The sequence below is a fragment of the Peromyscus eremicus genome, chromosome X (genome assembly GCF_949786415.1).
Source record: "Peromyscus eremicus chromosome X, PerEre_H2_v1, whole genome shotgun sequence".
Classification (NCBI taxonomy): Eukaryota; Metazoa; Chordata; class Mammalia; order Rodentia; family Cricetidae; genus Peromyscus; species Peromyscus eremicus.
The window spans coordinates 20,643,372-20,762,122 of record NC_081439.1 but is presented as its reverse complement, the minus strand read 5'-3'; the positions used below and the strand labels follow the sequence as shown (position 1 = coordinate 20,762,122).

Sequence of the window (118,751 nt, the reverse complement as noted above, 5' to 3'; positions counted from 1 at the left end):
TTCCTGATCTTTATGAGGAATTATACTAGACACCTTATATTGTTCTATAACTTTGTTAACTTTATATAAAGTTGATATCTCCTCAAGTTTATACAGGAACAGCCACTTCATTTTTCCTTCATACCTGTACAGAATTACATTGAATAGATATCCCAGAGTTTACTTAGTTAATTGCCCCTTGATAGACACTTAGGTTGCTGATGTCTGTCAACATATAATTAAAATACAACATAGTTATTTATAACCCGTATTAATACTGTATGTTAGATATTGGTAAAGTTTAATGTGCCCATAATAAAGTACACATGTTTTGCAAGTTTACAAACTAAATAATGAACCTATGTGTGCCAGATGAAGAGGCAACCTAAGACCCTAAAGTTTTCCAGTCACTCTGCCCTAAAAATAACCCCTATTCTGTCTTTTCACACTTTAGATTGATTTCTCCTATTTTGAGACTTTGCATTGATGGGATCATATGCTGTCATTGGTGTCAACATGATATCTGTGGGATTCATGTGTATTCGTTTAAGTGGTTGAAGTTGTTTTTTTCATTCTCATTACCATGTAGCTTTCCATTATGTGGATAAACCACAATTTATCCTTTCCACTTTGATGGACATTTTACTAGTTTATGGTTTGAGGCTATTGTGAATAATGATGTTATGAGCATTCTGCCATGCATCTTGTGGTGAATATGTACACACATTTCTGTTGATTTTAAGAGAGGGGTTTTCTGTTTTGTTGTTGTTGTTGCAACATCTCACTAAGTATCCAAAGGAGAGGGTTTTAGAGGGATGTAATTAGTGATGTTCTTATGTCTATCTTTTGCATACTGGGATTGGAATTGTTGGTATTTTCACTATTGAAAATGCTGTTCTAGTTAATATCTTACTTTTTCTTTCATTTTTTAGTGTGTGTGTATACGTGTGTGGGGGGGGGATGCATCTGTGAGTTTGGGCACACGTGTGACACAGTCCATGTGTGTGTCAGAGGCCAACTTTTGGGAGTCAGTTCTACCCTTTCACTATAGAATAATGGCATCAAACTCAGGTTGTTAGGTCTGAGCAATAAGTGCTTTAACCCTCTGAGCCATCTTGCTGGCTCTGAAGTGAATATCTCATGAATGCATCTTGTATATTTTATAAGCAGTCTTATAACTTGAATACTTACAATTGGTGCGTGTGATGGTGTACACATGTAATTTCAGCTACTCCTAATTGGCACCAGGAGTGTGTTTAAAGGCCTTGGCTGAGCTGCACAGGACAGAGATTGATTAATTATGTCTTTCTTGGCTTGGAAGTTGGTACATTTCCCTTTTTAGGTGATCTGGCTGGGAGCTTGGCTTAAGCCTCACTAGGTCTATGGACACAGAGTGCCCAGTGCTCAGGAGGCTGAAACAGTGCAGAGTTACATTTTGAGTAACTATAGCAGAACTGCTACCTGAAAATGACTTAAATTTTAAGGTAGGCCTGTAGCTCTAACAATCTATAATAGCTGTGTTCCTTTGCTTTGGAAATGGTCTGTGGTACAGGTGCTTTTGTGTGCTTTCTGAAATACCAGGCTAGGCTAAGGGAAATCACATTCTTCTTTATGTGACTTTTCAGACATTCTCTAATGAACTAGTGCCTTTCTCAGGTGTTCTAAAAAGGCAGAAAAACCTAATGGTCCATCTAGGATGCCAGGGCATAGGATAAAACTGCCAGCCTATTTTTTCTTTTTTATTTTATTAAAATATAATTACATAATTTCCCCATCCCTTTTCTCTATCCCATCACACCTATACATGACTCCCACTATGTCCTATATTTACATCCTCCTTTTCTTTAGCCACTGTTGTTACATATAATAAAATAAATATATAAATACAACCTGCTGAATCCACGCAGTGCTGATTATATGTATATATTTTTAGGGTCAACTACTTGATATTAGATAAATAGTCGGGGGTGGGAGCTCATCCCTACATAAAATTAGTGCTCCCTCTATAGGCAGTGTTAATTGCTTGTAGCTATTCATCTAAGGGTAGGGCATCATAAGATTTCCTCTGTCTACTTTTGGATGGCAACTGGTGTTGGACCTGGAGTTACAGGGAGTTATGAGTCACCATGTGGGTTCTGGGAATTGAACCCAGGTCCTGTGGTCCAGGCCATAAATGAGATCCTTTAAAAATATTTCTTTTATTTTTTGAGATTATAATCACATTTCTCTCTTCCTTTTCATCCCTCCAAACCCTCTCATACACCTTCCTTGCTCTCTTTCAAATCCAAAGCCTCTCTTTAAAATTAATTGTTGTTACATACATATGCATATATACATATATATTCCTAAATGCCTGTATGCGATTTAGCACTTAGCATGGTCTGGCATTAAATAAATATATAAAATTGTTAGCTCTATTAGTTGTGATATTTATCCTTATTATTATTATTAAAAGACTGAGGAGTTAATATATACTCACGTATTAGAGAAAATGATTTGGAAATGTTTGTCCAAAAATATCCAAAGGACAATATTCTCAGAGCTCTTCAGATATCCAGTGTGTATGTGGGAGGGTATAAATAAAGCATTATTGGGCGCTCCAAAGGCAGACAGCAGCATTTGGTTGTGTCTATCATTTTTTTTTTCTCACAATAGAATTTATAGAAACAAGAAGTAGTAGAAAATGGTGTTCAGCAGCAGAATTAGGCAGTTTCTGGAAGAGTCTCAATCATTCTAAGAAATACTTTACTGTATTACTCTTGCTAATAATATGAAGTTAATAAAGAGTTGGCAAAAACACTTTCACTTTAAATAATAATGTATATTCAATGCTGAAGAAACCATATTTTTATATTGTTGAATGGAAAATGTTGCCTTTAGTTTTGTTGGGATGTAGTTTACCTGATACCCTATTCTCCCACTAGAGGTCTAACTTTTATAAGATCAGGCACCAAGTAATGTGGGTGGCTTCTGTAGCCTCCATTCCCTGACTTGTAGACTTCTTCTTTCATCTTCAAAGCCTATAATATGTCTCTCTGACCCTTCCTCAGTAGTCACATCTTCTCTGAGTTCTGCTGGAAAAGGTTCATCTATGTTAAGAACTCATGTGGTTAGAGTGAGCTCACCTGGATAATCTACTATATTCTCCACATGTCAAGGTTGCAAATGTAATGACATATGCAAAGTCCCTTTTGCCATTCAAGGTAACACATTCCTAGATTCCTAGGTTCTGAGAATTCACACATAGATATCTTCTACGTTATTTGTTTCATTGGGTTTTTGACATCTCTTAACATTGGTGATATTCCACAGAGCCAGAAAGACATTCAGCGATTACCTTTGCTGTTTAACTCTTCCTATCAGCCTTCACTGTATGGAATGATTATCTTGTAAGTAATATTAAGTTCTGGCTTCATTCAAAGAGCAATAAAGTCAAAGAGCATGAAAGTAAACAAAACAAGGTCATTGAACTGTTCTATACAGCATTTTATTTTTAGCATATCTTGCAATATAGGGAATAATATCTCAGCTAGAGCTGAATTGTATTTTAACATATGTAATTTCTGTGCTAGATATCAACAACTTATTGGTATTAAAATATAAGTAGTTTACCTGCTGTTTTGGTGTACCCAATATGTAGCTCACTTTTTAAAGAAATGGACACTGGAAATCTTTTAAAATTGTAAGTCATTCATGATCATTAGTTCATGAAAACAAAAGGAAACAGAGATTTTGTTCATTCTCTTAGCTTAGCCAGAGCTCTAGTGGCCAATACACATGAAGTACAGATGTTATGGATTGTCTCATTATTAATGATATCTATATCTCAAGCAATGATGTACAAAATGTATTTTTAATTCTTGATGTTTGAGTTGTATTGTTTAAGGGGTTTTTTCCCATTTTGGTTTTTGGTGTATATACAGTTACTATATGATCCAACAATGCCACCTTTGGATAATAAAAAAATCCAAGAGAATCAAAACCATGTTCACACTGAAACTTGTTTGTGAGTATTCACAATAGCTTTATTCATAATAGCCAAAGAGTAAAAACAGCTGAAAAGCTCCTTAACTAACAAACAGATGATAAGATATGATCTATCTATGCTATTTCACCATAAGAAACAGTTTGAGGGCTGATAAATGCTACAGCAGTGACAGATCTCAAACTATGCTATATGAAAGAAACCAGACATAAATGGGGAACATACTGTATGACTTCATCTATATTCAATGCCAAAATTGGGCAAGTGCATAATGACAGAGAGAATATTAGTGTTTTTCAAGTGCTGGAGTGAGAGAAGCATCCGTACTGATTAGTAACAGGTATGGACTTCCTAAGGTGATGAAGGAGCTCCAGAATTGATACTGATCACATATATCTTTAAATGTGCTTAGCAAAACAGTAAATTGCACAACTTAAAAGTGGTATATTTTTACCTCAAGAAATTATTTTCATTAGTTTAATTACAACTGATCAAGTCCCTTTATTATTTTGCTACATTTTTCTTTTTAAAACCTCAGATTCAATATATTTCATTGCCCAGAGGATACATTATATATCAAAACAGAAGTGCTTAGGGAGCTCTGTGAAACACATTTTAATTTATTGTTTCAAAAATAGTATATTGAGAAAAAAAATCCCAGAAAAACAGCAACTGAAAAAAACAGCCAGTTTGTTTTTATGTCTTACCTGGTGTTTGGTGTGACTCTGTAAATTGCTTTCTCTCTTTTCAATTTCCCCTTTTACATGTTTGACATTTAATAGGAGAAGCTGGGAAGCAAGGTTTTTTTTTTTTTTCATTTTTTACTGGAAGTGGTTTTAGCTACTTTAAAACAAATGTCCCCAATATAAATATTCCCTGCTGGCCTTGTTTCCACATAACAGGGACAAATAGTTTTCTGTCTAGATGGTAGAATTGCTGCTCTCCTCCAAACTACCTTTCAACCAACAGATATGCAAAGGCACAAAATATAAAAGCTGTTCTCTTCTAGGCATTGTTTCTGGCCTTGGGAAAGAGTCAAGCAAATAGCTGAAATGGGAGAGATGGAGAGTGAATGTGATGGTATCTATGACGTTAGAGTCTTCTGGGAAAAGAGCTGACACTTAAACATCCCCAACCCTCCACTTTCCTCCCTCAGTTAGACACCTCAAGTGATTGTCTACGTATGTCGTGTCTAGGTTTGAGACCTATTATTTGAGACCGTCAAAGAACCAAGTTTACCTTCTTTAACACAAAAGTAGATTCCCCCTGGCCATGTTTTAACTCATTCCTTATAGCATCTATAGCAAACATATTGTATTCTAGACAGTATTGTTTGCTTGTTTATTTGATGCTTGGTTCTGTTTCATTTGTAATGTCCCCATATAGGGGATATTATATGACTTTTCATGGGAGACATAAACAAATGTCTGTTCATCTGAGATAAAAAGCACTGATATTATGCCAATGAAATTATTCTTTCCAAGTTGAGCTTGGGGAACAATTCTGTTTATTTGGTGTTATTTATAATAGTATTGGTAACAAAAGCAGTTGTGTCACTGAAAAACTCACTCTAACATAGGTGACCACACATGAAAGCCCATGATTCCTAAGCATTTTAAAAGATCAGTTTCTTTTGCTTTTAGAATAGTGAAACAATCTATCCAGTGTGAATATCCATCTCCTCTATCATATGTCTGGTGGTTTGGGGTTGTTTTTCAGTAAAAGGTCAGCAAAAGTGTTGCAAGTCAGACAGGCTTTATTGTGTACAGAATGCTGCAATTATATTGGGAAAACAGCCACAGACAATATAGGCATGAGTGGGTGTGTTTGTATTCCAATAAGGCATCGCTTCTCGGCCTTTTGGCTAAGATCAAGTGTAGTATTCAAATAAGGCTTGATTTACAACAACAAAAACCCAAAAACCTTTGGGCTGAAGAGGGCCAGGATAGTAGTTATCTAACTGAAGAACACTTGCCACCCCAAGGTCAAGGAATGCTTCAGTCTATATGCTAGAAGTATTTCTGATGATAGAGATAAGTCACAAAACTTTAGAATTTGACTTTACAAGAAAACCAAATGAGACAGATTTGGAGGTGAGCATAGGGCTGCCCTCACACTTCTAGTCATTCTGAAGAACTGTCTTGAGTAGGAGAGGAAAGCATGGAAAGGCAGCACAGAATAGTGGTATAAGGTCCCTGCGTGTGAATCCTAGCCAAGCCTCAAGCAGTGTGTCTGGGGACAAGTTACTTTATCTGCCCTTACCTTGGATTTTTTTCACCTGTAAAAAAAGAAAAAAGAAAGTTAATAGACTTCACCTTGTAAAATAGATTTGTGATTAAAGCTGTGAGTATACAGTAAAGGCTAGGGACAGCAGTGGGTATATGCTTTGTCCACAAGATGTTTGTTATTTCCCCCAAAATCTCAATCCTCTGGGAGTGTACACAACCCTCCACTTATTTTATCCTTGCTGTGAGTCACTGATGAACAATCCTCGCTGTGTACTATGAATAGCCGTGCTGTCTTCAAACTCTCATGGCACTTAATGGTTTGTCATGTTATGGTTCTTTACAGGAAAAAAATTGTTAACAAGGAAAAAAGCAGCAAATGTCACTGTAGAGAATGTGCACACGCACAAATCAGTAGTAACCATGGGGACATGTTAGGTGGTAACAGTTGGGGTTTTCAATATGTCAATAAAATGATGACGTGCCTAAATAGCAATCGTTATGCTTAAATTCTAGATTCTGAGTCTTACTATTTTTTTAATTTTTAAAATTACATACATTTATTTATTCATTTATGTGTATATGAGAGAGACATAAAAATCTGGGCTCAGGAGAATATGTGGCTCATTTCACTTACCATAAAAATTGTGTGCATTTTTCTATTTTTAGCTCCATTATATGTATTAAGTAACTGACCCTTAGAATGATGGATGAATCAGAAAAGACTGAATTGAAATTTAAAACTGGGCACTGGGACCTCAGAGCCCTCTTTGCAACATGTTCTACAAATAAGTCCCATGTTCAAATAACAACCACAGAAGGAGAAAATGAAGGCTGCAGTACACTCAGTCGTATATAGTACTTGCCCTAATGTACAAGGGCCTGGGTTTAACCAACCCAGCACCATTTTGAAAAAAAGAAAAAAGAATTAAAAGGAGCAAATTAAATGGCAGGTGCTTAACTGATACCACGAGAAATAATCTTCATCATAGGGCATCTAGAGCAATCTTGTATACGTGAAAAATAATTTTAAATTAAGAGTATGTAAGTGTGAGGACTTGTCTTAATTAGTAGCATTATTAGATTATTTCTGCTCCCTGTAGAGGAGATGAAAGAGTATCTAGCTTTCAAGTTCAAAGTGAGGTCAGTCATATTATGCCTGCAGCATGGGAGAAATTTGCCAAAATCAGTCAGTGAATGCATAGAGACAGGTCATGCATCACATGAGAGTGGAAGGGTACAAGAAGCTAGTAGGATAGGCTGGACAGAGAGAAGCTTAAGTTCAGAACAAATAATTGATGAAATCTAAGAAACAAGTTACACCTCCCAGAAAAAAGTTTAAGGAATTCACTTCATTCAACAGTATTGTGATTATCCAAGCCTTTCCACTGGTTTTCAACTTAGATTGCCCATTGGAAGAGAGCTTTATATACCTGTTATTGCCTGATCTCCAACTCCAAGGAGTCTTGTTGATTTGACCTATACCTGTGTTGTCCAATACAGTAGCCACAAGGTACTTGTACCTATTTAGATTAAAAAGCAATTAAGTTTAAGTAAAAATTTAAATTTAGTTAATAATTTTTGCTAGTCAAATCTCAAATGAATGTCAGCCATGAGTGGCCAGTGGTTACCTTGTCAGACAGTAGGTATAGCAAATATTTCATAAACATATAAAGTTCTAATAGACTACAATATTCTGAAGGATGGAACAGGGTTATGTAGACATGAGCCTAACAATAGGGAGAATATCTGTGAAAGGTGATTCTTGGGCAAAACACAGACATTGCAATAATGTGCTATTAATAACGGTGGATATATACACTGGTCTTGCATGAGACTGGGACCATCAACCACCAAGCATGGATGAAGGAAGGGCTCAAAGGGCCCTCCCCCTCACTGATGAATTATTTCTTAGTGATAGCTATGGGGAGAGGAGAAGTCACTTTAGTGATGCACCTACCCATGACCTCATCAGGCTCCAAAGGATAGTCCCAATCCAGTGGTCACACAGATGGCCTTGGTTAAACCAAATGGATTACACAAGAAAACCAAAAGTCATGAATCTAAGAAAGGGACAGGTAAGGAGGAGAAAGGTGTTGACAGCAGTGAAAGGAAGATAAAGGAGGATGGGAGGAAGAAAGCAATGCATGTATTATATACATTTTTGAAGCTATCAAAGAACTAACTTATTAATAAATAGAAAAGCTCCCCTGACCCCACCCTTTTCTGGGACAGCATGGGAGAGCTGGCCCTAGTGGCAAGGGTGCAGGAGCGCTAGCCCTGCCCCTTGTTGGTTGGGGAGGGGGATGCAGGCAGAGACCTGGGCTAACCAACTCAGCTATCACTCAGTCCCAAATCCAGGGCCTTCAGTTGGCCTACCCCAACATCTACCCCACCTATGAGCTGCTGGGGCATGTAAAGGGACCAGTCCTGTGGCACAATAGTCACAGGATCTCCATGACACAGGACAACAACAGAATATCTGAAAGGAGTCTCGGTGAGAGTCCAGCATTGATGGTGTAACAGAAGGCAGAGGGCTTGAACCAGGTCAAAGACTCATTGTGATGAACATATGCAAGTAAAGCTGTTTGGGCCAAAGGGTGTACTGTGTGATACACCATAGCTTCCAATGCCAGTACAATGAATGAACATATGATGGAGAGGGGAGAAAGATGGAGGACCAGAGTGGTACAAGCACAGAGGAACTGGACATAAGACAATTGTGACTGGTATGAGAGAAGTCTATGTTTGCTAGAGGAACATGTTATTGCCCGGGGGGGGGGGTGTCATTGAGATGTTGTTTGTTTGTTTGTTGTTTTGTTTTTTATTTAATTTTTTTCTTTGCGCGGGGCGGGTGTTACAAGGGTGGAGATCCAATATGGAAGGACTGGGAAATGAGTGGGATTGGGGTGTATGATGTGAAATTTTCAAAGTATCAATAAAAAATGTTTTTTTTGAAAGGTCCCTTGGTCAATTGCTCCACAAATGGAAGTTTAGATCAATTAACTGTCAGTCTTTGACTGAAAATGTTGCCTTTTTTTTACTTCAAATAAAGTGTTACCATTTATGCTGGTTGTAAATTAATTAAGAGCATTTAACAAGATAAATGATTTTAAACCAAAACTAAGAGACTTATTGTCCATAGATCACATTTTAGGCAACAAATTAGAACTGATAGAAATTTGTATTTCTGGTGATATTCGTAATTAACTTGTTGATGGAGTGAGCTCATTAAATCTTATGTAAATTTGAAGAAGTTGTTCACTCTATGTTATAAGAGGAGTTTTTTGACAAAGCAAAATGTGATCAAATGTAGCACTTAAATACAAAGGGTTGGAAAGAATCCCCTTCGGTGGCTTTTTTTTTTTTTTTAGCTTTAGCCTATTTTTGTTTCACTTAAGAATTTTAAGGGTAAAGTTTTGTCTTCCAGATATGATATTGATCTATGCTTAAGGCCTGTTTAATTGCATGCTGATTTGTAAATATCCGCTTTGTGATTCATTTCTTCAGTTTAAAGTAACATAATTTCAGCATCTTTGTATTTCTTAGTCTTTTTCCAAACTTATTCGCTGTTCAGTGAGAAATGAAGCTGCGCACATTGGAATAAGTGCCCTGCCCTATAAAGAGTTCACATGACATCATACTCATAATGAGTGTCCTTTCATTGAGCAGCAGCATCCCAAGAAACTTGTAGAATCCAAAAAGTGTTTGTTATGGAAATAAGAGTCAGAAAGAGCACCTATAGAAGAAATGTCCTTCTCTATAACTTATCAGAACAAATGGTATCACATGAAAGTTTCTCTGTGAGAACCAGGAGGCAATGACCTTATTTAGGTATACCCTCTCAGGTACATAAAACAAAATGTGCATTTCTTATTCCTTCTGAAAATGTGTCACTATTTTTGGCTCAACTAATTTTGCTTCAGGGGTTTCTTTTGAAAGCATTCTTAAAGCTAGACTTTGGTGCTAAAGAGATGGCTCAGTGGTTAAGAGTATCAAAGGGCCTGTGTTCCATTCCCAGCACCCACATGATGGCTCACAAACACCTGTCACTCCAGTTCTAGGGGATCTAATGCTCTCTTCTGGCCTCTGTGGGCACAAGGCACACACATAGTGCACAGACATACATGCAGACAAAGTACCCATTCACGTAATATACGCAAGTGGAGTTTGTGAAAAAGCTAGACTTCTCTAAAGTTTAGAAAGGTAGCTACATTACATTTTCACTTCTAGTGCTTACTTGTTCATTTGCTCTGCCAAGAAGAATTTAATAAGTTAACTATTAACCTTTGACTAAAAATAAGTCAATTATTTTTCTCTTTGAAAAAAAATTCTCATTTGAAAAAGTTTTTTTTTTTCAAATGAAGCAATATAACAAGCCACTCTGATTTTCTAAGATCCAAAAGTTACTTGGAAAAAAAAAGCCTTCTTCTGAAGAAATCGCCCCCTTGGTTTGCCTGCTTGATCACTGCCACCAGCACAAAAATATTCAAGGAGGTGGTAAACGTTCAGTAAATGTTAGGGTTTCTTTCTTGTGGTTTTGACTTTGAGGTTCATGTTCTAGCTACCTATTGGTTTACTTTAATGGCATATTTCATATCTGAAACAGCTAACCATTATTCTTCCTGTAGATAAGTCACAAGAGCCACAGGATAGAAATAGGATCAAAGTCAGGATGCCTGGAATGAGGAGAAGCCAAGCACGTACAGTTCAAGAAGCAAGTGTCAGCAGTGAGAGAAAGCAGAATCTCCCGGCCCTCTGGCTGGTCACAAAGCCTCTGGACATTCTCAGCAATCCCAAAAATTAACCAAAAAGACGCCACATTTTCACTGAGCTCTTTAAAGGAGTAGATAAATGGAAATATCCTTCACAATTTATAGTTTTAGGTATAGTCTTAAAATAATTCAGAACTAAGTGGCAGCTGAATGCTCCCCACCAATGGAGGTTAAGCAGACCAACAAAAGATCTAGCTGTAATGGTTGTAATCTAAATAAATTTCACCATACCATTTTGGGATTCAGTTATAGTTCTGAAAAATAAAAGCATTATATATTTCTAATAATTGAATTTATGTTGTTTAAACCTTGAAGGATGCCAAAATACATTTATCTGCTCTATCGTGGAAGGATTCCCCACATGCTCTGTAAAGCAATACAGAAAGTTCACTCTCTGCTTGATCACCTACCTCTCTTTCCAAGGAAATATGAAAAGAGAAGGAACGAGCTACATTATAGTCCCATGGGAAGATATGTGGGGAGGGGGAGCTGCAATTCAGACTGGTGAAACCTGTTATTTATGAGGACATAGGACAGCATGGATAGTAGTAGATCCATCAGGCTCATATATAGATCTCACAATGAAAGTTTATTTCTCCTTTCAGTTCTAAAAGTAATAATGATTAGTGGGATGAAAAGATCTAAAGACAAAGATGGGCTCTACCATTTTCAACACAAGAGATTTCTGATTTGGTTACATAGGAATGTGCAACAAACAAACCACTCTAAACCTTAGTGGATTAAAGTAGCCACCATTGGTTCTGTAACATGACTTCAAGTAGATAGTCCTTCTGAACTTGACAGTGTTCACTTAGAAGACTTCATTCATTTCAGAGATTAGTTAAGGTTGGGTTTAGTTGAGACATTGGGACAAGCAAGCCTTTGCTGTTTTCCATGTGGTCTCTTCATGGCTCTTTCGATAATCTCTCCAACACCGTAGTTAGATTTATGTTATGGAGACTTAAGGACCCTAAGGAAGGAGAGGTAGTTGTTGGGAATTCTTATGTCTTAGCCTCAGACTTGTCACAGAACCACCTCCTACCATATCTAGGTAGTTAAAACCTCAAGGCCAACAAAGACTGAAGGGCAAAGAGGTATAATAAGCATGCTTACTGTGAGGTGTGGCCTGTACTTGGGAGTTCCACACATGCCATAGAGGATTGCCCAGATTTTTATGAACCAGGATTAAAAATAAAGCCACAGGCCACTTTCTCCAACATTCTACTGGCTGTAGCCCACTTATATGCCTAACCATTAACCACAAGCAAGCCTGGAAAGTGAAGTCTAATGGAATGCCCATGGATTATAGGCTACAGATTTTTGTGAGCAGCCAGGTTTTTTCTCATTGTAGACTTTGTATCTGAATTTCCATCACCTCTTCTCTCCAATGAATTGTGTAAGGAAGGGAATGTGTGATACACATAAATTGCTAGCACATATTTATACTCAGTTAATTTCTACTATTATAATGGTTACTCACTGTTATGTAGTGACTTTGGTTTTTTTTTATTCTATTTGTCAACACACATTGTATTGGCTATCATGATAAAGAACTTAATTGAAGCCAAAGACTGCTATAATCAGAAACATCCTCACTCAAAAAGCTTGAGAAAGTGTTTCTATAGTATTTTGTCATAAATGTGTAAAATATCACCAATTGTATAAACAGAAGCAAAGCCTAGGAGGTAGTGTGAATGCTAATGCATGGACTCCAAGGCTATAAGTAATTACTTGACACCATTCACAATGAAGGACTAAGTGGAAGAAGACTGTTGTGTTCTCAGCATTTTTTTCTGATTAGTAAAATACCCAAAAATCAAAGCTTTTACTTGTTTTCTGATTTTTAGTTACAAGGCTGTTTGGAGGATTTGAGGCCTTTTACTGGTTCTACTCAAAGGGCTGATATTTAAATCTTAAAGAGGACTCCTTATCTTCACTTTTTGTTTTTCTGGCTTAAATGTATTTTCTAAAGAATGCCAAATACCCAACTTTCCCATCATTTCTGTATTTCCTTTGAAAGCTTGATTTGGTTCTACCCATAAACTTTCATTTCACAACATATTGTTTCTTGATATTGAGATTATTCACTTAAAGAAGTAGTCACTTTCTCATGACATATTCACTGACACGGCAATATACATATTTAAAAATAACTTCTTGTTAGGGCTATGAACATGGACTTGGCTGGAGGACGCAGTTGGGTAACTTTATCCCACACTGAATAAACCTCTTTTTTCTGATTTCACTATTGGACAGGCATAGTGGTGTGGTGAGTAACAGCAGCACTTTGGAGACAGGAGCAGGTAGATGTCTGTGAGTTTGAAGCCAGTCTGGTCTATATAGTGACTTCAAGAGCAACCATGACTACACAGTGAGACTCTGTTTCATAATGATGATGATGACAATGATCATCATGATAATGATGGTGATGATGATAAATAATGGGATCCGAGGAGATGGCTCAGTGGTTAAGAACACTTGCTACTCTTGCAGATGATCTAGGTTTAGTTTCCAGCACCCACATGGCCTTTACAACTGCCTATAACTACAGCTCCAGAAGGTCATACACCCCGGCACTGCATGTTTGTGGTGCACACAAATACATTTATGCAAATATTCATACATATAAAATAAAAGTGAATCTGTAATAATAATAATAATAATAATAATAGATTAAAAGACCACTCTGGCCTTAAGTGCTGGATCTTATTTAATCACTATTTCTTACTGAACACTTACAAAACAGCTTCTACGGGTGATCATTATGGACAGGGACCTTGTCTTCTGATTAATTTGTAAGCTCCATGGGGATTAGGATCACAGCTGCATCACTCAAGAGTTGTGAATCTTTGGGCAAATTACTTAATGTCTCAGAGATTCTTTTTATGTCTGTGGTGGGGAAATAAAAGTGTCACTAACTTCTTAGATTTTTTTTCACAAGTAAATGACTCAGTACCCATAAAATGCTTAGGACAGTGCATGACACAATCTGCATTAAATATTGTCATGTATTCATAAAGTAAGTAATGATGAAAAATGAAATTGCAGATTTATTATTTTCATGTGCAGTAATAATATCAAATAACTTTAAATATACATCTAACATCTATGGATGATTATCTAGCATTATTTGAACCATATTGGTCATCTGTCAGAATTATAAACACTTTCAACATGGGAGGATTGAGGTTGATGGAGGTGGCTGTATGTGCAGGAACAGGTAGCTTTTACTCTGGTTTTCTCTCAACTTTAATCATTCTAGTAAGGAACACCATGTGACATTTTATTGTTTTTCCAATTCTCTACCCATGCTAAATAAATAACGCCAACATAGACTATGTGTGCCCTCTATGATGAATGCTACAGAATTCCAGTAAAATCGCACTGAACCCTGCATTTGAATCAGTAAGATCTTCCATAAAATCATTGTTCAGTCCAATACAACAACAGTAATTATTTTGTTAAAATTCACTTGAAACCATGAGAGAATTATAACTTCATATCAACAGGGAAACAAAGATGTATTTTTGAATTGTGTTTGGTTTGGTGCAATGTAGAATTCATAGAGATGAAGATAATGAGTGACAAGGAATTTTTAAATTTTCTTTTTGAGATTATAATATGATTATATCATTTTTCCCTTCCCATTCCTCTCTCCAAACCCTTATTAGGGACTAATGGGGGTCCAGCCTCTCGATAGTCCCCTCCCAGGGTCCGGGCTGAATTGTGTAAAGCTATTACTTAATGTCCACCTGACCTAGGTGGTGTCTCCTCGCATATGGACTGTTATTACTGCTAGTCCTTGAAAGTGGCCAAGGGAGATATCTGATTCCAGAGAAAGCCTTTCCTGAGGCTGTTCTCCAAATACCTGGAATGTGTATGTCCAGAGAGTGATCAGTCCACACTGTTAGCCCTTCTTGGGGAAAAGTCAATTGGGAAAACTATGAAGGCACACAAGACTTTCATAACAGAATACAGCTGATATATATATAACAAGCCAAGTAACACCAAAAACTCATTGGGATTTGGCTTCCTCCGGAGGAATTCCCTGATCCCTCCAGGTAGTGACTTTGCCATAACCAGCTGAGTTCTTATAATATATTCCTGCGGCCCGCAGCAAACCCTCCCATATACCTTTGCATGTTCTCTTTTAAATTTATGGCCTCTTTTAAAATTGATTGTTGTTATATGTATATGTGCAAAAATATGTTTTAGTCTTTTATTTTCTCTTTGTCCTCCATGACTTTCACATTTCATCGCTACCTGCTCCCATACCCTCTTAAACATAGTCGAGTGGGTACGTTCACTTGGACCTCTACCCCTTCTGCTCAGAAAATGAACAACTTCTCAAGGAGCTTTGTTTCCACAAAAAATAAAACAAAGAAGTATGTGTTATGCTTCATTATAAAGGAGAATAAATCTGTTCTGGTTTTTAATGTTTGTGGGGAAAAAATCGGGGTTTTAAAGTACAGTTTAACAACTGAGAAATTTTTCTAAGCTGAGAAAGTATCCTATGGGCTGCATTGTGCTTGTGGGGGTTTCCCAGAGGCATCCAACATTCTTTGATGGATTCCTAATAAGGACACTTTGCAGTTACGATTCAGTTGCCATTTGTAGATCCCTATGGTCAGGGAATTTTTTAAATGGAACCCTCTCTTAATTCCAGTGTATTTTTTCAAAGTAGTCTTATTCAAATACGAAGTAGAGAAATCCAGTTTCAATTTCTCTTTTTGTCCTGCCCTCCCACTTCCTCCCCAGCGTGCATACACACACTCTCTCTTTCTCTCTCTCTTCCTCCTTCCCTCCTATCCTCCCTCCTTTCCTCCTTACTTCTTTCTTAATCTCACTTACTCACTCAGTGACACAGCCTATCTGTGTTCAAAAGGGACAGCAACTTCTCACTGATCTGGTGAAAAGATTGCTTTTTTTTTTCTTCCAAGATTCATGGGGTCGTGGATATATCTGGCAACAAAAAGTATCCTGAAGTCATAGCAGGGCCAGCTGGGCGATTTCTCTCACACTTGATAAGATCTTCTGTCACAAGATTCATTTTTCACAAAAAAAAAAAAAAAAAAAAAAGTAGAATCAAGTTCCTAGTCCAAGCTAAGTTCGGTTACATTAGAGAGGACAGCAAAGACGCGGAGAATAGAATTCATGGGTAAGCACCAAATCTATATCTCTATACTCCTATTTCTTTTGCAGAAGATGATTATGATAAGATATGTGATTCTGTCATTCCTAGCGTGTGATTTGGGAAGAAAAGTGGGTGATCAGCATGTGTGATGTGTGCCTGCTAAAAACTGCTTTGCGCCGATAGAGATTTATGAGCATAGCTCATTTCCCGACTGATTGATGATGCTGAAGCAGCGGGAAATATGCGAACTGCAGCAGGAAGGAGTGCTCTGCAATTAACTGGAGCAGCATCATTAGTGTGATTGCTGCAAGACTCCGGCACTGGTTGCTTGGAGGTCTCCCAGCTAAAGGTTTTACCTTCCTCTTTCAACTTCTTGCATGTGCTACAACATGTTACCTGTGGTGGCAGGGACAGATACAGGCTTTGGAGAACAACTTATACTGGAGATAAGGCTAATGCTAAATCAGCATGTTACTTTACCAAAGGAAAGATCTTAAGCTACTGGATTTGCAAACACTGTAAATACTGTCTGGTTTTACTAACTATATGGAATCTAACCAGCCAGTGGTAGTGCATGCCTTTAATCCTAGCACTCAGGAGGCAGAGGCAGGTGGATCTTGGTGAGTTCAAGGCCAACCTGGTCTACATAGGGAATTCCAGGATAGTCAGGGCTACATAGAGAAACCCCGTCTTGAAAATAAAGCAAACAAACAAAAGAATCTAACGTTGACATGGCTTGGTGGTAGAAAGAAGGGCAAGGGTCCTACTTTGCTGCTGTAAGACTAACTGTACTAATAGCTGTTGCTTTACTTATTTGTAAGGTTACAGGTTTGGGCTGGTTTCTCTTGAGAAATGATGGCATGCATACATAGTAGTGGTTATCAGACAAAATTCTACAGCTTGAAGCCTGGCTTCAAATCCCAACTCTGATATTTATTCATTTTATGATCTGGGCAAGTTGCATAATGTTTGTGCCTCAGTTTCTCCATCTGCAAATACAAAGATAATAAGGGTGTCATTGTCCCCCAAGGATGTTGCAGCCATTACATGAGATAATGTAAATAAAGATCTTAGTAGCCAATCAACCATTTCTACTGTGAGCAGAACTTTCAGGGCCTAATCCATTGCTAAAGGTCAATTGTTCTAACTGATTAAATTGTGGAAAGGCAAGAACTGTTGAAGGTTAGCCTTGTCGTTGAGACATTTCTAATCCATGCAGGTTATTTCTGCCTTCTACAACCTGTGCTCCATGCAGGCTATTTTGCCTCCATGATTTGAGCAAAGCTTTTAAAGCTAATAATCGAATTTATCGGTACTAGAAAAGTTCACGACTCAACTGGAGAGATTCAGAAGTGAAAATGGCCTTTCAGTCTGACATCTTTTTGCTTAAGGACATCGAATATGTGGATTTGTCTCCTCTGTGCTAACCATTAGCAAGGCTTTCCCTACAAGAAAATATGAACATGACATTTATTTTCCCAGATGGTGATAGCACAGCTCCAGGTTTGACACTGCTCATTTCTTTCTTTGGGGTTTATCAATAAAATACACACATAAACAAGCCATTTTCACATGACCATTTCTTTTCACTTCATTCACATTTTTATTTATAGATGTGTGCACACATGTGCTCTTGTACATGGCATAGCATGCCTGTGGAGGTTCAAGGACATGCAGCTGGAATTGGTTCTCTCCTTATACCATGTGGGCTTCAGAATGATTGAGCTCATGTCTTCAGGCTTGGCAACAAGTGCCTTTTCCCACCGAGCTATCTCACCAGCTGATGGCTTTAGAAAACCACTTGTATTTCACCCTACCATTTATATTTTTCCAGCATCTCAATTATTACCATCTTGTATGATTTCTTTGTGGGCTGTTTGGGATATCTTCCAAAGAAGTACAATCTTGCAGTTAGAAAATGTTGCTCCAAAAGGCTAATTCTAAACATAAATGTGCCTTAATACTTTTAAATTGGTGAAGTGGTCAGCAAATGTTTTCTGGAAGGGCTCGATAATAAAATTGTTTAGCTCTGTGGGCCTGGCAGTCTCTGTTACAAGCTGTTCAGCTCTACCACTGAAGCGTGGACACTGCCATAGGCTGTACCTGAGTGAGGGAGTATAGCTGTGCTCCAATAAAACTTCAAGATTTGACTCATGGGCAGCAGCTTGCTATGTGTGGATTATTGATTCCTGGCTAGTCAACTTAGTATAATCAAAATACTTATCATTCCCATTTTACAGATGAGGAAAGTGAAGGACAGGACATGTAAGTAGCTTGCTAAGAACCAACATGGCTGGCAAACAGTGGAACTGGGGCCCAAATCTAGGAAGGTATTGCTTTTAGCAACTACTCCATGACAACCAATGGAATGCTTGGCTCCTGAATTGTGCCTGATTCATTTCATCATTTACATAAGGGCCTACTCAAATACAGTGTTCCCAGTCAAGATGTCCAGAATGCTCACATATTAATCCTACTTTCTGTGCCCTGCCCTACCTGCTTCTCTAGTGCTTATCATCTTGTAACTTCCTGTGAGTTACTCAGTCATTGTGTGTGTTTATCTGCTTTTTATTTTGTTCACTAATGAGTCTTAAGTACCTTGAAGAGTTCCTGGCCTATAGAATTCCTCCATCAAGTGCTTGCTGAACCAGAAAGATAAGCTTTTGCATGTTTAGACTTGGACACTTCTGAAGTAACAGTAATATATGAAGGCAAAAGTTCAAAGTAGACTACTCTTCTTATAAGTTGTTTCTAACTTTCTGAAATCCCTACTCAAAATAAAACAGAACTTTTTAATTAGGAAAGTCCAGATTCAATGCATTTTTAAAAGTGTGTGGTATAGTAGAGATATTAAATCCCCATAAAGAAAAGTGTGTTGAGGAGTAACTAAAGAGTCAAGAGAGAACAATTGAAAATGGTTTCCTGTTGAGTGCATAAAAGAGCAGTCTCTTCAGTGAGTCCAGCCAGGGGTGGAACAACCATACAGACTCTCTCATCTTTCCCAAGGTGCTCACAAAGAAGGAAGTTTCCTGTCGTTGAGAAGTGTTTATTTTGGAGTTATAAAGATCAAGGCAGACCTTTTCAGAAGTGTTTGATTGTGGGGCTTGGTATTTCAGCTTATGCTATGCTTCAGTGGTGCATTTTGATTATGTGGGAAGAGTGCCTTTACTAATTATTATTACACAATGCTGGCCACCTTAGGAAACAATCGGAAAAGATTTACTTGTGACATATATGATCTAAATGACAAACCATTCTTTAGTTCCTAGTTTATTTTGTACATCTTGCCTTCAAGAAACCATAATCCAACTGGCACCTAGAAAAAAGAAATCCACTCCAACAAATAGTGGAACTATTTATTCAGAAATTCAGTATATGTTTCTTTAAGAGTTTTTCATATCACTAAAATTGCCAGGCTTCAGATGGAGATGCAAATTTAGAGTGATGATTAATATTAATTATAACTTAAATTACCACTTATTCACAGCCTGTCAGGAGCTAATAAGCCCTCCACAAGAAATTCATTTGCATTGTCTTATGTGATCCACACATGCCTGAGAGTTAATTCTTCCTCTTTCCTCAGTACTATTGAGAAAGCTGAGGCTCGAAGATGTTCAGAATCTTGTCAAAAAGTTCACATATAGTTAGCCCTGAGGCTTGGTAACTTAATTTTTAAAGCCTGCTTTAAAGCTCAATAACTTATGTGTTTGATAGTGATAATCTGTGACTGTGATTCTAACATACTGGATGCATAGAAAATATTTTGAGCAGCCCTACGTCAATCCTTTGCTGGCCCTCTTGGTCAGGGCAGTTTATTCTTGAGTGTGGTTAAAGAGATACTCCAATTAGAGTCCAGCCCCAAACACATAACAAAACAGTGTGGTGTAGGCTCAAACCAAAATTATTTCAATCAATTTTATTTCATGGAAAAATCAAGTCTGTTTATAAAGATACACAGGCCAGCTCAAAAAAATAAACTTTCTGAATAAAACATAGATATTGGGTTTTGAGTTTGCTTTTTGATTCTTTTGCCTAAATGTAGATACACACACTTCTGATGAGAAAGATATCTCCCTAATTAATACTGTTGGTGAGTTGCTCTCCAGTTAATCAAAATTATATTTCATTGAGAATTTTGTTTGCTTTTTATAAATTGGTTAGTGGCATTTGCATTTCTTAAGGCTGGTTCAAAAATAGATATTACAGTTTTGTTTATGTACATAATATACAGAATCCTACATAATATGCATAAAATATATAGTTCATGTCTCTGAGGATAAACAAAATATATAAGTGATTGTTAAGATTTCCTGACACCATGATTTTAAGGGTATTTTCTGTACTTTGAGCTTAACAGTAGATCTAATGTATACTCCGTCATGGTTGCTCACCCTCTAAACTATTAGTATTTTGAATCAGATAGACATTTACTGTGGCAAAATATTTCGTGCATTATAAAATTTGTAGTGTCTCTGGCTTATTCCCTCCAGGTATCACACACACACACACACACACACACACACACACACACACACACACACACACACGATAATCTCTCTCCCCTTCAATTGGGATGACCAAAATGTCTCCCGTCATTGGCAAAAGGCAATTTATAGAAGACAAAAGATGTTATCAATCCTTTCAAAGTGTGATATGATGATAAATCAAAACACTGGGTTCAGGGGAGGGAGAGGGTTAAAAATGGGTTCCAAGAGCCCAACAATGAATGAATCATTCATTTATGAGCTAAACGGTCACTAAGAAAAAATGCTGACCTGGAATACACATTTGAGAATTGAGACGCCTCCAGAACACACTCTAGGCTGTGCTGGTGGGCTTTGGTGCTCTTTCTGGGAATGATTTTGTAATTTTCTGCTATCACTGACTTCTGTGTTTATGTCTTACCTTTTCCATGAAATTTGATGAGTAGATTATGTCTTTCCTGGATCACATATAATCACATTTTTTTTGAATTCTTCAAGTTATTTGTTACTTTTTTTTTTAATTTTTATTTTGCAATACAATTCAGTTCTACATATCAGCCACAGCTTCCCTTGTTCTCCCCCCTCCCGCCCTCCTCACCTTCCCCCCAGCCCGCCCCCCATTCCAATCTCCTCCAGGGCAAAGCCTTCCCCACAGACTGAGATCAACCTGGTGGACTCAGTCCAGGTAGGTCCAGTCCCCTCCTCCCATGCCGAGCCAAGGGACCCTGCATAGGCCCCAGGTTTCAAACAGCCAACTCATGCAATGAGCACAGGACCCGGTCCCACTGCCTGGATGCCTCCCAAACAGATCAGGCCAATCAACTGTCTCACCCACTCAGAGGGCCTGATCCAGTTGGTGACCCCTCAGCCATTGGTTCATATTTCATGTGTTTCCGTTTATTTGGCTATTTGTCTCTGTGCTTTATCCGACCTTGGTCTCAACAATTCTCGCTCATATAAACCCTCCTCATTCTCGCTAATTGGACTCCCAGAGATCCACCTGGGGCCTAGTCATGGATCTCTGCATCCAGATCCCTCAGTAGTTGGATGAGGTTTCTAGCATGACAATTAGGGTGTTTGGTCATCCCATCACCAGAGTAGGTCAGTTCGGACTGTCTCTCGACCATTGCCAGCAGTCTGTTGTGGGGGTATCTTTGTGGATTTCTGTGGGCCTCTCTAGCACTTTGTTTCTTCGTATTCTCAAGTGGTCTTCATTTACCATGGTCTCCTATTCCTTGTTCTCCCTCTCTGTTGTTGATCCAGCTGGGATCTCCCACTCACCCAAGCTCTCTTTCCCTCGACCCTCGCCCTTCACTACCCCCACTCATGTCCAGGCTGTTCATGTAGATCTCATTCCATTTCTCTGTCGTTGGGCGATCCCTGTGTCTTTCTTGGGGTCCTGTTTTCCAGGTAGCCTGCCTGGTGATGTGAGTAGCAGTCCAGTCATCCTTGTTCCACATCTAGTATCCTGTTATGAGTGAGTACATACCATGTTTGTCTTTCTGAGTCTGGGATACCTCACTCAGGATGATTTTTTTCTAGATCCATCCATTTGTCTGCAAACCTCATGATGTCATTGTTTTTCTCTGCTGAGTAGTATTCCATTGTGTATATGTACCACATTTTGTTTATCCATTCTTCAGTTGAAGGGCATCTAGGTTGTTTCCATGTTCTGGCTATTACAAACAACGCTGATATGAACATAGCTGAACAAGTGCTCTTGTGGTGTGGTTGAGCATTCCTTGGGTATATGCCCAAGAGTGGTATAGCTGGATCTTGGGGGAGATGGATTCCCAATTTTCTAAGAAATCGCCATATTGATTTCCAAAGTGGTTGTACAAGCTTGCATTCCCACCAGCAGTGGAGGAGAGTTCCCCTAGCTCCACATCCTCTCCAGCATAAGGTGTCTTCAGTGTTTTTGATCTTAGCCATTCTGACAGGCGTAAGGTGGTATCTCAGAGTTGTTTTGATTTGCATTTCCCTGATGATTAGGGATGTTGAGCAATTCCTTAAATGTCTTTCAGCCATTTGAGTTTCCTCTGTTGAGAATTCTCTGTTTAGTTCTATAGCCCATTTCTTAATTGGACTGTTGGGCATTTTGATGTCTAATTTCTTGAGTTCCTTATATATTCTGGATATCAGTCCTCTGTCAGATGTGGGATTGGTGAAGATCTTTTCCCATTCTGTAGGCTGTTGCTTTGCTTTGTTGACCGTATCCTTTGCCCTACAAAAGCTTCTCAGTTTCATGAGGTCCCATTGATTGATTGTTTCTCTTAGTGTCTGTGCTACTGGTGTTCTATTTAGAAAGTGGTCTCCTATGCCAATGTGTTCAAGACTACTTCCTACTTTCTCTTCTAGCAGGTTCAGAGTAGCTGGATTTATGTTGAGGTCCTTGATCCACTTCGACTTAAGTTTTGTGCACGGTGATAGATATGGATCTATTTGCAGCCTTCTACATGTTGATATCCAGTTTTGCCAGCACAATTTGTTGAAGATGCTTTCTTTTTTCTATTGTGCACTTTTGGCTTCTTTGTCAAAAATTATTTGTTCATAGGTGTGCGGATTAATATCAGGGTCTTCAATTCGATTCCATTGGTCCACATGTCGGTTTTTATGCCAGTACCAAGCTGTTTTTATTACTGTAGCTCTATAGTACAGCTTGAAGTCAGGGATCGTGATGCCTCCAGAGGTTGTTTTATTGTACAGGATTCTTTTGGCTATCCTGGGTTTTTTGTTTTTCCATATGAAGTTGAGTATTATTCTTTCCAGGTCTGTGAAGAATTGTGTTGGTATTTTGATGGGGATTGCATTGAATCTGTAGATTGCTTTTGGTAAGATTGCCATTTTTACTATGTTAGTTCTGCCTATCCATGAGCATGGGAGATCTTTTCATTTTCTGACATCTTCTTCAATTTCTTTTTTCAGGGACTTAAAGTTCTTGTCATATAGGTCCTTCACTTGCTTGGTTAGTATTACCCCAAGGTATTTTATGTCATTTATGGCTATAGTAAAGGGTGATGTATCTCTGATTTCCTTCTCCGCTTTTTTGTCCATTGTATATAGGAGGGCTACTGATTTTTTGGAGTTGATCTTGTATCCTGCTATGTTGCTGAAGGTGTTTATAAGCTGTATCAGTTCCTTGGTGGAATCTTTGGGGTTGCTCAAGTATACTATCATGTCATCTGCAAATAGGGAAAGCTTGACTTCTTCCTTTCCAATTTGTATCCCCTTAATCTCCTTATGTTGTCTTATTGCTCTGGCTAGAACTTCAAGTACTATATTGAATAAGTATGGGGAGAGCGGACAGCCTTGCCTCGTTCCTGATTTTAGTGGAATTGCTTTGAGTTTCTCTCCATTTAATTTGATGTTGGCTGTTGGCTTGCTGTAAATTGCCTTTATTATGTTTAGGTATGTTCCCTGTATTCCTGATCGCTCCAAGACCTTTATCATGAAGGGGTGTTGGATTTTGTCAAATGCCTTTTCAGCATCTAGTGAGATGATCATGTGGTTTTTTTCTTTGAGTTTGTTTATATGGTGTATCACATTGACAGACTTTCGTATGTTGAACCATCCTTGCATCCCTGGAATGAATCCTACTTGATCATGGTGGATAATTGTTTTGATGTGGTCTTGGAGTCTGTTTGCCAGTATTTTATTGAGTATTTTTGCATCAATGTTCATGAGGGAGATCGGTCTGTAGTTCTCTTTCTTTGTTGTATCCTTGTTTGGTTTGGGAATCAGGGTAATTGTAGCCTCATAGAAGGAGTTTGGTAATGTTCCTTCTGTTTCTATTGTATGGAACAATTTAGAGAGTATTGGTATTAACTCTTCTTTGAAGATTTGGTAGAATTCTGCACTGAAACCATCTGGTCCTGGGATTTTTTTGGTTGGGAGACTTTTAATGACTGTTTCTATTTCGTTAGGGGTTATTGGACTATTTAAATAGTTTATCTGGTCTTGATTTAATTTAGGTATGTGGTACCTATCCAGAAAATTATCCATTTCTTTTAGGTTTTCCAGTTTTGTGGAATAGAGGTTTTTGAAGTATGACCTGATGATTCTCTGGATTTCCTCAATGTCTGTTGTTATGTCCCCGTTTTCATTTCTGATTTTGTTGATTTGGATGCTCTCTCTCTGTCTTTTGGTTAGTTTGGATAAGGGCTTGTCTATCTTGTTGATTTTCTCAAAGAATAATCACATTTTTTTATACTTGTATACTAACAATTCTGTTTGGCTCATTAAAATATCTTTTCAAGTTTGAATCAAAATGCTTAGTTTGACATTCTCTCTCTCTCTCTCTCTCTCTCTCTCTCTCTCTCTCTCTCTCTCTCTCTCATCCTCCCCACTCTGTGTGTGTGTGTTTGGCTTTCAGGGATAGTTTGTACATAGCCCAAGCTGTCTTCAATCTCAAGATCCTCTAGGCTCTATGTCCCCAGTACTGAGCTCACATGTATGCACCACCATGCCCTGATGCCCAACATCTCTGCATTTCTTATCTTTTCATCTTTGATTTGTTCTCTCCTTGATTTCTTTAAGGAATTTCTTTTCACCCTCCTTTCCTTTGAAGATCTGATTGTGTTCCTCTTTTAGTCAATGTTCCTGATATACTGGCCTTTACCTATTGAGAAAAAAAAATGAATCTACTTTGCATTGCTTATGCAAAAAGCTTCAGATAGTTTTTAGGTCCTGTCTTCTGCCTCCCTTTATCCAGTGCTATTTCCATCCTTTTGGATGTCTATAATAAGCTTGTGCCCTCAAATTCATTACCTTGGCACCTAGTGTTTGCTTCAAATTTGCGTTTCTGCTGGGAAAACCCTTATCCCTCTTAGTCAACTTTCAAGTCTCCATCAACACAGTACCTTAGCTACAAATCCTTTGATCTGCAGACATATAGTACGGCTCTGTCTTCTCACCACCCATTGCGTTTGATGTGATGTTTATTTCTAGCACCACAATCTATGTACTTTCTAGACTGTGTTCTTCCTACATGAAAGTTAACTCTTTGAAGACAAAGACTGTGCAGCCATCTAAATAAACTCAAGCCGACTACGGTGCTTACCATGTAACACATACTCCTGAATATTGTTTGAATTTACCAGGAGCATAGAGTAAATAAAAACAAAATCGTATGGTAGGAATCAGTTAATTTCATTTTAAACCATAGTTCAGAGATTGAGAGACCATATATGGCCACAAGCCAAATGTAACCTGCATATCTGATTTTGTAAATGAAGTTTTATGGAACTATGCCACAATGCATTCTTTTATAAATTATCTATGGCTACTTGAATGCCCCAGAGGCAGTTAAGTTGTTGAGACAGGATCAAGATGGCCTACAAAACATGAAATATTTACTGTCTGACTCTTGACAGAAAAGGGTTGCCAATGCCAGCTAATAGGTAATTGAGTCCTCTACAGGTCACATTTTTAAATACTTTTTTAAAAAAGGGTATGTGGTTTCATTGTGACATTTAGATAAAAATCAGTTTCCTTAGATATCCAAACTTCATATCTAAAAGAAACAAATATAGGCTAGCAAGATGGCTCAGAGGGCAAATGCACTTAATACTGATCTTGGGGACATGAGTTCAATATAAGGAACCCCAGAATAGAGGGAAAAAATTGATTGTCCTAAGTTGTCCTCTGACCTCCACACATATTCTTTGACATGCCTGTGCCTGCACGCATACACACACACACACACACACACACACACACACACACACACACACCGATAAACAATTGTGAAACAAAATTTAAGGTCACAAACTCATCTAAGATTTCTCATCTGGGGGAAAATGCAAATCACAGACAACATAACATATTGAATACTAGTCTCCAGGGATGTGAATTAGCGGCACAGCCAAGACCTGAGTCTCCAGATCTTAACTGCTTAAACTTGAGCTTGCTCTATTAGACAAAACAAAGAAAAAAATGTACTGATCTTGGACTTATCTTCAGTTGACCAAGTATAGCAGCAGCCTACTCTCTTGGGGAGTACATTTGTTAACTCACTCTTCTCCCCACATTACCCTCCCAGAGCCTACTAAGAATATGTGAGTGCTTACTAGCCACTGGATGTTAATTCATATAAAACCACTACCAAAAAAAATCCCCTCTTGATTGTGGAAGGAATGCTGCCTCTTTGAATCCATGGCACTGTGTCTGTTATCTATGATTTGTAGAATGACCTCTTCAGAAGCAAGGGATAGTGAGTTTCAGAGGAGTGGGAAGTAGTATTTGATGGGTCATCACATTCTCCCAGTCTTCAATGTGCTTGGGAACCAGCACTCTCTGTGGACAACAGAGGTGTGTATGCATACACATAAACGTACTCTTACAGTTGTAGGAAGATATGCTTAGATTTACTGATATATAGCACTTTAAAATCATGTCTCTATAAATTTGAATGATTACTGATCATCCGTCTGTACATATTTTGTTAAAAATGGCTCATGAAAGTGCTGTAAGCCCTCTTTCCCAAGAGGGCTGGGGGTTGGGAGGAGGGAGGAGGGGGGGTTGTGGATAGTATGTGGAGCGAGTAGAAAATTTCTTAATAAAGAAAAATGAAAAAAATTAGGTTGTAGCATAGCAACAGAAGGTTTTTAAATGCCTTCATGAATATTCAAGATTCAAAAAAAAAAGAAAGTGCTGTAAGTAGAAACAGTAGTTACTATTTTACCATCGACTTTAAAGCCATACGTTTTTAGCTTGGCCCTTAGGATTTGGTGAAAATTACTCAACCTCGCCAAGATACAGGTTCATCTCCAGTACTATACTATCATAATTGTTGATACTATATTACCAGAGTAATATAATGTACCTTAAGCATATATTATATATGTGTTCAGAGTTGAAATGTCTGGTGCTCAGTGTTGTTGTGTTCTACATCCACAGACAAAACTGACCATGAAGCAAACATTTCCTAAAATGTAAATCTTACATTTGTACTGAACATGTACAGATCTTTCTCCTCTGCCATTATTCTCTAAATGAAGCATTATAACAATCATTTATACAGTATCTAAACTGTACTAGGTAGTAAAAGAAATCTAGAAATTATTCAAAGCATGCAAGAGGATATATGTGACAATAGTGAGAGTTTAAAAGAAAAGTCTTGAACACCTATATATTTGAATAACCACAGGGACTACTGCAAGAGATGCCCCCAGATACTAAATAAAAATTATATTATTATATAGTACAAATTCACAATATCATTTATTCAATGCTGCCGTTGTGTTATCAATAAAAAAATGCTGGCCAACTCAATGGGTTGTTAGATAGATTAAAAAGCATATCGCACAAACAATGACACACAGCACTCTCAAAACACATTTGCCCCCTATATGAGATGTACAATTTTTCCTGTTATGAAGATACACACAAAAACTATTTTCTATATATACCTATAAGAAGAAGTAAGACCCTGGCGACTTCTTTCCACTTGGTTTTCCTTGGTCTAAGTATGCATCATCAGTGAGATTTTGACCCAGCAGTCACTTCAGCCAATTGAATTTTTGGAACCATGTGAGAAAATTCACACTAAACTAAGACAGAATTTGGTTTGGGGACTAGAGAGCCAGCTATGGAACACAAGTGTGAAAATTTGTTTGCCTTTTTTACCACCTAAGAGAGAAGGAAGTTTGTGACAAATGGGTGAACTGTGTAACGCTTCATGTTTTTCCCTTGGCCTGCAGGGTGACTTCACCTGGAACAGCATGTCTGGCCGCAGTGTGCGTCTGAGGTCAGTCCCCATCCAGAGCCTCTCAGAGCTGGAGCGGGCACGGCTGCAGGAAGTGGCTTTTTATCAGTTGCAGCAGGACTGTGACCTGGGCTGTCAGATCACCATCCCCAAAGGTAAGGCCTTGTTCGCACGTTCTGCCTTTCTGTGGGGGCTCTGCCAGTCAACCACTTGTTCTGCCAAAGCCACAGGGTGCAGATTCTTCTCACGCCTGGCATTAATGCAGAATGGAAACTATAGCTTCTTGGTGGGTGGCTGGTATCCCTGTCTATTTTGAAAGACATGTCCAAGCAGGACAGTGTACATGCCAGCTAATTAAAACAGACAAACCAGCAAAATGGTTAACTGGTAGTCTTTCAATGGAAAGCCAGGAATATCTTAAAAGTCTTCATGGCTTCACATCAATCAAGGAGAAAGTATACAGAGAGGTCAACTAAAAGGTTTGGAAGATAATCTGTGACTGATATGTAGATGAATGGAAAATGTCTTAATTAAAAAAATAAATAAAAATTATAAAGAAAAAAATAGGTTTGGAAGACAAGCTGGGCCTGTCTCAATTTGATTTCGAAGTCAACATCTTCGAAGAGTGCCTCGGATCTGTTAAGCTTGCAGGTTTGATTTCGTGCAAACTGAGAATGTTATGGCTGTGAACTCCATTTGTTGCGAGTCTTTCCTGATGTGCCTGGGTAGTGCTTTGCTACTGTGACACTTGAGCCCAGACACTCCTGCTTACCTGGTGCTTTGACACAGGGCCTGATTTCCATAAAGCTGAGAAGGGGGCACCTGAATTCTTTTAGTCCATAGAAGTCTGTCTCTGAACAGTTATTGTAATCTCTAAAGGCAGTTTTTATATTTGCATGAAGCAAAAAATTCACTTGAGGCAGAATGGAAAACTGTAATCCATTATGAAGATTATAGTATACATGTTCATAAAGATATTTAGCCAATACTCTTGAAATTAAAAAAAAGTAGAATAGGGACAGCAAGCTTCTGAAATGTATACATGTTATGAATATTTATCTATCAGATATTAAGTCCATGAATATATGTGTGTTATAGTTTATCTCAAAATTCCCCAGAGGTTCATGTGTAGAAGGCTTTATCCCTATTGCTGGGGTATGGCTTTAGGAATGTGATTGGATCCTGAGGGCTCTGACATTTATCAATAGGTTAACCCAATAACAAAAATCATGAGTGAATCGATTATGAGGAGGTAGTGAAAACTGCAAGGGATAGAAGTAAGGGGGATGGGGTAGGTCATTAGAGCATGCATATGAAGGTAAGTCTGGTCCAAGCAAGGCCTCCTCTCTGTCTGCCTCCTTGCCATCATGAACTGTGCAGTTCTGTCCCACCACAATCTTATGATGCTCTGCCTCAAAATAGGTGCAGACACGGGGGATCCAAGTAACCATGGACTGAAACCTATAACACCATATGTATTTGTTCCTTTTCAGGTGTTTACCTCAGGTATTTAGTGGCAGCCACACAGAAAAAAAAACTAACTAGCACAATGTATCACGTGTGTGTGTGTGTGTGTGTGTGTGTGTGTGTGTGTGTGTGTGTGTAAAATGTAGTTCTCAAGTAGAGATGATTTTGCCTCCTGTCTCCCAGAGGACATCTGGCAGTTTCTGGCCATGCATTTGGTTATCATACTTTGAGAGAAGGTTCTACTGGTGTCAAGTGGGTTCAAGCTAGAAATACTGCTAAATCACCTATAATACATGTGACAACCTTCCTCAATAGTTATTATCAGGTCCCAAATATTCAAGGGCCAAGGCTGAGCCACTTTACCTTACATACAAACATATGCTGCCATTCTTCCATTCATGGTGCTGATAGGTCTGTCTTTTGTTTTTGTTTTGCTTCTAGACGGGGCTGTACTAGTTGAGGAGTCTACAGGTTAGAATTTAGGAACACATTTTTTCGTCCCCCCACTGACACACTAGTCATATGGACTTAGATGATTCACCTTTGCAATAGGAGAGTTAGTTCTTGATTTTACAAGCAGTAGCACAAAATTCTGCATACAGACAATTGGGAATCAATCTTCTTCAAGACCCAGCTATACCACTCTTGGGCATGTACCCGAGGACTGATCAATCATACCACAGGGACACTTGCTCAACTATGTTCATAGCAGCATTATTCATAGTAGCTAGAACCTGGAAATAACCTAGATGTCCCTCAAGTGAAGAATGGATTAAGAAAATGTAGTACATATACACAATGGAGTACTACTCAGCAGAGAAAAACAGTGACATCATGAAATTTGCAGGCAAATGGATGGAACTAGAAAATATCATCCTGAGTGAGGTAACCCAGATTTAGAAGGACAAACATGGTATGTACTCACTCATAAGTGGATACTAGATGTAAAGCAAAGGATAACCAGACTATAACCCACAGCTACAGAGAAGCTAGCTAACAAGAAGGACCCTAAGATTGCCATGGGAAGGGGAAATAGATGAGATCTCTGTGAGTAAACTGATATAAGGGGTGAACAATGGAGGATAGGGGATGGGGGATGAGAACATAAGGGAATGGGATGCTCGAGCAGGAACAGGGATGGAGTGGGAAAACAATGAGAGAGATGCCATGATGGAGGGAGATATCGGGATAGAGAGTTCCCTGGAATCCCCAAAGATGACCCTAACTTGGACTACTAAAAATAGTGGAGAGGGTACCTGAACTGAACTGGCTTACTCCAGTGATAAGATCAGTGAATATCCTGTCATCACAGAACTTTTCTCCAGTGACTGATGGAGGCAGATGCAGAGATCCACAACCAAACACCAGGGAGAGCTCCAGGAGTCCAGTAGGAGAGGGGGGGGGTGGGATTCTGTGAGCAAGGGCTTGAAGATCATGATGGGGAAACCTGCAGAGACGACCAAACCAAACTAGTGAGAACTCATGAAAGTTGCATCAATGTCTGTAGAGCCTGCATGGGACTGGAGTAGGCCCTCGGCATGGCAAGACAATTGTGTAGCTTAATCTGCTGGGGGGCCCCCTGGTGGTAGAATCAGAATCTATCCCTGGTGCATGAGGGGGCTTTTTGGAGCCCACTACCTATGATGGGACACCTCTTGCAGCCTTGAGGCAGGGGGAAGGGCTTGGACTTGCCTCTACTGGATGTGCCTCCCCACGAGAGGCCTTGCCTTCTTGTTGGGGGGAATGGGAGGATGGCCGAGGGCAGGAGGAGGGAAGAAGGGGATCTTTGATTGATGTGTAAAATGAATGAAAAATTTTTCTTTAAAAAAAGAAAAAATGGAAGGTACAAATAAATTATATTTTCTTGGTATCGTTGGAAATAGTGGCTATAACAAAATAGTTTGTGTAATTAAGATTGTGATCATTTTGACATTATTGATAGGAATATATGAGTTGAATGCTATCAAAATATTATGCAAAATAGTGGCAGTATAAAATTTTAATATTACTATTTAAAGATAACACTTTGTATTTTCTGTTACTTGATATTCTATCAGGTTTTGACTTTCAATAAATAAAATTTCCCTACTATAAAAAAAAGATTTCTTAGTACAGAGTTTGCAACTGGGTGATAAGTCTTAGGGCCATGCCTTGCTTTTACTTTAGGCTGACATCTGATACTCTGTTTTGGGCTATGGAGTTCAGAATCAAGCAAGATATAGCTATGGGCTGGTGAGATATGTATGCCAATAACAGAAGCCGTGTTGCTTGGGCTTTCTTGTCATGATAATTGAAGTCACCTCAGCCATCCCTATTCTCTGTTGTTCCAGTTCATGTGAATCTCACACACAGATATCCTCAGCCCAGATGAAATGTTCTCGTGTAGTTCTGGAAACTGTACTACAGCAACTATCAGGTCATACTACCGTTTCACTTACAGGCTTTCCTGCCTTGCCTGGCCTTGCTTTGCTTATAAAGTGTAGGAGAAACTTGTCCTTCCCACCTACTTAGCTCACAAGTGGCCTATGTAACCACCACCAATAATCCTATCTCCTTTTCATGAGCACAAACATTCTTGGCATTCATAAAAAAAAGTGTAAGTTTTGGTAAATGCAGTTTATACTGATAACTTTGAACGATCTTTGAATTTAATGCATATGAGATAAGCTATCAGGAAAGAGATTATTGTTTGTAGCACTACTTTAAAATCTAGTTAATTTGGTGTTTCTCTTTGTTCATGGTTTTGGAAGAGGCCATAAAAGAAAATAGCCATTAGCAAATAGAACTGCTTAAAACTAGTCTGCTAGAGGCTCTGTCTATAACTGTGTGGTTCCAAACACCTTCAAGGAATGATTCATGCTACTGAGTTGTTACAAAATGTCACCAGGCCATGAGGGATATTTTCATATTTTCTATCAAAATGAAAATTAATGGCTTAAAAATAAGTTGTATTATTTATGGAAGAAAGAAGTTGTGACTGAGTAGGAAAAGTCAGCCATCAGATAAGAATTTCTGGAAGTATTGTTTGGGGTAGGTGATTTATAGACATGGAATACCAACTGAGCTCTTTTGAATGTGTGACCAGTGCCAAATGCTATGATAGCATCTATAGGATGGATGTATCCACTTAGTTCTAAACAGTGTCAGATTCATTATGTGAATAATTCCCCAAGGAAAATAAACACAGCATCCAGTGTCTAGAACCTAAAGAAATAATACCATTCCTGATAAGACAGGAGACACATTGGACATGAAAACCCATTCAAACTCACATTTCCATTTCCTGTCACTTGGGGATGATTGTATGGGCTGATTTGTGGATACTGGAGCTTCCTGGTCTTGAATAAAGATACTCTGGCATACTCTATAGCTTCAAAATTCATCAGAAAGAGGGAAGAATTGAGGCTCAGAGGGTTGGAAAGTCACTGAGATAATTCTCTAGAATGAATAACAGTGGAGAATTTTATCTTGGCTGGAGCCGTAATGACTAGACATTGATTACATGGGCAAAGATTCAGGTGAGTTAGAAGATGGGAGGGAACCATGTGGAATTTCAGTTTATATTGCTTCTGCACTTCCAGGGAAGTAAGATGTAGTTTTATTTAGGAGTAAAGATGTGGAGGAGGTCTTAGAAGTCTGAGAAAGAGAAAGAGAAATGGAAGACATGGGATCTAATGGACCAGCAATAATTCTGGATTTCCGGGAAGTTGAAGATCCATCTGGAATTAGTAGCTGGAAATTTAGAATGTATAATAAGCTTCCTGGTGGTTAAACATTGTTAAAACAAATAAACTTCATTTTTACTTTAAATTTCTTCACCCTCGTTTTCAAAATCTCCTTCAATTAATATTATAATGGAGTTTAATGAAAGGGGAGAGGTTCATAACTAATTTAAAATGTGTCCGTACTCTGCAGAATGATGACACTCCAAACATGGCCACATCTTAATCCTATGATTATTAACACATTAGCTTATAGGACAGAAAAAATCTTGCAAATGTAATACAGTAATATTTTTGACATAGGGCAATTATCCTACATTGTCTGAAAGGGCCCAGACGAATCACACAAGTAGTTGTAAATGAAGAAACTTCCCAGTCATAGTCAGGAAGGAAAGGATTATGGGAGGATTGTCAGAGAGATACAATGCTGTTGGCTTTGAAGATGAAACAAATGAGCCATAATAAAAGGGATATATGTGTCCCTGGGAGATGGGAAAGTCAATGGAATAGATTCTCTCCCAAAGTGCCCCAAAGGACACAATCCTTCTGACATCTTGAGTTTAGCCCACTGAGATCCATTTCAGACTTTTACGTCCAGAATTGCAAAGCAATAAATTAGAGTTGTTTATTTCTAAGTTTGGGGTCATTTGTTATAGCAGTGTCAGGAAACCAAAATATTATCCAAGGGGATCATTAAAATGAAAGACAATGGGGTTTAAGTTGGATATGAATGGAAGTTAGGGTGCTTGTTGTAGTTGGTAATCCCAATATTCAGAAGTCTAAGATAGGAAGATGGAGTTCAAGGCCTACATTGCAGGCTCCTGAATCAAAATAGGGGGAGTAGCAAACATATTTTTCACTTAAGTAAAAAAATCAATAATATAAAGATGCCAACTATGCTATTAATAATCTATAAACTGAATGTGATTCCAAATAGTAGCACCAATATAAATTTTTGAACTTTTACAAAATTGGTCTGAACATAATTTAAGCCACTAATTGTATGAATACAATCAGGGGGTATATAATCAACCTAACAGAGACTATCCTTGCTCATTTATTAAAGTGCACCATGAAACTCAAGCAATTAAAAACATATTGCACTGATGTACAATAGAGAGGTAAGTAAGTAGGAGATAAGTTAAAAATGAACCAAAATATGTATGAGAATCTATTATATGACAAGCATGTATTATTTTCATTAGCAGGGGAACTTATGGAATATTGTTATTTTTGAACCAATGAGACAATCGCTGAAGAAAAAAGTTGGATTCTGACTTCTTACATAAAAATAAGTTGATGTAAAAGAAAGACTTGAAGATTAAAAATGAAGGTATAAATGGAGAAGAAAAACATTAGGGTATGTCACTGTATTATAAAGGCACCACTCAGAAAACATAAAGAGGAACAAATTCCACAATATAAAAAACATAGGGCTAGGCAGATGGCTCAGGAGGTAAAGCATTTGTCACAAAAGCGTGAAGACCTGGATTTGATCCCTAGTACCCACATAAAAGCCGGGCATGGTGTCGAGGAGGCATAGACAAGAAGATCCTAGGAGCTTTCTGATGAGCCAGTCTAGGCAAATTGATGAGCTCCAGGTTCAATGGGAGACCCTGTATTTAAAAAAGTAAATTAAGGATGAGAGTGATTAAGGAAGATGATCAATGCTGACCTCTAACCTCCACATATAAGTACACATATATGCATGCAGAACTACACATGCACAAAAATAGAATCATTTGTGTGCCAAATAAATACATACAGTTTTTATCACACATTTTGACCAATGAGATGTTGACTTATAACATAAAAGGGAGAAAAAAGTCTAGATAAAATGTGAACAAATTACAGACAACTCACAGTAAAATCCAATAAATATAAATATAAAAAATTTTAAAGCCACCATTATATTTATTGGAGATGCACCAGTTCAACAGTAAGTTTTTTTTTCTTTCAGACTGTCACAGATCCAAAAAGTTGGATAATATATTTCACAGGAAAATGAACGTTTTTCATATACTGTTGACAGGGGTGTAAACTATTGCATTCCAATTTGAAATTCTAATTTGAAATAGCCCACCAATTCTTCTGACAACATTTGTCATATCTAGTATACTTACTGAATTAGTTAAGCTAGGCTAACAGCTTGATGCCTTAGAAAAAATGTCTTTGTTTCTTAAGCATCATTCAATGCAGATTGGTCAAAGTAAAGAGAAAGGTTGCTTCTGGTCCACGCAGCTACACAGATGCAGGCTTTTTGCATCCTGAGGCCTGTCCCTTCCTTATATTTACTGACCCAGGAGATTAAAAATACTAAATGACCAATAAACATTTCTAACAACTTTATAAAAATGAGGTTGCAGCTTCTCAACTTAAGATTTAAGAGGCAGCAGCTTTTAAAAATCCTAGAGAACATAAAGAAATCTTCAGTGGCTCTCATCAGATGGTTTCTATCAGGAGTGACATTTATCAGATTTCTCCCTGTGAGACATAGAGGGATTGCTCCTATGGAAACAACCAGGGATGATTTGACTGTTCAGATTGCTACATTTGCAGGGTCTCTTTAAATCAGACAAACTAGTCTATAAATAACACAGACTTTACTACCAGAACCAGGAAGCATGTAATGTGTTAAATTTAATGAATATTTGATAGCTTCTTAATAGTAGTGGTCAAAGGCAGGAGTTAACAAATGAACTAGTGGGTCCAAACTAAGTAACAGCTCAGGTTTGTAAATTAAGTTATATTGGAAAATAGACATGGTCATTAATTTGTATAGCATGCATGGGTGTTTTTACTACACATCATAGTTGAGAGGTTATGATAAAAGCTGGAGAGATGGCTCAGTGGCTAAGAGTGCTTACTACTCTTTCAGAGGACCTGAGTTCAGTTTCCAGCACCTATGCCAGGTACCTCACAACTACCTCTAACTCCAGCCCCAGGGTTTCTGACGACTATTATGGACTCTGTGGGCACACACACACACAAGTGGCATACACTCACAAAGCACATGTATTTGTGACAATTGTGTAGCTTGGTCTTCTTATGGGACTCCTAACAATCGGAGCAGGGGCTGCCTTTGAATCTCTTGCTGGCTTTTGGAAACCTTTTCCTCATATTGGGTTGCCTTGTCCAGCCTTAATACGAGGAGAGGTAAAGTTTAGTGTCAGTGAAACTTTGATATGCCATCTTTTGCTGGCATCTATGGGAGTTCTGCCCTTTTCTGAATGGGAATGGAGGAGGAGTGGATGTGGGGGAACAAAGGGGAAGTGGTAGGGAGGTACTGGCAAGAGAGGACAGAGGGAAAACTGCGGTTGGGATGTAAAATAAATTAATTAATTAAAAAATAAAACCAAGCTGGAAAATGCCCAATAAAATAAAACTAAGATAATAGAGGTGATAAGTATGATTGAAGTATAAAATGTATTTGTATGGAAATAGCATAATGAAACCCCTTATTTTGTATAAGTAAACTATACTATTAGCAAACAACAGTATATCTTATATGCAACAATAATGGCTATTTTGCCCTTTGTAGGAAAAAATGCTGATGCCTAGTTTAAGGTAAAATGAAAGGAAGTAAGTGACTTTTTCCACAATTAGTATAGGATATTACTGTAGGTGGGGTGGTTTAACCTCATTATATTTAAGTTTTTAAAGCCAAATAATTTCATAAGAGAAAAAATGACATATTCATTTTCTTTAATTAATGTGTTTAATTTATGACTTTTATTTCTTTTCCTTCTTGTTTCAGTTAATTTCCAATATAAGAATTGAGAAAGATTTTGTTTATGAGTTTTGAAAATGGTATTAGTTGATGGTTTAAGAAGCTGCAGACAATGCTCTAGTAGAGAGTGCTCTGATTTTTCTTTTAAAAAAAAAAGCACCTGACATCTCAAAATTGCTCAGGTGTGGCCTCCTTATAAAGCAGACCTTTGTCATTATCCTTTTACTAAAACCCAAATTAGCAACTCAACAAAACAACAAAACCAGGTGTTCCTAGTATGCCAAGAACACTGCAGCTACTTTCAGTTTGTGCTTAGATGTTGATTTAGAAAGAGTAACCCAGTAGACAAGAGAGGCAAACTTAGGTCAGTGCTTCTCAAGCTATGAGTCGTGACCCCTTTGTGGGGGATCTAACAACCCTTTCGCAAGGGTCACCTAAGACTATCAGAAACACAGATATTTACATTACAGTTCATATCAGTAGCAAAATTACAGTTATGAAGTAGCAACAAAAATAATTTCATGGTTGAGGGTCACCACAACATGAGGAACTGTATTAAAGGGTCGCAGTATTAGGAAGGTTGAGAACTATTGGTTTAGGTTGTCAAGTAGTAATCTGGATAGCAAAAATCCCTGTCCTGTGTTTATGCTGTCCTTGCTGGAAACATCCAGCTGTAAGGGAACAATCTGTTTGTAGAAACCTTTGGTGTGCATAAAAATCAAGCTGAAATATGACCCAGAATCCACAATCTGCTAAAAATGCCAACAGAATCCAACACTACCAAATATGTATGACTTCTAGGCTTGAAAGGCCTCAGAGAGGGTCTCTGCTGCAAGGTGTTCTGGAACTAATGGTGCCTTCTTTGTTTCCACCACCCTTTCCTTGGTCCTCCTATAGAGGATCATTACTTCTCATGGGATGGGGCTATGTATCATTTGCCTTTGGATCTAGAACACCAGGTATAGGGCTCAGTACACCGGTAAGTCTGTGAGGAGTGAATGAATACATGTATATGCTTCTTTAAAATTAAGCTTCCCTACCCTTGCAAAAAGCATTGGTCAACCTTCTCTCTTCTTCCCCAATATCTCCAGGAATGGGTTTGAAGTTACCTTAATGATTTCCTGTAGCTTCACCCTGTACTCATTTTCCAACTTTAATTGATGGTCTCATGGGTTAATGTAAGGTTTAAATGTAGTAACAACCATAATGAGTTTAAAGCATCTACTGACATCTCATACATTCTCCATAAAAGCTATCCATTTCCATCAACATGATAATTATCATTGTCATCATTGCTATATCACTTTGTCATGCATCTGCCCTCAACCCTATATCTCATCTTAATTATAGTCATGAACCTCTATTTGCTTTCTTTAATTCAGGATTTCTCCACTGTTTTGTCTATCACACCTATAACCACCCAAGTAATCATCAACCATGAAGCTTCTACTTTATTGGAAAAAAAATCTCAAAGCTTCCTCATGCCTACTTATCTCACTGTTAAAATGATTTATAATACTATTTTATATAAAAGAAGAAATCCATTTAATCAATAGTCTATTATGATGATGATGCACTAAAGATTTAAATTTATGTTCTTGGAAAAGCAGGTTTTTAACATTTGTCTACAGTCTACATTGAGAAATAAATACACTTTATATCTCAGCATGGGAAACACATGAACCAAACAGTGCTCTCTTTATTGGAAATAAATTTAAATACTTCCTGTAGCATTCTTGAATATCCACTTCTCTTTAATTGTGTGTCTCTTCCTAAAACACTTTTGCATGACCTACTACATTTTCCAGGTTCAGTGGTAGATTTATGCTCTACAATTTGATCACTACATATTCCTGGAAAGTAAATAGAATGGAAAACAGGGAATCAGGAGGAAAATAACAAAAATATCAATATGAATAACTTTTAATTGTTCTTTGCTGTGATTCTAGGGGACTTGGTAAGCCAGAAGGAACATTTTATTTCTGTAGGGCTAAGTAAATGAAGCTAGGGCTAGAACCGTGCCCTCAGTGGGAACAACACCCGGGAAGCTTTCTATATGGCTTCCCTACTCTCTTTAGTAATAACAAACTTGATACATAGCCTAAGGGAGATCAATATGTAACCTAGTGAAAATAGAGAGAGAAAAGATGAAAATTCACAGAATAAACGAGCCATAGAACTAGCCTACTTATAAATTACTTATAAAGTAAAATGAAGAATTCATATTTAAGCCATTTTTATTGAACTTCCATAATTTTTAGTTAAATACATCTTAGCAATGCGTAATCCAAACTCTACCCTAAGGTGTATTTTTCTACTTTTATGTCCAGCAGACATGTCATGTAATGCCCAGTATATATATGAAAAGGTATTCTCAAAAGTTTTAGATCTGTGTGTATTTGGTATTTGAAGTGTGTGTGTGTGTGTGTGTGTGTGTGTGTGTGTGTGTGTGTGTGTTTAAGATAAGGAGGATAAAAGATATTTTTCCCTGTGGGCTTTACCGATCTCTTGTGAACAGCATAGAAAACTTTTAGTATTACTAAAGAGAGCAGTGAAGCAGTATAGAAAACTCTCGGGGGGGGGGGGGGGAGGGGGTCACTCCCACAGATTGGCCCTAGATGGTTAGGGTACAGTTCTAGCCTTAGGTTTATTTTCATATCTCTACATGGCTAGCCATGTGAAAAGCAATCCATGTCCTCTAAGTGTCCCAGGTCACTCAACAGAGAAAATACAAAAATATATAAAGTATATAAAAAGATTAAATCTGATCAAGTTGCCTTTAAAGGCCCTTTTAGAATGAAGCTGCCTCATCTATCTACTCCAGTAAAGGCCAAGAATGACAGATACTTTCTTGAAGGTGTTTTTGTAACTTTCTTCTTGGCTGCTTTCCATTAGAGCTGAAGACTATTGTCGTGTCATGTATAGTTCTCAAGTGTGTGCTTCTGTATGACTCAGTACTAGTACAGAGCAGGTGCCTGATTCTTTAAGTCACAAATAGTCTTTCATGTTCTGAGACAATATATTTTTCTGTCTAAGGTCTTGTCTCTACTAGTCACAATGACACACATGTATATATGTGTGTTGGAGCACCACCTACTATTGCACAAGGCCTTGAAGTCTTGAACAAAACTCTCATTCCTGCAGTTTTTAAAATATTCTGGCATCTTCCAAAAATTTTAAGAGTGCCCTGTTCACTCCATTGTGATCACTGCCTAAAATAAGCTTGATAATTGCAAACAATGCTCCATCCTTGAAATATGATCAGAATCATCCATATTTATGGAGAGTTCTTGGTTTCTCCATGGGTAAAATAAAAGTAAATAATTATCCATTGAAATTAATTGCTGTTTTTTAAACTAATTAGGCTTTTTAGATCATTTGAGATCAAATCCTCCAGACTATTTAAAGTTTCATTTAGTATTTATAAGATGTTTATAAATGGAAAGTTCTGGAACAGTAAGTTTAAAAACTCTTCACTTTAAGAGTAACAAACTATAGCTCATGAGCCAACAGCTCAATGCTTGTTTTTATAAATAAAGTTTTATTATTAAAACCCAGCCATGTCCATTCATTTCTTTGTTGTCTGTGACTTCATTGTAATGCTATAATGATGGAGTTAAGTAGGTTCAACAAGGACTGGGTGGCTCACAGAGTTTAAAAAGCATCTATTTACTATTTTGACCTTTATAGAAAATGCTTGACAACCCTTGATTTAAATTGTTATTAATTTGATACAGTAATTCATAGCTATTATCCATGTAGTTCAACTGTACTATGCTATTCAGTTAAACTTCTTCATTGTTCGAATTTCATTTTGTAATTGGGTGCTTTTGAATGGTCAGAACTTTATAATTTTCAGATTTTATTGCTTACACACGTGAATAAATATTTTTTTCCAAAGTGAGAAAGTTACTTCTTTGGTAGAACTAAACACAAAAGATAAGAAATGTTTTATGAATTTCTTAAACAACTAATGTCACCATATACTCATAGATAAATAAGAAGTGTACCATATATTTGTAGATATACAAGTAGTACGTTGAATAGATGATTTTAATAATAAGATAATCTCCAGTATGGATTAATTACAATTTTATTAGCACTGTCTGGTTTGATGACTAACAACTTAGAAATTTTTATCTATAAAGAGTTATTTATTTATAGATTTAGAGTTTTTGGCCATCTGACTTCCCTCCTTCTACTTATCATTTCTTAAACACATACAGATTCAAAACATCTATGTAAGTATGCTTGGCATGACATGTCTGATGGACCTAAAAGTAGAAAATCATGAAGCAGTTTTAGATCTTCCACTATTAAGATACATTTACTAGAAGTTAATCAAAAATGGCTTAAAGTAGTATTTAACTTCATGAAGAGTCCAGGGATAAGGTATCTCCATGTCTTCAGTGACTTTCTGTCTTTCTTTGCTGTTATCAGCGGAGCCTCTTGCTGTTTGGCTGGCTTTCCTCATCATCATGGAATGGCTGCAGTAACCTCTGGCATTGTTATGCTTATAGTAACATCAAGAGATCAGAAAGAGTACTAACTTCCCAGCGAGTAGTTTTGTAAGAGGGGAGAAGCATTTCCACTGTTGTCTCCTACCAGACTTCTCTCCCTTTTCACTCCCTAGAATTGAAATGCCTACTGGTTCCTTACTAGGTACTGGCAATCATGGCTATATCATAGGGATTAACTTGAATTTATAGAGTGCTTTGCCAAGGCTGGAGTGAAGGATCATCCCAGGAGGCAAGAAGTAACAAAATGGGACAAGGATGAAATAGAGTGAGTGGAGGAAAGACAGTAGACATGGCCTTGGTAATGTCATCATCTAGCTTTGCATACAGATGATGGGGAAGAAAATAGTTTTCATCCAATTGTGTCATCTTTCCAGTTACTGTGTCTAAGAGAGCTATTTTTTATGGGAACAACTGGCAGAAATTCTTAGGAGTTGCCAAGATTTAAAGTTCATGGCTTAAGGATATCAGATTGGCTTGTCCATTATAAAACAAAAGCAAAGTAGGTGGAATTAGTTCCTTACATAGGTTAAAAATAAATCCCACTCCAAACAGGCACAACTGTCAGACTCCATCTTATTGTGACATACAGGCTTTGACTTTGTATACAAATAATGTATACAGGTGTTGTGTACAAATAGTGATGAAATTCTATAACTTGAGGATTTTTTTCTTTTTAGAGTTTATTTTTTTTTAATATAGGATCTTATGTAGCCCAGGCTTGCTTCTCTCCCTATGTAACCAAGGATGACCTTGAATTTCTGATCTTCCTTTATTTACTTCCAAGTTCTAGAATTACAGGTGTGTGTCAACACCTCTAGTTTTCTATTTGCTGGAGATCAACCCAGGGCTTCATAAATCCTAGCCACCAGCTGAGCTGCATCCCCAGTCCCTATCCTTGGATTTTATTCTCTTGGGTTAAAAATTCAATGTGTTTTTTTTTTTTTTAGACGAGTGTGATATTTTTAACTTGTGTTCTCCTTCCTACCTCCTTTCTTTTAAAGTCCAGGAAAGAAATAAAGCCAAAAGAAATGATTTGATAAAAAAAAAAAAAGTTTGTTTCTGGTTTGATGTTTAGAAACTTCTCTATCTGAAAACTAAGTGTCTGATTAGACTAAGTTAAGAAGTATCATCTTCTCTGATAAGGGTGGTGAGAGGAAAGCTGCAAATTGGGAGGCCTGGAAGAATAGACTAACTCCCAGCTTCGGGAAAGACAGCAGTAAGCCTCCTCCTTTTGGACATGTGCTTACGACGTGTTTTTTTTTTTTTTAAGTCCCTTTTTTAAACTCATAGAACTTAAATGTGGAAAAACTGACAGTGGGAAAAAGATCCTTCTAGGGTATAATTTGATCACGACCATTTGTTGAAGCAAGGAGTGATTACAAAGAACGCCTCATTAAGGAAAAACTGTAGCTGGCCTTTTAAGCCGACATTTAAACCCGAGGATCAGCTTCCCTACCTCACATTTTGACCGAATGAGAAGGCATGCTTAATAAATCAAATATCTTAACGATTTTGTGAAATAGGAAAACACTTGCTTTGAGATCCAAGAATCCGTGGGAGTTATTTGTCCCTCTTGAATATCATAAAGAAAATTTTTAGAACTAATTGCCCTGACAAAATAATTTACACAAAACAGAAAAGGATTTCTTTCTTTCTTTTTTTTTTTTAGTGTTTAATTGAGCTAGAAGCATAGTGACCTCCAACAGTTGAGTCTCATTACAGCAGTAAGAAACTCACAGAATGTTCTCATTTTGTGAGCACAGCTTTGTTAACTTTACCACCACTTCAGCATATAAACTATGGGGATTAGTACATTTCACAAGGACTTGGGGGGAGCCTGCACTCTAAGAAGAAGCATCTCTATTGCTTAAGAATACCATAAAACACTTCCTTCTCCAGGGAAATGCAGACACTTTGAAAATAGATTCCGGAAATCTGAGTCCACATGGTGCTATAAGGATGGAGAAACAAAGTCTAATTCAGTGGAATTTGCGCCAAGAGAAATGACATGATGCTCATATTCCAACATGCCTTCTTCTACTTAAATTATAATTGATGGAAGAACTTCTGGAGATAGGATGATAGAGAAATAGATGTCTTGATGAATTGGGTGAAATAACATTTCTTGATGATGACACTCCTGTGCACATACAAATAGGCACAATTGTTGGCCAGTGTTGAATACATGGTGGGACTATGTTGGGCTTAAATTATTTTTTTCAGATTTTTAGTATAGGCTGTTTTTCTTTTCCAGGATTTTTATTTTCACTTTCTGGAACTCTGCTTCCATTGAAGGAGCTATTACTCCACTCTGAAATCTGTTATATTGTTATGTTTGTTCACCAGTGGAATGCCTATCCAAAACGCAGTGGTTCTCAACCTGTGGGTCATGACCTCTTTGGGGTCAAACGAACCTTTCATGGGGGTTGCATATAAGATATCCTGAATATCAAATAATTACATTATGATTCATAACAGTAGCAAAATTACAGTTATGAAGTAGCAATGAAAATAATTTTATGGTTGGGGTCACCATAGCATGAGGAACTGTATTAAAGGGTTGCAGCATTAGGAAGGTTGAGAACCATAGCAAAAAGGGATATTACTAAAACTAAAACATTCAGAGAGTAAAAGAGCCAGACAGAAAGGATTTCCTAAACCCTGTAGTCACCATGTGATTTATTGAGAAAAACACCACCAAAATTCAAAGGGTCCGGAGAAGAGTAACTTTATCCCCTGAGGACTGAACTAAACATTAGCCTTTGCAAGCATACTTAGGGTCATCCTTCACTCATCTGTCCCAACACCCAGTAAAATGTTCACAAAGGCATTTCCTTGTTTGGTTTTAGTCAGGTTTTCCCAGATCTATCTCTAATACTAAACTCTTGAGTCCCTCAGAACAGATAGTGTCTGTTCATGTAAGTTTAAAGCTCATCGCTCAGTCTCTCCAACAATGTGTGACTAATCAGTGTTGAATAGACAGATGGATGAATGGATGGGTGACTAAAAGGATGGATGATGAATCCGCTTTCTAGAGAGAAGATGATATGTAAACATATAAATATTATACTATAAATAATATTCCCAAGCCAAGGAGAGTAAGCACGTGCTACGATATAATAAACCTGGAGAAAATTTAAAACAAACAAAAAACCTTTGTGTTAAAACGGAAAAGACACCTCTATGTTAGCTCTTATCCTAAATATCTAGACTTCACCCCAAGCCATCTCTTGGACCACAGCATTGCAGTGGTCCCATGAATCTCCCATCCATGGGCAGCTACTTCCCCTTTGCTGCCAGAGGTGCTCTCCTTCCGTGTCTTTGGATGGACTTTAAATACAGAGCAGGCAACTCAAAACACAAGGGGCAGTTTGGAATTCATTCCAATTTCTCCTTTTTTTTCTGACTTTCACTGGGATTTGGGCTGCCCTTCTCCTATCAACCCCTATCTGTTTTCCAGGGTGGACTTACCAGGCAAATTTAACTTATGTGGATAAGGTTAATCATTAGAAAGTAGCAGATGTTGAACATGGATACGATGAATGGATCCTTGGGACCATTAATAATATAACTACTTCTTTAACAATACTCCTGTTTCAAACTAAAATTAAAATACAGCATTTAGTCTTTGCCTCATGTTATTTTGGGAGGTCTACAGCATGAGGAAAAGAAATAATGAGTTTTCACTTTAGTAAGGAATAAAACAGTGTTAAACAATTACTTTGAGGCAGATCTTACTGTGTAGACCAGGCTGGCCTCAAACCCACAGAGCTCTACCTCCCTCTACTCTGAAGTTCTGAGACTAAAGGCGTGCATGACCACCCACAGCCTGTGTTAAATATTTTTGTAAGATATTCATATTTTATACAACTCACTTGACTTGTAGTTACACAGATCCATGTACACATAAATGTATGTGTTATATATATATATATATATATATATATATATATATATATATTTAAAGCAATAATTTGGTTTATCAGCATAGATGTGAGATGTTTAAAAATATATTTCCGTAGAAATTGGAGTTCTCATAAGCAAGTCAAAAGATAAGGTTTGAGTAATTTATGAAGAAAAGGATTTAGAGAGTCTAGGATTCTCCGACAATTTAACTAGCCACCCATGCAACCATCACAAGGGCCATAAAAATAAAACTGGCTGAGGCTCTTAGCTGGCCACTCCCTTTTTAGCAAGTATGTTCCACCAAAATAGTAGCCACAATCAACGTTTTGTGTCAGTTTGGGCACGTGTTTTTCTTCAGATGAGGGAGATGGCAGTAGCAGATTATTTCCATAGTTTCAACCAGGTCAGAAACTATGGCTTTGTGAGTCATCTTCCTTCTTGCCACAAATTTGAGTTCCCAGTTCTGCGAAACATTTCAAGAAGCAGACCAGACCTCCATTTTCTCACACTTACCAAATAAATTTTTAACCTTTACTCAAAAACCTTACTCAAAACAGTTGGTACCTGGCAGAAAACATGTTTAAAGGTCATTTTTAATTTTTGAATAATTTTTGACATACTAAAAAGTCACAAAAATGATAGAGCATTTCATTTTGAGCCTCTGCTTATTCTCCCCAATAATATTGTAGCAACCTTGATATATTGTCATCAACAAGATGATAGGCTTGATCCATATTTACATCAGTTTTCTGTTAGCATCCTCCCTTTGTTTTAGGATCCCATCCAAAACGCATTATATTAAGTTGGGCGTCTTTTCTTTTCTTCTTTTTAAATAAACAACTTTTCTCGGTCCACATAGTTTCTGTAAATAGCATGACCTGGTTAAAAAGAAAGCATTATGGTATTTTTCTTGGGAGCTGAGTGGCATCCATTCAGACCACCATTCAACACATATGTTCTTTCACACCTCATCTTCCCACACGAGTAAGGAAGAAACCCTTACAGTGAAGAAACAGAAGGCTGTTTACTCCAGGGGCTTATTTTAATCCTAAAACCTATAGTCTTGAGCATTTCGTACAAAGATCACTAACTATAGGCAGACTCTCATTTCTTTATAAATTGAAGGGGATTGTTGTTCTTCCTCAAATTCAACACAACAGTTAAAGTCCTAATAATTTGTAAATATTTTGATATGGTTCTGTCTAAAACAGAAGTGGAAGCTGGGTATCAACTGGAAGGGAGAGCATGAAGGTTTTCTTTACATTGTCTGTGTGCATTGCTGTGTTCTCTACATAGAATTATGCAGAAAGCAGTGGTTCTCAACCACAGGAGTTGTGCTTCCTGTGGATATTTGGTCATGCACAGAAACATCATGGGTAGTTGCAACAGAATATGAGCATATGCTCTGGCAGCTAAGTAAATAAAAGCAAGGGATGTGGCTATGTAGCCTATAATACATAGGGTAGTTAACCATAATAAAGAATTACCATGGGGGCTGGAGAGATGGCTCAGGGGGGCTGGAGAGATGGCTCAGAGGTTAAGAGCAGGGGCTGCTCTTCGAGAGGTCCTGAGTTCAATTCCCAGCAACCACATGGTGGCTCACAACCATCTGTAATGAGATCGGGCGCCCTCTTCTGGCCTGCAGGCATACCTGCTGTATACATAATAAATAAATAAATCTTTAAAAAAAAAAAAAAGAATTACCATGCTTAGCCTTGACACAGGGTAGAGGGGCTTGGTCCTGCCTTAACTTAGTATGCCAGACTTTGTTGACTCCCCAAGGGAGGACTTACCCTCTCTGAGGAGTGGATGGGGGGTTGCATGGGGGAAGGTGAGGGCTGGAGATGGGGAGGAGGGGGAACTGGGATTGGTATGTAAAAAAAAAAACTTTAAAAAAATAAGTAAATGAGAATTACCTGGCTTCATATGTCACTAGCACTCAGATTGAGAACCCATGGCATAGACTATGTGTAGTTTCTAAAGGGTCAATTCCTACTCTACCACCCCACAAATCTCTTTTTATATTTATCCTCACTTTTTCCACTAACTTCTCCACATTGCCTATGAATTCCTTTGGTTTACTTTCTCTGGGAGTCTATTTTTCTGGTTCAACTAAATAGTGAGGCAGCTATGGCTGGGAAACAGGGGAGGTAGTGCCAAAATCATCCTGCCAAATTTTTCTCAGCAGGAATTGTTTTAAAGGATTGAACAAGCTAGAACCTCCCTTTTAGTTTGCAAATTTCAGTGCCTGCCAGATACTATAAATGAGTGTAATGGCTCAGAATTAGGTGCCTATGCTGACTTAAGGTAAGTGTGAAGAATGTGAGACAGAGATTTTCTGCTTTTCTTGAAAGGATAAAACTCCAGATCTGTGTGAGAAATAACCAATATTTTACATCAGCTCTCAACTGTTAAAGGTCATTGTACATTGATCTTCACATGAACAGTAGTGGACTGGATGTGGCTGTTTTGTGCCCAATGAGCTATATTCTTGCTTACGTCTGTGACAGAACCAAAGCAGACCTCTGGCCCTGGCAGCATGTGCCTACTAATTCTTTCTTAGCCTTCATTTCATCATTAAGTGTATGTAAACCCTTCGCTTGTATTAATCAGTTTTCATCACTGTTACCAAATACCCAAGAGGGAGCAGGAGAGACAGCTCCACATTTCAGAGCACTTTTTATTTATGAATGGGACCCAGATTCAGTTCCCACAGTCTCACAGTGGCTTGCAACCATATATAACTACAGTTCCAAAGGATCAGACACCTTCTTCTGCAGGCATCATGCATTGTACACAGTACATATGCATACATTCAAGGAAAACACTAATATGTATGAAAGAGAACAAAATAAATATTTTTTAAATACCAAAGGAAAATACTTAAAAGAGGCACACAATTTCAGAGGTTTCCACCTGTAGATTGACTTTATTGATGTTAGACCCATCTAACATCAATGTATGATGATGTAGACCTTCATAGTAGGGAACATGTAGTGAACAAGGTGGCTTGCATCATTGCAAGCAGAGAGGTGGAGATGAAGGTATGTTTTAGTTTGTTCAGTCCCTTAAAAATATATGCCACTGGATAATTTATAAACAATGGGAGTTTATATGGGCCTGGTATGTTGGTAAGTCTAATATCGAAGGGCACATCTAGAGAGGGCCTTCATATTTCATAACATGGTGGAAGGTGTTATAGAAAGAGAAAGAATAGCTTCAAGCCCTTTCTAAATAGCATTAATCAGCCCACAAGGGTGCATGCATGATTTCAGGTCCTTCTATTAAGCCTACACTTTCCCACACTGTTGTAATGAGAACTAAGTTTCCAAACACATACTTTTGGGGCAAGACTCAATCAAACCTCAGCAGGATTTTAGAAAAATAAAACCTCCCGATTATACTTATCTATAAGAATGTTTTTATGGTGTGATGGAAACAATGGCAGGGCTACACTTCTAGTGTGTATGCTGTCTTAGAGAAGGAACTTGGGGAACATGTCCCCATCAAAGGCATTTTGGAATAAGTGCTTCAGGTTTGGCTTCCATGCATCTTCCTTTCATCAGGCATTGTGGAAGTAAGTCTTCATTAATGTTCTCAGAGGAGATGAACTGAATGAGGCTGAAAATTCAACAAGAAAGGTGAAGGGAAGATAGTTCTTGCCTATTTCCCTTTACTGAATATCTGAATACCTGTGGTCTCATCTTTCCACCACTACTCTGTACATAGATCAATGAATAATCAGTACTTATTGAACATGTGCTATAATCTAAGTACAGGATATTTATAATTTTATTCTATCTATGCAACAGTCCTTACAGTCATGACTATTTATGTCTCCTATTTTATAGATGAGGTTTGAAGAGATTAAGTAACTTTTCTGTGGGACGTGATAAATTCTGAACCTGTTTTACAGAACTCTCTAATGTCAAAGCTAGTACTCTCCACATCTGCCTAGGTGGTAGGGGAAGTAGATATAATCCCTATCTGAGGGATGTGCCTGTGAGACATGCCCAAGGTAATTCAAAGTTAGAGAAGTGGTGATGGGGAGTACACAACAATCTTAACCTCTAAATAGTCATGAAGACTAGCATGAGTCGTCATTGATGTGACAATTCATATTTTGTAATAGAATCTAATATGCATCAACATGTAATCCACAGAAAATCTATTCATCTTACAGTTGCCAGAACTGAGAATCAAAAAGTTAAAGCACAAAACTCCCCAAGCCACAGGTGGTGGAGCTTGGATTCAAAGTCAAATTTCTCCACTTTCCAAGTAAGGGTTATTCTGAGGAATATGCTTTAGAGCAGATCACAGATGCCCACAATGAGACAGGAAGACAACCAGCCAGAAGGATTGTGTGCATGGGGATAGAGCAGTGGGAGAGGAGAATGATTGAAAACAAAGTGTAATGAGACATATGTATAAAAACATCATAGTGATATCTATTAGTTTATATACTAACTGAAAAAAATACAAAAATTAAAGACAAAGACTTGTGGCTTCTCATGATGAACTCAGTGATAGAACACTTGGTTGGCATGTGCAAGGTCCTGGATTCCATCCCTAGCACCACAGAAAAATCTCTTAGGCTTTAATAGATGTATTGTTTAGTTACTCTGTTCAGTCAAATATGTAAATTAAAGAATTAAAGGATTTTTTTAGTAGGAAATATTATTACTGACCAAACACATTTGGTGATATGAACTAGCAATAAAGAAAGCATTACAAAGTAAAAGCACCATCAATCCTATTTGGAGAACAGATTAGAATCTTATGTAGTTAGTGTGTTTTATCATCTGTGTATATATAATAAGTCGCAACAGTCTCTAATAGCTAGATCAACTCTTAGAGGTTTAAGATATGAACACACCAGGGATGAAAGAGATTAATGGCTCTTGGCCACCATACAATTAATTTACATGTTTTTCTCATTTTACAAATCTCATGACTCCAAAGGTGAAAAATCCTACTATTTTCATTTTGTGGGAAGAAAATGTTTTGGGCAGGATATTGGAAGGGAAAGGTATTAAATGTGCCTGTTACCTATATTGTGGTGTCCCTGCATTTCTAACACTTCACGGCAGAGAAGGAGTTGGGAACATCTGAAGCCCTAGAGGATCTCAGGAATGCTCATTACATCCAGACGTTTTATTTTGTCATTTCCTGCTGTCAGAGTCTTGTTTTATAAATTTTATTTGGTGGTACCTTCTTTTTATGACATATTTTAGTGTGTCCTGCAAGACAATTCTTAATCTACTTTTTAAACAGTCCCTTGGGTATGAACTACATTTTCTCTATTTGGAACCAGTGTGGATTCCTGATCTACACCCCCTATGTGTTAAGCTGAATAATTCCAAAGCATGTTCTGGCAATGATAAATGCCAATATTTTATGATGACATCCCAGGAATTTGATTGGAGCTGCCAACCAATATGAATGGTATCTTTACTATTTGGTGAGTTAAGCAAAATACTAAGTACAATTTGTTAGAAGTATCAGATGCTAAAAAAGAATATTCCCCACTTCTAGTGACACATCTGAAACAACTCCAGTATCCATCAGTGGGAGAATAATTAAATTATGGGACAACCATTCTGTAGAATGACATGCAAGCCCCAGGTAGACAGTAGATCTGAATTTATGGACTTGCACCAGGCTTGCACATTAAGCATTTCATATACATTGTTTCATTTAATTCCCACAACAAAAACATGAAATTCTCACTATTTAGATAAGAGCACTGAGACTTAACCAAAGCCGGGCAAGTTATACATGTTATGGTAGTAGTAAGGTCTGAATTCTGTGGGACGCCAAATCCATTTCCCTTTCCAGTTACACTGTAGTAGCTTATGAATGTCAAAGCTAAATGTGTGTATAGTTGATTCTGTCATGGAGATTTTTGTTCAAGATGAACAATGACTCGTATAACCATGGAGAATAGGAAAAGCCTTATGTAATAGTAAAAACAAACACATCTGGATGTCAAAACTGAATTACATATGAATGAGGGCTGTTTCTAGCTCTTCCCATGATTGGAAGAACATTTCAGAGTGTATTTCAAGGCTGGTTTCACGTGCTATATGTCAGGGATTTTTCCGGTTTTCTCAGAGCTATTTCTCTGTTTACAATGTTGAATTCTATGAGTGAAGTAAGAAGTCAACTGCAATTGTTTGTAATGTGAAAATCATTTATATTCTTATTTTTTTTACAACGGCTTATTCCTTTAATATTTACAGATGGACAAAAGAGAAAGAAATCTTTGAGAAAGAAACTGGATTCCCTGGGGAAGGAAAAGAACAAAGACAAAGGTAAAGGGCCAAATAACTAAAGCCAATGCATCTTGCAGGGAGCATGCTGCTTGGATTGGGTAGAGATTTCAAATTGCATCGGTTTATCTGGTTGGGTTCTATTATGTAAACTACATTTCTGTAATGGAATGTCATTGAGAGCCATTTGGGTCTACTTTTCTGTGTTTGAGTATCCCTATGTTGAACTGATGAGTTCAGCTGGTTTGAGCAGTGGGTGACTACAGCCACGGTTATGGTTCTAATTACTCTGTCCAATCAGCTACGTCTAAAGTGGACCTGGGTTGAGTAGCCATGGCCAGCATGCCTAATACTAACCAGCTGTTTGGCAAATGCAGACAATTAAGCAGGACTAATTAAATGAGAAAGAGTTTGCATTCATCTACTATGACTACAGAAAAGAAACAATCTTCATCTCATGACTTACTAAAGATAGGCCATCGTCAGCAATTTTGTTAGATCACAGAATGCTTGGTTTGGGCACCATATGTTTTCCGCAATTACTGGCTTTCATCATACTGATTTGTGTCCATTTCTATGGCTATTTAGGAAAATGACACTTGAGCCACTCTTTCAGAGACATTTGTTGTCAATTTAAGTTTGTATTCTTCAGTTGTAAAGGTCACTGGGACCCCATTAGCACAGTCTAATTTTTTTTATGACTTGTTCTCATTGTGTTATATGAACTGATTGTTGAATGGTGTCATTGAGTGAATGTATGTTCATTTTATGTGCCACAATGAATAAGTGTTGAATGAGGAAAGACATGTGTCTTACTTTGGAGTTCCCATATATAGTAACTGCATTTATACTTGTAGTGGAAAGCAATGGCTTTTTAAAATAAATGCATTACAAATTGCACTGGACAAGCCTTATTCTAACACTGATAGCAGTCTATATACACATAGCTTAAAGTGTGCCTTAAAATTCATGATATTTGGATAGAAAGAATCCTAAGGAATGGAAATTCACTATTTTGCTTCCCTTACAGTGGGGTTTGTCTTCCTTGGTGCCAGTAGCAATGTAGACTGGAAAATTTTTGTGGCATATGTTGTCCTTTGAGGTGTGACATGTTTAGCAGCATCCTTGGTCTCTGCTAAGTGCCAGTAGCACTGCCTCTAGGCAGACTGTGCTCAGCCTTCTAGATGTGTACCACAAGCTGGGCAAAAAAAAAAAAGAAATAAGTGTTAAGAATCCATACCTTTAGCTGCAAGAAAGAATCATGGCTGTAATATTTAGATGTCCTAAGGCCCAAGAGCTGAAGAATATAGCTCAGGGATCTAATACTTGTCTAGCATGCAGAAGACCAATCGTTCTGTGCCCAGCACCCCCAAAAAATACAAACAAAAGAACACCTAATGGCCAGATCCTCACTTCAGTGAATAAGCTGTTGCTTTCTTGGAAAAAAAAAACTTCCAATGTATACATTTTAACATGAGAGCTGTGATCATATTCACCAGAATACTCAGCAGGATATGAACAACCTCAGCAGAATTTGCTACTAGAATGATGAAGATAAGGAGTAGGCTAGCTACATATCCACTATCTGATAAATTTTATTATATGTATATGTTTGATGTTTTATTGCTCTTTTTGTGTTGTATCTTTGACAACTTCATGAATATATTATAGTAAATTATATTGTCATCATCTATTTTACTATACTATAGTATAGTATATAGTATATTATATTGTGATCATGTGCACCCCCTCTTACCTCCTTTTACCCTCTCCTGCTGACTCCTTCTTCTTCCTAACTAGTCCCCTTCCTACTTTCCTGTCTTTTATTTGTGCATGTCTTATGCAGGTAAGCACAGATGCTGTGTTCATGAGTGCAATGGACATGTCATGTGCAGAAGATCATATCTGACAGCATTATACCCCAGCCTCTCGATCTTACACTCTTTCCACTCCATCTTCCTCAATGTCCCCTAGGCTTTAGAGGGGATAAAATTGATGACTCATATTGGTGAAATTATTAAGGCCACTCCACGTAGTTAAAAGGAGATTTATTTAATGGCGTAACTTACAAATTAAGGGATAGGTAGGTCGCGGGGTCTGGGGAAGGTGTATCACAGTCCAGCGGTGTTCTCTGGAGCTCTGCTTTGTCCACCTCCACCATCCAGGGTCCTGGAATGGAGAGAGTGTCCGCTGATCCAGATCTCGGGTCCCCAGGCACCTCCCTTGGCCCCGCCTTGTAGGCGTGACAGTTGCCGAAGTCTCAATGGGGGTTGGAACTTCCAGATCAAAGCTGGAATGGCTACCCACTACAGACTCATTTATGGGTGGGCACTTAACTACACTAGTCCTCCACTTATCCCTGGGAGATACATCACAAAAACTTTCCATTGATGACTCAAATTTTGGCTAATAGCAAACCTATGTGCAGTATACTTCCCTGTGTATACATGCATACATATGGCAAAGTATAATTTATAAATTAGGCACAGTAGAAGACAAACCAAAATAACTAACAATAAGCCAATTATTATAGTATGCTGTGATAGAAACCATTTAAAACATATGACTTTCTTATTTGGTAATTTTCCACTTAATTTTATTACAATTTACTGTAACTGAAAAGTGAAGACAACTATATGAGTAATAAATTACTGCTTGAAGTTGCTTTACTCTAGGATAATGATATTGGTGTTGGGATTGAAACACAATGAAGATGTTAGGTGATTGTTTAGAAAGTACCCATTCAGACTATGCTAAGAAGAATGAGGGGTTTTTTGCAGGGAGAGATTAATGTTTGCATTCCCTAAATTGGTGTGTGTGTGTGGAGGGTGTGTGTGTGGGGGGGGTGGATGTGTGTCCGTGCACACATGCGTGTGCGTGCACTTATATTGTATATAAAGAAAGCAGAAAGAAAACATGAGTGAAGAGGAAAGTAAGGGTCAGCAGGTAAGAAACTGATTAGTGTCCACTGGGACATTAGATATTTTTCAGACCAAATCATATTAATGTAGACCAATAAAATCTTGGCAGTATTCTTTATCGACATAAGAGAAGATGAGTAGAGAAAGAAAGTAAGCTCTTGGTGGTTCTAATGAAAAGGCAGATCATTCATCCATCTAAGGAGAGAAGTACCAAGCTTCACTATGTGAAGTTTGCTCTTTATGGATTAGCTTTGGTGTTTAAAAAAGAAAGTGTTCTAGGCTTAATTGAAGAGTTACTTCTTGACAGCTCTTCAAAACATAAAGCTTTGTCCATGTCAGCATTGGGAGCCATTGCCTGGCTATCTTGGGAACCAGAACCTGGGGGTGGCTGTGTACTGGTGTGGCACATTTGGAATCAGTTCACTTCCCTTTGGATATTAGTGTTTGAGTTCATAACAGACACACATGTGAAAAATGATCATCACTGAAATCCAACAGGGAAAGAAGGAAAACAGGAAACTCTGAATGACCTCTTGGGTTAGGCCATCTAAAAATAAAGGGGAGCAGCTCTTCATGGTTGACCTGCTCTCCCAATAAAAAAAAAGTGATTCACAAATATTTGATATGCTACTATATTAATTGATTCCATCAGCATGAATCATGTCCTGAATGATATTTAATTCCTTGATATAAAAATATACAACAAATCATGTGACATTCTTGTATTCAGGATGCTACTTAAACAAAGCCCATCTAAGTCTTGGTTGCCATATGGAAACTAATTCAAGATTGACATTGGTTTGCAAAACATATTTTCAAACAGAAGATTTCCAAGTTCCTAGTCTCTTGTAGTTTAATTATTTGGCAAATAAAAGTAACTTTCAGAAATTCAGACAATTTCTTTCTTGACTCAAAAAAAAAACCAACAGATTTTGTGGAAAAGATAAATAAATAAATAAATAAATAAATAAATAAATAAATAAATAAATAAATAAATATTTGAAAAAAACTGCTTTGATCCAGGTCCAGGGCTTCCTTAATCAAGGCACATGGGGACTACGTGTTACTATGGAGTAACTGTCAACCAGGACACTAACAGAGTATCAACATGAAAAGAAGATTAGTTCAATTGTGGTACCTTTTATGTACCAAAATCCCATTATGTCACGTCTTATGGTTACTCACTGTCTAAGTCACTATATGTGAGCTGTGAAGTAAAACCTACAAAAGACTAATTGCCTCAACTTCTAGTTTTGCTTCACATTAAGTAGTAGTAGAAAAAATTAAGAATTAATTACATGTAGAAATTCTCTAAGAAAATAGATTCAAAAGTGTCATTAAAAGACATCCTTTGGGGGCTAAGAAAATCACTCAGTAGGTAAAGTAGTTACCACACAAGTGTGAGAACCTGAATTAGACCACTAGAACCCTCATTAGAAAAGCCAGGTTTGGTGGTATGTGCCTATAAGGCCAGAAAGGAAGAAATGGGAGGTGGAGACAGGTGGATCCCTGAAAGCTTACTGCTCATCTAGCCAGGAAAACTTGGCAAAGTTCCAAGCCAGTGAGATATCTGGTCTCAAATAAAAGGTGGTAAATATCTGAGGAGAAAAACAAGGTTTTTCTGACCTCCTTGTGTGAATATGAAAATCCAAACCCTCAAGAACACCCCAGCATGAACATGTACACAAAACATACACAGTCACACACACACACACACACACACACACACATACACACACACACACACACACACACACACACACACACACACACACACACACACACACACACAAACCATTACTAGGGAAGAGAATGACCAGGATGTATGTAGTTCCAGAGAAAGGTAGGAAGGAGCTAGGGTTATCTCACAGAGGACTTTGTGGACTACAACACAACTTTTGGTCTACATGACAACAGCATTGAGACATCATCAAAATATACTAAGGGATGACTTCATACTGTTTTAAAATACTCTATCATGCTACATTGTATTACATGAACTTGGAGTGGAGCTGACATCAGCACAAAGGAATGGAGGAAGGGCAATTTGAAAGCTATAAAATCCAGGAGCAGAGCAATGGTATCATGGAATGAGGATTGTGGCAGAGGTGGAAAGAAGTAGAGAAGAAGATAATGTAAAGTTAGAATGGCAAGATGATGGAATAGAAATGAGGCACAAAAAGAAGTATTAATGTATGACTTTCTAAAGTTGTATTTACCTCTATAAAAAGCAGACACCCCTAGCAATCCAAGCAAGGTCTAGTAAGAAAAAACTGGGAATGAGACATGCTGTAAAGGAACAAGAAGTGGCTTTTGCTTGGAGGACAAGTGAGAGCTGAAGATGGAAATGAAGCATAAATTCTGGGGAAAACGAGGTCCAGCATGGGACTAAGGGAGTGGGTGACAAAGATGGTATACAGCCAAAGGTCAGAAGAGAAAAATGGGGACAAGTAAACATGAGAACAGAGAATCATGTGAGCTATTAAGGTAGACTGGCAAGTCACCAAATTTTATGTGAGATTGGTGGTTTAATGGTGAATCAAAGCCAATAACAGTAGAAAACAACAAAGAGTAAAGGACAAGGACAAGCCTGTGATGGTAAGCTTCCGTCACAGGTGGGAGGGTGGGACTCTAAAGGGAACAGTTGGGAGCAAAGAGGAAAATCCATCACCTTTTGACCCCATATTTCACGAGGAGGCAAAGACACCAACTGCTAATATCCTGGTGGAACACATGGCTCAGATTAGAACATAATACTAGCTGTCCCTAGCCACAGCACAGAGAGCCTTAGGTAATATCTTTGTCGTTTAAAAAATCCTATTATCAAGTTTATTAGCTTCTGTCTTTGCAAAGAATCTTCAGGTTTCTATGACCTCCTCACAAAATAGGTTTGAACTCAGAGATAGGCATATGCACCCAATGCTTGATTGCCACATAAATGACAAATTTGCCCAATAGAATTTTGATGAGTTTTTGATTTCACAATAGCTGTATTTTTTAAAAAGAAAGAATATTCAAGGATCCTTGCTAGAATATTGCAAAGACCTCAAGACAACATCTCACAGTTTTGAGCTTAAAGAGTTATACTTTGTAAAGCTTATAAGAGTCTTTGAGAAAAGTAGCAAGAAACTAAGGAGCCCACATAAAAACTCTAGCATTGAAATAATAAGCTCGGCCCTAACAGAAGCCTACCATACCAAAGAGAAATAAAAACACATTCTTAGTGGAAACATCTTTTGAATGAAATTAAAAGAAGACTAAATATCAGGAGAGAATAAATTCATATGATTCCTGTTTAATTTGTATTCAGTCATTACAATTTACAAACACAGTGATGGACTTTAAGGTACCAAAAATGCTAGATTAGGGGGAACTGGAGAGATAGCTCATGAACTGCTCTTGCAGAGGACTCAATTCCAGTTCCCAGATCCCACATGGTGGCTTACAGCCACCTGTAAATCCAGCCCTAGAGGATCCAACACCCTCTTCTGGCCTCTGTGGGCACTTGCACGCACATCCTTGCACCTACAAAGAGACACACACGTACCCATAAAGATAAATATTTTTTTATTACAGTCTTCAAAGAAACTGTCTTTCTTGTTTTTTTTTTTTCCCCAGAGAGACGTGAAATCTCTAAATAAGTCTGACTGGGTTTGCTTATATGGAAAAATGGCTATGGGAGGATTGAAGAACCCTCATTTTAGAGCAAGCACCTGCCGTGCATGTGCCTACATTAACAGACCCATGCCACATGATGTATTTCAAAGTCCTCTCTGTTGTGACTCTCCTCATCCATGTCTGTACATTCTATGTGGCTGTCAGTCTTACCATGTGTATGTCCAAACTTTTTGAAGAATATCTGATTATTTCCTGCTTCTTACACGAAATTCTCCAAGTGCACAGCCTATGGCCTGGAACTGCTCTTTGCAGTTTTAGTCTTACCTCAAAAGAGAAAGGCATAGCCCTTTGATTGCCATATATTCCATAGTTCACTGATAGAGCAAGCACCTCTGAAAAATCCCCAGATGAACTTAGGACTTTTTACTTCAAAACAACTTGCATCTTTTGATGGGACCAGAGGTATATGCCTTTAAAATACCATTTCTGCTCTTAATGGAGACTTGGCTATTAGCCTAGTTTAAAATGTTACCATGAGTCAAGCAGGAAAACCTTTTAAAGCCTCTTTCCACCTGGTTTAATGTTGGCTTTTTTGTTCAAAGAACAAATAACCTTAGAGTTATTTTCCCTTGATCATTTCGGTTTCATTCACAGGACCTGTAAAAACAAGGGCTCTCCTAGACTCCAAATGCTATGGCTGCTAAGAGATGTAATTTTGAATCTAACAAGAACAATGTGCTTAATTGAATTATTAATACTTTCAGCATAAATATAAAATGCTGCTAAAATGTCTGTTTCTGAGGAGCTAATATATATGAACACACATGAATTTACCACAGTGATGCAGAAAGAAACTGTATATATATTGCCAAATGAAGCCAAAAAGTTCTGTATTCGGTCTCTTCCTCAAATGGTCCCTAGTTTAAAAAAAATAACAAAAATATCCTGGACTTCCCACAAGCTATATCACGGTCAAGTCCACTTCTGCATGTGGTCATCAGGAAGCCTGAGTATAGCTTATTACTCCCCATACTGCCTCTTTTATTAGGATCCTTAAAGTGTATCAGTTGAATTTCAACCTTGGATTCCTTCATCTTTCTATTATTCAGATGAGAGTCACTCTGTTATAATTATTTACATGTCTGACTCTGCGCATCCTCACCCCATCTCAGAACCCCTCAGGAGAAAAGACTTGAGATCTTTTATGCCCCCTCTATTGTAAAAGTTGTCATGGCAAGTAGTAGGCGTTCAATAAATGTTTGTTGAGTGAATGGATATATATGGTTTCCTCATGCATTCAAAGACTTCTAAAGTTTATAAATTGAAGAGTAATGGTATATAAAGATGTGTGATCATGGGCATAAAGTATTATTTATAGTCTGTCCAAATGTCATACTTCTTTACAAAGTTATTTCCTTTAAAACAAACTTGAGCAGATGAGGAAAGATTAGAGACGCACATTTTTAAAATGTATATTTGTACCTACTAGCTTCCTTAATTGTAATTGAAACTTAGGACATTTGTCCAACAAAACAAAGCCATCTCAGTATGCTGATGGATGAATCAATTCTTTGAATCAATAATTTGACCTTGCCTGCTTTTATGGATGTGATGTGAATGAGCATCCTCTCCTGTTTGGACCTTCCCTGAATATAAATATTTTTTTTCCTTGCAGAATTTATCCCACAGGCATTTGGAATGCCCTTATCCCAAGTCATTGCCAATGACCGGGCATATAAACTAAAGCAAGACTTGCAGAGGGAGGAGCAAAAGGACGCATCTGATTTTGTGTCTTCCCTCCTCCCGTTTGGGAATAAGAAACAGAACAAAGAACTCTCAAGCAGTAACTCATCTCTCAGCTCAACCTCAGAAACACCAAATGAGTCCACATCCCCGAACACTCCAGAACCGGCTCCTCGGGCCAGGAGAAGGGTGAGTTAGCGAGGATTTCCTCTGACTCTGAGAACACTGAAAATGAGTAAGGTTGTCCTTTGAGTCTGTATTAACATGAAAACCAGACACATTGTAGATATCTCTTCCACTCAGCAATAACCAGTACTATGCATGTGGCAGCTAACGTTCCCTCTACATTTCCCTCCTGATTAACTTGGTACCCAGATGTTCTACACTGATGCTTGTCTCTTGTTATCTCCTGCCATCTTGATAGACTTCCTGCTTAATCAGACAAGCCCAAGCTTCAACCTATGGATCACATACATAACAAGATAGCTATGGATATGCCAAAACACAAATCCATAAACTTATTTAAAACATTGTGAGAATTATTTTGGTTATTTTGTTTTGTAACTCAAAAGTTGTTTAGTTCTTGAGCATGAACTTTATAGATGGCATTCTACTGTCACAATGTCACATACACTATGTATATATATTGAACACATGGGCTGCAGGTTAGACACCCCTATGCTAGAAGTAGAGTCTTGAGGCCAAGATCCAGTGTTTCTGTTCATTTTTGTCAATTCTATTCTTAGAATGTACCTGGATCAGTGAATTAGCCATAGCTGTTCAAAATCAATGAGAGATTTAGTTTTTTCTTATCAATGGAGTTTGTCATTCTTTAAATAGAGATGTATAGTCCTATATGCAGTCTCTTTCAAATCCATGCTATAGCAATATGATGCCAGTGATGGAGTGGGCACTACGTTCTAGGCTCTGTGCTCTTTGCATGTCACATTGCCAATCTAGAAAGCTGAGTTTCTCAGACCACCCAGATTCTAATCAGCATAATGCCTGCAAAGCATCTTTAAGACTTCCTATGTCCCTGAAAGGTCTTTCCCTTTTCTCTAAACTTTAGGCTGGAAATCTTTGTCAATCCAGCCATTAAAGTCTGTCCTAGTTAAATACACAACCAAACTTCCATTTATAACTCATATTTTTTTTTAGCTTTCAACATTCAGGACTTCTTCCAAGATATAGCAAGACCTAAAGCCCTGTTATTTTTTATGGTATTGACTATGATTCAAAGTGGAAAAAATGACAAAACTATGGAATATTTGTATTTCAAGATGAATTTGTTCTTCTAAGCCTGTAATTACCTGTTTATAAATCCAAATGACAGTAAAACCAAAACTCTAAATTTGAGCTTTCTGGGAATCTAGGACCTAGGCAGTGGGCTTCCTAAATGTCCCTTTCTCTGTCCAGACCCTACCAGGACTCCAATAGTTGACTTCTCAACACACACTTCATCCAGGATGGATGACTGTAACCTCCTGCATACTGGGGATACAGGCATGTGCCATCATGCCCAGTTTGAATCTTCCTATGTTTAAAATCTACTTCCTAGTGCTATGGTTGAGGATTTTTTGTTTTGTTTTGTTTTTCGAGACAGGGTTTCTCTGTGTAGCTTTGCGCCTTTTCCTGGAACTCACTTGGTAGCCCAGGCTGGCCTCGAACTCACAGAGATCCGCCTGGCTCTGCCTCCCGAGTGCTGGGATTAAAGGCGTGTGCCACCACCGCCCGGCGAGGATTTTTTTTATTCACAAGAGTTCTATGACTTTACCTTATTCACTGAGTATGCATTTTTGTTTTAAAAATTAAGTAGTTGAAACAAATTATTTTAATTATATGTTTCCAATTTCTTGTCTTCTATTTAGAAAAGTCTGTGTATTAAAATCATAACTAATGATACTTGTACAGATTTTCTAACTTTTTCAAAAGGCATTTAGTTTTTCCTTGATATGTCAGCAATAAACAAATATGTAAATAACATAACAAAATAAAGCAGTAGTATCTTTTGAGAGTGATGGTCCTCCATAAATTTTATTGGGTGGCCTCTGCAAGCAGCCTCTTTTCTTTCTGCTGCCTGTGATCTTTTTCAAATCTACATATCACTTGCAGGGTGCCATGTCAGTGGATTCCATCACGGATCTGGATGACAACCAGTCTCGACTCCTAGAAGCTCTACAACTCTCCTTGCCTGCTGAGGCTCAGAATAAAAAAGAAAAGGCCAGAGATAAGAAGCTGAGTCTGAATCCTATTTACAGGCAGGTCCCCAGGCTGGTGGACAGCTGCTGCCAGCATCTGGAAAAACATGGTAAGTAGATTTGTCATTGGCCACCAATGATCCAAGTTATCATTCCTCTATGCACCCAGTTTCAATTCTGTGTTTCTTTGAGCAAAGGCTGGATCAGACTTCCTTTGGTGAATAAAGGGCACCAATATAAGTGTTGACTAAGAAGCTACTGGGATCCACAAGGTTAAATAGGTTTGATGCTATCAGGAGTCCTCAGATCACGAGTATTCCCAAGGGGCTCTGACCAAGCATTTTAGGGAAGGATCACTTGTATGGAATATACCCCCTTCAAATAGAGCAGGTTCCTTGGATGTGTTTATACATTAAGGTTCCTTACAACATTTCTTTTGACAAAGGTTTGCTTTTTGGGAAATATCTACTCTGAATGTCTCCAGCCATCCCTTTGCAGCTCAATTCCTATTAACATGATGACTTTAATATGATGGATAGTTCTTTTCTGAAATTTAGATATTTGTCCCATAAAATGCCATATCTATCACATATGTTTATTTGCTATAGATTTATCACACACTTTATGGATTTGGGAAAACTTCCTTAATTGCTTATTCGCGCTAAAGATAATATGTTCACTGTACTTCTTTGTTTTGTTTTGTTTTGTTTTTTGAGACAGGGTTTCTCTGTGTAGCCCTGGCTGTCCTGGAACTCACTCTGTAGAACAGGCTGGCCTTGAACTCAGAGATCGTCTGCCTCTGCCTCCCAGGTGATGGGATTTCATTACAATTTTTTAAAGCAGAAACTGTTGGTCCTATCAGTATAGACATTCTATCCCAGCTACTTAGAAGGCTGGGCAGGAAGATTTCAAGTTCAAGGTCTTCCTGTGTTACAAAGTAAGTTCAAGGCTAACCTGGGTAGCACTGTGAGACCCTGTCTCAAAATGAAAACTAAAACGAGAGTTAGGGATGCATTTCAGTGGTGTGGCACTTGTTTAGAATGCATAATGCCCTAGGTTAAATTGTCAGTCCTACAAGAAAGAAAAAAAAAAAACAAGAAAGAAAGTAAGGATAAAATAAACTGTGAACATTGTCATTTATTTTCTAATTACAAAAACAGAATTTTGTGGAAAAAATACTAAGTATGCATTAAAATTGCTTAATTAATTCAGTATGTATAAAAATCATTGGATAATAGAATGACTTGATAAATATGTATTTAAATCTCAGGTTTTGTTTTCAGCACAGAATATTTACTGCGTAGTTTGGACCTAAAGGCAAGACTTAAGCTGATCAATTATCCAAGGTCCTGATGTATTCAAGTGTCCATAGCATTTCTATCATAGCTATGATTCCAGAATAATAGGATACACATTCAAATTCAAATAGATATTGAATATTCTAAACTAGTGGTTCTCAACCTTCTTAATGCTGTGACACTTAAATACAGTTCCTCATGTTGTGGTGATTCCCGCCCCCAACTATAAAATTATTTTCATTGCTATCTCATGACTTTATTTTGCTACTGTTATGAATTATAATATAAATATCTGATTTGCATGATATCGCATTTGTGACCCCCAAACTTCAAATCTTCAAAAAATAAAGTGTCTTAGATTTTTTTTTTTTTTTTTGCCTTGCTTTACTTTGAGACAGGGTCACATTATGTGAGACAAACAATAGCAAGAGCATTTCTTCCCTAACACTTGATTTGCCTGTTTTTTGAAATGGGTAGTAGAGGACATGTATCACTTTAGTCTTTTAAAGTATTTATCAGAGACCCTTTTTCTACCCTCTCCAAAATTGTTCTTGAAAATTTTTATTGGCTTCATCAATATTCATGTACCCAGCCCTTCCACTCTTATATATCATTTCAAATGCCTTCTCTATTCTTAAGTCAAAATTCCTTAAGCACCTCAAATTTCCAGAAGCTACAAAAGTCAGACAAGAGGCTAGGAGAGAGTCAAAGGATGCTTCTGGGATTGAGGCTGAGTTTAGAGTGGGATCTATTGCTTAGTATGCTTGTCCTCATTTCTCTAAGCCTGAGATTCAGGTGTTTCTGGGTCTGGTGTCCATTGCAGGTTTTGATGAAAAGGGGAGAGAGCTGAACACATCAGTTTCAGGGACAAGACTCAGCCAAGTTCTTTTTGAGATCAGTGTCTTTTCAGTGTATACCTTTTTTTTTAAGTGACTGCCTTAAGCCCCGGTTATTGAATGACTAAACTGTACTTGTTTTGTCCCTGAGGAAAATCACTGTGAAGTTATGTCAGCAAAAGCCATTGTTGATCCAAAGACTGTCATTTGTTCTACCTTAAAAAAATAAATCCAATTCAAAAACCAAAATATATTAGAGTCGATTGAGATCAGAATTAATACCCAGTGAGTAACTGCAAAGAATGAAGAATTTATCTAATAGAAATGGGCGTTTCTGAACAGCTTAGAGAAATTTATCCAAATGAATAGTTCTACTCTTGTAAAAATTCCCTTCTGATATCTTTATTTTGTTGAAATTTTGAGTATTCAGAAGCCATCTAAGAATAAGAAAATATAAACTTAGCAAAATCTAATATTTCTAAGATGTCATGTTATTTTCTTTTTTACATTGCATATAGAAGAATCATCAAACCAGTTCATGGCTTGTCTTTCTCTAAATAATACCACATATCAAATATTATTCTAAGTATTCTATATGCTCTGATTAATAGAATCAGTATATACATTTTGAAGCAGGTGCTTAAGATCACTTTACAGAGGAAGAAATATAATTCTGTATCCTACTCTAAACTGAATCTCATATTTTAGGCTTACCAAAGAAGTAGAAAACATAAATTAGGTTTGGATTTGGTCTCATTTAGGAAACAAATTAACAGCCATAATAAGGAGGTTACCCCCAAACAAAGCATCCTTACCCCCAAACAAAGCATCCACGCATACAGATGCAAATCGGCAATAACCAACCTCCCACTACAGTTCTCTCAAATCATCTGGAACTTCAGGATAACACTTTTGAAAAACAGAACTGATAAATGGGATATTTATTCTATTGTATTTTCTAACAAAAAAATAAAACTCTTTGGAAACCCAACTAAAAAGTGTTAACATTTGGGGCAGGAGAGATAGATCGGTAGCTAAGAGCATTTGCTGCTACAGCAGAAGACATGGCATAAGTTGCTAGACCCCACAAAGTAGCTCATAACCATCCTTAGCTCCAGGTTCAGAAGATCTAACTCCCTCTTCTGGCCTTCATAGGCATCAGGGATGTGGTGCAATATATATATGCAGGCAAAATGTACACATAAAATAAAGGTGTTAGTACTTAATATTAAAATGTAAAAAAAAATATTATTTTGAGATAAATCAAGAATCATTGATACCATATAATAATGAAATAATTAATACTAATGCAAATATACACATGATTGCCTATAATATAAAGGCCCTGTGAAGAGAACTGCAAGCCTTTGCTTTGTTGTTTCTGGATAGAAAGAAGTAATGCTATAAAATTTTCAATTCTTTCCAATTAATGATGTATTGCACTAGTCAGAATTCTTTCAGTCACAGGAGAAAGAAACTTAGATGAAAGCAGATTAAGGAGACTGTCCCCCTACCTCTTCCAGTACCCTATAATCCTTATTTATATGCTTGGAGTCTGAATGCAAAATTCAAAAAATACTATGAGGATTCACTGTTTACCAGCTTTACTCTCAATAACTATATTCATGTGGTTTCAAATAGTCACTATCACCTCCAATCTAGCACCATTCTCATATTTGATTATGAAGAGAAATGAGCTAACAGTGAAAAAAATGTAAAAGATGCTCCTCAGTAGTGATGGTGAAGGATTCTCAAGAAAATGGAAACCGCCGGGCAGTGGTGGCACACGCCTTTAATCCCAGCACTAGGAGGCAGAGCCAGATGGATCTCTGTGAGTTCGAGGCCAGCCTGGTCTGCAAAGCGAGTTCCAGGAAAGACACAAAGCTACAAAGAGAAACCCTGTCTTGATAAACCAAAAAAAAAAAAAAAACAACAAAGAAAGAAAGAAAGAAAGAAAGAAAGAAAGAAAGAAAGAAAGAAAGAAAGAAAGAAAGAAAGAAAAAAAAAAGAAAATGGAAACCATGTATGGTATCACATGCTTTTAATCCCAGCATTCAGGAGGCAAAGACAGGTAGATCTTTGTGAATGAGAGATCAGCCTGGTTCACATAGTGAGACTGTCTCCAAAGGAAAGAAAGAAAATGGATAAACATCTGTGTCTTCTGAAGGAAGAATACAATATATATTTTATAATATTCTTACCACTGATAATTACATCTGGCCATAAAAACTTCATGCTTTAACTCTCATGTTATTGGGAGATTAAAGGGAGAAGGGAATCATATAAGTGACATCATAGAATACCCAAATCTAGTCAGTGGGGATATTTACAGTGGGAACTTAATGCTATTTCTTTACCAAGTCAAGTGTGTAGGGAGACAGAAAAAAAATAGAGGAAGATGAAAGTGCAGATTAAGACATTAAAAGCCACATTGACTCACAATTTGCAAACCTTATGTGGGTATTGACAGAAAAGTCAATGTCATTAAATAACTATTGTTAAAATTTCCAATATGTGGTAGTAAGAGTGTTTGCTATATTTAAAGACCAATTTTTTAAAGACTTATTTTATGTCTGAGTGTGGGTCTAAGGTTATTGTTGTACACCACATGCATGCAGCTATCTTCAGAGGCCAAAGAGGATGTTGAATTTCCTAGAAGTGGAGTTGCAAAGGTTTGCAAGCTGCCATGTGGGTGCTAGGAAACAAACCTGGGTTCTGTGGAAGAACAGCAAGTGCTCTTAACTACCAAGCCATTTCTTCAGCTTCAATTTCCCCACAAGAAATAAAATATTATAACCTATTTCATTATTCTAAATAATTTTTAAACATGAAATTTATAGGAACTTGGGCTCTTTATCAAATTTGAAATAGATTTTCTATTCATAAGGAAAACATACTTTTTAAAGAAAAATCTATAAAATGTAGAACAGTTAAACAGTTAAGAAACAATCGTAGCTAGACAGTGATGGTGCACACCTTTAATCACAGCACTTGGAAGGCAGAGACAGGTGGATCTCTGTGAGTTCAAAGCCAGCCTGGTCTACAGATCGAGTTCCAGGACAGCCAGGGCTATATAGTGAAACCACGTCTCAAAAAAAAAAAAAAATCACTTTAAATTTCAGTTTATTTCTATTCAGCCTTTAAAACTCCCTGAAAAAATATATTCATCTATCACTTTGTTGAAATCATACTACATATATACATACATATGTATATGTATACATAAATCTATATCTATACCTATATATAAGTACATATAATATTTCTATCTGTAGATGTAGGTGTAGATGTATATATAGATATATACATCAAGAGAATGCCACTGCTCTCACTTGATGGTAGAACACAGAGTTTTCATGTTTATAAAAATTTCTTATAAATGTCATTTAAAAAGGATGTACAATAGTCTGTCATATGTGTGGACCCAAGTTAGCTCCCAATACACAGCTTGTTTTTCTCTTATAAATGTTCCTACTCTGACCTCCTTTGTGTAGCTGTCTTTGTTCACATTTTTGATCATCTTAGAATCATGCCATAGATATAGAATTACAGGGCCAATGCCTATAAAAAAGATCTCTCTGACTTATAACATCAATAGTCACTCACAAGGGAAAGAATTCTCGTCCCCAAACATTTAAGGTAAAATAATTCTGATGTTTAAAGAGCCAACTATGTATCTGGAGAAGGTGAATAGTATGGCATATGGAAGTGCCGTTGAACACTGTGAAATCACTGCTGTTCTGCATGTCACAGCTCTGTACAAGCATTCTATACTGTTTCTACACTGCTTTCATTCAGAGTCTCAATCATAAAAAAAAAAAAAACTGTTGATTTTGTTTGCTTATTTACAGGCCTCCAGACAGTGGGGATATTTCGAGTTGGAAGCTCAAAAAAGAGAGTAAGACAAGTAAGTGAAAACTGAAGATTATATTGTCCGTTTTCCTTGACACTTCATTGAGTTACTAGGTGGAAAGTTCAAGATTATGTAAATTCCCTCTGACTATCTTTTCCCAACCTTCCATCCCATTATGGTATAATTAAATCCCAGGAGATGAAACACAACTCAGAAGCTTAGAAGAGTGGAGTTAGGGTAAAAACACTGAAGGAATATTTCTGGACATGCCCAAATAGAACATAATTTCATAGTGGCTGGTTTTACCCAAATGTACTAGGAAAATGCCATACGTATTCTCATCTAATCTGATGAAAAATAGATGCTTTATAAGATTCTATGAAACCATTGGTCCCTGATTCATTTCTCATGATAAACTGTGTTCCTTGTTTTTTCCAGCATTACACTACATTCTTCTGGCAGAAATTTGATATTAGATTGTCAAGGCTAGTTTCCTTTGATCAGACAGGTTTTGGGGGTTGTGATGGCTTCCTAAAAGGCAAACCATTCTTTAACAAACAGAACCCATTTGTTAGCAAAAGACGCTTACAATGTTATTGTTTGCTTATTGGTTGAAACAGAAGAAAATAAAGAACTCTACAATTTAAAAGTTAGTCCAAATAGAAATTTTAGTTGAAGTTAAAGAATTGTTTGCATGTTGAAGTAAATATCTTATCATGTATTTCTTTTGATCTAGTTTATTTGTATTCTTAATGATTACACAAGATGAATGAATAACACTTACCATATCACCATGATACTTGTAAAATATAAAACTGTCTTCTAGGCCTCACACCAGTGTAAAATTAAGGAATACCTTTATTAATAATGTTTTATTGAATCATCCCTTCAGCTGCAGTCCCCTTCACCCCTTTCTTCTCAGGATTATAGAAATTTAGAAATTGAATTCAAGATCATGTGATTAAACAAGCTCCTTTCATGGTCCACCTCTCTCTGTCTCTGTCTGTGTGTGTGTGTGTGTGTGTGTGTGTGTGTGTGTGTGTGTGTGTGTGTGTGTGTGTGTGTCTATGCCGTATGTGCGTGTTTAGGAAAAAATCATGCTGTATCTGAACTAGCTTGATTGCAGTAATGCTATGGGTGCACTCCTCATTCTGGCTGTCTTGTAAATGCTAATGGAAAATTGTCTGGAATCAGTGAGCAATTGAGGGCAGTGATTCGTATTTTCATCAAGTGGACAGATGATGAGTGCCAGCAATTATTCCTTGACATTTGTGGATCCATAAAAAATGGAATTTTTTTTGCATAGGGATTTACTTAAGGATTACTCACTCCATAAGATGTAATTAGTGGTAACTTAGGACTAAATTCAAGCATGAAATGAATGGATGGATATTAACTCACTATTTTATGTTTTTATGTAACTTTTACATACCTGCACTTTTTCTTCAAAAAATAAGAGCTAGGGCTGGGGAGATGGCTCTTGGTGTGTAAGCATGAGTTCTGGTCCCCAGCACCCACATAAAAAGCCTGGCATCACCACATACCTATAAAGTCAGCACTAGGGGTGAGGGAAGGCAAGCAGAGACAAAAGAATCCCTGAAGCTTTATGGCCTCCAGCCTACACAAGAAATGGAAAACTCCAGGTTCAGTTCAGTGATAAAGGAAAACACTCAACATCATTCCCTGGCCTCTACATTTGTATACTTGCACACACATGTTCACATACATCCTGCACCCACAGAGAGAGGAGGGGAAATATGAATATTTATGAAGTAAGAACTTGTCATTTGTGGTGTTACCTACTTATCTACATTGTGTCTCTACTTCTAAGGGATGAAGTTGGCTTACGGACTTTGCCTCTCTATTTACTGGTGTACTTGCATACTTTGAGAGTCTATAATAGGGTCTGAGACCCAGCATAATGTGATGAGTCTTTGTTGAATGAATGGATGAATAAATGAATGAATGAACTAAAGAAGTCTTACAGAAGTTTATTATACTGTCTATCCATGGACTTGCATAATAATTTATACAACAGAGAACAATGCAGAAGGCACATCAAGCTGTCAGAGATAAAAGCAGGGCATATTATCTCTGCCATCTTATCATGTTTTCCTTCTGCTATCCTTGTTAGTGGCTTTGTATAATTATTAAGTCCAAGAAGCTTTCTAGTAATTGCTCATAAGGCCACTCTGACAAATTAAAGATAACTTTCATTTCAATATATCATCTTTTAAGCCTTCATCATACTATATCTCATCCACATTTTTAGTTTTGTGATTTGTCAAATGTTTTTGATTTTTTTGTTGCTATTCTAGTCAACTATCGAAATTCCAATGTGATGTGTTTGATGACAGGCACAAGTGTTGTATAATAGTTCTCGCACATTTACACTTGACCCAAATTCTCTTCTAACTCTTAGCCCTTACTCCCAACTTCTTGATTCTTGTTATCTAGTCCCTCTGAGTACACCATTAACAACAAATCCACAACTAGTTTTTTAATAATGCATTCAAATTTATATATACATATATATATGCATTCATAATTAGTATGTGTAGAGTCTGTAGCTCAAAGTGACATATTGTTTCCTTTTTTCTGTTCTTGTGATCTGTGCAGACTTAATACCACATTTTGTCCATCAAAACACTTTTTGTGGGGTAAGCACTAAACACTGAGGTTAGATGGTTCTAAGGTGTCACTGACCATATGAAGCTTCTTGTCAAATTAACCCCGAGTCTTATGTAACTGATACTTGAACCATTGATTTTCCAGTTGCGTGAGGAATTTGACCGTGGGATTGATGTCTGTCTGGAAGAGGAGCACAGTGTTCATGATGTGGCAGCCTTGTTGAAGGAGTTCCTCAGGGACATGCCTGACCCGCTTCTCACCAGGGAGTTATACACAGCATTCATCAACACTCTCTGTACGTAACAAAGCCAGATTTGCGGGAACATATTCTTGAAACAGCAGGATGTCCAGCTCACTCATGAAAATCTTGTGCATGTGTTTTCCAATAACTGTTTTTGCCTTTATTGGTCTCTAATGAATGGGCTATTTGGGGGATTTTCTGAGATATACCCTGGGGGAAACTAGCAAGAAGAAAGCTGGGCTAAAGTGAATGGGAAAAGCCAAGAAGAATTTCAGATGTTTTCAAATGACCCCAGGAAAGTAGAAAGTACTATAAGTTGATGCTTTGAAGTGCTGGCAAGAGCTTGCTTTGAGTCTGTGCCTAAAAATGAATCCTGGCTTCTGGTATGAGGAAGAAGGAAGCCAAAGAACCCAGAGTAAGAAAGAGGGCAAACAACATTCTCAGTGGAAGCAAAATGGCATAGCCCAGTACCAGTGCTTTCAAAGGAGCTGTGTCTAGCACACAGACCCCAGAGAAGGAGAAAGGTTGGGGAGGAAGAGAAGGGAAATATCAGAGATGTGCCAGCCTGCACACATTTCTTCCTGCAAAGCAGTAATTCCAGTGGGATTGTGGCTGAGAAAGAAGACAGTGTCTTTGTCACATATCTTGGATATTGCCAACAAAAAGTCTATACCTGGTATATTGTTCAAGAGAAAAGGCCCTTAAACACATTATAAAAATTTCAGAACATTCACCAATTCCCAGCCACTGTCAACAGATAGTTATCAGTGGGTACTAAAACCCATTAAGTCAGTCTGAGTAATGAGTAAGAGAAAGGAAGCTGATGGAAATAAGGGAGATGGAGTTATCTTTCTCATGATTTCTCTGGCTGTCCAACTGTTCTCTATACCTTTCATAGGTTTTTGTAGCTAAGCTGCTAAAGTAGTGGGAAAATGGGTTAAGTTACAAAGTAGGCCTGGCCTGAGTAACTTTGTTCTTAAGGTAATGTAGATGAAACCTAATCTCAGTGTCCAAACGGTGTCAGCCCCTCTGGTCTTACTCAAAATGTCTCTCTGCCTTGTGTAGTGTTGGAACCAGAAGAACAACTGGGCACCTTGCAACTCCTCATCTACCTTCTACCTCCCTGCAACTGCGACACCCTCCACCGCCTCCTACAGTTCCTCTCCATTGTGGCCAGGCATGCCGATGATAATGTCAGCAAAGATGGACAAGAGGTATGCTGCCATAAACAGAGTGACTTCTTTCCTATTGTTCATCTGTTGTTGTAGCTGTTAAAGCACAAGCCATCAATATGGCCACACATTTCAATTGGAAAACATGACACCTCACCATCTGCATTAGTTACTTATCTCATTACATCAACAAAATACCTGACAAAAGCCACTGAAGGAAGGAGGGGTTTGTTTGTCCTGACAAGCAAGTCATGCTGACAGGAACAAGCAGCAAGTGGTCACACTGTGTCTATAGTGAGAAAGAGGGGAGAGATGTCTGCTGACAGTCAGCTTACTTTCTCCTTTTTATTCAGTAGGGACCCCAGCCCAGGGAATGACATCACCCACATTTAAAGTGGGTCTTCCCACCTCCATCTAATGTAGATTACACATCACTGACATGCTGAAAGATTTGTTTTCATGGCCATTATAAATCCAATCACAAGTCCTCTGACCTAGATGTTTATGTAATAGTGTTGCCCTCCCAGGGCCTTCTCTGGGGGCTCGGATTCATGAAAACTGTTGACCTCCTCGACATTTCAATGATGCCTCAAAATGAGGCTCCTACTTTCCACAAAGATGTTTACTCAAGCCTAACCTTCCATTTATGAGAGGAAGATAAACAACTGGCTACAGAAGGGTTTGAAAATGTGTAAAAATTAAATGTGGGAGTGCAAGAAGGATACCATTCTTGTAACTGGCTAAATCTGTTTTGCTCACTTGGAATCAAAATGTCACACACACACACACACACACACACACACACACACACACACCTTATCTCATCTGCATTTGTGTAGAGAGGTCCTTTCATTCCTTAAATTACTTCTCCAAAACAGGCATTTGCTGAATGAGATGGAGCTTCTATTCTGCTTTTAAGTCAAGTATGGACTGTACTGGAGGTTCTGGTTTTTATTATTATATAGCTGTGCCACTTAGGGTCAATTGTTAAAGGCATTTTGCAGAAGTTTCATAGACCATTTAAACATATTCTAGTTGAAACTGCTCCCAGTTCAGGGCTAGTATGATCCCTCCTCCCATATGAGATTTGAGGCTATGGTTCTCTTTGGTCACACTCACACTTTCAAGTGTTTTACAGTTTCATCATTGGTCAAAAGACACAGCCTGCTAGCTGGTACCATATTAAATCTTAACCCTCATAGAGGACCCCATTTCCTTCTTTGATTTCACATAGTCATACTTCTCTCTCATGTTAGTTTTCCCAAGAGGCCTCAGAGCCACTAATAGGTTAGCATGTACCATAAATCAACAAAAAGGAGCCAGAGGTGTTCCAATTTTGCTTAACCACAAATGCTGTTACTTAAATTATTAAGCAGAGCTCAGCTATATGACGGACTTCTATGCTTCTCCGATTTAGTTCCCACAGGGCATGGACATATGTAATTTTTTTGCCATAGTTGAGAAAAGCAATTCTGCATTTCTCCTCCTCCTTCCCACCAGGAGTGTGAGAACGGAAATTGAACTTTCCCAAGGTAGCCATTTTTCTCTGTAGGAGTTATAATTAGTGAAACCCCCACTGACTTCAGGTTTCATCATAGAGTCCTGACACCTTATTTCAACATACACAGCTCTTCCATGGGTAGACTATAATTCTCATAATTGTTGCATAGTTACATTATCCGTCTGGGTGTCAGCCTTTATGGACTACAGAGATAATAGAAGCTGTAGAGTCTAGTGACTGAGTGGAAACATAGCCCTGATTGGAAGGTATGCCAATTGCCTCTCTGGTGTTCCTTAAGTACTATGTGAGAAGGAGAAAGCTGAGTCTTGGGTGATTAAAAAGGCACTGAGGAAAGCAAAAAGTCCAGTCCAACTTGCTACCATATTGCTTTTGGAGAATAATTTTCAGACACCCAGTTTTTAGTTCAAAGCTCAACAAGACTCCATTACTCATGCCCCAAATAAGACACTATTCCTAGGTGAAAATATAGATTAATCTTAGCCTGCTAGGATCCTAGCTACCATCTATGACTCCTATCACGTGTTGATTTTCTGCCATAGTACCTAATCCTTTGAATAGGAAAGAAAAATATCATTGTGCCCACTTTTTATGGGTAGAAACTGAGGGAGAGTGCTTAGGTAACTGAGCACATGTCCTCCAGGGAGCTTCTACTTATGACAATATAACTGGCACGTTTATACAGTTTACCACTCTGGAGAAGTACCATATACCCTCTTCACTGTAGATTTGCAAAGTCATTAGGACAGTATCCATGTAAGTAACAGTAAAAAGCTGTTGCAGAGGGGTCTCTTTCATCAATTCATATATATCATCATACTGGCTGGTGATCAGATGGATTCTGCAAGTAGTGAATGTCCAGCTGTCCTTCAGACTTCAGCCAGTCTAAGTTACTTAGTTAAAACAGCAGGGAAAATGGAAGGACAGCATTACTTCCTTGGACAGGTTAGAAGTGACTATAAGCAAGCAGCATGTTGGATTAAGGCTACAGAGCAGAGTAGTACTGAGGGGATGGCAGGAAACTGGGGCATGTTCATAGATTACTGAATGCTTCTGCAGGTAGATTCACCATCCTGCTAAGATATGAACTTTGGGAGCACTGGGAAACAGATGATCTAATCTATGCTGTAGATTATAACACAGAGAGGGAGACAGAGACAGAGAGACAGAGAAGGAGAGAGACAGAGAGAATATGTGTTAGGAAGCTTTTGTATCAATGGCAGTAGAGAAAACAGGAATCTAGAGGTGGAGGAGATGAAGACAGAAGGCAAACAGACATTCAGAGAAGGGACAGACATGAGCTAGAAGACCTGCAAATAGCTCCATGGAGAATACTAAATACAAACCTTGTAGGGGGTTGAGTAGATGGACCACATAAGTATAGAATAGGAATAGGAGTTAGCTAAACCCCTCTAATAAAAGCTAAGGGTAGAGGTAGAGAAACAAAGAAGAGGTTCTTTGCTTAGAACCTTAGAATTGTTTAGTTGCATGAACAGGTAGGAAACACAGAATGAGCAGAAGGATGGAGAAAGGCAAAATACTACATAGTAAATTATGGAGAAATAACAGAGCATTTCTCCAATTCTTCTCCAACCTATTTGTTAGTTTGTAAGGCATTTGTTAGGTCATCACTTCTTTACGGATTGCAGCATGGAAGAAAACTGACTCAGATTAGTTTTTTAAAAAGCCTGGAAGCTCAAAAAGCCTTGCCAGAGCTTTGTCTCTTTGAAAGAGGAAGAGAAGGCAAAGCAGAGTCAGGGCCAGGAAAGGCCTACACTTTCTCATCTGCAAAGTGAAAACATCATGTCCTTTCTAATATGTGCTTAAAACTCAGTGCACTCTTCATTGATAAGATCATGAAGATATATCAGAAAAATATATGTATATGTTGAGGTCAACCCATTGGTGGTGTTTTGGGGGAAATTGTGGTATCTTATTGAATTTTTTTGTCTTATGTTAATTTTGTTGTGTTCTATTTTAGCTTGCTATTTGCTTTGCTACTTAGAGAAAAAAAGAAATTTCCAGGTTTAAGAAACATTCCATTTCCTCTTTTTTAACAACAACAAAAAAAAGATTATAATAAGAATATAACCCAAACCTCCTGAGGGTGGTTTTTCAGAGTTTAAGACTCTGCTGACGTTGCGCAGAAAATATGGTGTGACTAGGCATTTGTTTCATGCCATCAACTCTCAAAGGAACTATATAATAAGCACCAAAGACCCAATGTGGAGCCATGCTTTCTGATCTTTGAGGAGGTACTTGATTCTAAGATATGGTAAGTTAGATATGGTAAAGATTCTGCCTCCCTTGCCTCAGCCTCCTCAAGCCTTACTTTAAAGCTCATTTTCCCATCTCCCCGTGCTCTTATAAGGCCTGCCAACCAAGGGCAAACAGGAGGAAATATACCCATATAATGAAATGTACAAAAGGCTGGCACCAGCACAGCTGTATGGCTTCACTTCCTACTCACTGTTCTACCTCCTCCTGGCTCTGGGCCTTCTTGCCCCTCTATCTATAAAATGACCATGGGGGCAGCTGCTTTCCACATAAGCTTATCTAGAGAAAGAATTGGAAAAGTCTTTGGAAAGCCCCTAGTTGATGTCTGGAAACTCTGGACTTTTAATACATGCTATTTATACAGTGCTTAGAAATTATCTGGGATGCTTACTTAGTGAAGATAGAAGATTTCCTGGAATTGGCTGACTAACTAAATCATGCAGTAATGGCCTGGTTTTGAGCGCTTCTGTTACCTAGACAGACCGTATATACTTTAACTAACTAACTAACTAACTAACTAATTAAAGTCCATATGTGTATATATTAAAACATGGAGAACAAAGGTAGGAGATGTCCAGGAACAAGACTTCTTCAAAATTTAATAAACAGCAAAACAAAACATAAAATGGGAACAAAGTGCAGCAGCTTGGGCTGCAGCTGGAATTCATGTGCAATCTTACAGACGGATAGTATTGCATTCCCAGAATAGCAACCAGAGAAGGAGAGAGCGGAAACAGAGCTCTGGATTGTCCTTGTACTAAACATTCTTTTAAGTGAAAACAAAATCTTTGGTTTCTTCATGCTTGAAAAAAAAAAAAAAAGGAGAAAACTCCAATTTTACTTTAAAGGGGGCTGGGGAAGCTTTCCAGATGCCTCCAAGTTCTGAAAGGAAGAATTGGAAAATGACACATATTTTATTTTCTCCTTAACCATGAATTTCCAGGAAGAGGATTGAAAAATAGAATAAAAACTTACAGAGCTTCATGTCAACAAAATAAAACAAAGACCGAGTAACTAAAGGTCCCACAGACAATGCACTGTCTCCTTATATTAGGAAATTTTACCATACGGAATACTACTTTCCTTTGGTGGTGACTTGTTTATCTGAAAATAGTCTCCTCCTTTAACAACAACAACAACAAAAAAAAACACCCGAGTTTCCGTAGTGAGCTTGCAGGACAAATCTCCCACCAGTTCTGAGCTTCACATGGTAAAAGCCTTCAACTTGGCCGTTCTGCGAAGATTCCTGAGTCCTATGTGAGACCACCGCATACTGTCTCAACGATAGTGTGCATCTTCCTTGGGCTGGGGGTATAACTTTTACCTGGACAGCCCTCCGCATTCTTGGCTAATGTTAACAAGAGAAATCAAAGTTCACACAGACCAATAGCTCTCACTGTGGAAAATTTTGCCCTACAAGGTACACAGAGCCCCATGTGGAAACACCTGTAGTTGGCACAACTGGATGTGAAGGGGTGCTACTAGACTTTAAAGATCTAAGGCCACTTAATATCCTACCCTGCATGGGACAGTCCATGCAGCAAAGAATAGTCTGCTACAAATTTCACTACTGCCATGATAGAGAGACACTGGATTAGAAATATTTAGCCAGACTTTCCTTCCCATGTGAAAAAGGCAAGTAAGTAAAACGATTACTGAGCTTTTAGAAATGCTCATAGTCCTTATTATAACAATTTAACTTGGAGAAATGACTCCCAAGACAGTGCTCAGCCAAGCACATAAAATGCCTTTGTGTAGATATTTCTGTACATTATTTATAGCAACAGAAGACTGAAAATGGCACAAATGCATATCATTTGGCTGTGCTTAAAGCAAATCATGATCATCAGTTTATGCCATTTGCTGCTAACGACCAAAAAAAGTGAAGAAATGTTTGAAATTGGGAGATGAACGCAACATGTTGGTAAGAGACAACAAACAAGTTACAAAGTAGGATATGGAGTGAGACCCTAGCTTTCAGGAGAAAAAACTGTAACACAGGTTTCTGTGCAAACAGGCACTTAAAGAATTTGAGCTGAGCGGTAGTGGAACACTCCTTTAATCCTTGCTCTCAGGAGGCAGAGGCAGGCAGATCTCTGTGAGTTCAAGGCCAGCCTGGTCTACAGAGTGAGTTCCAGGACAGAGAAACCCTGCCTCAAAAACAAAACAAAACAAAACAAAACAAAAGATAGAGACAAAAAGCATTTGGACAAATGGAACTGGGGAGTGGTAGATGAAAGCTGTTTTCTTTCTACATGTGTGCCTATGCTTCTATTTATTAACATATTGAACATGTGCGTGTGTCTTTTTTTAATATTTTCACCTAAAGAGTACTTTGCTGCCTTCATTATGTGCTTCCTGATAGTGCCACGCCCTGCCTACCCACTGTCTTTCCTTTTTGTCCCTGCTTGTGAGAGTGTTCCAAGAAGCATCTGCACTCACTGTTCTCACTGCCTGCTGCAACCCTGCAAAGGCTCTGCTCTAGACCATCAGAACCACCCTCCAGTCCAATCCAGAGGGGAATGAATAGAATGTCGTGGTGAACATCTGTCACAGGGGATCACACACTTGAAACTCCCCTAGCATTCCTTCCCAGCACATGTTTCTTCTATTCTCCAAATGTCCTTCTTGGTCTGTTTTATCAGCTGCTCCTTCAGGGTGTTTAAGTCTGAAGGACCCCACCTAAACCCTCTATACTCCTCACCAGTTCTCAATCGGTTTCTGTTACTTTTATTTAAACAAAAAATCCTCACCCCCAGTATGACATCCTCATTCTGTACATTGACAATCTACATGACAATTGCAAACTATACTTTACCCTTATTTCTTCTGTTGTAGTTCAGGAGCTAGCTCCTGAAACCTAGACTGTGGTACCATGTCCCATGTGTTGTCACATCACTGCTGTTTCTGGGGCCATAGATTGCTCTTTAAAACAGGCAAATCCTCCCTTCTCCATATAAAATCCTCTTGCTCTGATGTCCCACATATGTTCCTTGTGCTTTTGCTCCAGTGTGAAAATGTTCCTTACCCAGAGACTCTGCTTTTCATCAGAAGTAATGATTTCCTTCTTTCTTGATTTTTTTTTTGTCAATATTACTATCTCCAAATTCTGGAGTCTTTGGAGTTGATAAGATCTTATTTTTTTGTACTCACTACCTGGGAATGAGAAGTGTATTTCCTTCCTAGAATGGGAGCCCTTTAAAATAATGACTATGCTGTGATGATTGTTGTTGGAAATGTTAAAAATAATCTTGACCCATGAAAAATGTCAAGCTTAGGGTAGTAATATGCTGAGTGGATGGATCAGTGGAGATGTTATGGATTAATGGGTAAAGGGACAGATGAAGAGACACATTGATAGATGGATTACTGAGCATCAATGTTTTTTAAGCACAAATGGTTTGGAGATGTTGAATAGTAAGAGTTTGACAATAAACACTTCAGAATTGCAACATTTTATTCCATGCACTATTGAGATGATCACTGAATTTTGATCTTGAATTCAAAATATGAAGCAAAGGCATATTACCATGTCCTCTTAGATTCTGACAAAGGTGATGTTTTCCATGCAAGGAAAAATTACTAATGAAAATATTTCATGGCTTATTGAACATCCAGCAATTAAAAAAGCAACATAAGATAGTCTTTGTGGGTTTTTTTCTAACATAGGTCACTGGGAACAAAATGACATCTCTGAACTTGGCCACTATATTTGGGCCCAACCTGCTCCACAAACAGAAGTCATCAGACAAAGAATATTCTGTCCAGAGCTCAGCCAGAGCTGAAGAGAGCACAGCCATCATAGCTGTGGTACAGAAGATGATTGAAAACTATGAAGCCCTGTTCATGGTAAGTGGCCCTTCAGTGGTCACACATCTCAGTGATTTTCTTGTTGGTTGCCTCTGGCAGTATAATGAAACTTAAATTTGCCACCTTCTGGTTTGCTGTTCTAGTCATGAGTGAACTCATTGGCAGTCAGACAGTTTTGCTCAAATAGAAATTTCCATTACTCTGGTGTCACTACAAAAGTTTGTTTCCATGTTTAACCATCATATCAGAAATATAAACTTCATTTTGTTGTCCCTTAAATAATAATCACATGTGAGGATTTAGTTACCCATGGAGCAGTAGTTCTTGCTCAAAATATTAATAAAACACCTCTTTTTGGAGTTTTATTATCTTTGTGAATTCACATGTTCATTAACCAACAATGGTGACATGGTTTCTCCAAGGTCAATCTTTACATTACACCTCCTGTATAAAATTTCACCTTTCTGTCCCATGCCCTTCCCTTGTCGTTTCCCATGCCACTTATCTATCTCCTGAAGCCCATTACCATTCTTATTTATGTTTATCTTGCTCAGCATTGTGCTGTAGTCATGCATGGCCATTTCCTCTAGTAGATTATAAATGCATTTAAAGCAAGGACTGTGTCCTTGTTATCGCTTCTCTGTATCCTTCGTACACTTTTGGAAGGTCCTTCATCTGGTAGGCACTCAGTAAATATTTTTTTGATTTGTATTGAATTACCAGTTCCTGTTTTTCTTCATAAAACTGCATTGCTTGCTCAAACTTCCCTTGAAACATTAGAACAAATGCCAATTTTCTTTTCTTCTATTTCTGGTCTCCTCTCAGATTGCATGTCAATTTTTACAGGAATGTTCCCCATGTTTCTTTTGCTGTTTCTCTTATCATTTTTAAATGCAATAAATTGCCTATTCCACTGGGGCCTTCTGTGGCTCCTTCAACCTAGAATGCCAGCTACCTGTTCTGAATATCCTTCATAGTTTTCTACACTTATCAAATTCTTTATAGTATATTGCCGTGCTTGTCCTACATGAATTTATTTTGGATATTCAAATGTCAATGATTTGGAATAGCTTCTTCATGCATCTTACCTATATTATTGTGATCAAGTAATTCAATACCCCATAAGCATGAATTTGACTTATGTAAAGTGAAAAAAATTACCTAGTTCTTAAGGTTATGACCAGAATCATTTGCTATGAGAAAGAGTTATACAGACTGTAAATATCTGACCAAGTGTTAATTAATAATTATATTAGTTTGACAACACGGGCTGCCTTTAATTTCTGTATTTTAACACTAGAAACACAAGTATCATAATGTTTTATCAGATATTTGGCAGACTGCCTCATAGGTGGTGACTTCAGAACCTCAGATCCATGTACTGTAAGATTCTGTTATCCCTAGGCTTTTACTGTATATCTAAAAAGAGTGTCCATTATATGCACCGAATTCTATTGGCCAGAACTTACCCACAGATCATATTTAACTGCAAGGGAGGCTGGGAGTTGTACTCTGGCTAGATGCCCAAATGGAAGAGGAAATGCATTTACCACAGTGAATAGCAGTGGCATCTTGCTCCCCATTGTGTTTCTGAAGCATTGTCCCTGTGCTGCACATGGAAAACTCAAAAATGTTGAATTAGTCATCAACTATATAAATTTCACACTTTAGTCCAAATCCTCATAATTAATTACATATTTGGATGAATCAAATGTCTGAACTTTTCAATATTTTCATCAAGTTTTAAGTCACATATCATCTTGCCAAGTTGTCTTGGCATTACTTCATGTTCTCTGGACTTTTTAACAAAATAATATCTCTCATCAATCTTAATCCTATTCTCTAAATTCTGTATTCTAAGCAAAGTTTTCCTTTATATGAAACCACAAACCATCAGGAATTTCTTTTCACCTCAGATACTAACAAAATGCTTCCTGATCTCCTTGAAAGGCGGAGGTCATTGTAATTATGTCATCCCTCTTCTCTCTACTTCCTGCCACCTGGAACAGTTAGGACAGCAGCAAAACATCAGTATTCCGTCTCTTGTGATGGTTTCCAAACCTGACTTTATTTTTATCACTCTCTGCAGGGATTGATGTTGAGATTCTCTTGGGCATTAACAAATATTTATGTGCACAAGTTATGGTTTGTGTTTCTTAAAGAAGTCCATCTTGATGACTTTGTCTAAAATCTAATGCCTCCACCCTCACTCTGCTATTCCTGCTATGACTTCTACTACTACCAGCAAAACAACACACACACACACACACACACACACACCACCACCACCACCACCACCACCACAACAACAACAACAACCACACCACACCACACCACACCACACCCTGACTTCATATTCACACTCTGTTCTTTTTCTCCTTAGAAGTAACGACTACTAATAGAAAATTTTGCTAATTTTTCTTTTCGGTTGTGTTCCTCCTCACCAAAATATAAAATTTTCTGGTCGATGCATTTATTACTGCGGTGCCAATGGTATGGTAGAGACAAGATAAACATTGGTTAGATTCAGGAGTGACTTGACAGTAGCTGTGTGATGTATGATTTTTGTCTCTCAAGTCCTGACTCCTACATGTGGGGAAAGTTTGGGCATGCAAGAATTAAATACACTTTTCTTAACAACGTAAGTTAACTATCGGTGTACTCATGTCTGATCTCCTTAGATGGAGTGTGGGAACTATACTGAAAAAGAAAGGAACAGTGGAAGAAATTGAAGGAAAGAAAGACAAAGATCCTAAACCAGGGTCTGTAAAAATAAAGTAGAACCAGAAAACTTGACTACAGTCTGTCTCTGCTATGTTAGTTACATGACCTCATCTTTGATTTTTATTTCTTTAGTTATCATGGAATAGTCTTAAATGAATGCTATCCAAGATCCTTTTTAGGTCTGACATCTGTGTGGCTGAGTGCTCCAGAAATGACTTCTTCTTTTATGTTTCTTAAAAGCATATAAAAAATTAAGTTCATCACAATTTTTTATTCTCTTGGCATGCTTGGCCTTTCCAAATCTTTTCTGTTATACCAAATATCATGAGAGAGCATGCCTATGGGTGGATAAGAATTCATCTGTGTGTGTAAAAGTTTGTTTAGTATTTTCATTTTTCAGATGCTTCAAATGACAGAACCTGCCAGCTGACTAAAGGTAGTTAGCCACTGTGTCTCTTCATAGTCCCTAGGAAGGTTTATGAGCTGGAAAAGGGATAAACTGCTACCACTGACAAACTCTACACATGAAGACTTATTAGCAGCAATGGCTGTGAGCTTTTCCTTAAAAGCACAAAGCACCCTGAAAGCAGTCATTCCACAGAAGAACTGGTGGAAAGGATCTAGAAATCCCAAGAAGCCTGGCAATGATCTAAACATTGTTCTTAATGTCCTTCATTTTCTAATGTTGAGACCGTCTCCTCTGTGACCATAATCTGAGTTAATGAAAAATAGGAAAAGGCAAGAAAGAACCTGGCTTTGGCCCAGTATTCAAGAGGCACCTAAATTCAGAGGATAACATGATTCAAGAACAAGACTAAAATCTGGGGCTATATCTAAGTGATACAGTTCTTACCCTGTTTGTATGAGGTCTTGGATTCTATCCCCTCAACCATGAGAACTGGTTGTTGTTATTTTTTTTAAGGAGTCAGTTTAGGCATTTGTTTGGAAGTCCTTGAACTGGAAATAGATCCTGATGACAACCTTCATGGTCATAGGCAAAGGTAATTGTGATATAGAAGCTTATGTTTACAATCCAACTACTTAGGAGACTGAGGTAAAACAATCTCAGGTAGCGGAGGCCAGCCTGAGTTACAGAGTGAATTCCAGGTTGGCCTGGGCTACAGTTTAAGACTCTATCTCAGCCTCCTCAAAAAGACCAAGGCAAAAGATGATAATCATAGTTCTCAAGCTTCACTGTGCAGCAGAGTTTGCAAGGAAACTTGTTAGACATTCAGATTCCTAGGTTACTCTCCAGAAGATTGAACTGAATAGCACAGGGCCCAGCAATCAGCACTTTTTATTGAATCCCTTTAGGAGCTTTAACTAGATTCCTGTCATGCCTAGGGAAACCACATGTTGGGAAACACAGATTGGGTGGAAAGACCATGAGCTTTGGAATTAGTTATCAAAATCCTGATCCCCTCCAAGCCATTTATTTGTAATATGACCTATGACCCTATGTTTATCTTCTCTAAGCCCTAGTTTTCTTCTGTAAAAAAAATGAGATTAAAGGATCTGCTTTATATGACTGTTTTGAAACTTAGAAATACCATGTAGCACATGTCATTTAGAAAAGGTATATAGCATAAGACTGACATATACTGTGCACAAAAATCAAACTGCTGCTGTCATGAAGCTCGAGTAATATGGTACCTGGTTTATCAAACACATTCAGGTGCTGCCTTGGAAAAAAAGCCCACCCTGGCCATTATGAATGATACTGTCATCAGCTAGCATGTGCACATGTTCCTAGTCCCTTCCCCACTCTTCTTTTTTTTTCTTTCCATAGCACTGATAACCTTTAACTCATTCCATGATTAACTTATTTATTATGATCATTGAAACCAAATAGAATACAAATCTTATAATGTCAGTGGGTTTTGTTTGCTTGTTGAGACATGGCATCCCTATATACTCTGGGCTAGCCTTAAGCTCACATTCCTTCTGTGTCATCCTTTCCAGTGCTAAGAATGAAGGCATGCACTATTGCACCCGATGAAAAGAGAGATTTTAGGTTGTTTTACACACTGACACCCACAGCATCTAGAAAGTACTTGGCAGAAGATAACGTTCAGTAATTATGTCTTGAATAGTGTGGCTCTATACTGCCAGAAAAAAAAATGTATTTTTGTTGCTGTTTTGGTTCAGTGCCTATACCTCTACAATTCCCATACTTCTAAATCATGACCCTCCATTTCTGTCAACAACTATTTTAAAACTGGTTGACATAAACTGGCACTTTCTGAAAACACCAGAAATAGAAGGTAAGAATCATTTGTTTGTAGATTGGTCTCCCAAGTACAAAGCATTCACTGTGGAAATCATTGAGGTGCTAATTGGTCTGCAAGCTGTCTCTTCTGTGAGTGATGGTGGGAAAATAACCCCTTACCCTTGGAATTAATGAGAGTTTCAGAGTGGAGTAGAGAAAGCTGTCAGCTTGTGCTAAGGGATGATATAGCATGTTCCATAGCATGGCTTTTTCGGAAAGGGCAAGGAAGAGAAGACACCATTTGAAGGTAGTGGAGAACCCCTGAGTGCGGTGGAGATGTGGAAAGGAAGCACATTCTCATTGCATTGATTGTCAGCCCGAGCTGGAGATCCACTAAGGGCAGCAAAGGTCAGAAGACATGGAAATTTATGAAGTGATCCATATTTTTTGAAATATATTGTATGAAAAATAATTTACTTTTAAGAAAAAGTTCAGCTTTCTGAATGGAGATGGAGGAGGGATGGATATGGGGCTAGATGGGAGGTGAAGGGATAGAAGGGAAGGAGAGGAGGGAGGGGAAACTGTGGTCAATATGCAAAATAAATTTAAAAAATTAATAAAGATCAGAAGCTATGGTGAGATTTCCACAAGCTCAGCTGGGAGCCAAATTTTGCTTTGTGTTCTCTTCATTCCCCAGTGTGGATTCCATTTCTTTAGAATCTCTTTTGTATGCCGTTCAAAGAGGGTCAAGCAGTCATTCAAGTCATCAAACAAGAAACCACCCTGAGGAATGTATTCCTCTAATTGGATATACTTTTCATTTTTATGTTAATAGAGTAAAAAACAACCACTGTTTATGTGCCACAGGTTAAGCTTGGCACTATGCACAACATCAGCTTCTCTAGATATGGCCACCTGTGAGGAGTAAGACAAGTTTGTGTGCCCAAGCAAGGCCATGCCTAAGTAGCTTATTTCTAAAGCACAATGCCTCCCCACGGGGAAAAAGTCACAGAGGTACTTGGATGCAGTATCTCTTATAGGGAGGCCAATTGTGGACAAAGAAAGAGACAGTGGCGAGTCAGGAGACCTTTAACAATTTCCATACCTCTAAACTAGTTAAAGCATCTTCCCAACTTAATGTTGAAGCCAACAGCTAGTCTAAGTTCCTGCTGGTGTTTTGCTCGCCTGTCCTTGTCTGCAATGGCACAACACCTTTCCATTGGGATCGTATACAGGTGGGAAAGAGCAAAAGGACACTGCTCCTGAGCTGTTTCACCTGTTGCCATGAAGCACTGCTCATTTTTCTTTCTTTCTTTTCTTTTTTCTTTTTCTTTTTCTTTTTTTTTTCTTTTCTTGCTTAAGTCATTCTCAAAGAAACCCTTTGGATCTTCCACTGTATTTGTTCACTAAAGTTCTTCGATTATTCCCAAAAAAACTTCAAGAAATACTCACTGAAGTCAGGGCATTGTGGATCATACTTTTAATACAAGTATTCAGGAGACTGCATCAGGATGATTCCTGTGAGTTTGAGGCCACCTTGGGCTACATGGTGAGTTTCAGGCCAGTCTAAGTTACATAGAGCCTGAGAACCTGTCTTAAAAAATAAAAATCAAAGAAATATTTACCAAATTGAATTCCTCTTGAACCTCCACATACACCCAGAGCCTCCCAAAATAATGAACCTCCTGTCACGACAGAGCCACAAAAAGGTTTCAGGTTGATTTTGTCCTTGTTTGAGCTTTTACAATCCTTAACAGCCGAAGTGATTCCTTTCAGCGTGTTATCTGAAATGTAGCATCATGATTTCCAGTGGCATTTACTTTTGCTGGGGAGTGTTGAGAATTTGAAATGCCAAAGCATTCTTTTTGGTCAAGTACAAAGTGGTGGATTGCTGTGGAACGCCCACTGACATAGATGGAAGGGCTGGGTCCTGGGAACTGCTGTTCAGGGAGCACCTAATGGTTTGTTATGGAGAAAACTTGTACCATTTTTTCTCTCTTGGTGGTTTATGGAATAAACTACCTCATAGCAGTTATGCTCTAGGCAATCATTCAAAGTTTCATTTTTAATTTGATAGGGTAGATTTTAATTGTGACAGTTTTATTCCTTCATATGTGTGGTGTTTACATTTCTTTCTCTGGAGCAAGGGAGTACAAAGTTCTTTTGATTTTTGGAATAACATTATGCTTTGAGAGAACACATTAAAATCTAAGGAGTTGAGTCTCCAGATAAACACAACCATAAATGGTACCCCTAGAAAATGTCTAAAATTACCAAATCCTTGACTAAAATCCAATTGAGATTTTGATGGCAAACAATGAATTAAGTAAACCAACTTTGGACTAGTTGGTTTTTTGTTTGGTTGGTTTTTGTTTTTGTTTTTGTTTTCATTTCAACATATAGAATTGTTTGATGAAGACAAACATTTTTTTCTTGTGTATCACTTTTCAATATAAAGGAAAACCTTTCCCAGACCTGGTGCTTTGGGGAGCTTAGTCAGGATTGCACACCTGATCTTTCCCTAATGCTAAGCAAGAGTAACCAACAGAGCCTGCCTCAGGACAAGTCTATATCTGAGACAATCCCTGCCATCATGAGACCCACCTTCTCAGGATGTCCCGGCAGAAAGTTTTGACGTCTGTCCTGGCTAGTTTTGGTTAACTTGAAACATGTTAGAGTCACTTGCAAAAAAGAAACCTCATTGAGTAAATGTCCCCACAAAATTGGCCTGTGGGATGGCCTGTGGGTCATTGTCTTAGTTAACAATTGATCTGAGAGGGCTCAGTCCACTGGGAACAGTACCATTCCTGGGCAGGTGGGCCTGAGTTATACAAGAAAGCTGACTGAAGAAGTCAGTAAGCAGCACTCCTCCATGCCTTTTGCTTCAGTTCCTGCCTCTAGGTTCCTACCATGAATCACTGCCTTAACTTCCCTCAGTGATGACTATGACCTGAGAGTTGTATTCCTGCCCGTATTGAATTTGGTTATGTTGTTTATGTGGTTTTACTACAGTAGTAGACATTGTCTACTAACTAAGACATTGTCTGATGGAAGAGGAGCAACGTATTGGGGAGAATACAAGTACATACTTCAAGATCACTGCCATTGTGGGGCTGTGGGTTACAGACTGGAATTGTAAAAGTTCCACGAAAGTCTCCTAACTTAGTTAAGGAGATAAGAGAGGGATTCTTCTATGTGGACCAGTGTAAAAACACAGACAAATTCATAGTTGTTAGTCAAAACTAAAGAGGTAGGAGCTGATGAGATTGCTCAATCAGTAAAGTATTTATAGTGTGAGCATAAGGTACATGAGATCAATCCTTAGAAACCATGTTAAAGAACAAAAGGTCAAGTGCAAACACACATTTGTAATTAGAGAGCTAGGGAGACAGAGACAGGAAAACCCTTGGGGTTTTCTGACCAGCCAGCTTAGCCTGCTTAACGAACTCCAGGACAATTAGAAATCCTGTCTCACAAAACAAAGTAGACAGCTCCTAAGGAATTACTCGAGATGGTCCTCTGGCATACACACACACACACACACACACACACACACACACACACACACACACACACACGACAGTGAAAGACAATGTCAGAACAAATGTTACTCTTTTTCATGATATCAGCATGTACCTTTTCATATAGTGCTTAGCTTATTTCATGTATTTCTAATGAAACCTTTTCACTACTAGCCTTCCTTTCAATGAATATGGTGTTTTCAGATGTGTTAGCCTTTGTGATAACGTGTTCCTAAAGGAAAACAGGATAAGTATGGTGAGCATGCCAGAGTTGCAGATGCAAGCACAGGATCCTAAGGAAGATGGTTGACATGCCCCAGTTTGCCTTAATTATAAGCAGCACAGCCAGAACTAGACCTCAAGTGCTGTGGAGTCAGATACTTCTTAGACAGCAACTCCACCCCCGTGCAAATGGGCAGAAGTGACTAGCTTGAATGAATGTTAGTTTGCTATTAATTTAGGGACATAATAGATAAACTAAAGCCCAGTAAATAAATTGGTAGAAAATGGCACTGACTTGTGTGTACCTTTCCAAGAGTGGGGAGGCTGGGTATCACACTGTCCTTTTAGGCTGCTGCTGCCTGTTAGTTTATTTACTGGGCTTTTGATTCCCTATTGAGTCCCTAAATTAATAACAAATTAATGTTTATCCGATTGAATTGAGCCTGTAGTTTAAATATTTTACTAAATAATAGCTAATGAAAGGTAATATAGAAAATGAGGATTCTCTGGAAAGAAGGCTAGTTGTAGCTTGTGATGTGAATATTTGAAAATCAGTTCAGTACATCATTTCTACCTCCTTACCTCTTTTCCCCACTAGATCCATTTTTTTCTGAGGAACAAAAATGTGGTATTATCATATGAATTCTAGAAGATTCTTTAAATCACTCTGTAGCAAATATGGCATTTAAAGGAAATAATGTAGTTAATAAATTCTGTGTACAAGTTAGTTCTGCAGAATACATAGGAGAATGTTGTCAGAATACATAAGAGAATATTCCTTTTAGTTGTGGAGCCACATTCTTAACTATATCATTGTTGGTATATATAAATCATTTCTCCAAGCCCAAATGCTGTCATGGAATCTTCACAAAGAAATTATATATAGATTCATAGCCCTGGCCCATTTTATGTGCATTTGTTACCAAGTAAAAGTCACATATACTACATAAAATAACCCTCAACAATTTTAATTTCTTGGCAGTCAAGCCTAGTTGAATGAGTAAAAACTTAAAAATGCAGAATAGTTCAACCAAATTACAGCAACTTATCTTTTAAACAATGACACTTCCTGCAACCCATTGTAATAATGCAAGTTATTCTGATTCTCCACATTGATAATTTATCATTAGATAAACCATGTAGTGCCATGGAATTAGGACTGCAGTACTTGTATCACTCCAAAGGACATGCACTCTTGTTTAGTTTTCAGTGGGAACAGTTTGGTGCTTGGAGCAAAACTTGTATTACATATCTAAGCATAACAAATTTTAAAATCAAATTAACTATATGAATATGCAAGCATTTTCCTAATTTGCCCCTAGATGTTTTTTATAAAAATTAATGGGGGGCGGGAGGAGGGAGGACAGGGGAATTTATGGCTGATATGTAAAATTAAATTAAATTATAAAATTAAAAATAATAATAATAAAAAAATTAATTCAAGATATACATTTTTGGCTTATATTATTTTTGCTTTGCTCAACTTTTTTTCAGTGCTGGGAATCAAACTTAGGACCTTACCCTTGCAAAGCAAGCACTCTTCAATTGAATTTCCCCATCCCTTGCTTCTTTGACAAAGGGTCTTACTCCGTAGCCCACATTTTGGCCTCATATTTATGCCTTCTGCCTCAGCCTCCCAAGCACCAGGATTACAGATATATACCGCAATGTCCAGTCTCTGTCTTAGGGCCAACAGGATGTCTCAATGAGTAAAGCTGCTTATAACACAAATCTCATTAGCCACATAGTGAAAGAAGGCAACCAACTCTCACAACTTGTCCTCTGATCTCCACATGTATGCCCACACACATTAAATAACTGAATATATAAAAATGCAATAAATAAAACTATTTCTCTTTTATATATTTATATATTGCTTTAAAAAATAGATGTAATTATGTATGTCTATTTGATTATGGTCATGCAGTTAAAATGATGGGTTTTTAATTGCTTAATTTATCTAATATAATAAGAGAATGCAATCTGTCATTCTAAAATTTCCACACTTTTTCTTCTCTTTCCCTATTAATTCTTGGATCATTGTTTTTATCATAGAGCTTTAAATGCTATCTATATGTGTCTTCCACATTTCTATGCCCAGCCTGGACCTATAAACTGAATTCCAAGTCCTCATTTCTGGCTGTGTACTAGATACTTCCACTTGGATGTCTCACAGACCTGTCAACATTATCATATCAAAGCCTAACTCCTGAACTTCACCCAGCCTTCTCTTCCATTCGCATCTCAAAGTCAATCAATAGCTTCTCCATCCTCATTACCCAAGCAACAATAGTTAAAACCATCTTTTCTCTTTCTGCCTCTGGTACTCTTCCTCTCTTTCTAACAAATTAACTTAAATTGTCACCAATGTCTTCACTGTATTTGAGATCAAACATTTCCCATCATCTTGCTGTCCTGCTTCAACACCACCGTTTATAGTTGGAACCCATAAGTTGCCCTGTTAGTGTTTTTTTTTTTTCGATATACTCTCCACTGAGAAGCCGGAGGGATAACAATTGTGTTAGTCTGGGTGGTGTTGGTGCACAGCTTTAATCCCAGCACTTGGGAGGCAGAGCCAGGCGGATCTCTGTGAGTTTGAGGCCAGCCTGGTCTACAGAGTGAGATCCAGGACAGGCACCAAAACTACACAGAGAAACCCTGTCTCAAAAAAAAAAAGTGTTAGTCATCAGCTCAAGATCTCTAATGCCTCCCTACTCACTTTGAACAAGAACAGAAGTCTGAATCATGATCCATAGGACTCTATAAGATCTGGCCCTGGCTACCTGCTTCCCTCCTACCACTCACTTCTTCACTCTCTTACACTCTTGCTAGACTCTCACTGTTCTGGACTCAAGATTTTTGACATTAATTTCTTCCTTCTTCCTGGTGTGATATTCTCTAACTTTGACTTTTTTCTCAAATGTCATTTTCCCATGACATGATTGTCCCATTTAATACTGCATCTCCTTCAGCATTTCTTCTCACCTTGTTTGCTGTTCTCTATAGGACTCACATTATGCTTTCCTTGTGTATTTTTTAAATGCCTGTCTTCCTATATTTGTTGCCATATCCACAAATACAAGTATTCATGTCTGTCTGGTTTGTAGCTGAATCCCTAAATTCCTTTCCTGATATTCTGTAAGCACTGACCAAATATCAATGTAATGAATGAAAAGAATGGACCCAGGAGAATGCCAGAAAGAGAAACAGTGGTGCTAGAATAAGGATATCTGAACCATTTCTAGAGGAGAAGATGGGAACTACATGCTGAGGAAAGCAAGCAAGATGTGGCTTCATCTGTGGGGATAAAAAGAGTTTTGAGTGAACATCTTCCAACCATGTAGAGAATTTTGATGCGTATTTTAAGGAAATAGGATTCAAGTTAGTGAGCTACCACATCAAAGGGCCACCAAGTGTATATATTCCTTTTCCTCTACAAACACAAACTAGTTTAAGGAATTTGAGGGTTCAGATGACTGGATAGTTGAAAGTTGAGTGTGACTTTGTGTATAGCTTAACCCAGAACTCAAATGCTATCAAGATCTATCTACCGCCCCTGCCATTATTTGTTCAAAGTGTCAGTGGACTGCTCAGGCTATATGTGGTTATAGGATCTGTCTCAGGTCTCTCTCTTAAGCCTTTCAGACAGTATCACGGTTTTGGGTCCACTCTAGTAGAGCCACTTGCCTGTTTCCCAGGCAGATGTGCTGCTCTGGGAATGGAATGATTAGTCAACTTCAATTAAGGTCCACTTCACTCTTGAGCCAAGGTTTGGAGAATAACCGGTTCTGCAGAGAAGAGTTAGGATAGAACTTTTCTAAGAAGAGGGGAATGGAGGGTGCTAATGGCTAACATATGAGCTCTACAAAGGAGTAATGACGGCTTGAACTTCAGACACTGCAGTTGGAATGGAAGGAAAGGGAAGAAGTACCAAACAGAGGAAGTCAAGCTGACCTCCCAGCTAGAACTGGAAGTAGACAGGACATAGGCTTGCATTCACCTTGCATATTTGGAGCTATGTGGCTAGAATTTGCTGATGTCATTCATGAAGATTTGGGATGAAGTAGGAGGAACACATTTACGAGAGAAGAAAGGCGGTCTCTTGCTTTCTCACGCCCGTTTTTGTTAATAAGATTGTTTCCAGCTTCTCAAACTCAAGAACAATTGAGTACTGCAAGAGGCAGAAGGCAAATTCTTCCACCAACCACTTATTCTCAGAAGACTTGTCTCTGTGGTTTTGAAAACTCTTCTCTTGGAACTTACGTGTGAGAAAATTTATTTTCTCCCAGCACTCTGCATTGCTTTTGCTTGAGCTAGCAGGGACTATGGAGTAGAAAACTGTCAGAGCTGGGTTCAATCTTCTCCCAGGGAACATTTCTGCATGACTGACTTAAGACTATCTTTGAATGAATTATGGATTAGACTGGGAGAAGTAAAGTACTCATGTATAATGTCCCTGTTAGTGCCCATGGAATTATGAAGCGAGAAAAATCTAGTAGAATTTGGACATAAGAAATGAAGAAGGATAGACATTGAATCATCATAGCCTGTGCAGAGAGGTATCAGCATCATTTTTGTTTTGTTTTGTTTTGGGTTTTTGGGGGAGTGTTTATCACCAGGTACTGTTGCAAATTCTCAACACAAAATGAGTCATTTAAGCTGGGCAGTGGTGGCACACACCTTTAATCCTAGCACTCAGGAGGCAGAGGCAGGCAGATCTCTGTGAGTTTGGGACCAGTCTGGTCTACAAAGCAAGTTCCAGGACAGCCAGAACTGTTACACAGAGGAACTCTGTCTTGAAAAACCAAAAAGCAACAACAACAAAATGAGTCATTTATTCACCTTAGCAACTCTTTGTGTTATTACTGTTATTCCCAATTTACAGATGGGGAAACTGAGACCAACAAATCCTTCTTCTTTTTTTTTTTTTTTTTTTTTTTTTGGTTTTTCGAGACAGGGTTTCTCTGTGTAGCTTTGCGCCTTTTCCTGGAACTCACTTGGTAGCCCAGGCTGGCCTCGAACTCACAGAGATTCGCCTGCCTCTGCCTCCCAAGTGCTGGGATTAAAGGCGTGCGCCACCACCGCCCGGCAACAAATCCTTCTTAATGTACCGTGTTAAGAGTCTCACAACTAGGGGCTGGAGAGATGGCTCAGAGGTTAAGAGCACTGACTGCTCTTCCAAAGGTCCTGAGTTCAATTCCCAGCAACCACATGGTGGCTCACAACCATCTGTAGTGAAATCTGGTGCCCTCTTCTGGCCTGCAGGGATATGTGCAGACAGAACACTGTATACATAATAAATAAATAAATCTTTAAAAAAAAAAAAAAAAAAAAAAAAAAAAAAAAAAAAAAAAAGAGTCTCACAACTAAAATAGTGGACTTAAAATTTAAGGAGTGTGCCTCAAGGACATGAGCACTTAAATCAGCTAATTGTATGTTCCAGAACATCTCCAGACAATCATAATTTATGCCCATTCACTCAACATAATTCAAAATATGGACTCTAGAAAGTGTCCTCATTTGAATACAAATTATGAACACCATTCCTCTTACCCATGATCATTTGCTCACTCAAAGCCAAGGAACATCCAGTCTATGCAACGGAGGCATCCAAATGACTAGACAAGATTTCCAGGTATACAGTATTTTGAAGGGAATGTGATTATCTGATAATCTCTAGTTTATCCTGAGAATTAAACATGGTATATGAGTTGGTATAGGTTTGATTTGAACTAATAAGTCAGCCTGCATCCTTAAGGTTTTGAAGGCTTGACATATACTGACATAATGTGGCTGAGGCTATGCTTTACATCTTTTGACAGGGAGTTTGGTTTAGGCCTCAACCTTTGGCTCTTGCAGGTTCCCCCAGATCTCCAGAACGAAGTGCTCATCAGCCTTCTGGAGACAGATCCGGATGTCGTGGACTACTTGCTCCGAAGAAAGGCTTCCCAATCCTCGTGAGTATGCCCATTTCCCAGCTTGTGGAGTCACGTTCTTGATGTTCTTCGTTAGTTCCATTTCTAAAGAATATGAATGGTAGCCATATTTGCATGCAGAGTGACACAAATGGAATGTTGACAACTTTGTGGCAGTTCTGATCAATCCACCTAAGCAGAAATGATTTCAGTCTTATCAACTTACCAAAGTCCAAGTCACTTTCCCAGACTTTTCTTGTTTTTTTTCCACTTTCTCTAGAATCTTCAGGAACTTCTGACTTATGTTCACAGGGGGAAAAAAATTCTAAACCACTGGCAAGAAGCTCAAAGGAGTCTAGCAGACACAACCAACCTGTGACCCACAGGCCACATGTGCCTCACAATAGCTAAGAATTCAGCCCAACACAAAATCACCAATTTAATGAAAATGTTACAAAATTTTGTCTTTATAACTCAGTTGTACAGTTCTTGATCATCAACTTTGTCAGTGACAATATTGTGTCCCAATGTTAAAAGTCTAGGCATGTCTGTTAAGAGTCTTGGTAAACACTTAATGCCCTGTAGGCTGCATTGGGGCGAGGGGATCATCTTCCTGGTGCAATTTTACAGGTGGGAGCAATCCATTTCTAAACCACAAGAGCAACCTTTGCTGAGACCTAAGTGCCCATTTGCAATGAGAAGTGTGTACTTTCCCAGCTCTGTCATTACGTATATCTTGTATTGTCTTGATGAAAATGCACACTATCCAAGTTTGCAAGGAGGCAAATACAAGGCATGATTTAAGTTATGGCTTGCCACCATTTTGCCCTAAAAGGAGCACAGAATAGTTTGTTGTTCAGATTTTATGTTTAATCCCAGCAGCTGCTTACAGAGGCAGAGTGTATGAAGGTGTTATAACATTTGGAAAAGCCAAGTAGAGGGATGGCATTGCCACATTGCCACATTAACCAGGAGCACCATCCCCACATAAATACCCGACCATAAATTTAGGATAGGAATTGTTGATGCTGTTCTCTCTTGAGAGTATCATTGTGCTGTGCTTTCAATCCTTAAGTCTAGGACACATTTGCTCATGTTCTAGTGACTTCTAAAGTGAGATTAATCCTAAAACCAATGATATGCCTTAGCCTAATTCAGAGGTTTTTTTTTTTTTTTGGTTTTTCAAGACAGGGTTTCTCTGTGTAGTTTTGGTACCTGTCCTGGATCTCGCTCTGTAGACCAGGCTGGTCTTGAACTCACAGAGATTCGCCCCGCTCTGCCTCCCGAGTGCTGGGATTAAAGGTGTGCGCCACCTCCGCCCGGCCTCATAGCATTTTTTTCTTTTTCAGCCATGGATTTTTTTTTTAAAAGACACAGCTTATTTAGATGTAACTTAGAAAAAAGACATGTTCAGCTACTTCTATAGACTAATACCAAATTTGATTACTTTTCATTTCAAATTATTTCAGGTGATAATAAAAGTATACTATTTAGGGAAATTGAATGAAAAGGAATTCCACATTGTTTAATCCCCTTCTTAACAGGCCAATACATTAAGACCCCTGCTGAATGCAGTTCCCCTCCCATTCCAGTAGTCCAGGGAAGGTCTTGTAATCAGATCACCCTTTCAATGCATTTTAAGAAAAGACTATTTGTATGCCAATCAATTATCAAGGCAATTTCTGGTTCAAGCAAGATACTCTACTTGGATTCAAGTTTCAAGAAACATAAGTAAATGTAAATATATAAGAAATACAAATGGACCTGCATTTCATGGTCTTGTTTTCATATCAGGGAATTGGAACTGCACTTAATTTTTTCCTATATTTCTAACTCTCATCAAGTTATAAATTCTCATTTCTCCCCAACCAATCATATGCTATGAGAATTTTTATAATCTTACTTGTGTCTCTCCTGTGGGCAAGAAACACAGTGATGTATCTATTTGTAAATCCCTCATTAATCTTTGTTTATAACATTTTGTTGGTACATGACAGGAAATCTAGAAAACATATACACAAAGAGAAAAATAACATGGAATTTTTACTGTCCAAATTTCTTATTTTGTGTGGCATTATTTAGATAGGTACATTTTATTCTCAAAAGACCATTGACAGGAATGCAATGTGGTTTCCAAGCATGCTTTTGGTATATAAATGCCAAGGTAAGAACAGAACCTTTCTTTCTCTACTCTTAGGAAGGACAAAGTGCACATATTAAGCCCACGCCGAGCTGTGCAATTGTTCTAGCTTCTTTTGTTGCTATCCTTGTATGAGTGACTCTTTAGGGAAGAGAAGAGGATTAGTTTTGTTTTTCTTTTTGTTTGTTTTCCTCTAGGTACAGGCAAAGAACAGTCCAGAAGGTCGCTAATAATGCCATGATGTAAACTATCGATATTTGTTAAAAACTTTTTTTTTAAAAAGTGGCCTTCTGAGGCTTGAGCTGTAGGCAGTCACTTTAGGCCATAAACATATGCTTCCCAAACTCCTGGTGTATATGGAGCTCTTCAAATCTTGGGAGGTTGCTTCTTCTGAGTCAGTAGGATTGGAGAAGTGGGCTGAGATTCTGTATTTCCAACAAGCTCCCTGTAGTACTGTTGTTACTGGTCCATGATCCACATTTGGAGTAGAGAAAGCTTAAAATGCCAAGGCATTTTCTTAACTTTATGTGCATGCAGATCTTATGGGAGAGGTGTATTATTCATTATATAACAGAATGCAAAATGGCAGGTACTAGACAGGTTTCAGACTCACCTGCCCATTCCAAGTACCTGGGGATTGCAAGGAACAGCTGTGAGTCTCCCCCGTAACCATGGTGTTTGTTCATTTGTTCTGGCTTGCAGTCCAGACATTGGGATTTTCAAAGCTCTCCACATGATTCTAATAAGCAGCCCAAACTCCAAAGAACTGACTCAGATCTACCACTTGGATTCTCTATATTTAAAATACCATGGGGACTTGGGTGGGGTGAGTTTTGACCTTTAACATGTATCCTTGTGTTGATAAAGGAGCAGAACAAATGTTCTGGCTTATAAGTCCATTTGGAGTTTGTAGAAAAGAGGGAGATGTGATTTTTCAGTCTCATAATGGCTTCTGCGGGAAGGAAGAGCTTGGAGTGCACTTGGAAGCGGAGTGAAGATGTAACTGGTTCTGGGTATTCAGATAGCTAGTCCTGGATTTGGTCAAAACAGCAAAGTTGCCATCTGTCTGGGGACAGAATAATGAAGTCAGGTAGATGTCTTAAAATAAAATGCTGCAGTGTGTTGGGGTGACATTTAAATCAGAAAGTAGTGATAAAGGAATACAGTGACAAAATATCCCTGTAATTATAAATTACAGAGACTGTAAATTATAGTACCCCAAAGTGACAGATGGTGCTGGCTACAGCAGTATCCACATCAATTAACCACCTATCAGTTGTGTCTGTGTAATTTATGACACTGCTTTCAAGCTTCAAGTTGAGATTGAGATTTCCCATGTCCCAATTCAACCTTGTTGCTACTTGTTTTATGCTATGGGGTATGTTCATCGATGACTCTCTGACTCAGTTTTCTTATCTGTTAGTTGGAAATTAAACAGTTACTGTGGGTTTATTCTGAATTTCACCATATGGTTCACCATTTAAAACTGCTTACCAGAGAGTTATTGTGTATGAGGCACTATGACTGTGTCCCTTGACATCTATGAGATAGCAGATTGACACAAAATATGGCCCATGAGAACAAGAGGGCATTGGGTCTAAAAACAGAGCTCATTATGCACTGGAGACTTTTGAATTTCTTTCCCCCGAAGCCTCCATTCCCCAGTTCACATACCTAAGTAAAGCTTTAGATTCCTGTGAGGCCAAGTGGAAACACCACAAGATTTAATTTGGAGGGGAAACGAAATAAATTTTCAAAAGAGTGTAAAACCCAGAATGAGAAAATATGTATTATTATTTCTGTTTTGAAAGAGCAGACATTTCGTGATATTTGGGAACTTGGTGTTTTGTTATGATTTGTGTTTTTCTCTTCTGTGTACAACATCATAATTGGGTGAGTGCAGAGTGAATTTATTATCTTTTCATGTGCTCATCCACTTCAGGGTTTAGCTTTCACCAAAGGGGCATGCAAGAGGGGGATTAGAAGAGATTTTCAGTACCAAAGTTGCCAGGCTTATGAGTTTTTCACAGCTTGTCTGGTGTACTTGCTAGAATTATGTGATCTTTTCTTCAGAAGTCCTTAAAACAGACCAGCCTCTCTTTGATTCAGGAATGTGACAATATAGGGGAAGATGGGAGAAAGGTAAACTAAATGTGGGTTGAATGAGGACCTCTAAAGCAAAACAAAGGTGTTGTAGTCGGGTCAGGGCTAGGATGAGGTAAAGGAGGCACCTATCTGGGCACAAAATTTAAGGAAATAAGAACTCAGTCATGAACACTATATTGTAATATAATATTTTATAAAAATCAAATTTGATTCCCTGCCCCCAGACAATGAAAAGGCAAAAGAGCAACATTTTCTAAAGACCAATGTCATACTTATCCACCCAACATGCCAAGTTGATAGTAAAACAAGTGGGCCTGGCCTAAATGGATGCAACCCATCAATCATATTTTCACAAACTCCCCTTTCTTTGTCTCTTTTTAACTGAGACAGTTACTAAGTGTGACAGTTGCTATTGACAAAGTGACAATCTGAAATGATTTTTAGTTAAATTAACCTGAGACTAGACAATGATAACATTGTTTGGAATAAATGATGCATTGAAGCTTAATTCAGTGTTAAGGGTTCCAATATACCTATTTTTCATTTCTTAGTATTATCTTTACTTCTTTAATGTTCTAGGGAGAGAAATGAACCTTACATAAAATTATTTATATCAAAGCGCACAGTTCTGTTTTTCACTGAGGTGCTTCGGACCCCTGGATCTCTGCATAAGGAATGCTTGGTAGAACTGAGCATAAATCACTGTGAACATGGCCTGTAAATCTACAGCTCAGGAGACAGAGTCCAATGGAGCTCAGGATTATCTATGGCATGAAAACTAATTCTAATAATAGTTCTTGTCATTTTCAAATGCAGGCTTCAGAAAACCTAAGGAGCTAGGCATGTAATCTCAGCACTCAGGAGGATCAGGAGCTTTGAGGCTGGTCCTGTCTAGGTAGTAAGTTTGAGGCCATCACAGATTACATGAGAACTTGTCTCAAAACTATAAGCAAACAAAAACAGTAAAGAAATTTTTCTTTCAATCTACCAATCCTCATAGGTGTCCCAGAAATATAATAGTAATTCAACCAAACTAGACAGAGCACTCATTCCTACCCACATGTGAAACAAGAGAAAAGTAAGCCCAATTTAACTGTACTTTGGTAGAAAGTAGACACAAATGAACCAAGCCTATACATATCTACCTTTAAATTTCAGTGTGATTAATTTTGTTAGTGACCTTCACAAAGTTGTTATTCAAATTAAAAAATCGTGACCAGTACATCAAAACCATGGATGAAAACCACTATTCATTCCAAAAGGCAATAGTTAGGAACTGTAAGATGGAAGTCCACCCCATCATAAACCCACTTTCTGCAGTATGAAAGAGTGATGAGGTTTCTTGTAGTTTGTGGTATTTTGTTGAGCTTAGCAAAACAGTACCACAAAGATCATTCATTTTAATCTATCAATCTTCACAATTAAAGGCATCTTTTACCAGTCTGTGGCCTGTTACGTAATAGTTTATAATTTCTGCCTTCTCTTTGCTATGATTTGCTGAATATGGATGCTCCAAAATCTGACTTTACCTATGGCATAACAGCAAAGAATCCTATTGGCTAGCAGTAGCTGGTGGCTTCAATGTTCCTTTCATTCTAGTACCCTGGAAATTATAAAGCATTAAGCCTTTATCTCCCACATGTTTCAGGCAGAGTTTTAGGGAAAACTTTAATTAAGTGCAATATGAAATTCCACAATGAAGGATTTGAAAAACTAGAAGTAATTGTCATAGGTAGAGCAATCTGGGATGGAGGAAGGTTTTACCCCATCCTCCCAGCATTCCAGTGTCTTTACTGTAATCTATAGCCTTTTTATACTTTGGAAAAATATTTATTCAAAGATGCTTTGTCAGGCATCATATAACTAGAAGGAATACAGACAGCATTATTTGACCTTCACCTGTCACTAATGCACTATAACATCATGCAGAGGAAATTAATAAGGACTTAAAATGAAGGGAGAAGTATCCCCAAAGGCCCTGGTATTTATCGTCCAGTACTGGCTTTACCAACTGCTAGAGAAGTGAGATTCACGTCAGCACCTCTTTAGAGAGGTGTTTTTATCCCAAGGGTAGCTTTGCAGCCCCATGCACAGTTAATGTGGGAATCTCCATAATTCCAGGGCTGCTGTGACAATGGATTATTTCCTGGTGCAATTAATAGTTTCTGAGATGAATACAAGCTTTGCATTCCAGCAGACTGAAGTTTACTGATTAAGCGATTGAACCAAGGATGAAGACAACACACATTTGAAATCTCTGTGTTTCTCAGCTAATTAGCTCAGCAATGGGCTGGGCCAGCCACACTGAGGGTTGAACTGGAGTTCTTCATTTATTCACAGAACCAGTTCTGTATTTCCGGCTGCAGTGCAGGCTTCCTCACAGTACCCTGCCAGCGTGTTTACACCCTGACCTGGAGGGACCAGCTAAGGGTGAGAATGTTGATTCACTCTCCATGTCCATCTCATGTTTGGTTAGCTAGGACTGGCCATGCATGCTGGGGATGGTCCTGGGGTTTAAGTATCTAACAGATTACTCTCGCAGCTTCGAGACAAACCCATGTTGTCTGACAGCCCATCTACTCAAAGCCCCTAACCTCAATCTGCTGTACACTAGCTATAAAAAGTAAAGGAGCTGGACACATTTGGACTCGAAACCACATCACTTAGCAATTTATCCAGCCAACAGCCTGTTAAGATCCAAAAACATAGAAAGGCCATACCATGTTTTAGAGACAATGCCTCAGCAATTGTAACCCTCATCAAAGCAAGTCTTTTCCATAAGCAAATACACAAATATCTTAATGTTTACTTAGAACAGTCATCTTAAAGGTGGAGCTCCTATGTGCAAATCAGAGAGAAGACATTTGAGGCTGTTTCATTTTTTTCAGAGATTCCAAAGAGTAGGGTGTTTGTCTCAATCTGGGAATTCTTTTGATGGCTGTTACGCAAATTTGGTTACAGCTCCCTCATCTCTGCTGAGAAAAATAAAATGAAGGGGATATTTTTAAACATTTAAAATGGTAATTAACTATAAATATAAAATATAGCCTTTTATTATTAATTTGCAACAGCAAGTACATGAGTTTAATAAATTTTACAGGGATTTCAAGCCTTACTGCCTGGACTACTAGACAGACAAGATACTTTATCAACTACCTGTTTCTCTTGGTCATTTCTGGTCTTAGATCAGGAACAAAGACAGTCCAGAGTAGCTAAGGGCAAGGCCTACCATATAATGAACTCTAACGGATGTTACTCTTATTACAGTCCAAAGCAGCATGCCACATATTTTTCAAGGTGCTTTCCACGTGTACCCACTTCCTATATTGTACCCAATTCCATGACTTGAATATACCAATGGGGGTAAACCAAAAAGGGAAAGCATTATGTCACTGGATGGGACTGGCTGTGTCCCTGGCTGTGGCACCAGCTACCTAGAGCCCTGTCTACTGTAAAACAGTCTGTTTGCCTCTATATCCAGGATTTATCTTCAACCCTACTACCCCACAGTCAGACTTCATTCCATTATCTGAGTCCTGCACATAGAGGCTGGAGGAGGCTTAAGCATTGGCTGGGATGGGCATACTTCCCCACTTTCTCTACCTGAGGTCCATTCATCCCAAGATCAGGGTCACATATTCACTTCTAGTTGAGCCAACACTATAGCTTGGTCCCTCATTGGTGATCTCTCTCTTGATTTGGCTCTTAGCAGATCTTTAGCTCACTGTCACATGTATGGACTGAGATGGGAAGGAGTGCTTTGTTGTGAGACCCTTAATCATCTTCATGTATCCAAATCTTCTGTAAATACAATCTGCTGGCCTTATCCCAGGGCTTCCATTTCAATAGGCAAAGCTGGCTTCCTGGGCAACAGCATGGCACTCTGAGGGGGCTCCTCTTTGTTGTAGCCACCTCCTGTTGCCATCTTGAAACCTTTCATGTTGTTTAGCTTAGTTTGCAGTGGGTTCCATGATGGATTCAGCCCATTCTGAGTGGAAGGCCTAGAATGGAGCTTGCAAATGCATATTTCCAACTGATACAGATGCAGCCCTACAGGGAGAATATGTCCTCATTTCACAGCTACTAAAGGAACTTTTGCAAAGTCCACTTGAAGGAAAGAGGAAAGGGACAAGGCCACTCTTTCCTCTTGATCTGGTCAGATCCAATGAAAGCAATGAAAATGGAAGAAACACTGGTAGAGCAACAGAAGCCAATGTTGTAATTATTCTTGATCCCCCTTGTTTTGTTTTCTTTTCACCAAACCATTAAGCATGGTATTGCCTGTTCGGCACTTCCCCAAGCACCAATGTAAGTATAATTCCTGTCTATATGCCAGGTCCATTACAAGTGTCTGAAGCATCTTGAAACAGTATGTATAGTGGAAGAGTGTCATAGGAAGTAATCTGAGAGGTGGCAAGAAGGAAAACAAGTTGAGTGTGTGGTGTAAAATATACAGATGCTCTGTAGGGGTCCATGCAGCCCCTTGCACAGGGCTCCGTGTGCTCTGAGCCTTTTAGCCCTCATAGCAGACAGAAATGCATTATTTATTAATACCTCATGGTAACACAGGGTAAAAATAAAAACCCACTCCTTTTGTGGAAACCTTAAACGCTCCCAATATGACGACTTGAGAGAAATTACTTCCCTGATGTCTCTCATTTATACTCATAACTCCTGGCTGAATGTACATTTAGACCATTGCCCTGGATGTTTCTCGTCTGTAGTTTTGGTAAGATGGTGTGTAAGACTTGAGCCAATTTTTTTGTGGTGTCTGTGAACCTTAGTTCCACTAAATGTGACCACTCCCAAAACTCTCCTCCAAATTAAGAGGATTGTACGTTGTTTCAGTTGGGCTCATGAATTGGGCAATGACTTAGACTCTCCTTAAAATATCCCATAAAAGAAGGCTATGAGTTCCCACTATTAGGTGCACAACCATGACTTAATCTTATCAAATAGAGCTAAGACATTCTCATTAATGACTGAAAAGGAAATGTCACCTAAGCAATGGAAACTAATGAAGTCAGCCAAATAATATGATCCATCGCCCTTCTGATTTGGAATTGAAGTCTGTGTTAGTTTAATGCATTCACTTCTTCTTGTGTTTATAGCAAACCTCTCCTAAGAAGAGCCACATCCCATGGTAATAGGCAACAGTTTGTCTGAATTCGTGTTCCCCTGCCTAGAACTAAGGAGAGGGTTTTCTCTTTTAATTATATGCAGTTGTTGGTTCCCTCCCGTTTCCCAGCAAACAGTTAAGTTCTTCTTGATGGTTTTTCCCTTCAAATTCACTGGAGGCCCACACGTCTGGAAAATCAGGCTCATGGCTGTCCTTTGGCTCCTGCCCATAAGATTGTGTGATATCAGTTCAAAGAGGAGGCAAGCAGAGGTCTTATTTATTCTATGTGGGTAGGAAATGTCCTCAGCAAAAGTGCCAGAGCCCTGGCTGCCTCGGGTGACAGGCATGGCATATCGCAGATGCCAGGATGTTTTTCCCCTGGGTACTTAACCTTGCTGGAAACCTGAGATAAAGCTAGGGTCCCTATGAATCCACTTCCTTCATTTTGCATGCTAAAAACAATTTTGGCTAGGAGAGGATGGCTCTGTGTGTGTTTACCTTCTTTAAGACCACAAAGGATTTGTTTTGAAAACTGCAACAAACAGAAAGCAAAGACCAGTAAAGAGAAGCAAATAGGGTAGGGATGAGGGAAGACAGAAGCACACTGTAAAACTTTTAATCAATCTTTGATCATTTTTCCCTTTAAGATGTCAGGGCCACTGTTTTGAGGAAGGTAGAAAATAAAGATTGTTCCAGGTAAGGCTTTGCCCAGTCCCCGTGTTCCTGGTATTCTCCTTTTCCTGTTCCATTTACATTTTCACTGTTATTTCTGTTGCTATGACAACTTATACGTGCATATGTTAATACTATGTGAGATAATGCCATAGATTGTGCTGCAGATGTACTAGTGCCTTGCAAAATCATGTTCTGTGCATTCATATACACTGCCATGTATTTATCTTTTTAGCCATCTTTTCATACATAAACACATATTCCCACCACTAGTATCATTGTCTCCATCACAGGAAGAATATATTTATTTTCTAAGTATGCTACAGGAAACGAAAAGAAGTTTTCCTTAAAGCCACAATGAACTCTAAGTCTGGATTATTTTTAATTCAGGAGATTAAGGAAAGCAAAAAAGAGTCATCTGGGCTGTTGCTTTTTTTTTTTTCCTTGCTTAATCAATAGTGACCCCCAGGGTTTAACTTTTACATTTAATCAAGCATCACTCCATCACTCCGTTGGGCACTTTAGCGGTGCAAGGTGATGACAGGGCTCCATCTCTGTTTATGTCCTATTTTTGTTGTTAAATCTGCTAAATTTTATTGCTCTCCGCCAGCAGGCAGCATTGACGAACACAGGCATGTGTGTCTCCACCCTTCTAGTTGACCTTTGTTTTATACCATTTGTTAGGTTTCACTGTCCTCTGCTGGTTGAACTTTGGCAACTACAGCAGATCTTTATTTCATCCTTTGCCTCCTTTGCAGGCCAACATTTCTTGTTGCGTTTGTTGTGTTTTACTGCCATCTTGTGATCATTTTATGGAAACGCTTTCACATTATTGATGGCGATGTGTTGGAACATTGCTCAAAAGGTATTTCTGTTTCAGCCTCCATATCCATGTACTTGAAATCTGCCATTGACAACTGTATAATGTTTGAATCTGATCATACTTACACACCTATGATTGTCTTATGCCAGGAGCCCTGACATGCTGCAGTCGGAAGTTTCCTTTTCCATGGGAGGGAGGCATTCATCTACAGACTCCAACAAGGCCTCCAGCGGAGACATCTCCCCTTATGACAACAACTCCCCAGTGCTGTCTGAGCGCTCCCTGCTGGCTATGCAAGAGGACAGGGCCCGGGGGGGCTCGGAGAAACTTTATAAGGTGCCAGAGCAGTATACACTGGTGGGCCACTTGCCATCGCCAAAGTCGAAGTCAAGAGAAAGTTCTCCTGGACCAAGGCTTGGAAAAGGTAACTGAAGCTTGGCTGTGACAACCCAAAAAAGTATCTCCCCTCTTGTGGCATGTTACATGGGGTGGGTTATTTTGGACTTGCTGTGGGATGTTCTGTATGTCAAATTGCTCTGATTGGTCAATAAATAAAACACTGATTGGCCAGTGGCCAGGTAGGAAGTATAGGCGGGACTAACAGAGAGGAGAATGGAGAGAACAGGAAGGTGGAGGAGACACTGCCAGCCGCCGCCATGACAAGCAGCATGTGAAGATGACGTAAGCCACAAGCCACGTGGCAAGGTATAGATTTATGAAAATGGATTAATTTAAGATGTAAAAACTAGATAGCTAGAAGCCTGAGCCATTGGGCCAAACAGTTTAAACAATGTAAGTCTCTGTGTTTACTTGGTTGGGTCTGAGCGGCTGTGGGACTGACAGATAACAGAGATTTGTCCTGACTGTGGGCCAGGCAGGAAAACTCTAGCTACATGGACTATCCTCATCAGGCCCTTTGTTGGATGTTTCTTCAATTCAAAGAACATTTACTGAGTGTCTGCTCAATGTTCAAGATAGAAGAAAAGAATGGTTGTTGTCATAGAAGGGCCTTACAACTTCTGATTCTCAAATATCTGTGAAGTGAGCAAATGCTCAAAGGAGCCACTCATTTTCCCAATTGACCTTTTCCTTTTAACGTCCAGGGGAGTCTATGTCCCTGCTGGTGGATTTGGATTGCATATTTGATAGTCTGATGCCACTCAATTACTTCTGTCATTTTCATAAAGGAATGGTTCTGAACCTATCACACAACAAGGCAGTGTGCCAAAACTAGACAATGACAAAAACACTAGACTAGGAGTCAGAATAATGTCCTGCCACTTTCAGCTTGCAGGATCTCAAAGGAATCATTGATCTCCACAGAGGCCTATGGACTCCTGATAAGATAACTAAGAATGGTACCAATGTCTCATGTATTGGATATCATTAGTGAATCTACATACAGTTGTTATGGCAACACTTAGCATGGACTAAGCCCTGGCTAATCTGTGCTGTGTAACCTTGTAGGCACTTGTGATCTCTTGTTACTGTATATCTGGTCTGTCTCATGATCTCCTGATACCCTCTAAGGAATAAAGGAAGGTATACTTCCCAGAAACTAACAAATGTTTGGAGACATCCTGAAGACCTCTGATTCCAAGTCATAATGATGATTTCAACACAGGCTTGGAGGGAGGAAAACTTGAGCTGAATACATCTACTATAGCATCTTGCTACATAGATACATATGCCCCGATTGAGGGGAGAAGGGAGGAGAAAGAAACAGACACAGGAATAAATCTGCTCATGCCAGGACAGTGTCCCTGAGGCGAGTTCAGAAACCAGCACTATTGTCCCTGCATGCCTGTACCTGTAGCCAGAGCCCATGTGGCAATCACCAACTGCCCCCTTGTATGAGTTTCTTATTATTGTTATCACCCACAATGAAAGCAACACCCAGGTCAGCCCTCTTATGTTTTAGGGTGTCAGAAATTGAACTGGTACACAGGGCTGCTGCCTTCTGTTCTGGAGGACCCGAGGAACAATCGGTTTCCTGCCCTCTTCTAGCTTCTGTAGACCGAATCTCATGCCTGTTGCTTCCATGTCTAAAGCTACCGACATAGCAACATCTTTTCTGTTGCATCCCTCTTATAGGGACCCTTTTAATGATATCCAAGCTACCCAGGTCCTCCAGGAGAGTCGCTTAACCTCAAGAACCAGGGAGATATGCCCAGTTTATTTTTAGAGGTTCTGGAGGTTAGGATACAGATTTCAATAGTGAACATCAATTCTGTTTACCAGAAACATGATATGGAAAGAGCATTTTTGTCCATCTCCAACAGAACAAACTTCTTGGAAGGCAATTCCAAATAGTATTGTTTTGCATGTAGTACAACCTTTAATATGATATTTTGTGCCAAAAATGTAATGCTATTGTTTATTGGTTTCATTCTTAATTTTTTCTGTTGTGGACCATTTTATCCTCTTTCCTAGATATGTCAGAGGAGCCTTTCAATATCTGGGGAACTTGGCATTCAACATTAAAAAGTGGATCCAAAGACCCAGGAATGACAGGTGAAGTGCCATTTTTAAACTTCCTTGCATTTACTTTAAAAATGGATTTTTCCCCAGTTCTTACTTGCTATTCTCGTGGTTAACTGCTTGCCAACCATTATTCAGAAAATTCTGAAATGAGAGGGGAAAGGGGACCAAAAAAAAAATCTCTCCGTGGGCTTTCCACCCCACTTGCTAAGCTTGGACAGTAATTCATTGCTCTTCATTTCCTGTAGCCTAAGTTGTCAACAAGACAGTTTAGATAGTTTGGCAGCTCAGCTAAGCCTGTGAGAGTCTAGGAATATGTATGGAGTGGCCACAAAAACGGTGCCACTCTCAACAAGAACCTGCCATTGGTCTTGCTAGGGAGAATTTCTTTCCAGGTAACAATAGCTGAGAGTGTGCTGTACGTTTTCAGCAATAGAGGCAGCAGTAAAAAAGAAAAGATCAAGCCACCAAGCCTCAAGGCAATTGTCCAAACTAACCCCACTTCTTGCCTTTCTGGTTCTAGGTTCCTATGGTGACATTTTTGAAAGCAGCTCCCTGCGACCGAGGCCCTGTTCCCTTTCTCAAGGGAACCTATCCGTGAATTGGCCTCAGTGTCAAGGGAGCCCCACGGGGCTGGACAGTGGGACTCAGGTCATTCGGAGGACTCAGACGGCGACCACCGTGGCACAGTGCAGTGTCCACCTTCCCGTGTCGCGTGTCTGCAGCACTCCCCACATCCAGGGCGGCGGCAGGGGGTCCAGGCAGCCTGCAGCCAGGTCTGAGCCATTTTTGTCCCTAAACAGTACGGAAGACCTGGCCGAGGGTGAGGTGGAAGAGGCCTGGCTGCAAAGCCAGGCCCAGCCTGTGTACCAAAGACCTCAGGAAAGTGGCAGAGATGACAGGCGCCCCCCACCTCCTTACCCGGGCTCAGGGAAGCCTGCCATGGCCTCCTCGGCCCAGCAGCCCCAGGAGCCTCCCCTGTGGAGGCTCCAGAGGCATGAGGAAGGTTCGGGAACAGCTGCAGAAGAAGGAGGCCAGCAAGCCTCAGGAGAACATCCAGCCAGGCCAAAAAAACTGAGCAGCGCCTACTCCCTCTCAGCCTGTGAGCAGGACAGGCAGAACTTAGGGGAGGTCAGCTGGCTCGACTGGCAGCGAGAGCGGTGGCAGATCTGGGAGCTCCTGTCAACTGACAACCCCGACGCCCTCCCGGAAACCCTGGTATGAGCCTGCCCACCAGCAGCTGGAGCCCACCCTCCCAAAAAAAAAAAACAACATCCTCTTCCGGCCCAGACCCGGAAAACTTGTCGATGGACAATTGGACAATTATTCATTTCTATTTTTCTTTTCGTTTTTCCACACTTTGAAAAATCAACACAAGAGAAAGTCAGTCCACTTACAGAGAGACACTCCTACCCTTGCCATTTATGATAAGATTCTATTGCGTAGCCAGCCTTAGGGGAAAAAAAATCCCAAACATGACAATACCCAATCTCAAAACTACCCACATTGGCTCTATATAAGATCAAACTCTTGCTTTGGTATAGCTTAATTGTATTTATGTGTCTTCAATTTTGACTATTGTATATTCTGTAACAGATTATGTATGATAATCAATATGATATATTCACAGAGAAGACGGAACAATTTTAAAAAATCACTGCACTTATATTACACCATGAGATATATTAAGCAACAAAATTCTATAGAATATTCTAGAATATGCACAAGCGGGTTTCTGTGCTTTTTGCCATCGCTTTTTCACGGGGACAGCCCTCTCTTCAATGCCTAAGAAAAATACTAACCAAACAAAACAGAGTGTGAGAAGCCATATTTTTATACAGTGTTGAGAAGCAGAAGTTATAGTCACTGAATGCTTTTTTCATAGTGAACAAGTTTTAAGGAAATATTAAATTTGATATGTTGTGAAATATATTTTTAGAAACTGTTTAGAAAGGACTCAGCAAATCAGAGGAGAAAGGCCGTGCCTAACCGTACTTAAGAACATGTCCATCCCATTCTAGGTTAAATTCAGTTTTATATAGGACACTGATATATTTATAATGTGTAACTTTTATGTATTTTTCAAAACTACAAACTGGAATCCAACTATAAAAAGTTTTAAAATCCAAATGAATACACATTCACATTATACAACACCATTTCCCCCTCTGCCCAGTTATCAATATTAGCCCAATTACAAGCAATTCCTTGTAAAGTAAATCCTATCGGGGGGGGGGCAAAAATCAGCTACATCTTTGCGCTTACATTTGCCAAAGGCTGAGGAAACGTGTCTTCGGTAATTTTATGTGTATTGTAATGTATGTGTTACTATTACCTTACTTCAACAATTTGAAGTGTTACAACTGCAAAACCACTTTTGACCAGCAGGTGGCAGTTTGCTTCAGTATTTTCTGACTTTTTTTCACATCAGAAGGGACAGTGTACTATATACAAAGACGGTTATATATATATATAACGTGCTACTCTTAATTTTCATGTTGGCAATGAAATTTTTCAGTGGTGTTTCTTAAAATTCTATCTTGTGCCATGATGAATAAAAAGTTAAGCAAAGATTCGTTACCAGCCTTTAAATCTAATGAAGGAACGCACGGCCCATTCCAGATAGATAATTCACTACTCACAAGCTCAAGTATATTACATGTTGGCAATTCGATAAATACATGCATACAGTTAGAAAGCTAGTTTTCAAAATAGCTGGTAGCTTGGGGCCATCAATCAGTGATACGGAAAGATGTAGAAATCTACAATGATGTGTTGTAATTAAAGTCTGGTTTTCTTGTCACTGAGCAAGTGATTTCATACCTGACTGACACTTGGGTTTCATGCCTCTTGGGCAGGTGTAACTCAACACAGCTGTTGAAAGTTGTGTCTGCTCCATAGGTCTCAGATGCCTGATTAATTCTAGATATGGACTGCAGTGGCTTGGGGATGAGTTGAATGATCTTTGGGCCCAGTCACTGGGCTCAGCACTTCTGCTGTTGGCTCAGAACACAGAAGATTTGTCTGAAGACCTCAGTTATTCCTTCCAGACCCCATTCAGACCAAATGCTGTTTGATTGTAGTACTCGAGTGGCTTTTCTAGGTCACTAACCTTTCTCCCAATCCTTTGAACTTGACCAAGGCCTGACAAATTCTTTCTCTTTTAATGAACCTCCCTCTCACCATGTTTATACTGTCAAAGTTGTGTTACTTTTAAATCAAATGAATCAAATGAGATATTGAAGGTATAGATCTAAATTTGACAGTGTAGAAGACAGGTCGATATTCATCCCCCTATTTCTTTGCCCACTTATGTAAGTTCTGTGCCCACATCGTTGACTTCTTTCATGAGTTTGTTTCTCAGATGTCTTTATCTCATTGCAAATATGCCACTTTTAAAAGATACATGAGGCCTCCCAAGATGGTTCAGTAAGTAAAGTGCCAGAACCCCCATCAAAGCTGGACACAGTAGCACAGGTGTCTCTAATCCAGTGTTCCTACAGGACATGAGAGGTACAAACAGGAGAATATCCCTGGAAGGACATGGGCCAGCTAATGTGGACTATACAGGAGTGAAGGACAAGAGAGACCCTATCTCCAACAAGGTGGGTGACAAGGACTGACACCCCCAGTGGTCCTCTGACCTTGTTATACGCGTTGTGACCTGCACACACACCCCAACACACACACACACACACACACACACACACACACACACACACACCATTATACGCATCATAGATACAATCTTTTAAAACACATATGAGACCCCAAAACTGTGTAGAAATTGAGGCCGTTTTTCATACTGTATAGCATGTGATATGATGCCTGACTAGAAAAACAAATGTCAACTTGGACAAAACACTTTGACTAGGATGTTCAAGTCACTCATTCCTCATGAGGAAAGGGATTCTATGGGCAAGAAGAAAGCTGCCATGGGCCACAGATGCCTCCATGTCTATGAGTACTCAATCACTTTGTGTTTGTGTCTCTGGCAAAGAGGCCAGAATGGTGATGATAGAAATAGCCAAATACACATTTGTCTTGATCCCTCTAAGTAGCTATTAACATATGTTTGTTGTGGGTTTTGATAGCAAAAACAACCATCTGATGCCAACGGGGGGTGTGCAAATAGAGGAAATTTATAAATAAATCCAGCTTGCTTCTTTTCTTATGCACATTTTAATACACATCTGCTTGGCAGAGAAACAGTGCTGGGATTGAATATAAAGAGATGCTAGAACAAAGTGGAGGCCTGTGCTGTCTGCTGGTCCGATAAGCAAACAGCAGGAGGTAGATTTTACTGAACTAAGAAGAAAGGATTTGTCTGCAGAAGAGTCACACAGAGATGAAAACAGGATGTCTTGACCAGACAGAATTGTAAAACAGCAGCAAGTGTTCTTCAGGACAAAAAGACAACAACCTGCAAACCAAAGGAAAGTTCTCCTCAAGGATGGCAGCCTAGAGACTCTGAGCTGGCATTCACGATCCCCACCTAACCCAGCCCTCAATCTGCCAAGGGGTAGAAGGTCGCTCAACCAATGTTCAGTTAGCTAATCGCCCTTTAGTTTACAGAGACCAACTCATCCTAGTTTGCTGTAGCTGTTTCGTGTTTAGCAATGGAAGGTCCCAAACCCAAGCACAAGCCCTTGCTCTTTCCTACCCGGATGGAGACAGTTGGGCTTAGGATATAGGACACTTGACCATGGTACTTCTCAAATACAATTACCAAATAAGATACAGTGTCTACTCAATTTGAAGGCTTAACAACAGATCACATATTAGTCTCAGTATGTCCCATGTAAAATCTGGGATACACTTATACTCAAATAATGGTTCATCCCCTGAAGTTTTATATGGGATATACTTATATTAAAAAGAAAGTCTATGTCTTTACCAGACAGAATTGTAAAACAGCAGCAAGTGTTCTTCAGGACAAAAAGACAACAACCTGCAAACCAAATCTGACATATATTTGGAAATATATTTGGAATATTTGGAATATATTTGACATATATTTGGAAATCTGGCAACCCTAATCTCTAGCCTTCATATCACACCTGGCTCTCAATGCCCTGCTTGAAATTCTCAATGAATGTCCCACAGCACCTCAACAGTTCTGAAGGGCCAGCTCTATGTCTCTACTGCTACCCTGAACCCCAATTTCACTTTGTATCACCCCACATCTTTGGCTAGGGAGCTTCTTCCTTCTGTGTACCCGAAGCCTCACCTGGTGCATTGGTCATCATTGAGCCAAATTCCCAACAGACACAATTCAAGAGAGAAAAGACTTATTTGAGTTCATGGTTTCAGTTCGAACACACCATGATGGTGGGAAGGCATGGCGTAGAGAGTAATCTGAAGAGTATGTGGATGGAACTCCTCACACCTTGGCACCAGTATCAGGAATGCTGGCACCTTACCAGCTTTCTCCTTTTCCTCCTTTCATTCTGCCTGGGTCTCCCAGTTCATGATCTGGTGGTACTCACATTCAGGGTAGGTCTTTACTTTCAATTAATTCTGGTAGTGCCCTCAAAGATATACCCAGAGGTGCGCCTTAACCATCTCCTAGACCAGTGGCTCTCAACCTTCCTAAGGCTTTGACTTTTTAATACAGTTCCTCAAGCTATTGTGACCCCCTCCCCAACCACAAAACTATTTTTGTTGCTATTTCCTGTCATTTTGCTACTGTTACAAATCGTAATGTAAATCTCCGATATGTAGGATATCTGATATGCGACCCCGGTGAAAGGGTCATGTGCCCTGCCCCCACAAATGGGTCGCAACCCATAGATTTAGAGCCACCGTCCTGGGTTATTCTAACTCCAGTTAAACACTCCTGTTTCCCTTCATCATTTACATCTTTCACCTAGACAAGTTGACAGCGAAAGTCTTATTTTCCTTCTCATGCATCCTGTAGATCCATCCTCAATGTCTTATGCTGATTCTTTTGTGTTTGTTTGTTTGTTTTTCGAGACAGAGTTTCTCTGTGTAGCAGCCCTGGCTGTCGTGGAACTCACTCTGTAGACCCTGCTGGCCTTGAACTCACAGAGATACCTGCCTGCCTCTGATCTGCCTGTCTCTGCCTCTAGAGTGCTAGGAGTAAAGACATGTGCCACCCTGCCCAGTATCTTACTCTGATTCCTATCCCCTCCCTCTTAGAACTGTACCAGCCTGGCATCTCTCCATACCCTCTCACCTCCCCGCTATCACTATCATTTATAGTTCTGACAAAGGCAGTCCCTGCTAGTGAGGACTCGCCTTCTCCTCTGGTTTACAGACAAAAATCTACTCCACAACAACAGCACCCTCTGCAATAAGACTTTTTTTTCCTGCCAGCCAGTTCCCAAATAATGACAAGAAGACTTTTTATTAATTGTGAAAGCTTAGCCTTAGCTTAGGCTTGTTCCTAACTAGTTTTTACAATGTAAATTAACCCATATATTTTAATCTGCATTCGTTTACATGGCTCAGTTACCTTTACTCTCTGCTCATCCTGCTTCCTCTGCATTTGGCTGGTGATTCCACCTTTCTTCTTCCCTGAGTCCTCTCTGTCCCTCTTCTTACCTAGCTATTGGCCATTCAGCTTTTTGTTACACTAATCACAGCAATACATTTTCATACAGTGTACAAATATCCCACAACAACCCTCTACAGTATCTATCTGCAGATTCTAACATCTTTGCAATGTAGAAACCCATACTCTAGTTACATGCAGGAAACTCCCCATTTCTATAGACAGGACACAATGTCACATTTCTGTTCAATAGACCCCCAACTGTTCTTCCTCACCTGTCCTATTCAGTTGTACATCATTTTTTGAACAGAATTAGCTTAAAATTTCTCTTTATACAAATACAGCAATAGAAGTTCCTTCTGGCTCTTTGCATAGGATTCAGCCACCTTGATAAGCATCACTACCCATTAGCATTACTATCTGTAGCTTTATCTGAAGGCTCTTTATCTCAGGATGGTGGCTTTGTGGGGTTTGTACCTTTTAGACTGGGCAGAGAGCTATGACACCTATTTGGGATATGTCTGATTAACATTCTGAACATAGGCATGTTGCTTTTAATCAAGTAACTTGTTATGTGCAATGAGAAACCACAGAAGGCCATCAGCTCCTTGAAAATGCAGACACAGGTGCAATTTCCATAGAAAAAGGTTTGAGAAGGGATTGACAAGCATGGAGACGCTATCTTTTAAACATCACTGCCCTACAAAGACTCTTGGCACCCTATCTCTGTGTTGTATGGGACAGTGAAGAAGCAACCCATGACGCCACTCTGTTCCTGATTGAAATGTTAAGGGATGGTGAGATGGATAAGTGGGTAACTGCATCGGCACAGCTATGGGGAAGTTATCAACACTAAAATGAGACTTTCTGGTGGTACAGTTGTTTGAGGGGGGCCATGTATACCCTATACATAACCCCTCAGCCATGCCCTGTAGGCCCAGTAAACTCTTTGGTTCACCTAATAGTCTAGCCTTCTGTGGAACTGCACTTTGTCACTTGGGACTTATAAAGAGGGGATAGACATTTGTTTACATCTCCCTAAGAACAGAGTTCCCTGTAACAGACAGAATGACTTGCTGATAAGCAAGCAACATCTTCAGATTTTCTTTTACTTCAAAGTATGATGGCACTGTGATCACTTCAGCGGATCAAATGATTGGTTGATGGCTTCATTTAATGATCTATAGGCAATCTATCTTTACTGGGGCTTATTGGTCACCAATTCTAGTCCCAGGCTCCTGGGTTTTAAAGATATAAAGGAAGTCTAGATACACCTTCAAGGATATCTCAATCAAGACAAAGTCACTCTTGTGAACAATACTGTTCTAAAAGCAGATGTTGGTAAGTCACACAAACCCAAAATATAACCTGGTAGTAGGCAAACCATCAATTGTTGAAAAAAAAAATGAATGAATTGGTGAATTCATCCACTTATTCACCTGTCTTTTCCAGAGTGAAAAGTCAGAGAGATGTGACTATAATAAAATGTTGCCTGCATTCCAAAGTCAAACACCTCTAGAGTAAAGAGTGTTCCTGGAAGTGGAACAAATATGGGGGAACTGGTCAAAAATAAGGGATGTTATGTCTGTGACCAGGGTGTGCTCTGTGGCTTTGCAGTCTTCCAATTAACCTATTTGGATGCTGTCATACTGCTACCTTGAAATGTTAGTTCTTTTCAACAAGCCCTAACTCCCACTGTGGACTTTTCACTGGACTCTCCAAGTTGTCACATACTCTGCTGAATAAAGAGAAGGACCCAATTTCAGAAGAGCAGTCATTTGGTATATAAACAACCCTGGAGCCAGGGAGGGAAAAAGGCCTTGACCTGAGACTGTTTCACAGGCCAGTACTGAGGAGCGAGTGGGAGCCCAAGCTCCTGACTCTTCCTCAGGACACTTTCCCATCTGAAAGCCAAGCTAAACAACTACTCTATTCCGTCTCAGGGTGCACGTACTACTTCTCATATACAAAAGCCATCCTACCTACATCCTTCCAGTCTTTGTCCTTCCCGTTTCTAGCCTTGCCATATTTTTGCCTACTTACTTTGGAGTCCCAGTTTCTCTATTAATTTTAATGTGTGGTTTTTTTGCTGCTACAGTGTTGCATGAATCCTAATTGGTCTTAGAAAAACCCGGAGCCAGATATCAGGGTGAAAGTTGAAAGATCTGAGAAGCAGAGCAAGCCACAGCCACCACCTCTTACCTCACCAACTCCTCAGCTTGTAAGAACCAAGTTCCTGTCTCCTCCCGCCTTATATTCCTTTCTCTGCCCAGCCATATCACTTCCTGTTTCAACCTTCCTAGTGCTGGAATTAAAGGCATGAGATCCCAAGTGCTGGAATTAAAGGTGTGTGCCACTACTGCCTGGCTGTTTCTCTTTTAGACTCTTTTAATCTCGTGTAGCTCAGTGTGGCCTTGAACTCACAGAAATCCAGACAGATCTCTGCTTCTGCCTCCCAAGTGCTAGGATTAAAGGTGTGTGCCACCACTGCCTGACCTCTATGTTTAACTCTATGGCTGGCTCTGCCCTCTGATATTCAGACAAGCTTCATTTCCTAGACTACAAACATATCACCACACTACAGCCTGTGGTTTGTATCTGTTCAAAAATCTCATAACCTCTAAGGATTTTTAAACAATATTTTTTTTAAAAAAAAATACAAGACCTGCTTTTATTCTTATAGTAACAGTTTAACTTACAGGCAAGGAATGACCACAAGAGAGCTGGACTCAGTGCTGTTTACAATTTATTTATGTCGGTAGCACTAAAATACATTACGCCTTGTGGATCATATTTCCACAACACACATTAATACCAATCCACACTCCATGGTAACTGCCTACACCACCTCCCATCAAAACCAAGCAAACACAGCAAACACTTCATGGTCGTGCCCTCAAACCTAAGGTGACACCGTCCCAGACTCCTAGCTATGGCAGTGCCCATAACTAACAAAACTTCCCCTTTCTACAATGCTGGACCCAACTGCTGGCATCTCAAGCCCACCAACACTTTTTATAATGCCCTCCCTTCCAAGGCGACAAAGTTCCAGTTAACAGACCCCCATGGCCATGAGGAAGGAACACATCCCCAAGAGGCACGTGCAGCCCAGAAGTGAGGCAGCATCAGAACTACTTGGTGCTCAGTGCAAAGGGCAGGTTAGGTGGCAGCATGGCATGGATTTGACAGGGTGGTGCTTGTGAAGGAAAGGGCCAATACTTGCAATAGAAAGAACTAAGGTCAAGCTTCTTGCTTGATAGCTGATTATTCTGCATATACCTGTGTGTGCCCTGTGTTTGTGTAAGAAGCCAGTGGCATTGACCTACGAAAGCTAGAAATGGTATTGATAGGCAAAACCTTTTGACTGAAGGACAAACATTTCTCCAAGAAGATGAGATTTCCCAAAAACTAAACTATATTTGGTGTCAATTCTGACATCTGGAGAAGATTAAGAATTGAACAATAAATATAAGGAAAGACTCTACATCTGAAGTGGCTCATGATGGCCTCTCGTTGCCAGAGTACTGAATCCAAAGAACCCTAACACCCATGGCTCAAGGCGCAGCTTACATTACCTGTAAGTTCCGCTGTACTAAAACTGCACACTGTACCACCGCCAGGAGACAGTCTGTCATGAACACATACATACCCAGCTCCCTACTGAACCCTACTGGACTCCTACAGCTACAAATACTTCAGTGCTCGGAGCAGGGCTTGGACTGCTAAAAAGAACAAGGCAGATCCTTACAACAAGAGGAAAAGGCTACAGATTTAGTGTTGGGTAAAAGCAAAGTTACAAGGCTGAGGCTGTGTCACAAGCTTATACTATACAGGCCACCCGGGATTGTCACCTCCATCTCCAACACCCCTGATCCTAACGATCCGTGGGCACACGTCCATAATCCTGCTAAGCAAGTGGCCCTGGGCGGTACCGAAAGGATGCCGCTGCCGTGTGCGTGTGCACCACACACGAGAGCGGCTGCTGTGGCTGCCGCCAAGTCCAGCCTAGTGGTTCCCTTTGGTCGACTTCTTCTTCGAGTCCTCTTTCTGCTTCTGCTTCTTCCTCTTGCCACCTTCCTTGAGCCCTGCTGAGGTCATGGGGGCATCCAAGTTACCAGAAACCCACTGCCTGTCCTGCTCTTCATCTTCCCGGTTGCTTTTAGACACAAGTTTGACTGTCCAGGCAGGCTTGGGTGGCTTCTGTGGGCGGGTGCTGACAGAAGGGGCCAGAGTCTAGGCTGGAGCTGGGGCCTGGGCCGGGCCGGGGACCGGGCTGGGGAG

At 38.8% G+C, this 118,751-nt stretch overlaps 1 protein-coding gene and 2 pseudogenes across 1 annotated transcript; 2 read left to right on the top strand and 1 right to left on the bottom strand.

The window, feature by feature from the left end:
• The first annotated feature begins 5,808 nt into the window (after positions 1–5,808).
• LOC131900345 (U2 spliceosomal RNA) lies at positions 5,809–5,891 on the top strand (annotated as a pseudogene).
• A 10,134-nt stretch (positions 5,892–16,025) lies between these two features.
• Arhgap6 (Rho GTPase activating protein 6) lies at positions 16,026–110,526 on the top strand. Its single transcript, XM_059250726.1, has 13 exons — positions 16,026–16,122; positions 28,283–28,442; positions 51,875–51,946; positions 60,119–60,375; positions 62,299–62,494; positions 68,370–68,425; positions 71,147–71,297; positions 72,309–72,457; positions 79,881–80,060; positions 94,557–94,654; positions 105,622–105,896; positions 107,906–107,986; positions 108,477–110,526. Exons 2-13 carry the CDS (start codon positions 28,304–28,306, stop codon positions 109,175–109,177), a joined length of 2,355 nt encoding a protein of 784 aa, XP_059106709.1. The 5' UTR covers positions 16,026–16,122; positions 28,283–28,303; the 3' UTR covers positions 109,178–110,526.
• Positions 110,527–118,220: 7,694 nt separating this feature from the next.
• Positions 118,221–118,751, bottom strand: part of LOC131899425 (dnaJ homolog subfamily B member 6-like) — a 1,421-nt pseudogene continuing 890 nt past the window's right edge.

What these genes read in the sequence shown, in the direction of transcription:
- Arhgap6 (XM_059250726.1), top strand. Translation starts at nt 28,304, where the DNA reads ATGTCTGGCCGCAGTGTGCGTCTGAGGTCAGTCCCCATCCAGAGCCTC. An exon ending in TCAGATCACCATCCCCAAAG is followed by an intron (nt 28,443 to 51,874) that starts GTAAGGCCTTGT and finishes TAATATTTACAG; the next exon opens with ATGGACAAAAGAGAAAGAAA. An exon ending in CAAAAAAGAGAGTAAGACAA is followed by an intron (nt 68,426 to 71,146) that starts GTAAGTGAAAAC and finishes TTGATTTTCCAG; the next exon opens with TTGCGTGAGGAATTTGACCG.